We start from the raw sequence: 144,179 nt of genomic DNA on the forward strand, positions 1-144,179 counted from the left end.
CTCTCCTGCTTCCTGACACTCAGTCTTGCTTTCTCCCATCATTTCCCAGAAAGCAGACAGTTGTGCTGCGTCAGGCTTTACAGTTTAGGCTGGTGTGTGTGTGTGTGTGTGTTTAGCGAGCTGGACAGAGGACACAGATGCTGGACTACAAACCTCAGCAGACTTCACTAATACTGTTACAGCTCTGCCTTTTATCCCACTGTGTTGAAGCCCAAGTCAGACGATGTAAGTTCATTAAGAAATATTCAAGTCACAGTTCACTGTTGTGGGAAATACAAACTGACCTTGACATGATGGCTCAGCTCAAAGCAGCTGTCCTACCCATCAGAAAAAAACTATATATTGGAAAGCTCAAGACCTTCTATAGAGATGGAAAAGAAGCAGTGAATACGAGCCAGTAAATATCACCCAACAGGACCAATATCAGTTACAGAGTTTAATCAATGCATTAGCTTACACATTATATCATCACAGATATTTTTTCATATAGCCTACTGTAAATGTTAGCTATTAACAAACAACAAAAAGCCACAATTACAACCTTGTGGTTGTAAACCTCCAAGAACCAACCAGATTGCAGTTTACAACCAAGTCTGTCACACATGTTCAACCTGGCAGCACAGGAGATCAATACAATCAGCACAGTTTCAAGGTGGACAACCGAGATTAGAATCACCAATGCAGTATGTAACCCCATGTGAAATCTAATCGCCATCTGCCCTTCTGTTCTTGAGTTCTGCTGTCGAATGACAGGCAGAAAAGCATCTTTTCTGCAGAACATAATTACGGTACTACATGTTTTGGTCATTAGCTCATTTGCTCTTTGAGTTAGCACCATGCTTTGCAGCGTCAGTAGCATTTATAGGCAACAGGTAGGTGTTATTCATATTCACAGTTTTTTGGGTTATGTGCAGCAGTTTCAGCCCGTAGTACCTGACAGTGGTTAACAGTGTCAACAGTATTTATGCAGTGTTTATTACACTATTAAAAGCAGCAGGAGTAGTACAAGCTTCAACTGAAGTTAGCATTAACAAAAGTGGTTAGCAGTTTTAGCAGTACAAACGACAAATATAGCAGCATCGACAGCAGTTAGCAACAGCAGAACAAGTTAGTGCAAGCAGTGTCAACAGTACCAGTGGCTGACAGCATCAACAGCTTTGAGAGGCAGCAGAAGTTATCAGTAGGCATGTTTTAGGAGTAGTTTCAACTCTTGTACTTTAAACCCCAAAAATCAATAGGATTAATCCTCTACACACACAGAAAATGATGGAAATCTGCCCAGTGAAGGTTGAAATGAGAAAGAAGAGCCTGGATGAGGCTCTTAATGTCAGGGTCATGGGTTTGAGCCCCACGTTGAGTGAAGGGGCTTTTAGAGGGCAGCGGTGGCCTAGATATCGGAAAAGCAGCTTGTGACCAGAGGGCTGCTGTTCAATTCCTGGACTGGCAAGAAAAATTTGTTTGGGGTGAATAACGATGATTCGTCCTCTTAAATTGCTCAGCACAAGCAAGAACCACGGCTTCCATCCTGAGGTCTTGTAACTGGGAGCTAATGAAGTGCACGTAAAGTAACTCGATATTTCACCACCGCGAGTTAGCTGAATATGATTTGACATTTAAGCTCTTTAGCTACTGCTACTATTCCAGTTTAGGTCCTACTTTTTGTTGCATGCATGACTATCAGAACTCTTGCACTTAGAAATAAAATAGCACCATCTAATAAATAGCTAAACAATCCAGGGAGAAATTATAAACTGCAGTATAAGCTACCTTTTCAACAGTTAAAGGTCTTCTCTTATTCTCCTGTCTCCACCAAACCCCCTCCTGGCTGTCCCGTTAGCTAACAGAGGCTAGCAAAGCATCCTTGCAGCTCGCTCGCTAAATAATTGAGCGGTGGTGCACTTGGGTGTCTTAACACTTCACTTCACTTCGCCCCCAAAGGGATCGGCTTATTTTGGGCTGCTATCTCTTCTCCACAAGCTCTACCCTCAAAATTCCCAACTAATGACATACTAAACAACAGGCTCAGTGCGCTTTAAGCTAACATGGGAGAAACACCAACAGCAATTCAGTGATTTATATTTAGCTTCTAAACAGAAAAGGCAAATTATAATGAGTGTGAACTGGGAAATAAAACAAATGAGGGGAAGAAATGGATAGAGACACAATAAGATGAGAAAAGATGTCAGTCTGCTCTCATTGGGATCTTTAGATGGTGAAATATGGTAATTTGGGCATGGAAAGTGTTTTTGTTTTTCCGAGGTGAGTTGCTGAACAAATAGGTCAAGTTATGAATTTTTAATAGCCTTTTTTCCAGTTGTAACAGGGGTAGACTGCAGCTAAATCAATGGAGACAAGAATTCATGAAATGGATTAAATGTTGTGTGATTCTCCGATCTTTAAATTCAGAGTAGAAATCTGCGTATTTGCTCTGATGAACATGGAAAAACTTGTGATATGGATTGCTTTCCGTGCAGATTTCTCCTCAGCTGTTTGTGATTGTCCTCTGGGATCTTCCTGTATTTAACGTTTGGGAACTGGATTTCCCATGACCAAGTGGAGGACTGGAGGACTGTTCTGAGTCGTAATAGAACATGAAGAATTTTCCATGTGCTTTTTTCTTCTAATCACTATAGATTGTTGCGAGTTTTATATATTAAAGGCCTGTCTGAACAAACAGTAACTGAATTCCACCATAAAACAGAAATGTGTTTCTGCCAAATTAGGCACTGACATGATGAAAAGCTTCCTTCTGAACAGCGCAGGCAGGGTGCAGATACGGTTCATCTGACCCAGTTCAGGTATGTTCGATTCAAATGATCCCACAGCAGACCTTAAACGCGATTGACATGTTTCTGCGGGGTTTCTGCCCATCAGGTTACTTCCACGTCTGTAATTGCTGTTCACAAAATCTTCATAAAACCATATTTTCAGAGTTGTGATGGGAGTCTTTTCTGCTAACTATGACAAAGAAGTGAGATCAGATAAATCCAAATTCTTGTTTTCGATTAACATCTTTTTTTCACTTGTGAAGCAATTTCAAAAAGCAACTTTCCGCAGCAGAGATTTTACCAAAAAGAACTCAAACTGAAGTTCACATCCTGCACCTGCTCTGCCCAAGCAGAGTACACTCAACAGCAGCTGTCTCAAAAGCCCTCCAGCAAGTGAACGCACCATCAGGTAAACGCTGGACCAAATGTTCAGAGTAGTCCAAGCTGATCACATGAGGTTCTTTATATGAGGAAGGAAAAAAAGTCCCCCTGAAAAGATGCTCAGAACACATAAATGATGCAAGATGCTGGAACAGAAGAAAAGGCTCTTTCACGCCCCAGTTGCTCCTGTGAACTGGTGTTACTGGTCTGCTCCCAGCAGCCACATCTCAGCTTGGCCATCGTCAGCTGAGGAGGAAGAAGCGGAGCTGCTCTGCTGTGTGTTTGCAGTATTAAACATGAATTCATGTTTGATTTAAAATGAATTGCAAATTTATTCAGCTGCTGCTTCACACAAGTCTGATAGGAGAGGAGGCAGCACGCACGCCTGGATTACTCTGCTTCTGAGGACCTTCAGAGGAAATGCTGCATTCCTGAGCACCTGAACGCCACACACGTAACCTTCATCCAGCATCACCCAAACTGAAGATAATCTCTAAAGATAAACCAGATTATAAAGCCAATTTAATTGCAAGATCCTGAAATACCTAAGACAATCTCCAATAAACTCAATCTCAAATTCAACCAATTTACCAATTTAAGGTTAATTTCAAACCTAAATTAACCTCAGCCTTAATTAAAACATAAACTAAATCCAAATCTAAACATAATCCCGCTTTATCATTTATCTCACAAGTCTGACATTAATCCAAACCTCACCATATCCTGGTTTATTCGTCTTAAACATTACCATCCTGTGACCTCAAATCAAACCTCAGTTTAACCTGAATCTTCTAACCTCAACCAAAACATAAAAACCTCAAACCTAATCCCAATTCCAATTCTAACCTTGATCTAATATTAATTTAAAACTTCTGTCCCGACCTCAGTTTAAACTTACTCCTAAGCATTTACATCCTTCCCTGCAGAGGAAAGCCACAGGAGCTTCACCTGTCATGCATGTTGGTCTACAGGAGTCACATGTGCAGAATCTCCACGACGGACGGAGGCCACGAGTGCAAAGTCAGCCTGAGCCGAACACAACAAGACCCCAGAAACCTGCCAAGAAGACGAGTCACTCGCTCTCAGTCTGCTGTGAAACGGATGGAGGTACACGATCTCACACACACACACACACACACACACACACACACTCACACACACTCACACACTCCCAGCTTGCTGTTACAGTTAAACCGCATGTCGTGCACAAACTGCATGGGATTATGCCTGATGTACATTTACATCCTGTGATGTAAACGCACACACCAGACACACTAAGTACAGGTATTACAAACATGATGAACTTGCAGTGAACACACACACACACACACACACACACACACGTACAGCCTCCTATCATTAGCAGCCAGATGCTGTGCAGCAGTAGAGCTTCTTACCGTTTTGAAGACAATGGAGACGCCTTCCATTCATTTACACTGGACAGGATAAAACACACACACACCTTCACACACACACACACACACACACCTCTCTGTCTCTATCACTCGCCCAGTCTCCTCCTCCTCCTTCCTCCTCTTCCTCTTCTTCTGAGCCTGCCCTCCCTTCCCTCCTTCGCCCTCTTCTCTCTCTCACCTCCTCCCTTGCTTTGTCTACCTCTCCCGCCCAGCCACTCCCCCAACTCCTCCTCCTCCCTCACCCTCCCTTCCTCTCCCTCTTTGCCTTTTCTTTCAATTTAACCTCAGTCCTCCTTTCCTTCCTCTCTTTCTTCATTTCCATCCTCCAACAACCCCTCCCGACTCCCTGTCTTTTCTCTGTAGCCCACCCTCTCCCTCTCTCACTCTCTCTCCCTGTCCTCCAACCTCTCCCCCTCCTCCCTCCCTCCCTCTCTGGGTGTATTCTCTATGGAGATGCATGGTTGCTTTCTTGACAGCCTCTTGTCCACGTGTGTGAATGTGTGAGTGTCTTCACTCTCCAGTGCACACACTCTGCCTGTCAGTCATATTCATGTACACTCAGCCATTCACACACACACATCTGATAGCTCCTCTCTCCTCTGCACACAGACACACACACACACATTCCCATCTCGCTCTCATTAACTGGTCCTCCCTCTCAGTACACACCTCCGTCTTCCTCTGTTTGCTCTGTTGTTTCTTCTGCACATGCAGCTCATGGAAGATCAGCTGGCAGCAGCGACACACCCCTGAACGTCCAGGACGCATACGTCCACTAACAAGAGGGGCATGTGCTCGAAATGAGAGCGTGTTGAAGACGTGTGCAGAGGATTAGCATGCGTGCCTTCACACACACACACACACACACACACACACACACACACACACAGGTGTGGTTATGATGTGATTGCGGCCCGTTCACAGGAATAAATCACTCCTCTCTCTCTCTCGCTCCTTCTCTATTGGCTCTGTTTCTTTTCCTTCACTCATTTCTGTCTTCTTTTTCTTTTGTTTAGTCTCCTTTCTTTCTGTCTGCTCATGTCTCCCCACTTAATTTCCTTATTTCTATCTCACCTTTTTTTCCTGGAAAAAGATGCCTCCTGTCCTTCTGTTATTCCTCTCCTTCACTTCTCTGTTTCTTCCCTTTCTCCATTCTTCTCATTTCCTTATCTACCTCTTTTCCCTCTCTGTCAAATCATTTTATTCCTTCCTATCTGCTCTTTCTCACCCGTCTCCTGTGTGGTACATACCCTCATGTCCTCTTCCGATCTTCTACTTTCAGCCTCTCCCTTCACTTCCCCATTTCCTCCTCCATTGTCTCCTTTCCTTGAAGTCCACGGCTATGCCTCCTTCTGCGTTCTTTTTCATCTTTTACCTCCTACCTCAATATTCTTCCTAAGCATCCCTCTTACTTAACTGCTCTGCCACTTTCTCTTATCCATACTTCTTCTTTTCTTTCTCCACACTTGCTCTTCTCCTCTACATCCTTCATTCTTCCTCTGCTCCTCTTTTCATCCTTTAACTCTTTGTTTCCTACCCTCTGAAGATGTGATTGAGGTACAAACAGTCCCTTGCACCCTCCTTTCCTCCTATGGGTGGAAGGAGGAAGGGAAAGTGGAGGAGAAGAGGGACAAAGGAAAGGTGGACGCAGAGGAGGTTGAATCCCTGAGGTCACAGCAGGGGCTCAGGATAAAGCCCTGGGCCAGGTGCTGCCTACCTGCGGAGAGGCGACCAGGTCCCAGAGGAGCGCAGACAAAACAGGGGGCAAAGGTCACAGACGCCCCGCAAACCGAACATCCCGACGACCCTCAAGCTCACCGGCCTTCTGTTTCCACAAAGTCCGCACGGCCGCCGTCTGACGACCATCGCTGCCCTCTCGTCTTTTCATCGTGTGTTAGTGACACACACCCACACGCTTGGAGTTCGCACCGCGAGCTTCCTGTCAGACGGACTGAGCCAGCTTCAGTCTGTCCCATCACACCCGCCTGTCAGTCATCAACAGCTTCCCTTAAAGAGCTACTGTCGGGAAAAGACCTTTGGAGGCTTTTCACTATTTTTTCAGAGAAAAATTAACACAATATTTTACTTTTCAGTCAGCGTAGTGATAGTGGAGGGTTTTTCATGAGCAATTTTGTTGGAAGAGAACAGAGACTGTCCTGTGCTAAAGTCCAAAGGGAGGCTGCACTCGAGGGAATGTTCTCCTCCACTTAGTGGACACAACACGTACTTCTCAGGTGTTTCCAGAGCGTTCCAAGTGGCTGGTGGTCACAGTGGATCCAATGCCAAACAAGTGATGGGCTCTTCGTAAAACTCATTTGTTTCCATGGTTTCTCCCAGAGGTGACGATTAGATGCTTCTGTCTCTCAGCTCTGTGTCCTTGAGGAGGAAATACAAAAAACAAACAAACAAACAAAAAAACAACACATTGATGTTGAACCACCAAAAATGTGGAGGCTCAGGAGGTGGTTGCCTTTGGGGTGCAGTTTGTCCGTCAGGATGTCTGACAGAACAGCTCGATCAGACCAACACACAGTCCGATGCTTTCTGTGAGTGACCAACTCATACAAGACGCACGATTTCCTGACCAATTCATTTCACTGTAAAACCAAAGCAACCGATTAATTAGTTGATCATCAAAAAAATAAATGTCAGGTATTTCGATGGCTGATTTTATGGCTGCAGAGGCTCACACCTTCTTCGCTGACAATTTGTAGAAAAAATTTATCAAAAAAGGTTGTTTTTTATTTTATTTTATACATTAAGTATCAATACTCAAGTGAAATAAATCTGTCATCCTCACTAATTCAGATGAAATTCTGGAGAGATTTTGTGTCAAAATTGGGGAAACAAACAGCTGAAATGATAACTTGTTGGATTTCATCATTCATAAATCTAAAAAAAACCCAAAACATTTTCTTGTTGGATTTGCTGCTTTTCTTTGTCATTGGTAGTAAAGTACATATCTTTTGGTTTTCAGATAAAACAAACTATTTTAAAGTGGTCAGTTGAAGTGGGTCTTTTTCATTATTTCATTATAAATAATAATTAACCAAAAAATTGATTGGTAGGATTAATGAATAAGGAAAAAAGGCGCAGTGACTTCATTTTCCCATGTTTCCGTGCGAGTGCATGCGGTTCAACATGGCTGACAGCGGCATTCGGGTAAGTGCAAAAGAAGGACTAGATGCACCTAATGTGGACTCTGTGAACAGCTGTCATTGCTAAGCGCCTTGTAATTCAGTAGGCTAACAAGATGAAAGATCTAAGCCTTGTGGGAAGCTGCAGCAGCAGCTTCTGGCTACAGATTAGCTCCCTTGCTAGCACATTTCACAGAAACCATGTTTGTTTAACTGGATTCCCTCAAAGGCTGGAACACAAGCAGGGGAACACACTTAAACAGACACTTTGTCGCCCATTTTCATCTCATTTATCCTCTTTATTAACTGCTGGCTACAGATTAACTCTGTTGTTTGGAGGTAGAACCCTTTAATAAAAGTCCCTCAATTGTCAGTTTCACCTCCAGTCCTGTGATTCACTTCTGAGCTACAGATTAGCTAATTAGCAAGCTAGCGAATTGGTCAAATGAGACGGTGCCTTCACTTAAAGCAGAAATGGTCACAAAAGATTCAAAACTAGTCACATTAAAGATCCAAAAAGTCACCTGCAGGTGTAGCAGGTGTGCTCGTGATGGTACTTCCTGTTTTATGTACTTCCTGCTTTCTGTGCCCCTGCAGCAGGTTTTAAAAGCTCAATAGGAAACTGTTGGAATTCCATTCAGGTTGTCAAAAATCCAGCTTCGTCCACCGACTGGACGGAAAAAAGTGCTGATGTGTGCTTGGGTGAAGTGTGAATGAGTTCAATCTGCCTTTCAGACCCGAGCGCCTCTTCCTCCTCCTCCTCCTCCTCCCTTACTCACTCACTAAGACTTTAATCGAATTATCCCTCACTCACTTGTTCACGTCACCTCCCCTTGACCTCGGCTTCAGACAGGAGCTGTGATTGTGACTCCATGACATAACAGGCCCACCTTGAGGGAGTTCACATCCAAATATCGCCTTAATGTTTGCTCTTAAAAAGAAATTTGTGAGCATCATTCAGGTTATAAACGCATGTTATCCACCGCAGCTGAGTGACAGGATATTTTTATTGTTGCAGTACCGTGAGGGGCCAGTAGGACAAACTGGCAGCATGGCAGCGATGGCACCAGACCCATCAACACTAACTTCACCTCAACAGTAATTTCAAAGCAAAGTCCATTTGCTGTTTTGATCAGATCTTTTTCAGATAGCGAAGCATAATCATGACTGAAAAATCCAGAATATTAACAGTCTCATAATTTCATTATATACATGAGGGTTTTTGCATTTCACTTCAACCATGGGAGCAGCTAGTGACCCCTGCTGGAGTGGATGTACTGGTTGAAACTTGTGCTTCTGGCTGATGGGCTGAACCACCTGATTTTTGACTCGACCAGCGAGATTTCGATCTGCTTCCAGAGCAGAGATGAGGTGAATTGGATATACTTTACACTGCAACAGATAAATGTGACTTAAATATTTCTGTACTAGCAAACCTCTAGACGTCACTGTGATGTCACCCCATTCGACCAACCAGCAGTGATGTGACAAGAATAAAAGAGGCCTATCATGAGTCGTCTCTTTAGAATCATAGGAGTTTTTAATCTTAATTTGTATCACTCATCTCCATCATCATCATCATCATCATCACTGACCACTGTCACAGTCATCTTCATGGCATCATCATCATCATCATCATCATCATCATAGTTGTTAACCAGGACACAGAAACAATCATTACCTCCATCATCATCATCTTCAGGTACAACCCCATCATTTTCAGTGGATAATAGATTTCTTTTGTATTTCATACTTTTTTATAATATATTATATATCATCCATGGTCAATCTCTTTTTTAAATAATTTACATAAGAATAAAGTCAACAGACTGAAGAATGACTATCTGTATATTTACATCATGAGACACAGAGAAAGAAGAATAAAACAGCAAATGACTGGAAACTAAGGAAACAGCAATAAAGAGGAGGAGGAGAAGAAGCAGCATGAGCAGAGAGAGGAGGGGAGGGAGGGCGATCGACAGGGAAGCCTCTCTCTCCCCGTGTGTGTGTGTGTGTGTGTGTGTGTGTGTGTGAGACACATGTGGATCCTCACTGAGTATCAGAAAGAGGCTGAATACAGCTAACGAGCTTGTTTCACGGTGACCACCACCCAAACCTCTGATTTGTCACCATTGCAGCAGATTACGCTCTTTCTGAATGTTGCCACGGTAACTGCTAACAGTTGTCATGTGCCCATTCATAACCTGCCGTACATCAGATGTTTGGAGAGTTCCTGATGGCAGATTTGAATTTAAAGTGAAATACAATGCTTTTTTCTGTCAGTATGAGATGCATCATGAAATCATGTTTAAAGAGATTTATGATTCGTGCGTCCTGTCTTTAAAGGGACAGTTCACCCCAAAATCAAAACCACGTATGGTTCCTCTTACTCGTAGTCCAGTCTGTCTGTCTAGATAGTTTTGGTGTGATTTGCTGGAGGATGTCTGCCTTCTCTTGAATACAATGGAACCAGATGGCCCTTCACTTATGGTGCTCAAAGCACCATAAAATACATTTGAAAAGCGCAACAGCAATGTCTCCTTCCAGAAATCGTGACCCAGGTACTTAAGATAACCCACAGAACTTATCATGAGCAGTTTCTTGGAGGAGCTATTTTCTTACTCTATCTCCAGTGCATATCTACTCTGTATGAAAGGCTAACCTAAGCTAACTAAACTAGTTAATGTTACAGATAAGCAGATCAGATCTGCTACTGTCACAAACACAAGTTTCTTGACCAGGAGTGGCTGAAAAAGCACTCTTAGTGGACGAAACTTTGACAGTTGCCCCACAGGATTCCCCACAGGAAGGAAATACATTTAACACATTGTTTGATCTCAGGTAACTGAATGATGAAACCTCCGAAGGACAGCTTTAACTTCAAATAAGTTCGCACAAATGGTTCTTGCATCGGTTTGACAGTTTATGGCAATTGTAGGTGTCTGATTTAATAAGTATGTATATTATGGTTTCAAATTGATGATACTGCATGTTAACCACTGTGTATTCTCTGAATAAACACACTTTCAAGTTTCTTTTATTTCTATGTCCTTATGTTTGAAGATTGAAATGAAAAACTGAGCTGAAGCTGCAGCGACAGACATAAGATGGGTGCAGAGATGCTAAAAGCTAACAAAGGCTCTGAATAAATTACCCGACACTAAACTTAATTATTACACTATGCTGGCCCACACAAACAATTCAACTTCAGCTCTGTGTTCCCAGTGCATACGTTTCTGACTTTACAACATGACTCATCTGCCGTCCTGTGCAAGAGAAAGTAGTTATATAACGAACGCAGAGAGCAGCAGCGCCTGCCTGCCTGTCTGTCTGTCTGTCTGCCTGTCTGTCCGCAGACGTGAGGTGACAAGTCTTAATGAGCTGCAGAGAAAACAGAAAAGTGCTGCTGAAGAGGAGCTTCTCTCCAAACAGGCAAAACAACAAGAAAATAAAGCAAGCAACCAGCAGAAACTGATCCTCTGTAAAGTCTGAATCTTGCAAAGGAAAAAATACATGAATAAACATATACAGACAGTTTGAGATTACTAAAATGCACTTAAAAAAGAAGTTTCACTGAGGGTGGAGTAAGTCTCTTGTACAGTAGTTTATGGCTTTATACAGCGATGCTTGGACAAGACAAAGTACAATATGGAAACTCTAAGCTGAGTTAAAGTCAATCAGAGACATGCAAGGATCAATACAAATATACACTGATCCGAGCTAATTGATCAGGTCATTGGTACTACATGATAATCTCCCAGTTTAGGGATTATTGGTGATAAAAGAGTTTAATTTTTCCAGTTGAAATTTTATTGTTGATGTCCATCTATTTGTTCCCTGCTTGGCCCCTGCATATGTGAGAGCAGAATGCTGGTATGTGTATGTGTGTTTAGCACCAGTGAATATTCAATGAATGACCAAAAATATCTGAAGAAGCTAACAGCACACTTTGTGAACCCACTACGTACCTCACATTCTGCTTCGTGCAGACACAAGTGAGGAAGGGAAGCTAATGTCAGCCGTAGATCCATGACTATTTCCCTAAAAATGCATTAAGCACTATTTTTCAAATGGCACCAAAATACTCCTGATTACGAAAAAGAGATGCTAGTATTGCTAATACCACTGAAAGTCAGCACCCAACTTTGCAGTTGTGAGTGTGAAAAATGTTGGCTAATGGACATTGTTTTCACAGCAGACATTTTGATTCGTCATAGCAGGAAAACCACAGATGTAGCAAATAACATTATAGATAAGAAATGAAAAACTATTTTTGTGGTTAAAAAAATTACTGCAGCTTTAAGTACCCTACAATGGCTTTAAGTGCACTGCAAAAGTACGGCAAACAACTTAAGCATTGACAATACTGTCTAAACTGGCATAAAAACCTAATGCTAATAAACATAGCTGTAAATCTACAGTACCTTACAGCACTAATTGTTGCTAATATTCACCAGGCCTAAAGCCTATGTGATACTAGCTGCAATTAGCAATAAAAGAAAAGCTGTTGAATGATAAAAATAAACTGTTAGCCTACTGACACTGAGTACTGAGAAAGTGTAAGCTAGTGAGCGCTTAACAGTTCAGTTAGGTAGCCATGCTAAACATTAGCCTAACAAAATGCACTTTAAAAGGTTAATACTTTTGTATGCGTGCCAAGTGTGCAAAACCATCCATCTAAAGTTGCTAGCCATCTTAACAAAGAATTGATCTGGAACCTCAGTTCAATTAAATTTTAAATTTTTCCTTAAAACTGATTGTCACATTATCTTCAAGTCAAGCTTTACATGTGTATGTCTACAACTTGTCATAATTATTTAACTAAAAGTGCTTGATGATTACTTCATCAAGTAACAGCCTGTAAATAGGAAACTTTCATGTCTATTGTTTCTACACACATCTATAATTTTAAAATCAAAAAATCTTTGTTTAGATTTCTCGAGTTACTGAACATCCTAAATTCAGCGAACATCACTGATAAACTAACACTGATTTGAGTTAATTGCAGCATGTTATTTGGCTGTAGTGCAGACTGCGGTTGAGATTACATTGAACTATGGCACATTAAAAGTCATATCTTGTCAATCATTAAATTATTTCCCTGCGCACTGTGATGACAGGACGATTACAACTACGAGGACGTGACATTTTGATCCATCCTCACCTCTTCACTGTACAAAATGCCTCGCATCATCAATTACAGTTTCCATCAATCACTGCGGTGTAGCACATAAGGTCAAGGAGAAAACCTCACGATCATGACAAACAAGTTGTAAAGCTGACTCTCAGTCATGTTGGATGTCAGAAACAGTTGACAGATCGTGGATGCACGTCTAATCTTGTTTTAACCGTAATTAAAAACATGTTTGCAGCTCATGTATGGTCTTAGAGTTTCCGATCTTGAATTTAACTGAATGTCACACCTGAGGACAGAACAAGAAAAAGTAGGGCCATACCAGGCGACAAGCAGTTGGCAAAGAGACAAATAATGGAGCTGTGCCCAAAATCACTCCTTTGTTCACTCGTTTACTATTCACCCCATATCACACGCTGAACAGTCAGTATGCAGAGGTGGTACATTTATTTAAATAATGTAGAGGTACCTTATTCCACGGTGTTACTTAGAATAAAGTATTTTTAAATTGCTGTACTGCTGTCTATACTTAAATAACAGAACTCATTCTAAAAGTGACCACCACTGACAGGAGTAATAAAATGTACCACACAGCCTTGTGGTAGCTGATACTGTATATGCTAACTTTTTCATTTCATTGTGGGGGCCCAAGTGAAAAAATGTTGCACTCTGGAGTGATTTAGGACACAAAGCACAGAGAGAGTTAGTGTGTATTCTCACACGGAGCTGAACACACAGCAAAGCATCGATTACATAACATGTACAAAAACAAAATTACCAGTAAGTTGTTTCATTGCAAGTCATTTTTGATAAAAGTATCGGCAACGTAAATGTGATTTGGTACACACGACTTCACAAACATTTGCATGTATTTGAGACAACTGCAGTATCGTGTACTGCAGGCTGAAAATGCCATCATTCATAGTACACAATATACTTTGTTTCTCAACACTTAAACTGTAGCTTAACAAACAATCTCAAACTTTCGATGAGTAATCCACAAATGATGAATTTCCCAGAGGGCAACACTTGCCATGTTCTCTTACAACGTGGTCGCACTGGCAGTAACACAACCATGAAATCTGTTTATTTTCTGCTTCCTGAGTGTAACAAAAACTCTCCATGGACCTCAATATTGAACCTCCCTGTCTGAAATTCTGTCTCAACTCAGTTTAGGGTGACATTTTGGATTTTTGGTGTTGCAGAAACTAACTGCATTTGGGGAAAAAATTTCCAAATCTTATTGTGGGATAAGAATTTAGCTGTTACAGAACCAGAGAAAATGTCTAGGTTAGAATGGCATAGACCCCATCCTGAATTCAAACTAACTGCAAAAAACGGCAGCACCACTGCTGTGGGTCGTATAACAAAGAAGATGGGAACAACATGAGGAGTGAAATATTATGATTGAAGGCTCCTCAAAATGTTGGAGAAGGTAACAGTGTTGGTTGACCATGTATTAATGGATACATGTCCTCTCCTCCACGACATGATTAATGCCTGACTCACCAAAGCTAAGACTCAACGTTGCTGGCTAATGAGTGACAAGTGAAGTGAGATAGCTGTTGTCATGGATACAGACAGTCTCTAAACACAGATCAAGGTACGATGGGATGAGTGCTGACTGAAGATACGAGGTCTGAGATAGGACATGACACAGCCAGGGAAGAGGAGCTAAGGATTTTCCTATCTTTGAAATTTAAGACAGGACAAGTAGTTTGGAAGTTTCCTCTAATGAGGCCCCTGATAGCCAACAAATCTGTGGGAAAGTATTAGGACAGATCGCGGCATCGGCAGGCTGAACATATCAAAGGTCACTGGTCAGTAAGATTTGTGCAGAGAGTTAGCAGGCTAAATCTGCAATTTAGCTACTACTAATTAAAAAGAGGTGGGTGTACCTGCACTTGACAGCTTTTCAGAAAGAACCGTTTATTTTCTGAACTTTCACTTTGTGAAGAGAAAAAAAAGAAGAAAACAAAAATTTGATCACTTGATTGTTCACACACACACACACACGCGCACAAGGAAATTCTAAACTGTTTTGAGCAAAAAAATGCAGTAAAGTTTTATTTTTCCTCTCGAAATCGTAAAACGTCACTTGACTCAGGTTGCAAACCTTCGACATTGTGTTACGTGTCATCGCGCTGCATATAAAACTTTGGATCAAAGCATGTTGTTCGTTAAATATCAGCCGTAAGTAATCAGCCTGTTCGTCGATGACAGTTTCATCGCAGTCCAAACCCCTCACACTCAATATGAGTTTACATATACAGGGAGATTCACATACCAGATTTGGGAACAAATGTATTGCTTCTTAATTTACACAATGCAAGAAGAACCTCAGTGTGACAAAAGGAAAAATATCAGCCTGACTGTACAGCTAAGAGGCGACTTGATGGACCTGTCAGATATTTTTGTTCATGTAACGTTTTCTGCTGACAAAACATTTGAGTTTGGGTGTCTGAGACATTTCTGTACCTTGGCACTGAGACAGGAGAATAATTCCTCCTTCTACCTTACTTGGCAATGACAATTTTCTCTTTTTCATCTTCCCTTGGATTTACTTGGCACTAAATCAGGAAGATGTCTTTCTTTCTGTCTTTATTTCCTCCTTTCTCTCTGTCTTTTGTTTGGAAGGGATGGTGGGAGGAGACGAGATGAGGAGGAGCAGGACGGGGTCAAAGCCACACACACAAAGGAGAGAGATGACTGCATATAGAAAATAGATCCATAAGATGAAAAAAGACAGAAAGGGCTCTGCTGATTGTTCCCTTCATCGTCGTCTCCATCAGCTTCCTCTTTCTCAGAGGGGACATCACTGAGTGTGTTTACATGCACTGCGGTGATTAAAACACGCTAAACCCAACTGTCTCGGTTTCATCCTCATCTGGATGACAACACATAGACCAAGTTTCACTCGTCTCAACATATTTAAGCATTATTTTTAATACAGTGATATTTAGATATTTAGGTGCTTTAGCTGACCACACCACCGGACTGCAATGTGATAGACATGGGATGGCAAGCCAGTAGGTCTGATGGGTTTACCACAGCTAATATGAGTGACTTTCAAGCCAATCCAGCTGAAGTTATTCACCAGCAAGAGCAAAATTATTCTGCCTCTAACTTGAAGTGTCTTCTGTTCTGTTTCTTTTAAGCCAAACTAAAATTTAAAATTAAGTTTTTGTGAGGAAAACATTTCTGGACTTGCTTGTGGTGATATGGAAAACATCATGCCAATCAAAGCAAGCAGATCAGTGACCTTATACGCAGTATAAAGATGGACGCCATATAACAAAAAACACCTACATCGCCCCCTAGTGGTTGGCTGCAGTACTGCTCATAAGCTCCTCTCCTTCCATGTTAGCAGATGGGACATGAGCCAAGCTAAAAACTCAAAGTACACGCCAAATAAACTTTTCCCAAAGATAGTTTCTGTCATTTTAGGTAGTTCTTATCACATTAATGTTTGTTCAAGTGTTCGTTTTTCTGATCAGTTTGGTTTTAATTAGTTCACTGATGTTATAAAAAAGGAGCTGAAACATCATGACTGACAGCTGAGTGCTGCTCTTGATTGGCTCAGACGGGTATATGTGTGGGAACTCGGTAGCACGACTTCACCTCCACAGACTCTGGCTCCAAATGACATCACCAGAACAAGATGGCAGCGCTCGAACCAGGGATATTTTGACGTCACTTTTGCACAGTTGGAGAAAGTGGAGATTCAGAAGCTGAGCTTGTCCAGATTTCTGCTTATCATCATACTTGCACGAAGCTGATAACATACAAGCAGATGAAACCAGGTTATAATCACGTGACTTAATGACAGCTCAGAAATATAACTAACTCTGGTGTGAATGTAAACACACTCATCCAGATATCACTGATGTCCTTTTATTATATCTGAGAACTCTTGCAGCTGCTGTGTGTGTGTGTGTGTGTGTGTGTGTCCTATGCACATTAGGCAGCAGGGTTCTCCCTAAAACTGTGAACGGGGGAAGCACTTCACGTGTTTTTCTGTCTCTGTCACTTTGAGAGGACTTCACCGTGAACAGACTGCCAGAGACCAGCCTTTAATCCTTACCAAGTCAACTCAGAACTCATCTAATTATCATAATTTACATGCTTGTCTTGTATTTTCCTTCTAATGGCCTTTATGCCATTTTGGACAATTAAGTGCCACCGCGCTCACAGTCCAGCAAACCTCTGATCCACTTTAATCCACGTCTGAAATCGACACTTGCTGCAGTGTTGTATTTGGGGGCATGTAGATGGTTGAAATAAGGAAATAAAGTTTAAGGAGAACCCTGTTTGTGGTATGTTAGGGTGATGATGACTCTACAAAAGAGCAAGAGACCAAATCATGTGACCACAGCAACTGATCATTTCAGCCACTCGCGTCATTTCATAACAGAAGAGGACCTTCAAATGATGTCCGGTTACCCGCCAGAGTGGCTTGTACAGTTCATGGAGAGCTAGCAAACTCTGTCCCGCCCAGAGCAGAGGAGTCTTCAGTGCTTTGTTCCAAAGAGTTTGGGGTGACGTGGTGAAGACATGCTGTACAACACACCAGAGCCTGCAAAGACAGAGTTGGGACATCACAGCTGCTCAATGAGCTCTACCTGCTGATGTTTCGATGCTATCATGGCGATGTTGTGGACGGCCCTGGAGCATGTCGTTGCATCGAGTGTTGTCCAACCCTTTCCGAACTCTGTCCGGCTCAGGCTCTGGGCACAGCAGCAGGCTCGTGGTTTCATGCTCGGACAGGGAGGATAAACTGATTCCCCTTCAGACTCAAACTGGGAGACGGGGGAAGAGATGAGGTCTGAGTTTGTTCCCAGATGGAGCTCAGAGATCGTCCGCTGTGTTCACATTATGCACAAAAATGCAATCTCAACATTCAGCTGAGTCATTGCATCCTGCTGTCTGAACCAGATAAAGCAGGTGTGAGCTCTCCAGGTGGGTCAGCCCTGTTGGTTTAGAGCTACTTATACTGTCCAACACAGGATGTCATTTTTTAATCTTTGTGAAAATTTCTCACCATTTTAAAAGGAAAACAACGAAATCAGCAGCGGAGTGGCAAAGCCAGCCTCGTCATTTTCTTTTAAAGGTTTTCTTATTTTGCACCAGAAATTGTCCGTTTTGCAGGTGTCTGTAAGCCTCATACTCCAACTCTCTCAGCAATCGAGCCTTTAATCACGAAACCTCGTTCATGAAGAAGCTCCTCAATCTCCTCCTCCTACAACTATCTTTCTGTTTTGTGATTACGGGGCAAAAAACAGGGGAAAGAAGGAAGGAAGAAGAAGGAAAGAGTTCGTAATCACCCCTCAATTTACCGGGGAAAGTCGGGTGAGGTGGGGGGGGGTGGCTCTCGGTCGCCCCTGGTTACCTAGAAGAAGGACTACTGCACTCAGAGGCAGGGCAACAGAACTGATGGGCGATGTCATCATCTTCCTCCTCTCTGAGAGATGGACAGACAAACAGAAGACAGAGGAGAAGGAAAGTTGAGGAAGGAGAAGGGAAGAAGAGAGGATTGAAGAAGGAGGCAGACAGATCAAAGGATGGTGGAAGAAGAACAGAATCAGAAAAGGAGGAGGAGCAATCAGGTTCTGGAAGTATGGAGTTGCAGCACTGCAGTCGGCCACCAGATGTCAGTATTCACACGTTTGCACTGAATCAGTGACCTTCTTAGTGTCCCAGCTGGAGGTGAAGCAGCGTTTCCCTTGTCGTCTTGAGACACAATTAATCTGCAAAATTACGAACTTTACACTTTACAAAGGTGACCAAACCCACTCCTGACTCTGTGTGTGTTCCTGAAGGGGGGGGGGACAGGAGAGGGAAGAATGGAGGAATGGTGGGAGTAGAGGGGAGAGGTGAAGGGGAAGCCAAGTCTTTGGTAATACTGAGATAATGGACTGTGCCAATGTGAAGAAATGCGACTGTGATGCCAGTTAAAAGTGAATATTAGTACGATAATCACTGCGGCTGTGATTTTTCATCACTTTGATCCCATTCAGCAGGCTCCTTGTCTCATTTAAATGATCTAATGGCTCAAAAAATGGCCATCAGACTGCAATCCATTTGCTATCCGCAACCAGAGGGAGGTAAAGAAACTGAAACATTAAGAAAGAAACTGTAAACTGTAAACAGACATTTTATACGTGCAGATTTCTGTCATTTTAACTAAATGTCTTCAAATGCTTGCTGCACACTATTTTGTGCATACGATTTCTCCAGATAAAACAAATCTGCCCACACGTGTAGAAGTTATTGTGCCTCATATGATGACTGTAGATGAATAAATAAAGAGGATGCTTGGAAAATGCAGTAAAATAGAGAAAAAAAGCCCTGACACAGTGGTTTAAACAAATTCAAATTGTGAGAGTCAGAACCAGCAGCTTTTCTCCAGCACATACTGTTGTCCCTGACAGAGGACGTCGTGGACTCGCAGCGGATTCAGCGTTCAGTTCTCTGATGACTGATTGGCGGACATTTAAAAACCAACCACAGAATGAGCTGCAGGATGTTTGAACATTTTCTGTGTGGAAAAGAAAAGTTCAAAACACGGCATGTCATCAGATGTCTGTGGATTTAACGTTTTAAAATATATCTAAAAAGTTTTGAAACATTATCACCTCCATGTGGTCCTCGTCAGGCGGCTCGGTGATGATGACTAACTTCCCTGTTCTGCTCTCTTTCGACTGAGCTTCACTGAAGCTGAAGCTGTCCAGTGGAGTTTCAGGAGCAGCAGGACCAGCTCAGCTGTTCCCCCTTCAGCACCTGTATGCACCCACCTAACCCTCTCCTCCTCTTTCATTCCCCTCCACCCGGTTCCACCGCCTGACGGGGTCCACGGGGGAGCCAGATTCCACAGCTTCAATAAATCGTCAAACGCACCGTCTTTTCTCGTGATGCATTTAATGACACTGTGGCAGGACGCAGCTCATGCATAATGCATGTCTCGGGGTGTAAAACCACGGTGTGAAGCGTCCAGATGTCGTTCCACCTCCTCACAACACTCTGCATGAAAGACATTTTCATCAGCACGCTGTGGCTGCGTTCAGGTTAAAGCGAAGACAATCCGAGCTGAACAAGGTCAGATTAGCTCACTCTGTCATCAGCGGCGTGTTAGTCATCTGGCGAATCCCTCAGCTGTGTGTGTGTTTATGCATAACACACTCTGAAAATCTCCCTCCTCTGCTGGTGACTCATCCCCTCTCAGCCCTCACACACACACACACACACACACACACTCACTCTTCCCCTTCTTACACTTAAAGGAGTCATTTCATCACTATGTCTTCAATGTGCGCATTTACAATGTGTCGCCGTCTAACACACACCTGGCTGCTGTCACATGACGGCTGTTCCTTTCTACCTGGGGACCTCACCTGGTGTCACAGTCTATCCTCCATCTTCGTGTTTTCTACAATGTGAGCTCACAGGATGGTGTTAAAGGAACACTTGTGTGAGCATGTTATTTAACGCTGTCCCCGTTTGATGAGCTGTGGACAAGCAGGAAGGAACAAAGTCACGTGACTTTCACCATGTGACACCGTCTTAGTCATGTGACCTACTGCCAGTAGGTTTAGCTTTATGAAAGGTTCAAGGTTTGGATTAAAATCCCATAGATAATCTCACGGCTGTCGGTTAAAACACCCGCGACCTGAATGCTGGTCTCCTGGGTGAAAGTCGTGTTTTGTTTGACTCTCAGCCTCCTTCATGTGTGGACTCTTCAAACTGCATGAGCTGAGCCACATGGAGCCATTCCACGCTTTTCTCAGATGTTCTTAGCAGTTTAAAACAAATCAGACAGCTTCTTCAGCCGACCCTGCATCACCAGGGGAGACGAGATAACAACTGGATTTTCATTTCTGAGTGAACTGCTCCTTTAAACACACTGACGTGTTATTCACACGTGGTCAGATGTGACCAGGCCTCTATAGCACATTTAGTGTATAAGAACAATTCTTTTTCACTCAAATCCCAAAGATTCTCTGAGAATACAAACAACTGACTGCAGCCAAAATGTAACATCAGGCTTGCTCAGTCATTAATCAGTATGATTTCAGCCAAGTTATTAGAGATTCTGATGCCAGACCTGGCTGAGACCATCACCTGTGTTCAGTGGAAACATCCAATACTCCTGTAGTCTAGAAAGACTGCGAGAACCTTGTGAATCCAGCTGTTTTTTCAGCAGTTTTTGAATTGGGCCCACGTGAAGCCGAAGTCAGCTGACCAGCAGCAGCTTCTGCAGGTTTGATGACTTCATTGATACTGATTGATGATTTTTGAAAACAAGAAGAAAAGCTGACATCCCAGTCAGCTCTCAAGACGAAACAAGCTTTACTCCATCTTCATCATCGATTAACCTCTCAATTATTTTCAGAATTAATCAATTAATCAATTATAAATTAGGAAACATGTGACATCCGCAAATGTCTTAATTTGTCCAAACCCCCAAAAAACTCTTGGTTTACTGACATGAACAACCCAGAAAAGCAGCAAATCCTGACAGTGAAGAGGCAGCAACCAACAAGAGTTTAATCAGCTTTCAGCTTTCAAAAGTTAATGACTAATGTTGTTTCACTAAACCAACGAATCAACCAACTGATTAATCGCTGCAGTTCTGACCTCTTGCATAACAAAATACTGTTTAAGATCTTTATAAACCCTTTCACTGGAAATATTATTTTATTGACAATTGTCATTTTGTTTCGGTTATAAATGCATTTATTCTTTAATTTATTTATTCTTTAATTCTTTTCAACTTATTAATTATTTTCTGTTACTACGATACTGCCATAAAAAAATTAATCTGTTAAAGAACAAGAACATAAATGAGGAAAATAATAATATTAAAAAGGAATAAATAAAAGAATAAGAGAATAAATCAGTTTCTTTTGCTTTTCCTTCGAGGGCCAAGCTTTCAATCGGCTGGCTTTGGGCCGGCAGTCCCGCACACATGAACAAATCAACAATCAAACAATAAGTTTCACATGAGGCTTTCTGGCAGAAACTTCCAACTTCTCCCACCACCAAAGAAAGAGTTTTCTGAGCCGGACAGGAAGTCCAAAGCCAGCCGACTGACGACAACACATTGCTTTATGCGTTATTTATTCTTTTGTTTCTCTTTATATGTCCTCATTTATTTTCTTACTGTTTCACAAATGCAGTCTTTTTGTGACCCCACACAGATCCACTGTTGTGTTTAATCCTTTTCTTAAATAAAATTGTGTTTGCTGCTGCCTGTCAAGTTTATTGACGTTGTTTTTGTCACGATAGCTTTAGAAACGACCACGTGTATCAAAAACGCACACAGATTAAAAGCCAAAGCTGCGATCACAGAAACAAAAGGACAAATCAATCAGAAAATAAGTGTTTTTACAAAGCGGAGAGGATATTTCTCTCCGGTAATACGGCCTTAGCTCTCAAACTGGCATGTTTATGGTGCTCGGCTTCCAGATGGTTCATTTTAGAGCAGCATGGAGGATGTGGAGTGGGGGGTGGGGGTGGGGTGGAGGCGGGTGAGGAGAGAAAGCCAGAGAGGTCTGATGTGATGGTGTTTTGGGGAGAAGGTGGATGAGAGAGCGGGAGCGACTGGATTGGCTGCTTCACCTTCAGTGCGGTTTCATGTGTTTGTGAGGGGGGGTTAAAAAGAGTGTTACAGCTTATTAAAGCCACCGTGGGGGAGGCAAGATGGGGGAGAGAGCAGGGGAGGCTTGACGCAACTCCAAAATGCATTCAGAGCGAAAGCCAACTGACTGTGGCGAAAATTTGAACTTTATTCTGACGGCTTTTTCTGCAGCCTTCACGAGTTCTGTTCTGCTACGTTTGGACCTTGAGTTTGCAAAAAGCTCAGAGGAAACTTTTGTGCTGAGTTTAATGTTTTACACTTTTGCCCCAAATCAGGATCATTGATTAGCTTGGTTCTGCTTATTCTGGGTTCCCTGCAAATAATGTTGTTCAGGATTCCCTTTCAGGAGTCCCCTGATGGACCGCAGGCCTGATCCAAGACACGGACTAGCCGGCACTCACAGAGCTGGAAAGCCACATTAATCTAACATAGCAATGAATCAGGTGTTCTCGCATAAACTCAGTTACTGCAACAACACTGAGTGTCCTTCTATGCAGTGTTGTCTCAGAAATCAAATTAGGTTGCAATGGATTATCTATTAATCTTCAAAACCATTATCTTAACGGGCGAATGTTTTGCTCTCTAAAATATCACAACACAATAAGAGATGCCAATCAAATACGATGTCTCCCGACTGCCTAAAAAAACATTCTGCTGTTTTCACATCAGACAAGCAAAAGGAAACAATACTGTGGAAATAACTAAATCGATTAAGCCTCTGATTAATCAGCTGTTTCAGCCCTAATGATATTGTCATCAGGACACAAACGGTGAGCGTGGGGTAATGTGTAGCAACAGCAGTAAATCAGATGTTTTAACATCTGTCTAGTCACTGTGGCATAATCTGGACTGAACATCTGGCCAGACTTGATGTTTTCAGAGAAAAGAACAAACGAACAAAAAACTGTGTGCTTTAAGTGGATGTTCAACAACTGTAAAAACATCAAATCAAACATGGCGCGCATCAAATTCGCTCTAAATGCGCTTGGGTTCCCTGCCTTCCCCGCTGCTGGATGTGGTCTGGGGGAGGCTACCAGGGGCAGTGTGGTGGGTGGGGGCAGAGTGCAGGACAGTGGGTGAGGCTGGGTGTTGAGGAGGGGGGACTCTGGCCCTTACCTTGCCTGCTCGTGGTGCTTGGCGGGGGGCAGGGCGCAGGGAGGCTTGGGCAGGCGGAGGCGCGCGGGACAGCAGTACTGATGGTAGGTGGCGTGGCTGTTAGGAGGTAGGCTGGAGGAGTAGAGAGAGGAGGAGGAGGAGGAGGTGGAGGAAGGAGTGGTGATGCTAGTAGGGTTGTTGGAGGAACGACAAGAGGTGGTGGTAGTAGAACAGGTGGAGGAGGAATAAGACCTGACAGAAAGAGATAGAAAGAGAGATAGAAAGATAGAGAGTTGGGGAGAGGGAGGCAGAGGAAAAAGAGAGAAAAATAAAGTCAAGAAAGAAACAGAGAAAGGTAGACAACAACAAGAACAGACAAGCACACATAAACAAACACCATTAGCACAGTCAGCATTACAGCACACTATCAGCAATAGCATAGCACACAGTATTAACAGCAGCATGTAGCGACTAGCAAACAATGGCTAGTAGTGTTAAAGCAAAAAGCACACAAATCTATCAGCATTAGCTTAGCACACAATAAATAACAACAGCAAAGCAATTAGCACAGTTACAACTAACAATCTTAACACTAAGCTTATAGATTGCATATCTGACCACGTTAGCATTACCTTAGCATACAATATAAATGGCAGCATACAGCAGTTAGTATAAAGTCTTAACTATACCAGCATACATTAACATACAATCACAAGTGTTAGCTTAGCAGTTAGAACACACAATAAATCTGCTTATGGTTAGCACACAGTCAATCTCGGCCGTTAGCACTAGCGGTTAGCATCACAGCAGTACATGTATATTGTACAGTGAGTCGGGAGAGGGAGGATGATGCACAGATACAGATAGTTTACTGTATTTTCAGAGGGACAGAGGAAGGCCTGCTCGCTGACTGTCATTAGCTGTTTGGCTGTTTAGCTAATTAGTCACCAAATGTTTCCAGTCATGTTAGGCTAAAGTTTAAGTGTTTTACTGAGAGTCTCATCCAGAGCAGGTACAGATTTTGTACCTGGTAGAAGAACGTTGTTTTGCTCAGTGTCCATGATGGGCCTTGAACCTGTGACCTCGCAGCTAATGGATGGTCTCGCTAACCGCTCGCTGAACCTTGCCACCAGGCAAATTACTTAACTGATCGATCTGTCACTGAGGAGCTGTGACAAGAGTCTCCTTGACATTCTGGACATCCTGAAGGTTGCGAAGTGACGTTTTATTCATACTTAATGGTACAATAAGGAGTGAAGTGCTAGTGGTTGAAAAGATGATCATGATTTTATTACAAATTATCGCAAAAAGCAAATTTACTTCACTTTCTTCTTTGTTTTTTGGGGTTTTTTCCCCCCAGACCAAATCCAGGACCTCTGATGCCAAATAAATGCTCTGTGGGAGTGATGATACATTTCTGGTCCTACTTTCCAAATACTGTGTCAACATTAAGTCACAACTTATGTCTGAAAAGCTCTGATGTATCCAGCTTGGCACAAAATCATCACAGAGTTAAAAAACAAGGATGGCTCACAAGCGTCATTAACTCAATGCTACTTCAATGAATCTCATGCTATCGCCCACACAATGTTCTTAAACCCAACCCCTTAACCAAACACCCTTCACTGAACCTGAGATACAAGTCATAAAAGATTGTTTTATTCACAAGTAATTAGTATTACTTAATACTTATGATCGGTCTTTGTTCAATGTTTGCTGCCATGTTGAGGTGTAACAATCAGAAGGCTCCAAGGTGGGAATTTTTTCGTTCTCTACCTTTGGTCTCAAACGTCTTTTCCACAATCCTTGAAAATCACTACAGAATTGAATTAATTTTTGAGGTCATTCCCCAAAAGCTCAACAGGCACTGGCCTCTGAGACCAACTCTTAAAAATATAAAATATAAAAACAGTTAAGCTAGCCCTGGGCTTTCTGGAAGAGTCTAAACTCACACGGGTTTAACAGCTGCCATCTGTAACATTCTGTCTTCGAACATGCTTAAAGTTTCGGAAGCAATGGCGCCCGTAATATTTCTACAAAGATCCCAGTGAAGCACAGATCAGCCTGCGGAGCTGCGTTCATGCTTCACCAAGCTGAGACCTTATTCCTCACATTTCATCCCACTCGTTGTGATGTGACAGTTTGCTGGTCTGCTGCACGGCTGCAGGCATGATGTATGGCTCGCCGCCCGAAAGCACAGTGTGACACAGTGCTGGATGTACAGTGTAAATCCGGCTGATATACACAGACTCCGCTGAACGGAACGTCCTGTTGACCCCGTGTGCTGATGCGGGCTTATATAACGTCAGCTGTCGGCACACTGTACGTCTCTACGTGTAGTGTTAGCACTGACAAACGCAGGCCTTTTCGTGGGTCTCTGGGTTTGAATCGGTATGCCTCCGAGCTTATCAATTCTGCAATTTGCTGCAAACAACAAAAACAAACTGATGTGTTTACACTGCTAGACACTCAGAGAGCAAGAAACGATCCAAAGTGTGGCTTCATTTCACACAGGAAGATGGCAAAAGACCTCGTTGTAACGTCTGTAAAGTGATCATTTCAAGTCAGGGTGGAAACACCAGTAAAACGCTGAAACATCTTTCTACATGGAGCTAAACTGCAGGAATGCCATGTGTCTGACAACAGTGCCTCTGCTTCCGCCACCATGGGCAGATAACACCATAGTCTGACAATAACGCCACACAGGAGGCTGAGCAGGTCTTTTAAGACTAAGAAAACCTAAATCAAAGAAGTACATTTTAGATGATGAATGTCACTGAGCAGTCACAAAGTTTGTGGAAGAACATCTGGTAGGTCACCTGCTTTAGTTGTGCTCACGTTCAGCTCAGTCAGCGCTATGGCAGGGGGAATTCTGCTGCACCGATTTGGCTGTTCTGGTGTAACCAGTTCTTTATGTGTGGGCCAGTCAAGTTCTTCCACACCAAACTCATCCAACCATGTCTTTATGGAGCTTTGCTTTGTGCACTGGGGCACAGTCATGCTGGAATAGAAAAGGGCCTTCAACAAACTGTTGCCACAAAGTTGGAAGCATAGCATTGTCCAAAATGTCTTGGTGTGCTGAAGCATTAAGATTTCCCTTCACTGGAAGTCAGGGGCCGAGCCCGAACCCTGAGACACAGGCCCACACCGCACCTGGATTCAATAATAAGGAGTTGTGTCCCAGTACTTTTGTCCATTAAAGTGTATTTTCATACTTCACAAAATGTCTGCACTGAGGATAACATCTCTCTGTAAACCTACTTTCTTCTCTCTACCCTCAGCAAGAATAAAGTACCTCTCTCATTCCCCTCTCACCTCTCCCCCGGTCTCCTCCCCCTCACCCCGCCTCCCTCTGCCCAGTTCCAGTGTACCACTTGTATTAGTATGGAGTGGGTGAGCTGCTACCACTGCAGAGCAGGCTGGAGCCATTCATTATCATACTGCTACCACACTGCAGAGAGCGAGAGGCACAGATACATACGGAGAGAGAGGCCAGTGCTGCAGAATGTGACACAGGTCAGACTGCTATCATCACTTATTTGCAGATCAATAATCCATATATCATTGTCAAATTAAGTGCTGCCTCAGTCTAATTACTCCAGAGTAATGACATCATGGTAGAGGCAATCGGTCACCTCCACTTCACACCTGTCCTATCGCTACTGCTCATGTTTCTTTAAGTTCAAGTACATCCTCCCTGCTGCTGGTGGTGGCCTAGAAAGGAGAAGTTGTCCTCTGTCCGTCTGCCAGCAGGGGGGCGCTAGAGACACACTAAAGGTAAAGAAAAAAAAACGGCAGTCAACGACAGATTCACACAAACATATTTTAGGAAATCCTCGTTCGCTCTCTTAACAGGATAAATTAGCTTAGCTTACCACACAGCCTGTTAGCGGCAACCAAAGTGAAAACGTGCAAACTGAAGTTGAGTGGCAGCTGGACGTCGATGTACCGAACGCACCGAGGAAACACAGACTCTCAGCACCTTGCTGCACAGACAGATGAACAGACAGACGGCTAGACGGACAGACAGATTTAGATTTTGCAGGCAGTGAGCTCCTTTACCAGCTGTTATGTAAGCTACAAAATAATTTAATAATCGTGTTCAGTGTGTGTGTGTGTGTGTGTGTGTGTCACAATATGCAATTTCAAATGTCAAAGGGCTTATGTAAGCATGGAATAGGGCACTCCAGGTGTGTGTGAGTGTGATGTAACCGAGAGCTGAGTCAGCAGTAACACAAAGTACTCTATTACTGTTACTTTTTGTGGTAACTGTGTTTACTGCATTACCGGCAGCAGCATTGTTGGCTCTCATAACTGGTGCACGTCTCTTCACATTTTTATGATTTATGACGACTTGGGCAGACAGAAACCACAGAATCCTTGTCTCGACTCGACGAAGTCGTTGCATCGAGTCTTTTAGCTCCACTGTTGTAGATGACACCTGGCTTCAGGTGAGCCACGAATCACAAAAAGACACCATGACAGGACAGGGTTGGGCCCGTGTGAAAAGTTTCAAACCGATTTGCTATCAATTCAAACATTGCACTGGACAGGTACACCAAATCTGATCACCAGGTGTCACACTTGACTCAGCCGCCGCCGCCGTCATCGAGCCCATTAGTGGGAGCGCAGCAGCACCACAACCCACCAGGACGACACGACAGCCATTCAACTGAGCTTTTCTACTCCTGAAGTGTAATATCAAATGAAAAACGAACAGACCTCAGCCTGGTGCAGCTCGAGAAAAGATGGTGGCAGCTACATTACAAGTCAGTGAGTTTTACACAACATGTTCCTGCAAATGTTTCAAAATAAAAGCCTGATTAAGACAGGGCAGTCGTGGCCTAGATGCTGGAGAAGCGGCTTGCAAGCGGAGGGTCGTCGGTTCGATTTTCCCCGGACTGGCAGGCAAAAATTTGGGTGGGGGTGGAGTGATTAATCAACACACACACACACACACCAAACCCCCCAGCTGCTCCCCAGGTGCATGACATGGCAGCCCACTGCTCCTGTTCCTGTTTAACAGCACGTTGCATGTGTGTTCAATCAGTGATCAGTGATGGGTCAAGTGCAAGTGGTTTCAGGTTCAGACAGCTTAGCCGGGTTGTAAACCGGACCAGCAAAACCAGGAACCTAACAACTCAAGTTAGTGGGTTTATTGTCCAGTGTGAAAGGGGTGCTCTCTAACATGGCTGTAGCACATCAGTGTGATGTATGACTGCAGAAGCTGCATTAATCACACACACACACACACACACACACACACACACACACACACACACACGTCCCTGACCCTCTCATTACTCAAACACGTCCTCTCTCCTCCCATCAGCTTCCCCCGACAGGTGACATGTCACATCACATTTCAGTCACCCTCTAATCACAGCGCCCTCTTCTGGTTCAGCCAGATCAAATCTCAGGAATATGATTATAGAGAATGTGTGCATCTAACTCTGGAGTGTGTTTAGTGCTTTGAAATGCACCCGTCATGCCTGCCTGGCGCTGCCTGTCATCAGCTCAGCCCCGTCAGCCCGGTTCTGTCAGATTACAGGCTGCTCTAATCTGATTACAATCTCATTTTGATCTCATTAGTTCATCTAACATCCGCCTGTCGCTGAGTCACTGCCACATGCCAGCCAGCCTGTCATAACACATCACACACACGCACACACACATCACATCACCTCCTACATTCAGGAGGAGTCATTATGTTTTCATGTTGAAGCCAATTTAGCACATCAAGTTCATAAATATTCAACTGCAGAATTATCTCAAATAGGGCAGCACGGTGGTGCAGTGGTTAGCACTGTCGCCTCATAGCAAGAGGGTTCCAGGTTCGAATCCCGCTCTGGGCCCTTCTATGTGGAGTTTGCATGTTCTCCCTGTGCCTGCGTGGGTTTTCCTAAACATGCACTTTAGGTCAGTTGGCTGCTCTAATTTGCTGGCGACCAGTCCAGGGTGAACCCCACCTCTCGCCCGTAGTCAGCTGGGATAGGCTCCAGCTCCCCCGCGACCCTGACGGATAAGCGGTATAGAAAATGGATGGATGGATGGAATTATCTCAAATATCAGCCCGTTTTGTTTCGTGGTGTAATCTAATGGAACCGTGACCTTGTATGACGAGAGAGAAAAGCTCTGAAATTTTAAAAAACTCGAAGTACATACCAAATAATTTTTTCTCAGACGGTTTCTGTCATTTTCATTCATCAAGTAGTTCTTATCTTGTTGACGTTTGTTCAAGTGTTCATTTTTCTGATCAGTTTGGCTTTAGTTAGATATTTGGAGCCACAAAAAAGGGCTGAAACATCATGATTGACAGCTGAATATTGATCATGATTGGCTCAGACGGGTGTGTGGGAGAGAACTCAATACTGCGGCTCCACCTCCCAGTCACTACTGCACAGACTCTGGCTCCAAATGACATCACCAGAACAAGACGATGTTTTGGCTTCACTTTGGTACAGAAGGAGGACATGTTTGAGACGTATACGATGACTGATGTTATAAAATTACATATGATGGAAGATCTTGTCCATCGCTATTTTTTATACATAAATGGGCTGCAGCTTTATCAACATCACAGTTAAGTAAACAGTTTAGGGATTGCTGGTACTGACAGTGAAGGCTTGAAAGACGGATGGAAAGAACGAGAGACAGAAATCAACAGAGTGAGAGATGCTGCATTTCAGGTTTAGCAGCTCCAGAAAGACGGCCATGCCAACAGTGTTGTTAAGGGCAACCGTAGCAAATGAAGAAACATGTTGTCACGGTAACAAGGACTGCGTGTGTGTGTGTTTTAAATAGACCCTCCAGTGCTGCCGCTCACAGTCGAGTTACTGTTTCCAACAGGTTACATCTGAAAATCAACCACACACACACACAGAGTGTATACACATGTATAATGTACACAAACACTGTAAATATCTACCAGATACTGACAGAAAGCAGTTGAAGTTTAGTATCTTAAAAGCATCTTCAGGGGCAGATGATGCTGAATTTAAATTTCAGGAGTGTGTTCAAACCTTTTAGAAAACTTCACAGAAAATGTTTCCATTGCCAATTTCAATGTGTTGCATTTTGTATGATGTTAGTCACATGCTGTCGTCACATTAACACTGCATTTAATTAGAGCATCAACATCAGAATTCCTTTACTCAGAACTCCTTTAAAACCACATGAAACGGTTTGGATATTTTGATTAAAATGAAAAGTTGATTAAATTCAAAATAATCTCACTGTGTTCATCTGCGATGTGCTCAGAAGCTGTCAGATCTCAGTGCCACCCACAGGGGAATCGTTAAACAGCAGCTTTTCATAGCCAACATGAAAATGTGAACACAACACACACACACACACACACACACACAGCGGGACCCGAGGGTGTTGTCCTGCAGCTCGGCTCTGAGAGGTAATTCATCACTTCTCTACTCGTATCAGCTGGCCTAGTTTCCCCCTGCAGCGCGCACACACACACACACACGACGGCAGAATACTAACACACACACACGAACATAAACATAGGTGCAGGGCAGGCTGATATTTAACTACACTCCAGCCTGCAGCACTCAGCCCAGCTGCAACACACACACTCACACACACACACACCGAGCTGCTGTCACACTCTGTGCTGAACCAACTCTGCCCTTCTCCAGGGTTCTCACTGTATTTTAAAGGCTCAGTTCGCCTAAATCACATACAGCCGCTGTTCCACATCAGCCCTCATGTTATCTTAGACGAGTTCAGGTGGAGGAGAAAGTAGGACTGATGATCTGGTCTGGATTCATTTCCACTTCGTGGTCCCCGTTGTAGAGATGTTTGACTTCAAAGAGAAACGTGCCCGGGTCAGAGGTGTTTTTGGATGAGTACTTCTGACCTGACACCGTGCAGGTTCAAACCAGTAAGTGAAGCCACCTGCCGTCTTGTTGCATCCGGGTCGACGTGCACAGGATTAGCTATACGACGAGCTGATCAGGACTGTAAAATAACCCTGCATGGATATGAGTCTGCACCAGAAACAGACCACATCAGCTGAACCACAGGCCGCAACGGCTCACAGGGCCGGCTGGGAAGGGGTCAGAGGTCAATGATCAGGAGTCAGAGGACAGCTGGAGAGCATCAAGGAAAACCTCTGTCACCAGAGACTAGGGACTAAGTTTATTTGAGATGCAGATCTGATATACTCAAACTTTATTGACCTGAATGTTGCTGAAACTACAGCTGGAAGCATTAACACCATGTGAGCGACTCCTGAAACAGTCACGCAGCAGTGTCACTGAGTGGACTGAGTGGTACTTTGGATATCCACTCGTGCACTCAGACTGCCAGAAAAACATGCTGTGTTCATCCACTCTCAGAGGGATGTCGACAGGCATTCTGGGAAACGTAGGAAATCACAGAAATGACAGAATGAGCAGTTTGCAACAGAACACACTTTCATATTCTGTTTCATGAGGACGCTGAACAACAAATGAGATTTTTCTTCTTCTTCCACACACACGCACACACACACCACAACATTGTGTGAGACCGCTGGCAGCTTCTTTCCCAGCATGCAGTGCGACGGTCCTCTTGGGTGTTGCTCTAGTGTGGACGGATTACCAGCGATGTCATCAGACCGAGACGCACAGCAGCAGACATTTTCTACCAGCGACACGAGAGACGTTACACTGCTGGCTTCAACACACACACGTGCACACACATACACACACACAGGACACATTTCCAGTGATAACACTCCTTAGATCTTTTACTTGCTTCACTTGGATGTCTGATTCAGACCTGATCAGGTAAATCTCACATGTTGCTTCAACCATACACTCATTTGTGTGTCAGGCTGTGGGCTCTTAGTCACAGAGGACCACGTCCAGCTCTGGAGACGGTCCCTTGCTTTAAGGCAGAGTTCAGTTTGAGGCGGGGCAGTTAATCAGATCCAGCCGCCAGCCCAATCACTTCCTCTTCGGCCTTCGGGGCCCTGACCTACCAGGCCGACAGCTACTAAAGACCAACTGGGACCGTCCGAGTGGCGAGCGCGAGAGGAATGAAAGACGAGCACTGCTTCATCATGATAAATTGGCATATCTGCAGTCTGAGGTCTTCCATGGTCTCTTTCGGCTTGATGAACACAGGCTACCGCCACCTGCTGGTGCTGGGAGTTATTAGCATCGTCGGCTGTAGCCTTTGCGGTGTGTTCAAGTGGAACTTTTTGGCCCCAGCGCAGGCAACGTGAAGCGACACAAGAAAAAATGAACCCAAATACTAATCTCTTCTTCAGTGTCCCCTTTGCTGTGCTGAGGCGTACAGCTGATCTCCAAGAACAACAGCCAGGTGTGAGTGTGAAGGTCTGTGACCCTACAAACCAACCAGGACCTTCAGCATTCAGGATCAAGTAGCTTGTGATACAGAAATGACAGAATGTGTGTGATTCAGCAGCTGCATTTCTGAACTGAATTCTGCAGACACTCAACATTAACGACTCAATTCTGCTGAGTTTTTGAAATGTTACAAAGATGAAAGTTCTGCAAAATAAGACATTACTGCAAACATCTGGGGTTTATTTAACAGTGGAGCAGAGCTCACGTCTGATTGGCTGTTTATGCTTTGATCACAATCTGTGTGTGACGGCTGGAGATGAAGTTGAACATCCAGAAAATTAAATTTTCCGACTGTCCCTGAACTGGTACGATGCAGCTTCTTCTTCAGCGATGGACTCCAGCTACTCTTCTGCATTAAGGTGGTTTCCTGTCAGTCTGCAGTCCGATATAGAGCGGGACAGACACGCTGCGAAATAAAACTCACATCTTTACATCAGCTGGCTGCCAGAATCCTCTCAGAGCCATCTGTATGCTGTGAGATCTGCTGCCAAATATCAGCCTTTACAACAGGGCTTCACACACAAGCTAATGTGCTCTAAACATTTACAAATGAGCACAAATGAAAATATTTTTACCCTCAGGTGAATACAGACGGGGCTGTGATTGGTGTAAATGTGTTATTTTCCCTCACAAAAACTTCTTATTTTATGCTTCATGATTTTATGATTTTCTACAAGACACTACTTTAGTTTAAAGGTTAAATATGTGAAAATAAAAGCGCTCATTGGTCATGTGCTAAAATTGGGGAAAAATGAAATGCATCTGACTGAACATGTTAGTGATTCAGCTTTCCAACAGCAGCTGAGGCTCATGGGATATTGTAGGGTCTAGAGTCATACGCCAGGGAACAGGAAACGGTCAGTAGTTGCTGAGACATTAAATGCCGGACGACAGATGACATGAACAACCTGCTGATCTCGCGAAATCCTCCACCGTGCGAGCATGTTAGCATGTTAGCACGTTAGCGGAGCGTTCACCTCCGCGCTCGTTTACAGCGACGCCACGGTGGATCAGAGCAACTCTGCTGAAAATGCACGTGCTCGTGTGTGTCTGACGTTACGAAACCACCAGCACTTTCTCCTTCCTCCACCTCCTCCTCCTCCTCCTCAGCCTACCGAGCTGTTGCCATGACAGCATTTACCCCCCCTGCACCGCCACCACCACCACCACTCAGCTCAGCTCCATGTCTCATTTCCATGTTGCCAAATATAACAGACAGACGGATTGACGGAGGGAGGGAGAGACACATGATGCTGTGCACGATTTACCAACAGACTGTGTGTGTGTGTGTGTGTGTGTGTGTGTGTGTGTGTGCGTGTGTGTTTGAGACACTGTGTCTCAACATCCAGGTCAGCTGTAGAATGATTGTACCATCAATCAACTAGACATATATTATCTAACTCCTGTCAGTCTCTCTCACTCACACTCACACACACGCTGATTTAGACTGAATTGCAGGGTGACTACGGTGGGCTGGAGGGGACAAGTGTTACTCAGACATTTTGAGTTTTTGTGACTCACACTGGACTGAGATGACGTAATTATTTTCTAATTTAATTATTTTAACTGATTGTCTGACTGACCGAGTTGGTAGAGAAAATAAGTGCTGAAGATGTCTCACTGAAGCTGGAGGAGGCTACAGGGCAGCCAAGGGGCACTCGAGTCCCCTGAAAGCCACAGTCCGAGTCCTGCTGGAGACGGTTTACGCTTTCAGATGATCAGACCGAATCCAAGATGGACGCCCATCATCCTACTGCTACTCACCTTTATGTGTTACATGGTGAGTCACTGCTGGACTGACGCCTGGATTAAAACAGGTCAATGAATGATTGATAAAAAGCTGACCTGTGGCCCTGATAGGTTCTAACATGTTGATCTTGACATGTTTAATCGCACCTACAATGTGTATCGAGTACCAGTGGTGGAAGAAATACTTTAATTATGTGAAAGTAGAAATACCATGGTCTAAAAGTACTCCATTACAAGCAAAATGTACTTCAAGTATCACTGAAGACTCTCACTTTCCTCGCTGTTATGTCATGTTGGGTAGACTGTACTGCATCATATCATTTTATATATAAAGTAACAAGCAACAAAAAATACAGTATTATATATTACGTAGTGGTTTCTGTTGGTGTCTGTGATTTTTGGTAATTCTTATCACGCTGATGTTTGTTTCTGATCAGTTTGGTTTTATTATTTATTTCATCGTCTAGAAAGGGGCTGAAACGTCATGATCGAGCAGGAAACTAAATCACCAGTGAACACTGAAGGAGTCCCGGGATGCCACACGGCGTCGTGATGTCTTCGGTTGTGTCGATTGTGAGTTTCCATACTGTGCTGCCTCAGCTTGAAGTCAGTCAGACGCTGATAAGCTGAACTTAGAAACACCAAAATAAGACTGAAGCCGCCACAGATTTGAGTGTGTGCTTACACATGCAGCAGCTTGTGTGAACTGACCTCATTAAAAAGACGCGAGCGCTCGTCTTTGCTCGACCTCCCGCCTGACCTCAGCTGGTTAATTGGTGCGGTTTGCTGGTGGAAACATGTTCAGCTCAGGAAACAGTCAGCGCTGATGAGGTGCTTTAAATCGACCTCCAATAAACTACTGAGTCATGACTTTTAGCTAACACGCACACACACTCACACACAACATGCTGCAAATGAACAGTAAACTACAGACAGAGACTTTTGTTTCCAACGCACTGAGGACACTGAGGCTGAGTGTCCACATTGGCAGGACTCTGTTTCCAGGACACTGAGCTAATGGAGTAAAACCACACACACACACACACACACACACACACACACACACAGTGATGCACACACGCACCTGGTGCAGCAGTGCTGCTGACCGAGCTCATTTACACTCCTGTTACCATCATCAGCACACAGAGAACGAGACATCAGCTGCTGTTTACAACAATGTGGTCAGAGAGACAGAAGGGACAGACAGACAGAGAGACAGAGACAGAAGGACAGGGATTAAGAGGTTAACTGTGTGTTATGCAGATCACAAACACTCCCTTGGCCTGCTTGTTTCTTTCCTCTCTTCATCCATGTGGATCCTACAGCTCTGACTCCTCTGACTCAAAGCCCACACTGCAGAGGAGCATCGCTCTCTCCGTCCATTACCAGAACTGTCCTCCATCAGTCTTCCCCTGCTGGATCAATCGAGTCTCGCGGCCCTGATGACTAATGAAGGCTGCACTCACATGTGCTCGTATCGTCTGAGCTGTGACGACCAACTGGGAGTTCAGAGTGATTTTGGGCTCTGACTAACTGTGATGAGTCTGTGTCACCATGACTTGACAATTTAAAGGCTAAAAGATTAATCAATAATAAAAATAATCATCAGTGACAGCCCTACAGGCTAACGGGCTGCTAGCTACCCGCTGAGACTACTGGGGCGAATATGACCTGAATGTATGAACCTCAGGTTTCTATTTGCTGAGGGGAACCTTTAAATGCTGCTTTTGATCTACATGCCCATTTTAAATGAAATGAAATAAAAGGACAAACTGATCTGAACACATTTAATGAAAAAGTGGAAACACTGGATGAAACACTTGAGAGTGAAAACCACCGCAGTGGGATGTAAATACTGTCGTGTGTATGCGATCGTGTCGCATTCATAGGAAAGTCAATATTCTGCACTAACACATCCAACATGCTCATGTTGATATGTGGGTTCCAAACTAGCCTTGGTTAGAAACCCTGAAGGCAGCACTCGTGTTGGTGCAGCCCGCTACAGAGTTCTCACGCACAGAGAGTTCCTGCATGCAGTTCTGTGCTCCTCCTCATGAAATGTTTGAACTGTTTACTGCTTCAGCCGGAGGTGCTGCAACATAAATCTGTGTGAGGCTGTTCTGCATTTTGCTGCATCACGCCTTGTACGAACTCACTCAGAAGCCTGTGTGGGCACCTCTGCAACATGCTGTCATGCCTCCATGCCATAATCTGCCCCAGTGCAGTGTGGGATTTATTGGATCACACTCGGTCGCCGAAGAGGCAGCAAGCAGCCGATTTCGTAACCAATCAGAGTTATCTTCACTGCTGTCCGACTTCATTGCTGTTCTCCTGTTACATCATTTGCAAGCCTGCGGTCAGCCTTTCCTCATGATATCAGCTGTACCTGAACATCACATGACTCAGGCCTTGGAGGTGTTTTTTTTCCCTGTACTCTGATGCCTCAAGAAATCTGAGGTGAGCCCAGACCTGAAGGTCTGAGTCACACTCCCTGTACTTCTGAACAGTCACTTACTTCAGCCTGCACGTATGAGAGTTTATAAGACAAAGTAACAGTACTATTGAATCTGTCTCCATGAGCCATCACTGCATTTCCCCCGGTTTTCATTTCTGCGGGTCCATCAGGAGGCCTCTTTTCTTTCACTCTGGATGCTTGCAGTGAACAGGAGGCAGGGCTCTCTGTTTCCAGCAGCGGTGAAAACTTAGCAAAGCCTTGAGCGCTAAGAACACCAAGTGAGGTTAAAACCTTTTCAGCTGTTTGCAAGAGTGTTGTCCTTCAAGAAAGTTTTCTACAGTTGCATAGCAACAGCAATCGCTATGATATGAGCAGTTCAGTGTTTCCAGTTACTGCTCCAGACGGCCGTCGATCTCAACACTTCCTGATATGATGCTTCTCAGATAGGGTTGCCAGGCAACAGAGTTCTGACTGAAAATTTATTCAGTACAACAAAATTACGACAAAATAAGAAGATACTGAGCTGCCTCGTAAGCGGAACAACAAACAACGTTTTACAGAAAGAGCAGCGTGTCTTCTTTATGGTCTCAGCATGAACATCCAATCCTACCGCTAGCAGAAATATCTATTACATAACACTGTTCAGTCTTTGCTCCACCAATTATCAGTGCCAGAGATGCTGTAGTCACTCATTTCGTCCCTCTCTGGATTCTCATGCACTCCTGCTCTCCTGCAATGTAGAAATTCCCACTACGACCTTCTGCTCTGTAGCCCTATTAACTGATGTGAATGAATATTCATCAGCCTTGCAAACCCAACGATCACTTTGTCTCGGTACAGAAAGAACGCACAGCAGCCGCCCCCTCTCTGTTGGAGGAAGACACACTTCAGTGTTGAAGTTTAACATCACCTCTCCCATTTGCTCGAGTCCAAACGCTTTACAGAAAATTAGCAAAACAGCTTTGCCTTAAAATCTGTGGCTTGCATTTCTTTGCCAGTGAATCCAGCAAAAAGATGTTTCCAGGTCAAATTTAGCATGTGGGCACATATTTCTAGGTTTGCACAAAACCTGCACGAGAGAAGCTGCAAAGTTAGTAGCGTTCAAAGTCAAAGCTCAACACAAGTTTTGGCAAAACAGACTCGCAGCCAAGTTCAGAAAAGGATGCCATATTCACATTAATTTTCTTCAGCAGTCACAATCAAGGGTTAGAATTGTTGTTACATACAGTATTAGAAATTACAAAGTACTTGAATGTTCTAAGTGATTTCACTGCTGTGAAACAGATCAGCTGAACTGTCTTCAATATGGCATCCAGTGTCATTTGTTTCTTAAAATAAAACTAACATCCAAACATTTATGAGACAGTTTTTTTAACCTGAAATTCTGAAATAGAAACTCAAAAATTTAAGCTGGTTTTCAGTAAAAAGTAGCCAGTCTGCATTTAAAAGGTAGATTTTTACCTTTCTGTCCACTGCTGAGATCAGTTTTGCCATCCTCTCATGTAACCTTTGGCTTTAGTTGTACTAAGGACACCTTAAACTGTAACTTACGATTTGTGATGGTGGAGGGTGTGGGCGTGGTGGTTGTTTGAAGCATTGGCTCGGTGCAGGCGCTCAAGCCTCTCCTTCTCTTTCTCCACAAAGTTGGTGTTGGTGCCAGTGCTGGTGGAGGGCACTCGGTTCAGCCGGTTGTGGGCCCGTGGCTGATCTCTGGGTGGGATCGGTGGAGGGGGAGGCGGAGCAGAGGACGAGGAGGAGGACGTCGGAGCTGGAATTGGTGTCGGGACCAAGATAGAGGGTGAGGTTGAAGCCGAAGAAGGAGGAGGAACCGGAATAGCGGTCACATTGGTACTGTTGGTGCTGTTGTAGGAGTGGTGGGTGGAGGAGTGGTGGTGGTGGTGCTGCTGCTGATGCTGGTGTTGGTAGTGGCTTTGGTGGAGGGGGATAGAGGTGGGAGGCTGGGGAGGAGCTTGGTGTTGGCTGTTGTGGTGGTGGTGGTGATTCTTGGTAGAAATGGTTGTTGATGTGGTCTGAGTTGGTGGAGGCGGCGGAGGAGGTGGAGGGAGGGGTGGCTCAGGAGGAGGAGCAGGTGGAGGAGGAGCAACGGGTTGCCGATCCAAACGCAGGTCCTTGTTCTCCTGGCTGAGCCGGTCCAGCTGGACCTCCAGCTCCTCGATACGGCGACGCTGCGTTTCTAGAAGCTTCTGCTGGCTCTCGATGATGTTGTTGAGTTCAAGGAGGTACTCCACAGCCCTGTTAGGGCTTTCAGGGCTGCCCTGGCCTGGACCTTGATTAGCATCCATGCCTAGCTGGTTTGACTGTCAGCACACAGACCTACCTCAGGCTAAACAACAGTGACTGAGGTTAACCGATGCTAAATTCCTTGAGAGCTTGAATGCTGTTGGCTGTTGTGGTTGGACAGACCCAGGATGAACACCGCTAGCTAACACTGAGACTAAATGCTAAACTCCTGTCTGAATCACAGCTACAGCTGGTGCAGAGCCAAAGGCTACCTCAGTGAGTATTTGCTATCACTGGGGTGGGTAGAGTGATGACAAATGAGCAGGCCAAAGGCTAAAACTAGCAGGACTGACTAATCACTACTTGGACCCAATCACTACTAAGCTAAAACTATTGGGTCTCGTCTACAGCCTAAAACCTAATGTCTAAATAACTACAAAACTATACCCTAATGCCCTGAACCTACACTCTAAAAACTATACTACCCTTCACCCTCCCCCCCACCAGAGGTAAGTGGGGGGGAGAGGACTTTTTCTTCTCTGAGCTCTGATTTCAAGATCAAGGTGGACTTTGTTCTTGCTGGCTCCAATCAAAGAGGTTTATTGAGTCGTTGACCATTCCCTGGTTCAGTCAGGTGTTTCTGTTGGGATTCAAACCCATGACACTTAAAAACAGGACAAATATAGAGAAAGAGATTGACCTGTCCCCTACAAAGGACTGTTCTTCTGTTGGTCAGTGAGTCAGTTGTATCCACTCTTTGCACTCCATGCAGAGGCTCAGAACATCGGTTTCAAAGAAGCAGGTGAGGAGACCCCAGCTGACAGAGACTTTGTTTGTCCCTCTGTGTCAAAGGTATTGCACATGATCATTGTTTAAAGACTTCGGATTGTCCAGCACAAGTGGAACAAGGAATATTTTTCTTCCCAGCATCCAATACAAGTGATCTTTCCATGTGCAATGAAGTCTACGTGACCACGTAAGAGCTCCCAAACAAGATGACTAACCACAGGCTTCCCTGGTGGGCACCATAATAAAATCCTGGGTCAGAAATGTTTTGGTAATTCTCCCAGTCAAAAAAGCCTGGAGAGTTTTCTGGGAAAGAAAAGAGAGTATTCAGTTCAGATCCTCTCCATCAACAAAGCAGCCTGGAATCAAACGTCGAGAAATCATCAATGTCCGTTGAAGATCATCTTCTGAGAGCAGAGAGGTTCAACTCTTCCTGGTCCATGGGTTCACCTGCACGACTGTCAACCTGCAGTCGGTCTGTCAGAGGAAGTGATACACACAGGCTGAACGTCATGTCAGATGTTTGTCTTCTTCCTGGATACAGTGAGGCCTCTGGGATTCATTATCATCCCCCACATGGCACACTCAAGTCCTCCTTCATGTCATCCATCCGTTACATGAAAAAGAAGAAAAGACAGACAGGGCAGATGAGAAGATAGCAGGTTGTAAAACACGAGAGGCAAAGTCAAGAGAAACTCTTTCACAATGTTTTTTGGAGAGACACCACTTTCTTTTCTTCCCTTATCTGTCTTTTTCATCTTTCCCTTACTTTTCTGTTTTTAATTAGATTTTTTCACCTGTTTCTTCATCATCCTGTTTTTATTTTTTCTCTTTCTCTTCATCCTTTCCCTGCTCCCTTCCTTTCTTTATTTGGGTTTTAGTTTTCCTCTGTGAAGTTCTAACTTTCCATATGGCTGTTACCTTCTCATCCCCATCCCTTTCATTTCCCCTTTTTCTCTGTGGTTGCTAGGAGTGCGAGGTCTCTCAGCCCATAAATACCAATGACATGCTCTGTCTAAGCCATCAGAGACAAGAAAAATCATCACACACCATCAGCCTCTCCTCCTACACTCAATCACTATCTCCCTCTGTCTTAGTCCTCCTCTTTAGGTCTTTCTTTCCACTTTCTCTTTTCGTCACTCAGTTTAAGATCTTCGGCCTATCTCCACCAGTTCGGTCCTGTGCTGCTGTTCTGTGCGTATCACCGTATCGGTGGAATGTTCTTCTGGTGGGAAACTGAAAATCTTGCCCTGTTTGTCCAAATCAGGATGCCATCCATAGCTGGTGATGTGACATCCTTTTCCCCGAACATTTAGTCTCACTTTTCTTCCATTTCTACTGGCTTTCTTTCATTTTTTGCTCTTGAAGTTGCTCTATAGCCACCATCCAGGCCACAGCTAGAAATTACCACATCTATGTCACAAAATATTAAAGATACAACTAATACAAGGCAAGAATTTAGAGGTATTTCCAAAAATCTGTCAGGCTGCATATCACAAAAGTAACCACCAGCTGCTGCTCACTTCACTGTTTCCTGTGGTTATCTTTGGTTGTAGCTACAGCTAACATTAGCAATGGAGGCACTGACCCTACAGCTGACTGAGGTGGTGGGGAAGTGAGAGTTAGGCATCAGGACCTGACATTTTGTGAGTTTGTTTTGTTTCCTTATTAGACTTAACGCTAAGTGAGCTTGTGAAACTCAGCAAACTTGCCACTTGTATTGAGCTGAAACTGCTGAAGTTGAAATGAAATGTACTGTGCAGAGCTGGCAGTTCAATGTAATGTGCCGAGACATCAAATCAAGTACACCAGGAGTAGCGTATTGTGAAGTAATTTTCCTTCTATAGGTCTAGTTCCTCAAAGTCTGTTCACATTTAGCGAGCCTGTAGTGTTTGCATGCGAGGTCAGTGACACTACGGCCAACTGCTTATCTCTAGTGTACAGATGCCCATCGGCAGTGCTGGTCACAGACGGATGCAAACAGGTCAGAAACACCTCAGAAACAGGTCCAAACACCTCAAGGTCTGTGAGACAGAGCAGACGGACTTGGTAGGAAGATGGAGAGGCCAGAGAGTAAGCAGAATGGCACACACGTAGGTTATGTCTAAATCACGGGGACTTGGGCCTGAATAAACAGATATGGATCTAAATGGATATTTCTGACCTGTTACTACTGTGTGTTGCACAGAGATACAGAATGAAAACCACAAAATTCGTCAAGGGTGAGAGTAGCTCCGGCATTGATTTATTGGCATCCTGACAATCATGAAAGAGGACATCAGTGAGGACAAAATGAACTTCAGAGACCCCATCATAATGTTACATTAGCCCATAAGCTTTTAATAAGTTGTACACCTCAATAGCGAACATTGAGTGATGAGAGCAGAAAATCTAAAAACTGTTTCCTGAATTCCGTCAATTAGCTTATGGTAAAGAGCTAGAAACTAATATTTTGAGCACTACAGGGATGGATTCTGACAGGCTCGTTCTGAAAGTGATTCCTGTGATGTGGATCACCACTGTCACAGTTGTTATGTTTGTTGTGTGGGCAATCCACTTTTTCCAACGCAATTTTTGAAACAATATTTACTGATACTTTTAATGATCGTTGTTGGTGGCAGTTGACCCTTAACACCAATAGCAGCCATCAGATTAACATTTAAGACAGTTTTATATGATTCTCTGGAAAGAGTTAATCACTAACTCACCAAGCTGATGTTGATAAGTGAACTGTACGGTTTCAAAAAACACTGAAGCATCTGAAGCAGGTCACATCGCTAAGAATAAGACATTTACTGATGTTCCAGGATTTCTCAGTCCCTCACTGCCTGAAATATATGCTCTAAGCCACTAGTATGTATGGCTACTGCTTTAGAGAAGGTTTCAGCTTGAGATTCACCCTACAGACAAAAGTATTGGGACACTGAATTGGGACAAATTCAGGTGTGGTATGGGGCTGTTCCTCAGGGTTTGGGCCCCTGACTCCCAGTGAAGGGAAATCTTAATGCTTCAGCACACCAAGACATTTTGGACAATGCTATGCTTCCAACTTTGTGGCCACAGTTTGTTGAAGGCCCTTTTCTATTCCAGCATGACTGTGCCCCAGTGCACAAAGCAAAGCTCCATAAAGACATGGTTGGATGAGTTTGGTGTGGAAGAACTTGACTGGCCCACACAGAGTCCTGACCTCAACCCCATCCAACACCTTTGGGAGGAACTGGAACGGAGATTGTGAGCCAGGCCTTTTGGTCCAACATCAGTGTGTGACCTCACAAATGCTCTACTGCATGAATGGGCACAAATTCCCACAGAAACACTCCAACATGTTGTGGAAAGCCTTCACAGAAGAGTGGAAGCTGTTAGAGCTGCAAAGCTGTCTGTGTGTTTACAATGAGACGTCATTAAAGTCCCTGTTGGTGTGAAGGGCAGCTGTCCCAATACTTTTGTCTATATAGTGTATTTAGAACAGACATTGATTGATTTGGCTTTCTTACCTGTACATAAAGAACTGGTTACACCAGAACAACAAAATCGGTACAGCAAAATTCCCCCTGGTGACCCAATACTTTCGTCCCTATAGTGTACTGCACTATGACAATGAAAACACACACACTCACACACACAAAGGAAAAGGCTAACCCTCTGGTCTCTACGGTTTCAGCTTTTATATCTCCTCCCATTAAGCACATTCAATTATTCATGACTCACTAACTGACCACCATCACTCTGCTCTCTCTCTCTCTCTCTCTCTCTCTCTCTCCGTCAGGGTCTCTCTGTCGTTTTGTGCAGGCTCTCTGCTTCATGCCTGACTTGTCTGATCCAAACACACTGTATATGAAGTCAGGCAGAAACTGAGGCGTCCACAGTGTGTGTGTGTTTAGTAACTGAGCTCTCGTTTTCTCACATTCAGTTTCTATTGTTTTGGTGTGTGTGTGTGTGTGTGTGTACATTTCACTGCCCAGTTATCAGTTATTCGATTTCCAACAAATTTTTAGCAACAGTCTGACAGGCGTGTAGGAATCAAACATACTACGGAAAGCCAGACACACAAAAAGCTGCTTGTTAAATAATTTTTGTAGTTTTTCAAGTTTTCTTGAAACCGTTTGTATATATTATATTATTATTTCTTTTCTCTCAATTTAATAGTGCCAATTTGCAAAAATGCGTGTGAGTGTGTATGCGCGTGTGTGTTGGGGTGGGGGTTGGGGGGCATGGGGGTCTGGCTTGGAGTATTTAACCCGGGTTAAATACTCCAAGCCAGACCCCCATGCCCCATGTTCTGGCACAGCCAACGAGCAGCTGCAATGAATTTTCATCATCGATTGATCTGTAATGTTCTCTGTTAATCAGTTCGCTAAGCAGCCGTTCACTCTCGGTGCTCTGTGGTTACAGTCTGAGAGCAGCTGGTGAACACAGTGGAGCTTTTAGCTGCCAGAGAGCAGATGTTTCCCTCAGGAGGAGGTGGAGACCAAACACAGAGCAAACAGAGAGGGAATACTGGACTGAGCTTCACCAGGTGACACAAAAAAGAAAAAAACCCTGCTGGGTGTGGAAATATGTTAACTATTTTCCCAACAAGTTCGACAGATCAACTTAAAATGAGCTGTGTTCACAACTTGTTTCTGCTGCCCCCAAGTGGCCAAACCAAATACTGTTTTCAACAACACTTACGAACTTTCACACTCTAACTCCATGATACCAGTGGGGACGCGCTAGAAAATATGTCTGCCTGAGTATCTGTACTTCTGGCTGATAAGAAACGTGAAGTGAAGGCTGTGAGCATTGGTGGAAAAAGTACACAAAGGTCTCAGTACTATTACTACAGTATAAAAATACTCGCAGTTGCAAGTAAAAGTCCTGCATTTCAAATCCGACTACGTACAAAATTCTTAATTAAGAAAAGTAAAAAGTACTCATGATGCAGAATGGCCCATTTAAGAATGATTGCCTTATTATTATATAATCAGTGATGCATTATCATGCTCACATCTTTAATGCTGAAATTGGTAAATACTGAGATCGCCTTCATTGGTTTACTGCTGATAGCTTAAATTACAATACTACATAATAATTTTGTATTAACGTGAATGTACAAAGCAACAAATAACTGCTGTTGTTAATTAATGAAGTAGAAGACAGTATTTGCCTCTGAGATGTAGTGGAGTACAAGTACAAAGTCGCAGAAAATGGAAATACTCAAGAGAAGTACAGTACTTGAGTAAATATACTCAATTCCATTTCACCACAGCTCACAGTGTTCACTTGGATACGATTTATATCAATTCAGTTTCAGTTAACAGTAGCAGGACTGGATTAACTGGCCAGTTTTATAGTCATGTTATCTCCCACACACACACACACACACACACACACACACACACACACAGCCTACAGCCCACAGCACATACACGTACATACAAACATATGCACACATCACACACTCACATTAACAGTCCAGTGACCTACATATCTAACAGTTACACATACATGACATGCATGTCACGAGCACACACACACACACACACACACACGACGCAGCATTCAGAAAAAAGGAAGGAATAAAAACCCGGCGAGGTGTCTCACAGGTCTCAGCGGCTCCTGCAGAGGTGATGGAGGGATGAAGGTGGGGGGAAAGTGGAGGAGGAGGAGGAGGGAGGATTATTGATCCCTGCTCATCCCTCTATCTCCTCCTCCACTGCTGCTGTCACCATCTTCTCCCTCCGAATAAAACCACACGCTGCTGCTGCTGCTGCTGCTGCTGCTACGCGGCTTTTCCTCCCTCGTCTTGTTTGTGATCAGATTATGATCAATTCAATCCCTCCTTCATGCGTTCCTCTGCTCGCTGCGCCGCTGCAGGCCCTGCTCGCCTTCCTCCTCCCTCTTCCTCTTTTTCTTCTTGTTGCAGAGTCAATCTCTTTCTAATTATCATTCCTCTGCGTCTGACAGCCGAGCGATCCGCTGCTGCAGCGCTGACGACCCCCCCTCTGCTGCGCTCTGTGTGAACCGACGCTGCTTTGGTTATTATCACTGCTAAAATATTAGTCCTTCTCCCCACTCTGCCTGTCTGCTGGAGGTGTAGAGTCCAGACAGGCTGCCGAGGTTGAGGGATGGACGTATGTAGGGATGGATGGAGGAGGTGGAGAGAGGATAGTATAGAAGGAAGGCGAAAGGAGGGAGGGAAAGTGTGTGTGTGTGTGTGTGTGTGTGCGTGTGTGCGTGTCAGCAGCAGAGTGGAAAACCGCACACTGTCACGCAGCGACAAACGCACAAATCACATTACAGCTGCTATCCTGCAACATTACAGAGACATTCTTACACCACAAGTCAGGAGGACGTGTTTGAGTGTCCAACGGCCCCAAAGCAGACAAGCTTCAGTCTACAAGTACTGTAGTACTTTGTACTACAGAGAGAAGATCAGGGGCTGACCGCAGGCTGAAAAACTGTAGTAATATTACAGGATAATTTAATGCCGGTCATGTCAACACCTCATCCACATGATGTTCAGCGGAAGCCTGTTGAAACCAGGTGGTCTTCCACCAAACTCCATTCACAAACTGCATCCGAACCGGGCTGTGACATCAACCACATGACCACAATCCTCAGGTCATGTGATGCCTGCTGCAGGGCTGAACTGTTTCTGTGGGGTCAATCTGATGTGACTCCACCGTGTGATGCATTTGAGATCAGAGCTGCCACGCATGCCCAGTTAGGAACACAGCATCCGATTGGTCGGCAGACTCTGTGACGATCTGTCATATCAAAAGTGTGGCTTCAGTTTACAAAAGGAAACAATGACAAGACAAAGTGTAATACGCGTGGGAAGCTAATTAGCTGGACGTCCGCCACATCAAATTTGGTCAAAGGTTTAAGGCAGTGCGGTCACAGCACTTCAGTGAAATGTGAGTGTGGCTATGCTAACAGTCTGCTAGCAAAGAATGGGTCAGCCTTTGCTAGCACCTGGCTAATATTTCCTCGAGGCCGCGAGAGGAGTTGTGGTTCTTTTTGTTATGTTGCCTTTCTACCACAAGGTGTCACTGCTGCCCCAGCGTCACATTAAGCACAGCCGCCGTGCAGCATCTGTCCAGGCTCATTTCACTTCTGCACAACGTAGTTTAGTCCCAAGACTTGGGTCACTAGCTCGACTTTCACCCAGGAGACCACGGTTCACGTCCCGCATCACCAAACTTTTTCTAACTTTAAGCCAGCCATCAACGACTGTTGGAGCCCAGTTCTGGCGATACTGATTGGAAAACTTCGGTGCACATTAATCGGTCTACCTCGAGCGCTGAGCCACCGCAGTGGAGGCCGAGGATGACGAGGGGAAAAATAAGCTGAATGAACATGATTTATGCGGGCAAAGGAAACAAGAGTTTGCAGATGGAATCGTGTTGGTCTTTTCATTAGCTTCCCATGTCATTGTTAATGCCGGGTGCACGCTGTGGGGTGGGGTGCACTCTTCTGGTTTCTGAAGGTGTTGGGGGTGTCCCAGAACCACTGAGCTAAGTTAACATGAGGTCAGGGTTGCCCCAGCATGAAAAACTAAATCAATACCCAGCGTGACAGAGCAGACCGTAAACGACAGACGAATCGTTGGACTTTATGATGACAAACAGACCGTATGGAACGTGGATCGATCTCGTCACTGCCAATACCCGATCCAGTGCCAAAACGGCCCGGCATATCTGATCACCTGCATGTCTAAAACTACGTTACAGGATATTCCTGACAATAACAGAAGCTGCTTCCACCCATAAAATCATCTCCACTGATGCTTTCATTGGCTCCAAGTTAAAACACGCTTGGTCTCCTGCACAGACTGTGATCCAAGTCTGTAATTAAAATTACGTTAATTAGACTGAATCACGTCATAAAATTACACATAAGGTAAAAGTTATGAAATTACATAAAACGGCAGGACTCCTGAAGTTATACTTTGGTATAACTGTCTACGATTATTATTATACCACAGTATAACTATCTACGATGCCAGGACGTTTAGTGGTGATGTGGAGCTCAAACAGATCTGTGACATGATGAAGCCCGAAGGTGGAGGTAAGAGCAGAGGCTGAACCAGGCCCAGCCACATCACAAACTCACGTCAGCACACCTTCATTAAGCAGTGACGGCGGGTCGGCAGCGCCCGCAGGAATACCTTTTCAGGTTTTGGTCTCCTTGTGTCCGCGTTGTTCCCGCCTGATGTCACCGGAAAACCAATTAACCGTCAGCGCCAATTAACGAAGCGAGCTCGAGCACATCAAGTCACGACGGTGGAAAACGGAAATGCTGCCTGTAAAAACCATCAGGACTGCGGACATTCAGAGCAGAAAACACACACGCACGCACAGCTGCCACGCACTGACACAAGGCTGCTGAACGGAAGCTGTGACGATAATTCACCTGTGCTTCGGGTTTGTCCTCTGCTGCACAACGACACTAATCCCCATCTTCACTCTCAGTCTCTGTCACCGGGAGGCTGCCGGGAGCTGCGGTCGCAGACGGCTCCAAAGATCCTCTATTTACAGCAGCTCGACCACTCTGTCGGTGCTCGTCTGTCCGAGCTGAGGAGCAGCTCATAAAACGCACTTTACAGAAACACTTAAACAAGTTGTCTGGGAGATTTAGAATCTTACTTAATAAGTCAGATGATAAGGTTAGTATAAAGTTTTTTCTCAGCTTGACCCAATCAGACGACAGACTGAGAAGCGGCCCACGTGTCCTGTCCCCAGCCCCGCGGGACCTCTTAGTGAACTACATCAGCAACACCAACAGTTCACAGCTCACCTCATTCCTCCACAGCAAACAAAAATGTACTGAAAGCAGTGAAAATCACCACAAGTCTGAGCATTTTGATACTCCTCCTCAGCTTTATGTCAAACTTAAAATTTTAAATTGACAAACAGCATATGTGTAATCGATAAATTATTTGTATCTGCAGCTGCTAAACTAACAAAAATATCCATATCTGTTCTCAGAACAGCCAGATTCAGTTAATGTTTCTGATCTGATCAAATAAACTTCAGTGGAGGATTTTCCTTCATCGTGAGCACAGGTGTTGACAGGTTAAATGACCGGATGCTCGCTTCCAGCAGGCTCATCCTCTGAAGCTAAAGGGCGATGATGATGGAGGTCCGAGGTGTAACGCACTGTGTCTAAATGAAACTGTTTCTAAATGTGTTGAACAGATTGTATCACAGCCAGTCACGGTCCATTATTTAAACATAAAGAGCGGCGCTGTGAGAGGGGGCCGAAAACAGTGACAGAGTGAGAGCTCACAGCTTTCCTCTGCTCTCTGTTGGCTCTGTTCATCAGCATCCCGCAGGCACTTGTGCTGCTGTACCTGCAGCATGTCTCCTCCTCCTCCTCCTTCCCAGCTTCCTCCTCCTCCATTCTCCTTTTGGTCATCATTCTCTTCTTCTTCTTCTTCTTCTTCTCTTCTCTTTTCCCTCCTCCTCAGCATCTCTTTCTCCTCCCTCAGATCTTCATCTTCCTTTATCTGCTGCTCCTCCTTCTCTTTCCTCTCCTCCTGCTTCTCCATCTCCTCGAGCTTTGCCTTCTCCTCCCTATTTTCCCTCTCTTCTTTATATTCCCCAGTCCTTGATGTCTCTTGTTTTAATCTCCTCCAACCTTATTTCCTCTCCTTCACTTCCTCTTCCCTGTTTGCTACAGCTTACTCCTGTTTCTATGAATTCGGGTTACCTGCGACTGATGCAAGTAGAAAATATTAAGAGGAGAAGAAGAAATGAGACCACAGGAGGAGATGAGAAAAGGAGGGAGGATGGAAGAGGAGCTAAAGAGGTGAGGAGGGCAGGAAGGAGCAGACCTTTTTTCCAGAGTGAAGGAGACTGGCTGCTCCAGTTTCTTGTCTGACGTCAGCCAAAAGCTCGGCACAGAAAGATGACTTCACACCAGGAAACCGCAGTCCCTGCAATCGCCATTTTGGTGCCAGTAAAGAGGGGAAGAGAGGTGAAGAGAGGAGAGCTACTTGAATCCTCACCCATAGGATTTCAGGTACACAGAGGTCCCGAAATGTTTCTTTTAAAGAGGCCTAAAAATTCCATCACATTCCCTATCAGCTTTCAGATGTTTCCATCTGAAGTCATTCATCGGTTAAGTGAGTGAAGGTTACGACCTCCACCCAGTAACATTACATATGTCACATGACTGTTAACCATATGTACAAAACACAAGCTACAACCTTCATGCAAGCAAACTTACAGACGTCAGTTAAACTGTGTGCATTGAAACAGCTCAGTAAGGTTACATTCACTGTAATTTCTGCTTTTCTAACTGCTATATTTGGCTCCTTCTCTTCATAACCTTCCTCCTCCTCCTCCTCCTCCTCGCTCTATCTGCTGTGTTCTCCAACTCTCTCCTACTCTCTCTGTAGAGACTGATTAAAAAAAAAAGAAACCAGTAAAATCTAACAGGCACTCATCACTGATGCAAAGACATTTAAAGCTTCACACGGAGAACGTAAGAAAAACCAAAAAATCAAACTTGAGCGTCCTCTGGGTCAGCACAAACCAGGTGCTGTGGTCACACCTGAGTCTGGCCTGGTGCCACACTGTTTGGGCTAAAGTTAGCATGCTAACATTCAAGATTTCACATTTATTTTCTATATAAAATTAAAAAAACAACAACTAAGCATCACTGGCTGTTTGAAAAGTAGTAATGAGTCATAAGCAACTTCTCTGTGAGCTGACATTCTTTCGTTTGCGTAAATAAAATGTATTAGCTTGTGTGGCTAATGTTAGCTTTTTCTTCCCACTTCCCACGTTTCTGTCAAACATGTATGATAGCAAATGTTTTAAATCTTAAAAGGGGCAGCTTGTAAAATATAGCCAGAAAGACAGCTCCAGAAACGTAATGGAAAACTGCTGCTCAGCTGCTCACTGTAGTTTGTGGCTATGGCTAGCCTTAGCTACCATTAGCTCAGTTAGCCTGTGGCTGGTTGGATTGTGCCTGGACTGCAGCCTGAGTCACATTAACCAACCAAGCTGAGACCAGAGGAGGGCAGTTTGAGGACAGGCAGGAATATTTTCGGATCTCACTCTGTGAACTGAGGATTTATTTGGACTAAACCAAAGGTGTTTGTGAAAAGACAAACCAAGACAGTCTGGCTGGTTTTATACACTGAATATCAGCTCAGATTACTACGAGCTCACAGAAGCTTCAATCTTACATCGTCATCAGTTTTAGCCCTCAGAAACACAAAGTCCTCCTCTGCATGTGCACCACAAAGCTCAGGGAAATATAATTAGCTGGAGCAATTAGTAGGAGGATGAAGTGTACACGGATCTGACGCCATAATATACTGCTGTGTGTGTAGGTGTGTATTGTGCTGTACATTTTTATGTGAGTGTTTGTCTTTCGGGACATGCAGATGCAGAAAAGAAGCATTGCAGCCGTGATTAAACCTCCTACTGATCTGCGTGCACATCGACGTCTCCGTGTTCACGTGTGGGCGAAAGCGAATGCGTTTCAAGATGCTGCGGTCATGTTCAAATTCTGATCTTTTGTCATATCAAGAGATATTTTCCTTTTGCTGTGGAGGTAGGAAGTGAGTTTTATCAAACACGTTTAAGTGCAGAGAACTCCTAGTAAAGGGCAGCTGTTTAAAGTTTTAAAGCATGCAGCAGGGCCAGTTCTAGGCAGGCATATGTGAGGGGGCAGTCAGAAATGTGAAGGGGGCATCATGCGTACACATCATGCTCCAGCACTGTTTTCCCCCTGTGCTTATAGTAACAGTGTTTTCTTCATTGAATTGGGTTAGGAAGCTGAGCAGGCTGCTTTGGGGCAGCACTTGTTGGGGAAGGTACAGGAGAAGCAGTGCTTGCTGATGCTACAGTAGTAGTTATGCTAGCTGCTGTCTCTGATGTATTAGCAGCAGCATCATTACTACTCCTATCAATACAGACAGGAGCAGCACTGCACTTTATAAAAGCTGTGAAAAACAGATGCATTACACAGCATTAACTTTCTCTTTGTGAGCTGCTGGAAGCTGAGAGGAAAATAAGTAAGCTGGCTTTGTATTTGAAACAAAACAGTGCAGAACTACAGCCTGGTGTGCCTGAGGAAACGCTGCTGCTTCTGCTGCGTTCCATTACACTCGGAACTTGGAAAGATCTGGGTCGGAAATTCCGACTTCCGAGGTAAATGTGTTTCACTGCGCAACCTCGGAAAACATGGCTGGCCACAGTAAGTTGATGTTTGTTTGGATGTCTTCCGAGCATTTAAAATACTTCTAATGAAGTACATCAGCTACTTAAGGGAGAGAGGAAACGAGAAACGTCATATTCCGAGTGTAATTGAACGCAACAAGTCCGTGGCTGTGCTGAAACCTGAAGATACACAGCGGGGATGAGAGGAATCTGATACTGTATTGTGTCCCTTTTTCGGCGGATTTTTCCGCTATTGTAGATATTTTGTCAACTTGTAATATTTTAATTTTGTGACGATATTAAAATGTTGTTTTTTCGACTTCTAAAATTTTGATTTGAGAGGCCAAGACATTTTTGAGGGGGTGCTGCCCCCTCTTGCCCCTGCGTAGAGCCGGCCTCGGCATGCAGTCTGGTAGAGCGTGCAGATTAATTTACTGGAAAATCTACTTTTACACTGCGACATGGGCTGACTTGGACCCTGGACTTATCAGCTACGTCTTTTGTTTGTTTGGTTTTTTTACTTAATTATTTTGCCAGGCTAGCAGTGTCCCCTTCCTTTCAGTTTTTATGCTAAGCTAAGCTAACTGTTAAGCTAACTTTACTTCTGATGCAGCCTGGTGTCATGCCAAAACGTGTAACAGACCTGTCGGTTCACCGTCAGCGTGCAACGTAGCCTGCATGTTCTTCATCAACAGCAAACTTAGCTTCATCAATATGCAACATCCTGTAAGACTTTCAAAATAAAGCTCGCAGAGAAACATCAGCTGAAATGTGACGTAAGTTAAAGTAGGTTCAAGTTAAAACGTTGCAGCACAGCCTGCTTTGCGTTGTCTTCGGTCATCCCAACAGATTTACAGGCCACATGAGAGCACCTGCTTCTTCTATGCAAAAACAAACAACGGCTGGGGTGTGTGTGTGTGTGTGTGTGTGTGTGTGTGTGTGTGTGTGTGTGTGTTCACACCATGTTTTGGCTGTTTTCTGTTTCATGGATGTGTAAAGCTCTTCTGAAAGGGAAGGCTCCTCCATCTGCTGGAACTTTTGAACACTTTTCTACAATAAGGAGCTGCGGAGCATCTTCAAACGCCAGTATTAACAATTTATTGGCACCAACAACTGCAGACTTGATATCTCATGAATGATAATTCCAAAATAAATTCTTTGTAACATACATTTAGAATTCCAGCCTTGGTGACCTATTTGAAAGCGAGAAGTCTCAGCAGACTCATTCCAGCAGCCTTATTCACTAAATGTACACGAGCAGGACTGGAGCATGTAGTCCATGTTTTAGAGAGCGGAGGAGCACAAGATGTACCTCGACTGATCTTCCTCCCCTGTGTGAGGTGTATAGCACACACACGAACGTGCCTCCGACTGTGTGTGTGCGTGTGTGTGTGGAGGCCGAGCTGGTTCATCGCTCCTGTGCTGTTGGCTCATGCAGCTCCACCTCTGAACTCTGATCAGTGTGTGTGGGCTGCCGAGGTGTGAACTGTGTGGGATAGCAGCGTGATCACACTCTACATCCGAGGCTAAACGTACAGGAGATGTGCGCAGGATTCACAGCATTTCCACATAGCAGCGTGTCCCGTTTCAGGAGATAACGGACCCTCCAGGAAACGCAAAAACACCACTGGCCACGTTAATTCTGTGCCGTTACATAAATGAGCATCGCGGCGAACTGAAGGCCAAATTACCTGTGCAAAATAAAAAAAGAATAGCACACTGGGACGCATAATGAAACAGAGGTCCGTTGGCATGCTCAGAGCTGTGGAGGCCCAGTCTGTCTGAAGACTGCAGGGGAGGGAGGACAACTTCCTCTGCTGTAATCCTGACAGATTAGATGCTTCACAGCCAATGGAAACACTTTGAGCAGGTCAGAAAAGATCTGATTAAATACTTTAGGTGAAGCAGTTAAATTGGAATCTCTGATCAGAGAGATTTCTGAGGCTGAAGACGTATCGTCTGTGCGAGACGTGAGCTGCTGCTTTCCAAAAAACCTTCAAAAACTGCACGTTGGATTAATGGAAGGCAGTTTGGTTTCCACGTTAGATGAAAACGTTATGTTTTCTACTAGAATGAAATGGAGTTGGGTTTAGTACAGATGATGTTTGTTTCACTCTGGGAAGACAAATCCAGGAAAAAAAGAGAAGGAAAAGAGGAAGAGGAGCCAAAAGGGAGGCAGGAGGCGGAAATGAAGGATAACAGGTGTAGGTGAGAACATGTTTCACGTTTCTCTGCTTCCTACACACCGTAAATACACTCAACACTGCATGTATAAAATAACAGAGCTTCATCGTCCTCACAGAGATTCACCAACACAGCAGTGTGTCGTCTCCTCACCAGAACGCCTCACATACTGGACTACAGTGTTCACTGCTCTGCTGCCCTCTAGTGGACAAAATCCGAAATGCCCGTTTAATAATAGGCTTTGTTTTACATTAAAGATGATGTGACTCTTGCTGTATTTTACTTTTTGGGATGAACCAATGTCCCTCCACCTCTGTGGGGAGTTTGAATTCATGATGAACTGACAGACGGAAGTATCCAAGTACATTTACTCGGCTACTATCAGCAGTCAGTTGGAGGCACTTCACCTTTACCTGATCATTTCAAGGCAAAAAATTAATTTAATTGATAATTTAATTTATCTTTAAATGGTCGAGAATTCATGATGTAAAACACTGATTTGCTTCAGAAGTCCAATGACAGTGCAGTAACTCATTTCAGACTCAGGGTGGCAGCAGCACCTTTCAAACCCAAGCAGCACATACAGAACAAAGTGAAGAAGAGGCAGTGGAACCACTGCACAGCACCTGCACTGATCACCTGGTTCACACAACTGAAATCCTGTGTTAACTCAGTTTAGGATGACATGGAAGATCTTTGGTGTGACAGAAACATGTTTCCTTTTCATTCCCCTGTCATATTAATGTCAGAGAAGCTGACACTCGTGTTAGCCTGTTAGCTTTAAACCAGGTAACAGTGGGGATAAATCCCCTCCTCCCTTAACACCTGCAACTCATCAAAGATAAATTTTAACATCCAGGGAGTATAAATTAATAAAAGCTTTCACTGTGCATCCTGCTGTGTTTAACTGCAGTGAAATGAAGTACATTTACTGCACTGCAGTAAGCTTGCAGACTCACCTGCTCCCTGGTTGGTCTTTCAGATGCACACCTCTTCCTGACACCTGCTGTAAAGCTCCAGGAGCAAACCATTCACACAGTGAGGAGGGGGGTGGAAACAACACTGATGTGTGAAATTGTGCCTTTCTGTTTGATAGTCAAACACATGTAGTATTTGTTCTCATGGACAAAGTTACCATTACATTATATCTTTGTTTCTGTTGTTTTTCTGTATTTTGATATTTATGACATCATGCCCCCCCCCCCCCCCCCCCCCCCCCCACACACACACACACACAACGCAAAGAAAAACAAAAAAAAACCCAAACTCAACAGCGATGTCTCTCTCCAGAAACCGTGACCCAGTTACTCAAAATACTCCACAGTCCTTGTTGTGAGCAGTTTTATGTAGGAACTATTTTCTTTTGGCATCACTACGCAGAAGGAAGCACTCATCTACTCTTGTATGAGTCACTTTAAAATGTTGTGTGTGTTTTACTGGCTTTTAGCTGTGTTGTATTTCTAAAGATGGTCAGAAGATAGGAACGTTCAACACTTTCAGACAGCACTCGGGAAACATCAAAATGCTGTTGGGAGATTCACGTTCCAGCTCCCCCGAGGAGGAACTCTTACTTTGAAAGGCCGCGTGACCTTTCCTCCACAGCCACCTTCAGGACACGCTAACATAACTCAAGTCAATTCAACTCAGCTTTATTGTCAAATATGCTACACGACATTAAATGAGCAGGGGAAAGTGGAATGTGCAGTCCCTGAGTTCAGTGTGTGTGAATGTTGTGTATGTATGTGTGTGTGAGAGATTGGGGTGTCGCACTGTCCCTCCTCATGTGCTGATTGGTTGTTTGCGGAGGGGTCGACGCGTCATGCAGTGATTGGTCAGCTGAGTCTGCCCACACTGAAGCTGATCCGTCTGTTTTACAGTCTCATCTTAAACATAAAACTGGATGCTCTTATAACATGTTAGTACTTTAAAAACTTGTCCTTCTTCCCTAAAGAGTCAAAATCTTCTCATCGGCCAGAACACGTCTTGCTCCAAAAATGTCCCAAAAATGTCTTCACCTCGGAACAATAAAACACGTTAAAATGCTGTGACTTTATCAAAAGTTAAAAACGTCCTTACGTCCTCTTTACTGTCCTTCACTGAAATGTCCTCCCTTTGTCAAATTGTCTTGACTGTCTCCGACTAAAACTGATTTTCTGAACAACATTCCTGACGTGTGATCGAGGCAGATCTCTTATTCCACCCTATCTTTTAATTTTATTTTGGAATAAATCAGCAGCCGCGTCGTCTCTGAATGCGTCCTACTTCACAAAGATAAATTGAAAAGATTCGAAGGTGAAGGCGTGTGAGGGAAATCAGATTTGGACGTCCACCGTTGATCTGTTTCGCTGGGGCGTCCTGTGGTTGAGAAATAAACACGAGATGAGCTGAGCTGATGGGGCAGCTTCCCTCACTCCATCACCACCTCCACCTCCATCACTCTTCTCTTCATTTACCTGCTTTATCTTTAATGATTTATTTTCTATTCTCTTCACTTTCCCTCCCACTCTTTTCTTCCTCCCACACACTCCTCCTCGTCACAGCCGGATTGAGGTCTGATGAGGGGGTGGACGCTTTGCTGTCCCCACAGGTGGACACGGGACACTGTGTGGTATCCAGGTGGACGCAGAAAAGAAAAGACAGGAACTGCAGGCCTCCAGTCTCTCGTGCCAAAGTCAGAGCTCCGAACCCTCACCTTCTACAGTCCCCCATGCAGGACAAACCAGACTGCACACACACTGCTAGCTTGGGCGCTAAAGGGACGGATGGCTGAAACAGTTCAATGAAGAGAGATTTTTTTGAATACTGACTTCATCTGACTTACATCCAGATGAAATGCACACTTTGGTTTTGAGAAGGTTGTCAAACAGTTTGATGTGTGAGAAAACCTAATAAACCAATATGAATGTGTGTGTGTGTGTGTGTGTGTGTGTGTTTTAAAGGCAGACTCTCCACTCTGCTGGTGTTGAACTGTCACCTCGTCACATCGAACCCCCGGCTGTGTCTCTGCGTGTGAGTGCATATGCAGCATGCAGGCTGTGTATTTGATGATGCGTGTGTGTGTGTGTGTGTGTGTGTGTGTGTGACCTCTTATCTCCACAGTTGATTGGAGAAGCTTTCAGACTGTCAGCATGTGAAGATTACAGCCTGTGTATGTTCTGCAGGCCATTAATGCCTCCCCTGACACACACACACACACACACACACACACACACATGTGCACACACACGTGCACACACACACTCTCTTGTCTCGTCTTTCTCTCTGTGTGCGCTGCGACTGAAAACAGGAACCAGATCTCAAAATCACACTGAAAAGTCACAAATGAAAAGAATAAATAAAGCAGAGTGACGTGAAAATGTGTGTGTGCGCAGTCACACTGATCAGTGATAGGCTGACTGTCACCCCCAGCACAAAGACAATATTGGACCTTATTTCTGCTTTGACAGAATGTTTTCTGCCATTCGCTAGAGTTAGAGTTATTTGATTCATATCATGATGTAAGACATTCAGTAAAAAAGAAATCAATAAATCAATCAATAAAAAGGCCTGAGGGGTGGGGAGGGGGGGTAATATTCAGATAAAAACACTCGGAGATTAAAGTCATAAATTTACAAGATAAAGTTACAGTTTTGCGAGGAAAAACAAATCAGAAGGTCTTTGAGATTAAATTCACACATTCGTGCTTTTATTATTCATTTGTCTTATTGTGAAGGAGCCTCACGAGACGCTCGCCGTGTTCACCGCCACGCTCACTTATGGCTGCTTTACCGCAGTCATTTTCTTGCTCTGTGGCTGCTTTGGTGGACGGATTTTGAGATTTTGCCATGAAAGTAAACTTAATGCCAAATGTTGTTCATGACTATTGGACATAAATGATCCTGGCCTTTCAAATTAATGCAAAAACCCTGAACGCAGCAGGACATGATTAACTCCCACTGACATCCAGAGACTGATTAAATACTTCCTGTAATCTTGGACCATCTCAAACATGCAGGAGGCATTCAGGTGCCCGTCAGCTGTGATCAGTTGTCTTTCTCGTCCTCTTCAGTTGCTGTGGTGTACCTCACAGTCCCATCCTGGGGCCTTTCTGATTTTACAGCATTGATCTTCCACTGGTGTATTTATTTTGTACATTTACCATCACGCAGCTGCACATCTTCAGCGTCGCTCGAGGACGTGAAATGCTGGATGACTAGTTTTCTTCAGCTAAATGTATGTGGGACAGATGTCCCTGCTGTCCGTCCCGAAAACACACACTCCCTGAACTGTGCGGCACACAGGAAAGCACGAACAGCCGTTGGTGTGGTCACATGACGAGGCAGAGGGACAAAGTGTTGTGAGCTGTCTGTCACGCCGTGTTGACGCCTGAACATTTCTGCTTCCTGTCACAACAAAGAAATCCTGCAAACACTGAAGCTAAACCACAGGAAACACACGCAGCACAGATAACAGAGAGTCGACTGTGTGCAGGAGACTCACACATATGTGTTATATATGACACACACACACACACACACACACACACACACACACACACACACGCACACACGCACACACACAGTCTACATGCTAAAGTGAAAGAGATAAATGGATGTTTGGGCAGCAGATTCGCTTGAACACACATGTCAACATCAACAGTTTGAGTCAACAGACACACAAGCTCAGTGTGTGTGTGTGTGTGTGTGTGTGTGTGTGTGTGTTACACACGTACCTGTTTGTGTGCTGTACGCTTGGACGCGTTGGATTTCCGTTTGTGTGTATAAGAAGAAACACAAGAGACCGTTTGTGTTTAAAAAGCGTGTTTATGTTTGTGTATTTCACTGTGTGTGTCTGTGTGTGTGTGTCTGTGTGTGTGTGTGTGTGTCTGTGTGTGTGTGTGTGTGTGTGTGTGTCTGTGTGTGTGTGTGTGTGTCTGTGTGTGAGTGTGTGTGTGTGTGTGTGTGTGTGTGTGAGACAGTGTTGACAGTGCAGAGCCCCCCCTATGTAATTACTGTGTTGACCTGATAAACTGCTCTCACAGGACTCATCGTCAGCAGGGAAGAGGAGGAGGAGGAGGAAGATGAGGAAGAGGAGGAAGGGTGGAGGAAGGGTGGATGGACAGAGGAAGGAGTGGAGGAGGAGTGAAGAAGAATTAATGACTGGAGGAGGAGAGGATGAGGACAGGGGAGGTGTGTTGATTCACTACTCTGACAGCAGAGATGCATTTCATATCTGTCTCACACACACACACACATGCACACACACACACACACACACACACACACACACACAGCTGACCTCATCCTGCCACACAGGCTGCTTCCTTCACTCACAGGAAGTTGTATTGTGTACAAAAGTCATGCTGGCAGCCGTGTGAGTTTGTGTTTAGGTAACACGGTGCTTTAAATGCTGCTGTGAGCGTGTTAACATTCTGATCAGGTGTATTGATTGCTGTTTGATGCCCTGCTGCTCGCACAACAGTAAGAGTCATCACCAAAGTCATCAGGGGGCCTCATCTGGAAACCACGAAGCACTCTAAGAGATTCATGCTGAGATGAGGCATGTGAACGCAGCACGACCGAGTACCGATTCACGTTAAATCGGTCGGGGCTGAATTTCAGTTTGGACCGAGCGTCCCTGAGTCGTGTAGAGACGGCGCAAAGACCTGCACGTGTCCAACTCCATTAGTCAGCCATGCTCGCTAAGCGATGGACAGCAGCTGTTTTTGCAGTTGCCTAGCAACAGCAGAGGGACGCTTCCGTGCCGTCTGCCTGTACAGCGTTGTGCCTGTGTGACTACATCAATTAAAAATCAATACTTCCTGTTGCGGCTCTGTAACGAGATCAGAGTGCTGGTCCTGATGCTGTGGAGCCCCACAAACCAGTCAGTGTCTGGGCGTCAGCGCAGCAGGACGTCCAGCTTTTAGGAGGAGTTAATAAAACACACATCATATGTTTGTTAGTGTCGTTTTAGTGTGTTTATGTGTGTTAATGTGAAATAATTCATGAACATCACATCTGTTCATCTGTGTGTGTGTGTGTGTGTGTCCTAACAAACAAACCCTGCTGTCATTCATATGAGTCCAATTTAATGGAATGTGACCGTCCCCGTGCGCCCCCCGGACAGCAGACGTGGAAAACAGCGTGCTGGGTGTGTTTAGAGCCGCGAAGAAGAAGACACAGAAACGTGTTGACACGCGTGAAAGCCGAGTGTCACAGAGATGAATGAACAGGTGAAGAACAACGAGGAGAAAGAGACACGAGAGCAAAAGGCAACACGGGAGGGGAGGGGACGAGCAGGAGGGAGGGAGGAGGAGGAGGAGGAGGAGGGGGGAGGGAAGCCATCGCGGAGGGGCAAATGAATTGCCGGCTGGAGGTTATTGGCTGGCTGCGCCGCCGCGGACGGAGGCTGCTGTTGTTCCGGGATGCTGCAGAAGAAGAGACAGCAGCGCGCTGCAGATCCGCGGGCTGATCCACCGCCTCCGCGTCCCGTCACACGCCTGTGAAGAGCTGCTCAGAGCGGGAGGGAAACACTGGGTCTGTGCCGCTGGAGGACCGGCTCCTGTGGGAGGACTCGCTTCTGGTTCCCCCTCGTGAAGCCTGTGGAAGGTGCGCCGGGAGGGTCGGCAGCAGCAGGGGGGCTCACAGAGCTGCTGGAAGCTTCTCGCTCTTTCTGCAAGTAATTTGTGTGATTTTCTTACACTGAGAACATTTTAACTTGTTCAAATATGAACCAGTTTGTTTGTTTTATGCAGCATGTGATTGTGGTGCAGACACTCATTTGTGTGAATTATAAATCAGACTGAAACCGATGAGTTTCTTCCATGACTGATGAATCTGCTGATTATTTCCTTCACGTATTGATTACTTGTCAGAGAACAGAAAATATTCTCATCATAATTCAAGGTGATGTTTTAAAGCCCCTTGTTTTGAGTCCAAAACTCAGGAATATTCAGTTTAGCTCAAAGAAAAGCAGAAAATTCTCCAAACTGATTCATGGACTTTTGCAGTGAAAAAAAAAAGATCAAAATTGTTGCTGATCAGTTCACAAACTTTATGGCTTCAAGCAGAGCAACACCTGCACTGAAATCTGTTAAAATATCTTCGTATTCTGGTTCAGTCAGAGAGTTTAAATTTGGATCGTTTTCAAAAAACCGAAAACACCTAAAAAAAGAGAATTTGGCAGAAACGTCCTGTGAAAGAGTCACAGGACCGAGTCACTCTGCAGATCCTCCAGACGCCATGAAACGGACACTCTGTGTTTGTGAAAAGTCGTCCTCAGCGCTGGAGTTTGTGTTGCCTGATGAATGAAGACTCCTGACTTGTGGTGAAACGTCTTCCTTCAATCGGAGAGGAAATCAAACACTTCAGTGTGTGTGTGAAAACTCTTTCTCTGTGTTTGTGTGTGCAGGAGCAAAACTGAGCCGGACTTAACCTTCATGGAGAAATGAAGGAACAGCAGAGGAAATGGAGGGATGAAGGCAGGGAGAGAGGAGGAGAGAAGGCTGACGGTCGCAGCATCTAACAACAACTCAGTGTGCCCTCCCTTCCTGAGAGAGGAGCAGGAGGAGGAGGAGCAGGAGGAGGAGGAGGAGAAGGAGGAGGAGAAGGAGAAGAAGGAGGAGGAGGAGGAGAAGGAGAAGAAGGAGGAGCAGGAGGAGGAGGAGGAGAAGGAGAAGAAGGAGGAGCAGGAGGAGGAGGAGGAGAAGGAGAAGAAGGAGGAGCAGGAGGAGGAGCAGGAGGAGGAGGAGAGTAAAGTGAGTTTCATGGCAGGTGGAGGACGGCAGCACCTGCGAGGTTTCCTCAGGCACTCGGTGTGTTTCCTATCTTCTTCCTTTTCTCGACGTTTCTCTGACATTTGTGCCTTTGCAACACTGACGGGGATCCCGCAGAGGCTTGGCGGGTGTCCGACAGGTGCGGCTGACAGGTGTGCACAGGCAGGTGAATTCAGGTCCAACGTGCCGGTGTTTGTGCAGAGCGTCTGTCATCCCTCTGCAGGCTAAGCGTCTGCGGGTGATGAAAAACCCGAGGGAGGGACATTCTGTCTGACCGCCGACGTGACAGAGCAGAGGAAAGCTGGACATTAGAGACGAAGAAGAAAAAGGACGAGGAACCAAGCAGCAGTGACTTCATCGACTGAAGGACTAAAGTCTGGACCAAAAAGGTCCAGAAGTGAGAACAAGACTTCAGCAGAAAGTGCAGCAGGTGATCGAGCCTTAACTGAAGTCCCGAGCATCAAACTGATCGATGCCATTGATTATTAATGACACACACGCAGTCAGGCAGTTTGTGGATGAGGAGGCAGGTTGTCCAACATGAGACAAAAGGAGCCGTGAGGACGTGGACTTGTTCTGATCCACCATCAAATCTGACTGCACCAAACTTTCTGTGGAGAGAAATTCAAGCACAAAAAAACGACAGAAGTTCAAAGAGGTTCAGCGGCTCTGAACTGGCGTTCGGTCCAGAAAGCACAGACTCCATTTTCACTTTGACAGAAGGTTCAGGTGCAACACATGCATTTCTGTGCGACTTTTTACGATGACTTTAGGGACGCTTTTGTATCAGTTCAGAACAAACAAACAGAAGGTCCGTCCAAAGTGCACACTGATGGAACATCCGCTCGAACGCAAACGTTTTCATTTGAGCTGCAGAACGTCAGATGGAACGTTTGACTTCGTGGCACAGAAACAGAAGATTCGTGTGCCGATCCTCCCTCGAATCCTCTTCAGCTCTTTGAAAGTCGCCGAGGTTCACATGAATTATTATTGAACTGAAGTGAAAGGTTTTCCTCCTCCTTCACGGCCTCGCCGAAACAGAAAACTGAAGATGTTTCGTATTTTTCATTATGTCATTTCACTGCAGTTTGCAGGAAGACACTCAGTTAAAGCTGGACTCCACTTGGACAGATTTTTAGCTGTCCGAGGCTCAAATCTTCCCTCCTGTTTCAAGCTGGACTCTTCTGAGTTCACTCAGCACATTAAATATTTGGCGTGAACAGCGTTTGACTGCACGCTGAGGAAGCACACACACACCTTCATCCTCCCGTTTCATCCCGCCATCATCCCCATCGTTTTCTGGGACGCCCACAAACCAACTGTTTCTACCTCGTCCTCGTCCGCGTCCGCGTCCTCGGCCCCTGCAGGGCTGAAACAATCTGCTGAGCGTGAATAGGAATGAATTTTTCAGCGTGATGAGGAGACTCTCGCCTCCTCCTCCTCGCCGCCTGCGGGACAGCACATAAAAGCTGTTTACCGTTGGAGAAACCACAAACGGGAGCTGAAAGACGTCCCGTCCCTTTTGTCTTCTGTTTCATGGCTGACTGAGTGTGAGCACAAAAACATCTACAGACGAGCCTTTTGCTTTTGTTCAGAGTGACAGACGAAACAACAGGAGGCGAACTCTGAACATCCAGCAGCGTGTCGAGAGGTCTGAGGAAGCTTTTGTAAACTTCATGAAGCACATTTGGGGATTTTGTTCTGAGCGAACACAACAGCAACCCAAAGCTGACTGAAAATCCACTGACGCACCACAGACGACACTCGCTTTTATATCTGTGAGGTGAACCAGGAGAACAGCAGACTTGTCTCGTCGCTTGTCCCGTCTGTGATGCGTTTGGACTGACTTCTCTGAGGATTTATTGTCAGAATTCACGACAAATGAAGCATCAGTTTTTTAATGTTTTGTGTGGGTCAAAGGTCAGAAGCTGATAAACGAGACAACAGACAGCGAAGAGGAGGTCACGGGTCAGACGGACGAGTGAGAGACGAGAGGACGAGTCAGACGCCATCATGGGCTGCAACATGTGTGTGGTCAGACGGCCGGAGGAGCAGTACAGGATCATGTTCCAGGTAAGAAGTCGCTCATGAGACCGCGTCAAGGCCCCCAACGTCCTGTCGGCTTGTCACGTGGTGAGCGCAGACCGAAACCTCCAGTGTTGTGCTGGGATCTCAGACCTGAGTGGGAGTCTGGCTGTAGGCAGCTTGTGAGTCTCAGAAAGACAAAACGCGACTGCAGTGATGGAGGAAATAATCTAATCCAAACAGGTTCAAGTCCTCCTGGTGAACATCCTGTTTGATCCTTGTGCCTTTGTTTCAGACAGGCAAAGATCCGGGGGTCAGGGCTCCACTTCATGGTGTTAGACAAATCCCACAAGAGACACAACAATCAACAATCCCCCAAACCCCTGCTGGGGTTTTCACGGGGAGGAGGGACAGACTAGAGAGACACAAGACAGCTAGTAAAATCAACCAATTAATGATCGATTACTGTTAAGCTACCAGGCAGGATGAAGTAATTAACATTATCTCCATCTTCAGCAGCCCCAGTAACATGATGGGCACATTAATGCATCATTAATTATAATTCAATTAGAAAATAAATATGTTTCTGAAATGGTCCTGGCTGCACATGAGCTACTTTTACGTTTAGTACTTCAGACGACGCTTTTACTGATGGGAGGTTTGGATTTTAGCAGCATTGCTTCTTCTGCTTCAGTATATTTCCTCCAGCACTGGGTGCAGCTCAGCCCAGTTTGATCTGACGTCCCTCAGCGGGACAGCAGAGCTCTGTATGTCCGTTTGGGATCGTAGTGTTGCTTAAACACTGACCGTGCTAACAGGAAACGAGCTGGCCGCAGAGGAGCTGAAAGTAACGCCTGTGACAGACTTCAGAGAGCGTCTGAAGCGGACGGGAAAACGTCCATCTGACGTTTCAGTGCTGAGACTGTGAGCGCTTCAGTTGTTGGCTCAGCGAGCGAACCTGACTGCTCCATCACAGCAGACTACAATTAATATTTATGTGGTTTTAAGTGATGTTCTGTGACTTAACACACGGGCAGCAGTTTGCTGACTGTCGACGTGAAATGGTCGAAAAACTGATCTCTGCGAGGGCTTTAAGGGAGGCTCCCTGCGTGAAGCTGCAAATGTTTCCCCAAAAAGAGCACAAAGCTCAGCTCTTTGTGAATAAATGAAGTCGATGTACTATAATAACAAACTCCACTGGGATCTTCGGTTCGGTTCTCGAACAGGCTGAGATCGCTCTGCGTGTCGAGATCAGTGTGAGAATTCAGCAAAAATGTGTCAGGACAGCATCTGAGGAAAGTCTGAAGCCGCTAGCAGCACATGTTTATGGAGGAGCTGCAGGCCTGAGCTGAGGCTTTACACTCACACACACTCACACACACTCACACACACACACGACACACTTCAGTACGCTCTTTTAGGGAACTTCTCTTGTTGCTCCTTCATTACAGTCAAATCTGTGTTTTCAAATGACCTGAATCTCATATTAATAGAATCACCACCTCCACCTTAATTGTCTCTCTGTTCATACTTGGCCCATAGCAACAGTAACTAAGAGAAAGGAACTGGATTGGACTCTCCAGTCCAGTCACAGCTTGAGCATCGTGTGGGAGGAAACAGCAGCTGGAGGTGGCCGTCGTAGGAAAAATGTCACCTGTGCGCGCACATGCGTGTTTCAGAGTCTGGTCCGTGTGATGCTGCAGAGATTCAGGACGTGGAGGGTCTCTGCCTGGGTTGGTGCCTCAGGCTCACACTCTGCAGCTCTGAGCATGGACTGGAGCTTGTCAGGCCTTAAAGGGTTTGGTCGGGTCTGGCTTTGTGTCACAGAGGACTGAGGGGGGCGGCTGCGGGGTAACCTGGACTCTTACTGCGTGGCTTTGTTGTGCAGCTGCTGGGATTCTGTGGCTGACGCCCTGATGGCCAGAAAACCTCACTGGCTTCACAGACCCTGTGTGAGGGCTTAAATATCAGACAGCACACACACACACACAGTAACATCATGACCGTCTTCACCAGGTCACCTCTGGAGAAGCTCACACACGCAAACACACACACACACACACACCTGGGATTGACATTCACTACAGCCGTCGTGTCCTGATTGATTCAAGCTCGCAGGGACTTACAGGCAGACATTCGCTCATCAAACTGCTGCGTTTGTCGCTTTGTCTTATGACCGAGTGCCAGTGGGAGTCACTTCCTCTGGGGGTGTGTGTGTGTGTGTGTGTGTGGATATTCCTACTGAACAGCTTCTGATTGTTGCTCATCTTTGTCTTAGGAGTGGATCAAGATGTTGATGCACTCAGAGTGTTCCGAAAATGAACTTCTTGAGTGTCTTCTGTTTACCTGTGGCGTGTTACAAACTGGAGGCTTCTGAGCAGTGAACCACAAGGTGCTGCTGTCCCATCCGCTTCGAAACGTGAGTGAAGCTGATGAGGTAGAACATGTTGGCTTCATGTGCTCCACTCATCGCGTTCAGTTTTATGGTTTACACAGCAACAGACTTTATTGGAATCAGGCTCCCTCTTCACACACACACACACACACACACATAGAGTGCCCTCTGTCACCTTGGCTGTGTATTACAGACCTCATTAATCTCTCACACACACACTCGTAGGCCATTTTCAGACGCGGTTTTGCAGACTGCGAACAGACTGGACGGACTGACATGATTGGGTGAAAACGTATTGGGTCTGTGACTTTGCTTTTTGCACTGAGGGCACCAAAACCAGAGTCAGAAGAGAGCGAATATTCATCAGCAGACTGGTCAGGTGGACGCCAACATGAAAGTGGACGATCGAGCTGGATGTGTGAGGACGCGGCCGTTTGCTAACACGTTAGCTGTTTCATTTCACTGCGTTTCTGCTCCAGTGAAGGTCCAGTTATTCACGTGAAGACTGGACTGAGCGGTCTGGTGTCTTTGGGTGGTATAAGCACTCCAATATGCTGCTGAGTGTGACTCATGTGCAAACAGACTCTTTAAGATTTCCCAGTGGTTTTGCTGTCATTGCTGAGCTCCAGTTAGCCCGAGGTTGCAGTGATCCATTTGATCCTGTTGTGAATGGAATCCACTTCCTCTTTGAGAGATTTGTTTTCCTCAGCAAGCTGCTGGTTTGTCCCACGCTGCCTCAGAGCATTTGAACACCTCTCCGGTGGCTTCAGGCTGCGTCTGTCTGAGCGAAGCTAAACGGCTGCTGGGAAGCAGAGAAAATGTGACCGTCTGAAGTGCAAATCAAACGTGTGTGTGATTCTTCTTTCCTCTTGCCAGAATCTGTTTCTTTTGTCCTCCTCTTCTCTCTCTCTTCCTCTCGTCCGTCTGACCTCTCTCTTCCTCCCTTTTCTTTATTCACCTCTCCCCATCGTCAGTTTCTGTCCTTCAGGTTTCCTCCTTTTCCCTCCCCACTTCCTCCTCGTTTGTTTTTTCCTGCTGTAGACCACCTTACTGCTCTGTCTGTTGTGTGTGATGCTTCTGGGCAGCAGGTAGACACTGAAAAAGGTTGCGTGAAGAGTGGAGGAGGAGGCTGTGATGCTGTTTTGTTGTGATGAAACTTCATCCAACTCCTCTTCATCTCGCCCTGTCTGCTCTCTTCCTCCTCAGCTTCTCCTCTCTTTCCAATTCTCTCTCGCCTTCCTCTCGTTTGTCTCTCTCTGTCAAGTCCTCTCCCTCTTTCTCCCCTCGTGTTTCTCCTTTCCCTTCCTCCACCTCCTCCACACACACACACACACACAGACACACACCCTCCGTCTCCATCAACTCTTCCCCTCACCTTGCTGTCAGATTTGTCTCAGTGGGATGCTGTTGCCGCGGTAACCGAGGTCATTAGGGAAACTGTATTTATGCTTTCTCACACTGGAGCTGGCAGTTCGGCTGTAATGAGCACACACACACACACACACACACACACACACAGATAGGAACCCTCCCCCTCCCGGCTGCTTTGCTTTGTCCATGGCAGTGACAAGACGAGCTAAAGATTAGCTAAAGATAAAATACAGCTGGAAATAAAACTAAAAGCTAAAAATTAGAACGGGTACGAATCCTCAGATAAAATAAATACAGTTAGCGTAACGCTGAGCTGTAGGTGTTCTACATTTTTATAAAATCTGCTAATTCGTTTTGAACATGGATAACCATCTCGTATGTGCACGTTTAGAGCTGGCCTTGAATTTAGTTTAGCTTAGCATAAAGACTGGAAGCAGAGGGAAACGGCTAGCGTGGTTCACGGCACCAGGCACCGTGTCTCAGTCATTTAATCCATATACAAAGAGAAGTGTGAAAACAGTCTGGGGTTTTATGAGGAGTTAAATGTGTTAACTAGTTAGCAGTTACTTGTTCGCTGAGCACAGCCCATCTTCCTGACCAAGGAGTGAACATTTGTCAGAAGACATCATCAAATGGTAACTTCCTCTGAAAACACAAGATGGACTTCGGACAGAGTCTTGATACCTGTTCCCTCTGCTTCTTTTTGCTAAGCCAGGCTGACCCCGTCCTTAGCAATCAACAGCAACGCTACATGGCTAACTTAGCTAACATAGCTAACAGCAGCTAAGCTAAAGATAACTACAGGTGAGCAGCTTGTACCCTGGTGCTGCCCCTTATTGGTTTCCCATGACCTTTGAGAGACTTTACACATTGCGCCTTTAAAAAGAAGAAGAAGAATCATCTTTATTGACAGTATATATATTTTTACATCCACACACTGAATTCGTCATCTGCATTTGACCCATCCTTAGTTTAACACACACATGCAACACCCGGCAAATTACATGCAGTGAAACACACACAGGAGCAGTGGGCAGCATCAAGCGCCCGGGGAGCATATTGGGGGGTTAAGTGCCTTGCTCAAGGGCACATCAGCCGGCAAATGGAGGGGGGGAGCATTTTTCCCATTAATCGCTCCAACACACCCAAATTTTTCCTGCCCGTCCGGTGGGGGAATCGAACCGGTGACCCTCCGATCACAAGCCGCTTCTCCAACCTCTAGGTCTCGCATGTGCATGTTAAGAGCTGGCCTTTGAAGCTTAGCACAAAGACTGAACGCAGAGGGAAACGGCTAGCGTGGTTCACAGACTAACAGGTACTGTGTCTCAGTACACATTGCATCTTTAAAGTGTCAGCGTTTATCATCCCACAAAATAATATTCAAAAATACACAAGTCTGCAGTTTTACTGTTGGCACTTTGCATATCATGATGCTGATTCTTTTAGTTAAACTTGAAACTTGGAATTGAGGGATCAGAGAGTATTTTTACACTGTGGCGTCCCTCCTGATATGTGCAGTGAAGGAAATGCATGCACACACACAAACACACTCTCCAGCAAAACATCTGCATGACAATGAGTGTTTGAGAGACGCTGCCAGACTTTGTTATTTGTAACGGCGGTTCAGCTCATCGGATGAACCCCAGGAGGGAGATGATGGATCAGTGCGGAGTTTGCTGTGCAGTCATGAATCTTAAACGCAAAGCGGAGATAATCTTTGTGTTAAGCTCATAAACACGCCGTGAAATCAAAAGATATAGAAAACACGCAGGAAATTTCTTCGTGCCGCCGCGATGTGAACAGTGCGGGGATTAAGCGGCCATGTTTTCTTAACTTAACTACAACAGTAACGAGTTATGAAAACGTTTTCTCAGCCATCAGCTGAAGCACCGCTGTGTGCCTGTTGACAGAAAGAAATGCTGCACATGAGGCATGTTCACGCTCTGTGGATTTCCATAAGGACGCAGAATAACCCACAGAGTGAGTGTGTGAGGCAGCGGCCGTCTCGTACAGCTGAGGGTTAATAACACGCAGTTTACACGATTTATGTATTCACGTTCACATGCTTTGTTCCCCGCTTCTGAAATGAAATGGAAATCAGCTGTGTGACGTTTCTGAACGCAGAAACAAATCTGAATAAAAAAGAAATCTGTTTGATGGACAGGCTGTAGGAGGAGGAAACCTGAAGAAACCTGCTCTTGGATCAGCTCACTCGAGTCGTATTTTTGCATACTTTCTCGCAGACAGTTTTGGTGTTATTTGTCCAGGTTTTCAGATTCACAGACTCACAGCAGGGGAGAGCCTCAAAGTCAACAGTTTTCTACTGAAGAAACCCACAGGTAACCCACAGGTAGCCCACAGGTAACCCACAGGTAACTCTGCATTAAAATGTCTAAAAATGATTGAGCCGTTGTTACGTATTCTGCTAATAATGAACGATTAGCTCTTATATGTGAAGACGCTCATGAGGGCAGGGCAGGAGGTTCAGCTGTTCAGACTGATTTCCCTGTTTGCTCATGTTTCCAACGTTTCAACACAAAGTGCTCCACACGAGCAAAATAAAAGCAAAGCTTGAAATTACAAACAAGGTAAATAAACTAAGTGGATGAAAACAGCATCTGCTGCAGACGCTGACTCGGGTCACGGCAGAAGCTTTGACTGCCTTCAGTTTTCAGCCTGGACAGAAGACAGACCCGTCTGTCCTCAGTCCTCAGCTCGACCTCCATCAGACTCCGAGTCCAGAGGACTGATGGAGGTCAGAGGTGGGTGGAGAGAGAGACAGAAAGAAGAGCTTTCTTCTTCTGTCCTTCATCCTGTGTGGATTCATCCTCTCCTATTTTCTCCCAGTTTCTCTCTCTGACTGCTCCCCATCTCCTCCTTCGCCTCCCCCTCTCCCAGGAATGATTACAGCATCTCTGCTTTCCCCTCGGCATGCTGGGAATGAAAATGGATCCCTTGTACCATCTTTCTGCGCGCGCGCGTGTGTGTGTGGTGTGTGTGTGTGTGTGTGTGTGTGTGTGTGTGTGGTGTGTGTGTGTTGATAGATGGGGTGGAAGTGTGTGCTGATGGAGTCAGTAAATAGTTAATGAACAGGGAGGAGAAACATGTTGAGGTCCCAGGAGACGTTCTGAACGCGATCAGACTAATCACCATCAGCTCCATATGTTCACGCGTCGCAGCGATCAGAAACGTTTAAAGTCATGAAGAAACAGGAAACAGTCGTTCTGTTTAAAATCCCAGCAGGACTGGAAGCTGCAGTCTTCAGTTTCGGCTTTGACTTGTCGATTCTCTCACCAGTTCTGCTGCCCGTTTGCATCCAGTGAGCAGCGAGACTCCGTGTGTCTCAGCACAACACGTCACACTATATAGACAAAAGTATTCAGACTCACCTCTTCAATTCAATTCAGTTTATATAGCGCCAATTCACAACAAAAGTTTTCTCATGACGCTTTCCAAATGGAGCAGACCAAACTCTTTAATTAAGTATTGTAATACAGAGAGCCCAACATTCCCCCGTGAGCAAGCGTTTGGTGACAGTAGCGAGGAAAAACTGCCTTTTAGAAGGCAGAAACCTCGGAGCAGACCCCGGGTCTAGGCGGGCGACCATCTGCCTTGACCGGATGGGATGAGGAGGGGTAGTTTTTGTGTGGCAGCTTTTAGTTTAGTTCACATCCCATCTGCTAACATGGAGGGAGAGGAGTTTATGAGCTGTGCTGCAGCCAGCCACTAGGGGGCGTCCAGAGTGTCTCATGTCGTCCATCTTTACATACAGTCATAATTATGTTTAAGTCTAATCAAGTTTACAGCTCAAAGTTAAGGCAAATTGCTGACCAGCCTCTTGGTTATTGAACACGATCAATAACCATCGTGACTGAAGACAACAGGCCCAGTCGGGACTCCGCCCCTGCGACCACGCCTACACGCCAGCATAACGAGCAGCGGGCAGCCGGCAGCCAGACAGTGTTGTAATCATCACACACACATTCTCAGTCAGCTGCCACATTAACACAAACAGAGACGATGATACTGAATATTCAAAGCTGCCCATCCCATCCATTAAACCATCAGCCAGTCCAGACCCCAGACAAACCTGTAACCACAGTGAAACAAAAACTGAAACGCGCTCAATTAAAACAAAAGGAGTCGGCCATGTTGACATGCAGTGTTGTGTTTAACTTAAGTCCCGCCCACAGAGGCTCTGATTGGTGTTTTTCAACCAGTGGAAAATAGCCATTGAACAGACCAAGAGATGTGATAGGTGATTCAGACATCTGGAACCAAGTGGAGCATTTCTTCACACACACACACACACACACACACTCAGGGTGGACAGTCCAGACTGGCCTGTTTAATGGCAGCTGAAACACAATCAGTGACCAGACCACAACTGGTGATAGATGATAGATAGATGATTGTGGTTATTGAGTGGGTATTGACTGGCTCAGGCCTTATGTTCACTGAGACACACACACACACACACGCACACACACACACACACACACACACACTAGACAACCTGCAGAGGACATGTAATGCATAACAATCAGCTCTGAAACAAAGGCAGGGGGGAGGAGAGGTGTGTTACACACATGTGAGTCTGTGTGCAGCCATGCAAGTATTCATGGGCTGCTGTGTGTGTGTGTGTGTGTGTGTGTCACCTGGAAGCTGCATGTCTGTCTTCAGGCATTAGTTTGATATGTGTGTGTGTGTGTGTGTGTGTGAGGTGGTGACGGCTGAATGCTCCAGGATCTAATAATGAAGACACACACAGTATACTCATTATTACAGTTCACACACACACACAACCATCAATAATTACCTCCATGTTCATTTCTGAGCAGGTGTTTCTTTTCACGTCAGCCCGAGTGACACCTGCACGCGCTCGCTCGTGCTCACAGCTGTATCACTGATGCTGATGTGTGTGGCTGGCGGCTCTTCGTATGCGATCCTGACTGAGGCGGGACTGACCCGAGGCGAGAGACTCCCGTTAAATTAGCGTCTGTTCTGGCTGCAGCGCGGCCCCTTGACCAGGACTTGGACGTGGACTCCCGTGCGCCCGTCGCTTGCTAACATGGCGTGCTTGGAGTCTGAATTGAGAGTCAAAGATAAAAAGCTCACACTGAGTCAGAGCAGACACAAACCTGCTAAAATGTTAGTGCAGCAGCCTCTTCATGCTGTACAATATGGGTTTTTGAAATTTTTCCTTGATGTTGCTGGATGGTGTAATTCCTGGTTTTATCTTGCATCTAAAGGTCTGCCCTTTAATGAGGCCTCATCCAACACAGTGTGACGGCCATTCGTGAAAGAGTCTTGACTTGGATTTTTGTACATTAACTCAATTTATTTTCAAGATGAAAACAAACCCCAGAGATTAAATGTTGTCACAAACTGGTTTTTATTAACATGTAAATATAACTAAAGCCAAAGCCATAGATTACATGTTGTGGCTGTAAATTTCTCTTCCTGACCTCAGCCAGAGCACTTCTGTCGCCTAACTGAACCACAGATGGGATTCACACCTTGGATTGTGGACTTTGTGAGCACGACATCCACTCAGGCCACCATGCTGTGACTCCAGAGCTGTTTCTAAATGTAGTTTGTTACTCAGTCAAAGAAACGTGCCGCAGGAACAAAAGAGCGAATGTTGGTGTCCGTGTTCAGGTCCTGTCGATGATTTCTGTGGTTACTTGACAAACTGCTGTGACGTCTGCTCTCAGATCAGGCATCAGGTGATCACTCTGTTTACAGCAAAGACAAAAAACATCATAAATGAAAGTTAAGAAGAGATGATAAGGGCTGCGTTCTTAAGGCTCGGTTTTCCTTCTCTTTGTCCTCTCCTCTCCTGGCCTCAGTAACACCATCCATCTCTCCCTGTCTCCCATTAGCAAAAAGGCTGGAGTGACTCCCTGCGGCCGATGGACAGACATGGAAAGGTAGGACACGTGTTCTCCATCCATCAGCCTTTTTCTCTTCCTCTTCACCGACTCTGCTGTCCTGCATGCCTCCATCCTATCAGTCATCTTTAATAAGGTTCCGCTCCCACAAAGCTGATGATAAATGGAGAATATTTCCTCCCGGAACGTCAGCACTGCGGCTTCTAACCACTGATTTATCCGAGCGGGGTTTGATAAGTGTTCATAATCCTTTAGAGCAACAACTCGGTTCTTTTTCACATTTTCACATCCACATCTAAAGCGGCTTTATATCTCACTGACAATACATGTTCAGGTGGAACGTTGCACAGTTCACGTCTCAACACTGTTCATTCAGTCAGTTATTCTCCAGACTTCTGTCACATCACATCATCTCCACCCACAGATGGAGATCACCTACGATGTTCAGATTCCTATGTTTTGCTGGAGCACTCGAAGGCTCGTGATTCATTTTTGACCTTAGAAACCAGATTCGCCAACTGAAAGCAGCACCAACAGTCAAAACTCCTGGCCAGAGTTACATGAAGTTGTTCATGTTGATATTCGTGCTTTGAACTTCCTAAGCTTTTGCAGACGTCTTTAACCTCCTGCTGCGTTCACTGCTGTCGCTCTGCTGTTGGCTGAGTTGTGGGTGTGGACGTGCTCGCTGATGGGTCTACATCTCGTCAAACGTCGGCACCTTCTCAGACACTCAGGGTAAACGTACTGCTGTCGCTCTGCAGGAGGTCAGGAAAAGCTCAGCAATGTTCTGCACTACTCATCACGTGTGTCCTTGGGCTCCAACAAAGGAGTCAAGTGCAGCATCGCTCACAGCCGTCTTCTTCTTCCCTGCCTTTCCTGGCGCACTGCAGTATGTTTTGGTGCTTTACTGCCACCTGTTGTTAAGTCGGTTTTATTCATGTAACACCAAGCCACAATAAAGCAGAGGCCTGCATTGAGAAGCAGGTTCAACATGCCCAGGATATCTTTCCATTAGCTGGCTTCACTGAACCTGAGTCACACAAAGCACGTGAAGGCAGGTATCTGCTCCATGAGTCAATTCAGGGTTTTCCAACTGATAGCATGAGCGTGTTCACGTTAAAGGGGCAGGATGCGTCTACTGGCAGCACAGCAGCGTGTATGAAGAGCAAACTAACTGACTAACTGAAGCGGCTGCTTACAAAAGGACAGCTGGCAAAGGAAAAGACGAGCTGCCCATCGTGAGCACAGCTGACCATGACTACTTCAAGCACTTCAAGGAACTTTATTGTCATACCAGCTCACATTCACATGTTTATGGTATGAAATTAGAACTCAGGTCCCGGGAGCAGTAAGTAGACTTTAAAAATATAAAAATATAAAAGTACAAGATAAATAGAATATAAGCTAAACAGAAAATACACGTCCATGTAGGGGATTTAGCAGTCAGTCTACATTCCAGCCATTCACCTTTGGTCATCTATAGTGAGCTGTGGGTAGTCAGTTCAGTCATTTGTTACTCCATCTCATGCTGTGTTCAGGTCAGAGGACGGAGGCCCTCTCAGCTCCCACTAGACAGACCACAAAACTCCCAGGAGTCTTTGCAGCGTCCCGGGTCGGTCCGGAAGAGTCACAGGAGGAAAGGTAACGGGACGCGTGCATGAGCACGTGTTTTCTCATTCAGTGGGTGCTTTCACCTCCTTTCATCTCACACAGGTGTTCCTTCTCTCTGAAGCTTTGAGCTGCTGTCAGACAGAAATCCTCTTTTTACCATCTTGTCTTTTCATTTCTAGTCACTTTATCCTCTTTCCCACGTTCTTGCCTCATTACATCTCATCTAGTATTTTCATCCGCTGTCTCTTTACGTCCCATCTCGGTTCACCCTCTTTCCTTTATCTTCCCCTCTCATCATGTCTCCTGACACTTCCTCTAATCTTTTTTCTCTCATAAACATCAAATGATTTTGTTATCACTTGACTCTCGCCATCTTTTGTGATGTAACGGCAGCATTTTATCGTTCCTCCTTATCTGTTCCAATATGAGTCATACGTCATCTGCATCTTCTCCTATCACACATGTTTTATCAGCTGTCAGGATTGTGTTGCAGTAATGATTTGTCCATTTCTGAACACGGTGCATCATTGCTTCTGCTGGCTGATTCACGACCAAAGACCACGTCATTGTACAGCACAAAAGGTTTTCATGTGGACCGGCTCGAGTTGCCCGGGTGGAGGGGGGCTGCGGAGTGGAGTCCTGGTGTGGTTGAGACTTGGGGTGGGACCACATCTCAGTGAGAATACAGCTTCACAGTCGCTATGAGGCGGAGAAGACTAACTGAAACTCCATGTGGAGAGGACCTGGCACAGCCGGGGTTCAGATCTGAGGCTTGTTGCTGTGGGGCATTCCAGACAGACAGACCTTCACACTCACACAGTGTGTGGTCAGGTGTGGAGGTGTGAAAGCAGCAAAGTCCATCAGAGCCAGGAGGAGCACCAAAACAGGAAGCCCATGCTTAAATTCATTCATTATCTGGGCATCAGTTACAGTGAAGAGTGACAGATTTAACATTCACAGGCCTGAAGCATGATGTGAGTCCGATGATTCAACAGCAAGGACTTACTGAACTGTGAGGCAGGTGAGGGTCTGTCCCAACAAGTTTATAGACCCACAGGGTAGCAGCAAGAATCAGGTAACTTCCAGGGAAGACAAAGACACACAAGGCAAACAAAACACCAGGAAAAAGCAAACTGACAAGGAAGCACAAAGACCACACACACCTGAGGGAGAAGGAACAGGTGAAACTACTCAGGGGAACCACAAAGACAGGAAGTAAATCAACATGACATGTGAGAAGAAAAACATACAAAATAGAGAGAAGAGAAGAGTCGGCTGCAATCTTTTTCGATCTTCTCAGGATCCTGGAGGTGTACAGATCCTGAAGAGAAGGTCAGTTGCAACCATTTACCTTCTCAGCAGAGCGGATGATACGCTGCAGTCTGCTAAGGTCCTTAGCAGTGGCAACAGCATACCAGATGGTGATGGAGGAGGTGAGGATGGACTCTATGATGGAGGTGTAGAAGTTCACCATCATTGCCTTTGGCAGTTTGAACTGCTTCAGCTGCCTCAAGAAGAACATCCTCTGCTGTGCTTTTCTGATGAGGGAGCTGATGTTCAGCTACCATTTGAGGTCCTGTGTGATGGTGGTTCCCAGGAAGCGGAAATGCTCCACAGTAACCACGGGGGAGCCACACAGGGTGATGTGGGCAGGTGGGGGTGGGTTCGTCCTGAAGTCCACTGTCATCTCCACTGTTCTGAGGGCGTTGAGCTCCAGGTTGTTGAGCCTGCACCAAGTCACCAGACGGTCGAGCTCCCATCTGTAGGCCGACTCATCCCCATCAGAGATGAGTCCAAAGAGGGTGGTATCATCTGCAAACTTCAGGAGCTTGACATTCAGATGGCTGGAGCTGCAGGTATTTGTTTACAGGGAGAAAAGCAGAGGAGAAAGAACACAGCCCTGTGGTGATCCAGTACTGATGGTCCGCGAGTCAGAGACGTGCTTCCCCACCCTCACGTGCTGCCTCCGGTCAGACAGGAAGTCAGTGATCCACCTAATGGTGGAGTCAGGTACACTCAGCTTGGAGAGTTTGTCCTGTAGGATAGCTGGGATGATTGTGTTAAAGGCAGAGCTGAAGTCCACGAACAGGATCCTAGCGTAGGTTCCTGTGTAGTCCAGATGCTGAAGGATGTAGTGTAGGGTCATAAGTCATATATGACACATATATTTCCTATATATCAACATGCATGTACATATATGACCCTAAATATGGCATACATGCAACATATATTCTGCATATGTTTGGATATATGTTATATATATTATAGTATTATTATTATGTTATATATATTATATATATTTCCTTTCCGTGTGGGCACAGTGAAATGGGGCTCCATATGCTGGATACGGTTAGCTCGCCCCCCCCTCCCAAATCAAAATGTTTGGACAAAACAAAAATAGTTTGGCAGGAAAAGAAAAGATGTTGCTATAAAACACTCAAAGATTCATATTTGGTGTAACCAACAGATAAGTGAACAATGAAAACGGGCAGATGGGGAGAAGAAGCTGGAAACTTTCCAGTTTCATTCAGGCTGAGCTCAGTTGTGTGTTTGGCTAACCTCACCCTCCTCCACCTCTCAGGTACGTTAGTGTGCAGCGGTAACGGCACCAGCAGCAGCTCCTTCTACTCTGTTGCCATGGTGGCGATCCCGGACTGTGTCGACAACGCCACGCAGACGGACATCAGCTTCCAGAACATCGTGACGCTGGGGAAGAGCAGAGGTCACCACCACCACCACCAGGGCCGAGGAGGGGGATCCTCCTCCCCTCCACCCTCTCCTCCCGTCCCTCACCTCGTGGGATCGTACGGGATAAATCAGTTGTATGTCCTGACCTGCTGTCTTTTCAGGTGTCCAGTCTCCAGACATGAAAAATCAACAGTTCTTCCTCCCTCTTCCCTCCAGCTTTGTCTTTGAGTACAACGACTCTGATGACTACTTTGACGTCTCAAACCACGAGGTGGACAGACAGGACGACTTGGAGTACGAGGTAGGAACTCGGCTGCAATACCAGCTAATGCTAAAATGAAGCGCCGCCTGCCTGTCTGCCTGCCTGCCTGTCTGTCTGTCTGTCTGCCTGCCTGCCTGCCTGTCTGTCTCTTGGTCCTTCACATACACCAATCAGCCACAACATCAACGTCCCTGACAGGTGAAGTGAACAACATTAATCACCTGTTCACACTGTGATGTTCTGTGGAATGCACCCTCCCGCCAGGTGTTGCCAGCGGGTGGGAGGACAGGAACCCGATGTCAGTGACCACAAAACTCCCCCCAGAGGTCCGGGTCAGAGCTGTTATGGCAGCACAATGAGGGCCTGCAACATATTAAGCAGGTGGTTTGCTGCGGCTGATTGGTGGTGAGAACCGTTCATCCTGTTGACTTCACACCTGGCGAGCGTGCGTTGTCGGGTTGTTTGGATCAGAACTGCTTGAGATGACCCTGAAAGAAAACACTAGCGGACTCTGGCAGAAACCACTGGCATCCCCAGCTGCTCATCTGTGACACGTGCAGGTCTTTGAGTCTGATGAAAACATCTGGACTATAAAGTGAGCAGGCCAACCAGCTGTGGTGCTTCACTGCAGCTGTAAGACAGCGGACGATGCCCTGTTTTCATATTTGGCATATTTGAAGGTCTTGCAAAATTAAAAAGAAGCATAGGCTGCTTGAAAGAGAGATGAGAGTGAGGAAGAAAGCAAAAAGGAAGGAAGGGAAGGTTAGGGGTCAAGAGGAGGACAGATATGGAAAGCAAACAGGAGCAGGAGCAGCGAGACAGCAAAGGAGGAAATGTACGAGGAGATAAATAACTGAGCGTGAAAATTAATGAAGTTGTGGAAGAGAAAGAGAGGGAAGAAGTGAGGAATGAATGAGAGCTGGTGGACCATTTGCCGAATGGCGTGTTTCTGTCTCAAATGTCTGTTGGTCATTAAAGAAACCGGCAAAGTGGAAACGTTCTTTGTCTTTCTGGCATATACCAAAGAGACTTCTGTTCTTCTTCCTTCATCAGTCATTCTGTTCTCTCTCCTCCCTAATTCATTTTTCCCAGTTGCCACCATCATTATATCCCCCCAAATTGCTTCCCAATGTCCTAATTTCTTACATCGTTCATTTCCTCCCTAAGTCACTTCCTCATGTCGGATCCAAACCCGATCGGTACCAGTTGATTTTTGATTTCACAGACTGCAGTAAAACAGCAGGACCCGCCTGACGGTACGAAACGTATCGAGACCTTCACGTGATAAACTTTCCTCCTCCTGTTCCTCCAGCAGGTGGAGCTGTACAAGTCCAGTCAGCAAGAGAAGCTGGGCCTGACCGTCTGCTACAGGACGGACGACGAGGAGGATCTCGGGATTTATGTTGGAGAGGTGATGACAAAAAACACTCCTCATCCTTTCACTCGTCCTTCTCTGAGTTTATTCACTCGTTCATTGAAACGTGCAGCCGACTCGTCCGTCCGTCCGTCCACTTGGTGCGTGATGCATTAATGCACCTCATAAACGCGTCGATTGATTCAGTCGCTCACTCGTCTTTCACTCCTCCTGCATCTGTTCACTTATTTATTACATCCATCCATGAATTACTTTATTCATCACATTTTAGAATCATCCATCCAACCAAATACCCACTCGTTCACTTCATTATCTCCTCATGGATTCACAAGATCATTTATTCTTCCGTTTATTCCCACTATGACTTCAGGTTAACCCAAACAGCATAGCAGCAAAGAACGGACGCATCAGAGAGGGTGACCGGATACTACAGGTACACACACACACACACACACACTCAGTCTGATTGGTTATTCTGTTTCTATGAGGACAAAGGGACGAATGTTAACCCTCCATCTGGACATTTAATGACTTTTCTGTTCAAAAAATGTGTTTTTGATTACATCGAATTCTCATGAAACATAAAACATGACGTATTAGTATCAAACACTTCACTGTCTCTCTTTAAAATCTATTCAAAGTGGAAAGCTGCTTCGTGCTCAGCGCCGTACAAAGCCATTGTAGTCCTCCAGGCCGGGTTAAAGGTGTTACCATGGTGATGTGTTGATCTGACTCATCTGTGATATTTACGGATCGCACTCAGAGGTCAGACTCTTTTGACTTCTCCTGTAGCTTCACTCTCAGGACAAAATACAAAACCTTCATAAATTATGCATTCATCAGTAGCGAATGCTGACCTTCAGGGTGAGTTAAATACGTTCTCTGCGCGCTCGAAACACAACTGCATCCTCTTTCAAATTAACTCCTCCTAACGGGGTTAAGAACAGCTTCAAATCAAACTATGTAAATTTAGACCTGGACCCCCCGGGGCCGTCTCGTCCAATCAGAGCGAGCCGTCAGCAGCCCAGTGACTGCTGTCCTAAAAACAGACTCAGGGGGGGTTGGGGAGGTGAGTGTTACCTTCGCTGTTCAGCATTACGAGTCGGACAACAGAAACCAAACGGTCCGTATTAAACATGTGATCCAGCCTCCTTTTCGGTTCCATCCTAAACTGTACATCATACGTCCACCACAACACGAGAGGATGAGCGCCCATACGGCCCTCACACCGGGCTGCCAAAATGACGAAAACTCCAAGATAGGAAGCAGGTAACCAATCAGTCAGGCAGGTGACGTACGGTGATCAATCATCAGCACCCGATCTGTTCTGCACGTGTGCGAGCGTGTGCCGGGGAAGGTTACCGTTACACTGTCAGCAGGTGTGTTCCACTTCTGCATGTGACCTGTGCTGGGCTTGTTATAGAAAATTAACTTGATAATATATTTATACATAAACTTTATTCTGTGTTCACTGGGTACATCTCGTTCAATGTATGAAAAACACATGCTGCAAATATTCCTGTAAATGTCCATCACTTAATATAATATCAAAACATCTGTAGTCCTCTGTCCTAGAGGTATCATATCTTTAATTCAGTTATTCATTTGCCCCAGGCTGACTTCTGTCTTATAAAACAATGACTTTCTTGGAGCTCAGTTTTAACATGAATTATATAAAAGTACGACAGCTGACCCCCTTGTTTCACAGTTTCGTATTTCACTCAGGTCACATTTCAGTCTGTGTGGGACGTTCACACCTGTAGGAAAAGATAAATCACTTAAAGAGTCGAGTTTGCATTGTGAGAAGAAGTGCAGCAGATTCCTCTGATGTCTAATTTCAGGAGCAGCGAGTGGGCGTTTAAGTCGAGCTCCGAGGCGTCGCCCCTCAGCGCTGACTCATTTTATCTTCCTGACGTTTCTTCACTCATTATGCTCTGTCCCGTCGACCGATGACCTCCAGGAAAGAGCGTCAGACAAACTCGGCAGAACCTGGCATCGCTATGGTTACAGGTCCGCAGACGAATGACGTTCAGTAATGGTTACCGTGACAACCACCGCCACAGCGATTAAGGCCCTTTTGTGGCGTCTCCATGAAAGTTCGGGGGAACACGCCTGTCACCGCACACAGCTGCACAGCTGTGACAAGCTTCACACATGTTTCATCGATGTGTTTCCTGCTTTCCAGTGTTCACAGACACCAGACTGAAAACAATTCCCATCACAAGGTCCAAGAGTCCAAGAGTCCAAGCTGACGTCTCCTTTTGTCCAACCAACAGAGCAAAGATACAAAGTTCACCATCTGACATGACAAAGAAAAAGAGAAGCCAACGCAGACACTTGGGGTCCTTTCACTTTCCCTCTTCGTCTTCTTCGCCTCCTCCATCACTGGGGTTGCTTTCATGTTGTTGTTCCACCTTCTGCCGTGGTTAGCACTGTCGCCTCATAGCAAGAGGGTTCCAGGTTCGAATCCCGGTCTGGGCCCTTCTGTGTGTGTTTGCATGTTCTCCCTGTGTCTGCGTGGGTTTTCTCCGGGTTCTCCGGCTTCCTCCCACAATACCAAAAACATGCACATTAGGTTAATTGGCTACTCTACATTGCCCCCTAGGTGTGAGTGTGAGAGTGTGTGGTTGTCTGTCTTTGTGTGTTGGCCCTGCGATTGACTGGCGACCAGTCCAGGGTGAACCCCGCCTCTCGCCCGTAGTCAGCTGGGATAGGCTCCAGCTCCCCCGCGACCCTGACGGATAAGCGGTATAGAAAATGGATGGATGGATGTTCCACCTTCGCCTGTGGCCATCACACTGTGCAGTCAGTGTTGGTGTGATAATGATATGTTGTTTCCACTTCAGCTGCAGTTGTATTTTTACTCCATATCCTCTCAAACGTTCTTAGCTAACAAGACAAAATACCAGTAAGCAGTGATGTGTGTACCTCCTCTCATCCCCTCCAGATCAATGGAGTGGATATTCAGAACAGAGAGGAAGCCGTGGCCATTTTGACCAGAGAGGACAGCATCAACTTCTCACTGCTGCTGGCCAGGCCGGACATAGAGGTGACGTCACATGACACAGAACACGCTTAAAGCTCATACGTGTGCCAAAGAGCACGCGAGAGGAACGCACTGGGCGATGCAGTGTTTAAACGGCGTTCATCGTCCACTCCTCCCGAACGGCAGTCTGAATCAAAGGCCAGTGCGTTTATGTCGCACGTAAAACTAAATTTGAATACACATGATCTACTCTGAATGACTTGATATGAAGCAAACATGAATCTGCAACACACACACACAGGCATGATAAATGTTTCCAGTATGACAGCAGGTCCCAGAGTGTGTGTCCACATCTGCTGACTGAGGCGGACCTGCAGGACGGCATATTCATACACGTCAGTTAAAACACACGCATGCATTTTCAGTGTGAGCACAGTGAGCGAGTGTGTCAGTTAAATAAATGAGGCGTCACTCAGTCAGTCAGTATTTAGACACTCTGACACTTCAGCCCGTCCGTTCTCTCTGTAATGAGAGAACAGCAGATGATGGTTGTTTTATTGACTAAGCAAATAACAAATTAGGATGTGATGGAGAGCAGCAAAGCCCAGAGTGCTATGAATGTTTTATTTTTTACTCAGCTGTGTCTCTTATTGCCTATCTGTTTACTGTGATCGCCCAGCTTAAAATCTGTGGACAGAAGGACAGATGAGTCTCGAGTGTAATGAACATTGCAGCCTCTAGGGGGCGCTGCCAGGGCCTGAAGTCTGAGAATTACAATGTCCTGTCAAATCCAAAATGATTACAGCCAGTATACTCAAAGGGCATCCAGACAGTAAAATGCAAAAAATATTGACTTAATATTAATTATTTTGTGAATTTGTGGTGATGGTGAAATATTTACAGTGGTAGAAAAAAAGAGAACAACCTTGTATGAAACCTACTGAGAAGATGAAAATATGCAGGGATGAGGGGATGATGGATGAAGAGAGGAAATGGAGGAGAGGATATTTATCCCAGGTGACCTAGTTTCTGCTGTGAAGGTCACACACACACACACACACACACATATCACCAGTACAGATACACAAGAAGATGCATTGACGTGTTACTTGTACTAATGATTACAAAAACTTTCCTTCACTAATCTTTTTTTGCCTTAATTGTATGTCCGTCCAGACTGAAAACCCTGCTGATCCAGAGGGGGACCTGGAGCTGACTCTGGAAGGAGGAGGCTTCCACCCAAACCCTCGAGCCTCCTCCTGCTCCCTCACTTCCTCTCACCACTCTGGGTATTATCGCCACTGCCAGGGGGGAGAAAGAGGAGGAGGATGTAGAGAAGGTGCAGGGGGTGATGTGGATGTGGAAGAGGAAGAGGATGAGGATGAGGATGGGGAGGAAGGAGAGAGAGGAGAGAAGGAGGACAGAGACCCACCCGTACCCCTCCCTCCTGTCCTGAGCCTGGCTCCTCTGCTGTCCAACAGCCAGGAGCTGGACAGCGGAGTGGGCCGGACCGACGACAGCACCCGCTACGAGGAGTCGTCCGAACACGACCTGCTGGGCGATCAGACCAGTGCATGCAACACCAACACCACCAACACACCGGGCAGCACCAGGAAGTTCAGACCGGGACCCAGCCCCAGGTAGGAGAGGGGATTTAGAACCACTGCTAAAGGTTTTAAAGCCATATTATGCTCATCTTCAGACTTTGTTCTGCTAGTCTCTACTAGAATGCGTTTACATGCTTTCATGTTCAGAAAACACATACTTATCCTCATAGTGTCCATCGCTGTTCGCCGCCTGCCGTCTCTCTAGTCAGCTTTCGGAACAGAACGAGCTACCAAGTGTCCATAAACGGAAAGATCCCGCCTTTAATGCATGTTGTGCCATCTGCAGTGCTGTCTCTTGGGTTTTTGTAGAGAACTTTCTTACCATTTAATCCTGATATCATGAAACTGTGGTTTCCATCATTAACATTTTAAAATGACTTCAGCTAAGAGGACAGGAAGAAGTACCAATACTCGAAAGAGCTTTTAGATTGATATCTATACATAAACTTTTAAGTAAACTACAGCAAAGTGTTCTGTGTTCTCCACACTCAGACCCAGTCCCAGACCCAGTCCTGGGCTCGGCCCCAGTCCGGGGCACGGCCGAGGCGACACCACCCCTCCTTTCCTCCACCTGCGAGACTTCCAGCTCAGCTCCGACTCTCTTCCTGGCTTGGACTGGGCAGCTGGAGGAGGAACGGGAGGAGCAGTATACAGCCCTCCCCACCACCACCACAGGGTACATTAAAATGAGGTGTTGCTTTGGAATAAGTTTGGAGACATTCTATATTTTAATTATTTTTAATCAATTCCATTAAAACCAAAACAAGCGCTGAATTTATCTCCTAATAAGTACTGTGTGTGTATCACGGCCTGATCTTCTTCTTCCTTCGTTCCACTGAGGTCCACAGTTTTTAAAACCACATCAGTGCTGCTGTTCCTTCATCATCACCAGAGGACTGGCTATGAATTAATTTACTGTTAAAATCTTCTGCTTTTTATTAGATTTGTTGACAAGAACAAAAATATGGGATGCAGCTCATCTCATTTTTTGAACCCTTCGGTCACTGGATGTATTGTATGTGCTATTATCTGGAGTGCTGTTCTTTAGTCAGGCTGCCAGTCGTCTCATAGAAACAAGAGCTGTGACTGCTGCTTCCACTGTGTTTAGTGCTGCTGTACCTGCTGACAGGCTGAAGATGTCTTTCAAAGCAAATTTATCTTTCATCCAAGTGTAGCATACATGATGGCTACTGAAACTCTGAGTTTTTAGTGTTTAGACAAAGAAGAAGAAGAATCAGCTTTATATATTTTTACATACACACACTGAATTCGTCTTCTGCATTTATCCCATCCTTAGCTGAACACACACATGCAACACCCGGCAAATTACATGCAGTGAAACACACACAGGAGCAGTGGGCAGCATCAAGCGCCCGGGGAGCATATTGGGGGGTTAAGTGCCTTGCTCAAGGGCACATCAGCTGGCTAATGAGGGGGAGGGGCATTTTTTTTTCGCATTAATCACTCCACCACACCCAAATTTTTCCTGCCCATCCAGTGGGGGAATCAAACCGGTGACCCTCACAAAGCCGCTTCTCCAACCTCTAGGCTACAGCTGATGAGATGATGGACTAGTATAATCAGAAGACCAGAAGACGTGGTTCAGCTCAGGGAGAAGTTGGCCCAGTACATAAAACACACACACACCATATAGATTTGTTTGGCGCCTTATATTAACAATAAATGACAAACAAAGAACAATCAATAACCCTTGATATTAACAGTCTGAAAGCTTTTAGCTTGCTAAGTGCACTTTAACAGTTTAGTTGCAACAAAAATAATAGAGAAATCAACTAAGGAAAATAACACAGCCCAGAAAGTAGCACCCACCAACCTGGGTACCAGATTGGCAACACACAGAACAGTCCAACGCACGGTAATGTCCTTTAAGTGTAATGATCCATAGGCAATTGTGCATGTGTGTGTGTGAGTGAGTGAGAAGGTGGGGGAACTGGGCTACAGCAGTTTCCTACCAGACCATCAGGAAAAGCTGGCTAAAACTTCTTCAACTCCAGGCAGTTCAGTAGCTCGCCATCAGTTTGTCACTACAACTGGTGAACCTGGCCTGTATCAAATAAATAAACAGGACCATTTTAACTACAATATCACATGTATGTGATATGTTCCGGTGTACATCATAAATAATGAATTCAAATAAATTCCATTTACATTAATAGAACAAAACGCTTTTTAAATACACTCAGAAATGCAGTAGAAAATGAAATGTGTTCATAATAACTCAAAACATTCCAAATCAACCTCATATACAAAATACCACTGTACCAGAGTAGTATCAGCGTAAACGACCGATGCGTACATTACGCGCTAGCATAATGAAGCTGGATGCTAACTATGTTAACATGCATTAACGTGTCAAGCCAATGCCATTTAGCACAACAACAGCGACTCACCAATTCCTCTTGTACAGCCGACACAACGTGCGACCAAACGGCGTCTACCCTCGCAGTAGTTGGCATTTGATCTAGTCGTACAATCACCGATAAGCATTAGGATTACAACCGATATACGATGAACCGAACATTTGTCTAAAGAATCCCACCTGTTGCAGCTGTCCGTAGCCTTCTCCCACACTTCTACAGGGGAGTTGGCACAGACAGCTTGTAATAGTACCATTAAAATGTTTGAAAACAACTACACTTATGTTAAATATATTATATACAAGCGTTGCCATGTTTTTCTGATGACATCATTTGGAGCCAGAGTCTGTGCAGCAGTGATTGGCAGGTGAAGCCTTGTTATTGAGTTCTCGCCCATCGAGATCAGGAGTGGTGCCCACATGTCAGTCATGATATTTCAGCCTCTTTTTATAGCATCAAATAACTAATTAATACCAAATTGATCAGAAAAATTAACCCTTGAACAAACATTAATGTGATACGAACTACGTAAAATGACAGACACCACCTTTGGGAAAAATTTATTTGATGGGTACTTTGAGATTTTGGTTTGTTTCACATCCCATCTACTAACATGTAGGGGGAGGGGTTCATAAGCTGTACTGTAGCCAGCCACCAGGGGGGCGTCCAGATGTTTTGGCTTCACTTTTTTGGAGCTCTTATGTTATCCATCTTTATACACAGTCAGCTGAAGTAATTTTCCTGTCAGAAAACAAAGTACTGGACAAACAGAAATTTGAAAGACATTCGGTCAGTGAAGTCATTACATTTCATTCTGAGCTGAACTAAAGTTCATAACAATCCATTAAGTAATTGTTGAAATATTTGAGTCTGAACAAAAGCAGTGGACCAGCTGACAGACTGACCCCTTCATTCCCAAAGCCACAAGCCACGAACGTGACCTGAAATCTGTAACTGTGATTTGACAGTAGTTGGCTCTGGGATCTTCTACCTGGCATTTAATCCTCCAAATAGATTATTTAGTCATGAAAATAATCAATACCTTCAGCTCAGAAGCCCTGACTTGCATTCTACAAAGCTCTGTCATTTTTTATTGAAACATGACAGTGTCATGAAACAAAATATTGTAATATTAAAAATAATCTTCGTCAGTACAAAGATTATTCTAGGTTTAGCTTTTATGACTACTGGAAGCTATGAAAAGCTTCCGAGGCATGATGTTGGTTTCCAGCTGCTAACACCTGACCTCTGACCTGCAGCACTACCACCACCATCACCATCAGCCTCCTCTGACGATGATGATGCCAGGTCTGACGGAGGAGGAGTGCCAGCGGTACCAGGAGCTGCTGGAAATCAAGTGCCAGTATGAGAGACATCACGAAAAACAGCAAAGAGAAGCAGTGAAAATCGAATGTGGTGACATCGAAGCAGAAGAGAAAGACCAGGAAGAGAGACAAGAGGCAGAGAACGAGGGAGAGGCCGACGGTGCTTTGTCCTCTTCGGCGGTGGACGTGAACTGCAATGCGACTTTAAGCGAGCACGAGATGGCGCTGCTCGAGGAGGAGTTACGCCACCTGGAGTTCAAGTGCCGCAACATTCTTCGAGCGCAGAAGATGCAGCAGCTCAGAGAGAGATGTCTGAAAGCCTGGATGATGGAGGAGGAGGCGGTGGCAGCCGAAGCGGGGCGACCAGGCCCTCCAGGAGAAGGTAACCATGGTAACAACTGACACTGGAAATTCACAAGTCTAAATTTCCATCCTGTCATCTGTTCAGCATCCGTGGAAATAAGAATCAAAACCTGACAGTTTTGTGAGAAGATTTTTGCTTTTCATATATGGAGAAATCCCATCTTGTTTAAACTTGTGACTTAAAGGGACAGTTCAAAACAAAATGAAAAACACATATGTGTATATGTTCCTCTCCTCCTGTAGTGCGGTTTATCCTGTTGCTTTATTTATTTATATTCTTTAATGTACATAACCATTTTCTACTAAGATAGGCTGGATCTTTGGTTCCTTAAAATGACCTGATAGATTTTGATTCTGCTGTGATCAAAAGTTGGGACTGACTAAATATTAAGGAAATAGAATGTATGAATTGCAGTTACTTTAAAATCATTTTAATCTCAGAAATGAAAAACAAGGACTAAAAATAAATTCCTTACTTGTAGGTCTGGATGATGATAACGGCGACGATGACGACCCTCATCATCACGAGCTGTCGGCCATCAACGAGCTCCCGGAGCGAGAACGGGCGGACGACAAAGACAGCTCCAGCGCCTACAACACCGGAGGAGAAAGCTGCCGCAGTACGCCATTGGTCAGCACAGAGCAGATCCCACCTGTCCAGGAAGAGGAAGATGAAGGAGGGAGACGACTGATGTCTCCGCCTCCTCTCCTCCCCCTTGGTCGCCTTCCCCCTCTGAACTCCCACCTCACCCCACGGCGTCACAGACGGGGCCGAGACAGAGAGAGACGCCACTCGAACCTCAGCTGTTCTTTCTCCCCCAACACTTACAGGAAGTACGAAACAGCCAATGGCAACGTGGCAAACGGCTCAAGCTCCACCCCCTCCACGCCCTCCAAATTCAGGTCTCCTTCATGATTTTGCTTTTTGCTGCTGTTTCTACTGCATGTTGTTAGTTTAAACTATGTAAGGCTACATGTATATTGCTGTGTTACATTTACATAACAGTGGACTCTATGCTGGGTTTGTTTCCATCATCAGGTCTCTGACCAGAGAAGCGGGCTCATCTTCAAGAAGGGGTGTGGCTGATGGAGGGTGGGGCTCCAGAGCAGGTACACAAGGCACATTTCACCAGCTGAAGCAAAGATGTACCCTTAGTTAGTTTCTCACTCAAGGACTCATCCACATGTGGACAAGAGGAGCTCGTGCCCACCGGTGTTTAGACCTACACCATCAGATTCTGCAACAAACTGCATTACTGCATTACATTACTAAGACTGGAACATAGCATTAAGTGCATAATCGTCTCAGCTGAGGAGATGATCGGCAAAAAAAAAAAAAAAAGTTAAAATATGCCCAAAATTATGTCTTCAAATTGCTTCTTTAGTCCAACCAAAGACTCTGAAACCTCAAAAATTGTCCATTTCAGTCATGAATGGAGGCTACATCCTGTCCTTTGATTTCACACTTTTCCACTGGTCGATTTGGTGGCAGTAACACAGCAATGTGCCAGCAAAACTGGGCTGGAAGAAGATGTAAACATAAATGTAAACAGCGCTAGTTTCGACATTGGCTTTTCAAATGTTTTACAAAAGATGTAATGCAAAACTTGTCAAACCTCAAGAATACGGAAAATGTTCATTGGTGACAAACTGACCATAAAGACAAGAAAACCCAAAATTGTACTTTTAAATGTGATTTCCCTGATTTTTGTTTATTTTTGTTCTAGTTCTTGAATATTGTTATCACTGCAGGTGGCGTCACCGAGAGGCCAGGAGGTGGAAGTGCAGAGTCCAGTCCCTATTTTACCAGAAGACACCACAGCCACAACAAACCATTGGAGCGCTACCAGAGCTGCATGAGCCTTCCCTCTGAGGGCCTGGTGGACCCACAGGACCGAGTGAGAGACAGAGTGAGGGCCGAGGGTGAAGAGAGAGGGATGGGCACAGGCAGCAGTGGCCCAGCCAGCCCCAGGAGCGTGAATAGCGCCCCCTGTGCTCTGGAGGACCACAACACAGGCGCCTTGCAATTAGGACTGGCCTTACCGCTTGGGCTGACACAGTCATCGCCAACTGCAGCACCACAACGCATGGAGTGGAAGGTAAATGTGATGGTCCTAGTCTCCCATCACAGTCACCTCTATATTAGTATTTGATTTTCTTTGTAACTCAGTGGTGGAGTAACCATCACATAGTTGAGGAGTCAAAACCATTTTGCAAATCCACCTTGAAGCTTTGTGGGTAGAAGGGAGCTACAAATCTCTGAACAGCTTAAAACTCATAATGCCAAATCTGAAGCCCAGTGATCTTGAAGGAAGCATATTGGTCTCCCTCTAAATACACAATTTAAACATAACTTTGAACAAACTTATCTGTCCTCTTTGTGTCCAGGTGAAGATCCGGAGCGATGGCACTCGCTACGTGGCCAAGCGGCCGGTCAGGGATCGTCTCCTGAAGGCCAGAGCCATGAAGATCAGAGAGGAACGCAGCGGCATGACGACCGACGACGACGCCGCCAGTGAGATGAAACAGGTAGAGTCTGCAGAGTAGAGAGGGATGCATGGACTGCTCGAGCTCAAGCTTTTCCATATGTCTTTCTAATGGAACCAGATGGCACTTCACTTGTGCCACTCAAAGCAGCAAAAAAATAAATAAATAAAACAACTGAAAAGACACAAATGCCAGGTAATATCACCAGTGCAGTTAATTAGCAGCATGTATCGCTGCATATTGACTTCACATTTTCATTAAGTTACAGACTGGCTTTACACAAACCAACATTGAATCTAACCAAAAATTAATCTCAGACGTTCACCACTGATATTATTTAGAACCAAATTACTCACTATTTGAGATCCTAATTTAACCACTGTATACGCCCCACTAATTTTTATTCTTTACTTCACTTTATTTAAATTACTTTAATCATCAACTTCCACACCGACACACAGTGTGACAAACTGCTCATTAAACCAGTGACAAACGTCCTCCAACAGGGCCGATACTGGAGCAAAGAGGAGAGGAAGCAGCAGCTGCTGAGAGCCAGAGAATATCGACGGAGAAGAGAGTTCATGATGCAGAGCCGCCTGGACTACCTCAGAGGAGACAAGTAAAGTACAAAGTCCTGCTCCTCTCAAAATGACTGAAGGAAACGCCTCAGTAGGGCCTAATTTATAGTGCAGTATGGAGTTACAATACTGCGAGAACACAGAATATATTAAAGCTAGGGTTATATTATAGGGTAATTTCTTTTTGAGTCATGAAATATTTTAAATGTGCTTTTGATTTACACAAAGGTGTTACTGTGTGTTCAAAGCATTTTTATTTCTTTTTTCTCTTTGTGGTTGTCACTGTCAGTTTACGCTGTGAGATATGAACAACAACAACAACAACAACAACAAAATCCTCTTACCTCCTTCTCCTGATAAGATTCCATGCAACGTGAAGATCACCCCAAAGACAAACTCCTTGTTAATCCAAATCAATAATTCATGTAAATCCCACATTCTGAAACACCAAGACCGAAACAAACAGTGAATCTTTTGTCTGTAGATGTTAATCAGCGTCACTGCCGTCACCTGTGGGCTAAACCAGTCAGCGTGAGGCCTGAAGGGCTAAAATGAACAGTGCATTTCTCAAAGTGAAATGTTGTTTCAAAATTTTGCTAACTTTTTATCTGAGGCTGCAAGACGACCTTTAAAGCTTGTTTACTGTGTGCTGAAAGGCATTTTGGAAGCTACACTGACAGGAAATCAGATCAACATTTGCATAGAAAGCTTTAAAAGAAGGTCACTGGTTGACTGGGTTTTCCTCAGGCAGTCAGACTTGCTTTTGAAAGAACTCCTTGCTCACAGCTGGACATCAAGCAGGGGTTACATAACTTTGACCAACAGGAAGAGACTGATGGAAACAAACGTCTGCCTGGAAGCTGCACCGAGCTGTAAAGTTTATTTAGCAAGAAGTCTTATTTCCTTTACAAAGTGAAGTGTCAGAGACGTCTGTGTTGTGTAGCAGAGATATCTACTGAAGTTAGCATGCTAACCAGCTGGCCCTGGCCCGTCTCATCTGTAATACCACTTTGTGCCACTAGGGGTGATAGTCTGACAGCCCTCTTAAATATCAAGATGTCAGAATATCCAGAAAGGAAATATTCTTCCACCTTTTTCCTTACAAAACAGAAAAATACAACCATACACCTTCTGGACGCAAGTGCTTAACTAGTCCAAAGTTTGGCCATACTTTTAGTTACTGAAGTCACATGCTACATGCAGTTCCATACTAATTTGTGTAAAAGCACCACAGTTATTACTGATGTCTCTTAAAATACAGACAGAGGTCTAAATCACCATTTCTTTTTGGTTTTATGGCCAGGGATGCCACATCATCAACAGGGGGCGCCGACAACCCCCATCCATCCCCCAGCAACAACATCCTGTTACTGAGCCAGAAGAAGATCATGAAGAAGAGGAATCGCCGCATCCTTGACAACTGGATCACCATCCAGGAGCTGCTGGCTCACGGCTCGAGGTCGCCCGACGGAAAGAAAATCTACAACCCTCTGCTGTCTGTGACAACGGTGTGAAGACAGAGAGGACAGAGAGGACAGAGAGGAGACAAGCAGGAAGAAACTGATAACACAAACATGGAACAAGTAGACCAGAGCTTCAGATTTCTCCCAGCTGTTGGAGAACGGGAGAATTTGGAGAAAGGGTAGATGGAGAAAAGAGAGATTTAAAACTTGAAACACTTTGGTGCAAACATTCTCTTGGTGTGTCCCCTGAACTGCCTCTGATAGCGAGTACAAGCTAAACGACAAAGAGGGAGACAGCGGAGGATACAAAGAAGAAAGGAGAGGTTGGAAAATAAGGTGAAGGTGCAGCAGATGGCTGAAATGTCAGAAAATTGCGGAGAAAAGATGGAGTTGACTCTGAACATGTGAAAAGCATTGATAAAAACCTGAAAACCTGAAAAGACTTTTAGTGTTAGAAGCCTCGTGGGCTGAAACTGGGAACAAATGACTTATGAGGGACTGGATGTTGGTTGTCTTTTAGGGAGCCAAATAAGTGTCACTGATGAACTCTTCTGCTGGTTCTTGATGGACCCTCATTAGGACGTGGCTCTCAGAACCAAACTTCAGTGATATCACTAAAACACTTGACCTAAACTCGGTTTTTCAGCCTTCCTCGAAACTAAAGACACATTTCAGGAGGGCACATAAACAGTTTGTGTACATGCATCATATGAAAGACACAAGAGGACACAGAGAGACAGACAAAACAGAAGTTTTGACTGGAGCAAGAAACTTGTGCCGACATCAGGACACTGTTTCAGATTTATACCTCAGCAAAAGGTTTTTAAGTCATCTGTCATTCTGTCACCTTGCACAGACTGCGCATTAAATCCGACCAACGTCCCAATGCTGATCGATCAGCTCTCAGTCTGTCTGTAAGCAGCAGGTTCCCCTCACTCACTGTGAAACCAGTGAATCCATAACCACAAACGCTATGTGGTTCAGTAACTGTTGGCTGTCGTTCTGTCTGGTGAAGGCAGTTTGTCCGTCCTCCAGTATGTGATCAGTTTCACTGCATAGAGTGAAGATGCTAACATGCACTACAGAATGTGCAGATAGGATGACAACGTTTAGAGAAGAACTTTTGAACTTTCAGAAGATTCAGAGGAAAAGTCGATAAATGTACACAAACACTCACAAAATAATCAGTATTATAGTACAGACAAAATGTAAGTATTACTGATACACACAGTGGAACATTGTACTGCTGACCAACATTCAGTCTGTCAGATCTCATTGATCTGTGACGCTCAGCTCTTCTATGTCTCGCCATTTACAGGCGAGTCATTTGTAAATCATTTCCCAGAATGCCTTTCTCCTGAGAGGGACATCTGACCCACACGTTGCTCTCCTCTGAGGGATTCTTAAATCTGTTTTTTACCTTATTACATTTTAAATCATATACAATTTTGTTGCTTACAGGGTTTTCCCTCAGTTTCAGGATGGCTCGCAGTGCGGCTGAACCCTCAGAGAAGCCCGGTGTTTCCATCGTTGTGTTGGACGTGTGAACAATAAGATTAGAGTATCGAGTATCAACATGCATGAATAAAGTATTGAATGTTGTGGATTATTGGACATCTTGAATCTAAAGTGGTGTAGTGTGCCAAGCCTTGTGCAGACATTTTTAGTGGTGAAAAATGTGGAAAATGCTGAATAAATAAAATGAAAATGAAGTGAAATGTGTCAAGTTTTTATTTATTTATTTTTTGGGCAAGGAGTGACAGAAACAGATTTTTCCAATTCTTTTCTTCTAAATGGACAACAACCACAAATGAAGTTGTTGACCTGATGAAGACAGTTTGTGGTTTAAACGTCGTCCACGTGGACTAAATGAAGAGTCCTGTCACTGAGCTAAGATAAACTGACTCCTCTGAACACTTCAAATACTTTGACTTCCAATAGTTTTTGTCTAACATTGGCTACAAACCCTCCAGTGTTTTGCAATCTGCAGCCTTATTTAAATCTGCAGGTGCAAACTGAAGTTAAAGTTACCCAGCAGGGAGAAAATCTGCACCAAATCCACACATTTAACACAGAAATCTGAGGAGATTTGAAAGGGTCGAGAACAAGGCTGCAAATCTTTTACAAGTTTGTTGTGTATGGATCTGAACTGGTACAGCTGAACGTATCGTGAGCTGAGCTGCCATCAAATGAAGCTTCACTACACTGAGGACAAACGTAGAAGACTGAGCTGAGTTATATGTTAATAACACATCCATCCCCCGTGACCGTGATGGATAAGCAGTCGCCGGTCAATCGCAGGGCCAACACACAAAGACAAACAACCACACACACTCACACCTAGGGGGCAATGTAGAGTAGCCAACTAACCTAAAGTGCGTGTTGTTGGTATTGTGGGAGGAAGCCGGAGTACCCGGAGAAAACCCACGCAGGCACAGGGAGAACATGCAAACTTCACATACAAAGGCCCAGACCGGGATTCGAACCTGGAACCCTCTTGCTATGAGGCGACAGTGCTAACCACTGCACCACCGTGCTGCCCTTAATAACACATCAGTTTGTGAAATACTGACAACATTTAATCCGTAGGATTTATGTACTTGGACACAAATCTTTTCTGTTTTTCAATTCTGCTGACTGTCCATTTCACAGACTGTGGTGATGCTGTGTTAACATTAACATACTTATTATTACAAGATACAAGATAGGTTTATTCGTCACACACACAATCATACACGGTACAATGTGCAGTGAAATTCTTTATGTCCCTGCTACCAAAAAATAGGTAAGTAAAATTTAAAGTAAAATTTAAATATTGGAAATAGAACACTATAGAAAATAAAAAATAATAAAATTTAAAAAAGTGAAAAATGTGCAGTATTTACATGTACAGTATTTACATGTAGTGCAGGTGGGAGTAGGGTTGTCCAGATTAACGCTCACTGTTGAGCAGACGGATGGCCTGGAGGAAGAAGCTTTTCCTCATCCTCTCAGTGTTGGTTCTCAGGCAGCAGAACCGACGGCCTGATGGCAACAGGGAGGAGAGTGAGTGTCCGGGGTGATGGGGCTGCCTGAGGATCTTCTCAGCTCTCGACCTGCATCGTTTGGAGTAAATGTCCTGCAGGTCGGGTAAAATTGTTCTGATTGTCTGCTCAGCTGAGCGGACTTCCCTCCTGAGGGCCGAGAGGTCCTGCTTTGTGCAGCTGCCCATCCATGTGGTGATGCTCCCACTCAAGATGCTCTCAGTGGTGCAGGTGTAGAAGTTCCTGAGCACCTTGAGGGGGAGCCTGAAGTCTCTGAGGCGTCTGAGGTGGAACAGACGCTGCCTGGCCTTCTTCACAGTCCTGTGAATGTGCAGTGACCAGGACAGGTCCTGTGTGATAGTCACACCGAGGTATTTAAAACTGTCCACCCTCTCCACCTCAGACCCGCCGATGCAGAGTGGACGGATGTCCTTCTGCTGCTTCCTCCTGTAGTCCACAATCAGCTCCTTAGTTTTGCTGACGTTCAGCAGGAGGTTATTCTCCTGGCACCAGCTCTCCAGGTGGGTGACCTCCTTCCTGTAGTCCTCCTCCTTGTTGTGGGAGATTAACCCCACGATGGCTGTGTCGTCAGCAGACTTTATAATGATGTTGCTGTCTGATGTGGACACACAGTCATGTGTGTACAGGGAGTACAGCAGGGGACTCAGCACGCAGCCTTGGGGGGATCCAGTGTTGAGGGTGAGGGGGGATGAGCTATGGGGGCCCACGCGTACCACCTGTTGTCTGCCAGTAAGGAAGCTGTGGATCCACCTGCACAGGGAGGAGTTCAGTCCAAGATCACACAGCTTGGTTACCAGTCTGGAGGGGACTACGGTATTGAATGCTGAACTGTAGTCCACAAACAGCACTCTCACATAGTTCCCCATCCTAGTGTCCACGTGGGAAAGTGTCTTGTGCAGCAGGAAGGTTATGGCGTCGTCTGTGGATCTGTCTGGGCGGTATGCAAACTGTAGGGGGTCCAGGGTGGGGGGCAGAGAGGAGGTGATGAATGTTTTGACCAGCTTCTCAAAGCATTTCATCACCACAGATGTGAGGGCTATGGGGCTATTTATTCATGACTCGATTCCATGCTGGGAAACAACATGTTGACAGAGTGGCCGTGGCCTAGAGGTTGGAGAAGCGGCTTGTGATCGGAGGGTCACCGGTTCGATTCCCCCACCGGACGGGCAGGAAAAATTTGGGTGTGGTGGAGTGATTAAAAAAAAAAAAGCCCCCCCTCCCATTAGCCGGATGATGTGCCCTTGAGCAAGGCACTTAACCCCCCAATATGCTCCCCGGGCGCTTGATGCTGCCCACTGCTCCTGTGTGTGTTTCACTGCATGTAATTTGTCGGGTGTTGCATGTGTGTGTTCAACTAAGGATGGGTCAAATGCAGAAGACGAATTCAGTGTGTGTATGTAAAAATATATATACTGTCAATAAAGTGATTCTTCTTCTTCTAACTACTAGGAGCTGGAATTAACTGGCACAACACTGCACCTCATGACTTCCACTCTGTAGTTGTGATCACATATGATCACATGATCGTAGCGACGTGACGACGTCATCCGCAAGATGGATTTACGATGCCAGAATAGAGTAGGAGGAAACTAATGTGTGGTTTTTTCACCCGGGTTACACATGGGAACCTGAGAGACAAGAAAACACAAAGACTCAGTGAAAGACGTCACGTTAGTGACGTGCATTGATGGGACATTGTGGTGGAAAGAAATTAAGAGAATTAAGAGACTGTGAGAAAAGAAGAAAACTGTCTTTATTTTAGCTATTTTAAGAGGAGCCAACAAAGTAACAAAGCACTTGTGAGGGAATTAGCTCAGAATGTCTTCTCAGCAACGTTTTTATATGAAACAGCAACAGAAAGGTGATGACAACAAGACCACAGAGAACATGATCATTTGGATTTCTGGCTAACAGTTGTGGCAGTGGTAGCACTATCAGCAAAACAGAGAGGATTCTCATGCAGTGGTTCACACACAAAGTTGAAACAAAGTGTGCTCACATTAGACAGTTCATGGTCAGAGTTATACTGGCAGTTAGAATAGTCATATTATTGCATTTTAATAAGAAATCATATGTCATATAATTATTTTCCCCTACAACATGAATGTGTTTGGAAGGAAAGTTAGAGGAGGAGAGAGAAGCTCAGTGCATCATCTGGACTCAGTTTACGCTGCCCGAGACCAGAAAAAGGCCAGACGCAATCGCTATAGATCCCACCCACCCGGGCAAAGAACTGTTTGTGCCGCTTCCGTCAGGAAAGCAGTACAGGAACATTAAAACCAGCACAAACAGACTCAGGGACAGCTTCTTCACCAGAGCTGCAGTGATACCCACACACCTTCTCACTCTCACATACACACACACACACACACACACAGTCACAGCACACCATAGAGTGTTCATTTTTAAGTACTTGTGATATTTGTATGTGTGCCTTTAAGCCGGGAATCTCTTGATTCTTGATTCAAACGTACATAAACGTAAATGTAGAGAGGGTGTCCGCCTCCCAGACCGAAGCCAGAAGATGGTTCCACAGTAAAGGAGCTTGATAACTAAAGTCTCTGAATACCGAGCTGCTTTTGAAGACTCTAGGAACCACAAGTAACCCTGCATCTTGGGAGGGTAAAGTTCTGGTTGGATGATAATGTGCTATGAGCTCTTTGAAATAAAATCGCGCTTGACCATTTAGGGCTTTGTATGTTTGGAGGAGAATTTTAAAGTATATTCTGAATTTTACAGGTAGCCAGTGTAGAGAAACCAGTACAAGAGAAATATGCTCTCTAATATGAGTTTTTGTCAGTACACATGCTGCGGCATTCAGAATGAGTTGGATAGTAGTCCAGCCTGGAAGTAATAAATGTGTGAACTAGTTTTTCTGCATCTTTCTGAGACAGAATGTGCCTAATTTTTGCAATATTGCAAAGGTGATAAAGGCAGTCCTTGAAATTTGAGCTATGCGTGAGTTAAAGGACATCCTGATCAAAAGTAACTCTTAGATTTCTTATGGTGGGGCTGGACGTCAAGGTAATGCCATCCAAGGCAGTTATAAACTTAAATAATTTGTTTCTAAGAGGTGTCGAGCTCAGAACAATAACTTCAGTTTCGTCTGTGTTTAGAGGTAGAAAATTGCAAATCATCCAGGTTATTATGTCTTTAAGACACGTCTGAACTTTGGCTAGCTGATTGGCTTCATGTGGTTTCATTGATAAATATAATTGTGTGTCATCTGCGTAACAGTGAAAATGTATTGAGAAGAGGATTTTGTTCAAAGACTATTGAATGTTCTATTTCAATCCCATATGTAAAAACAAGGTCAAGAGTGTGATTGAAACAGCGAGCGGGTTGACGTACACACTGATAGAAGCCGATTGAATCTAATAAAGAGATAAATGCTGCACAAAAATGGATAATAAAATCACCAACAATAATTACTTTATTTGGTTTAAGGATGAGACTGGATAGAAACAGAGAATTCAGATAAAAATTCAGATTATGGAGCAGGACTTCGGTACATGGCAACAATAAAAATTGGCTGCACTGTTTTCCAGGTTGGGTGTGAAAGACAAATATTTAAAATAAATCTATATAATGATCTGATATCAAGTCATTTACCAAAACAGCTTTAGATGACGGAGACCTAATATTTAACGGTCCACATTTAATTCTTCTGTTTGGCTGAATTGTGGTGTTGTCTGTGTTAATCTTTATTAGATTTTTAAGAAAAGCTCCTCTTTTTTTATGTGATTCAATTAATTTAGGTTTGCAAGAGTAATAATTTTTTGTTTATCCACAGTTGTGGTTACTGGTGCACTGGCACAGGGGTCCTGGCCCGGCCATCACCACATTCATCCATTGTGTCTACTTTGGTTGGTTACTGCTCATGATGGTGCTGTCCCTAAAAAGATGACCCACAGTGAACTCTAGTGGTGAGTATAAATATCAGAGCCAAGTTTGGTTCCCACCTAAAGTGCTATAAGAGGGCAAATCATAAAAACAATAAGTGCTAGAAACTGCAAATCACACAGCAGATAAGTGCTATTTATGTCAGTATACACACGAGGAGTATAAGGATAAGAAATAAGTGCTATGTTAAAAACAAATTATACACACAATAAAATGAATAAGACCATGCAATAAAAATAAGAATAAGAACCTGGTTGGGGACCATAAAGTGCTTAGCTCATATCAGTATTAAACTGTATAAGGGTAAAAATAGTACTGAAATTACAAGACAGAGGGCGGGGGAACAGTAACCATAATGGTAACAACTGTACACAGATAATTTAATTTTTATTGATATTATTTTCTCAGATGGTGTGAGTGATGGTGTCCGTCCACTCCCCCCCTCCACATGTCTTTCTCTCGTCTATCTGTCTCTCCTCTCTTCTCCTGGTCCGCTCCTGACAGTCCAATGTAAATGTGGACAGTGCCTTCTGCTGGAACTGAGCTAAATGGCAACATAGACTGACATGAAGGTGCCTTTTAACCATTTTTATGGGATTGTTGCATTTTTCTATGAGCCCGGATTAAGATGTTAATGCAACGGCTGAAACTGAACCTCGACTGCTACCAAAGGTGGTTACAACAACAACAACAATAATAATAATTTGGGATCATCAAAGTGCAAATAAGACTTCTAACAAGAATTTCACACTCGGTGAAATACACTGTCAATAATCTTTAAATCTCATGCCAACAAAACAGCAACCATTGATGGTAAATTCAATTTGTTTTCAGATGAGTGCGTTCTCTTATTATGTTTCTGCATTATGTTTCATACGGCGTCCCAACTTTTTTGGAAGTGGGGTTGTACAAACCCTGCATCCCATCCGTCCTCGTAGGTGGGTTTCCGACTTGTTTCTGAAGCTGGAAGTGGCAAACCGAACGCCACCCGAAGCTTTTGCATGTTTTTAGAACTTTTGTCATTTTTAGATTAGATTAGATTCAACGTTCCTGTCATTACACATGTAATAAGCAGCAAGTGCAGAGATATAATAAGTGCAGAGATATAATATCTACGTTATATGTATTTACAGTGTAAGGTTACTGCTATGGATATTTCAGTAAATACGGTCAAATTTACTGATGTTTTTCAGCACCTCACCCACTTCAAGTCAAGCAGCGCCACAATGGCTGAGGGCGATGCTGCGCTAGGTGGAAGGACCCGAGGCAGCCGCAGCTCGACCACTGATCTCCAACAGCTCCAGCCTCACGGTGCAGGAACATGAGGCGAGGGCCACACTGAGGGCGGTGACCCCCAGGAAGGCTGCCGGACCAGATGGAGTGACCGGGAGGGTCCTCAGAGAGTGCGCGGACCAGCCGGCCGAGGTCTTGACCAGGATCTTTAACGAGTCACTGTCCCAGTCCTTCATCCCACTCTGCCTGAAGTCGGCCACAATCGTCCCACTGCCAAAAAAGACCACCGTCAGCAGTCTAAATGACTACAGACCAGTTGCTCTGACACCTGTGCCCATGAAGTGTTTTGAGAAACTGGTCCGACGCCACATCATGTCCTGCCTCCCACCCACACTCGACCCACTTCGATTCGCATGCAGATCTAACAGATGGACAGAGGACGCCATCCGCACAGCGCTCCACACCACCATCTGGAACTGCGGAGGCGCTATGCCAGGCTGTTCTTTGTCGACTTTAGCTCTGCCTTTAATACTATACTCCACAATACTACTATACAGGCTGACAGAAAAGCTGCTGGAGGTCGGACTCCCAGCCACCACCTGCTGCTGGATCAGAGACTTCCTCTCTGACCGTGTACAGAGAGTCAGAGTCGGGCCTGATCTCTCCACAGCCCTCAGCCTCAACATCGGCTGTCCACAGGGTTGTGTACTGAGTCGTCTGCTCTACACTCTGTACACCTGTGACCGTATCACCACCCACACAGACAACGTCATCGTTAAATTTGCAGACAACACCACCTTAGTGGGTCTCGTCTCTGAAGGCCACGAGACGGCTTGCAGGGAGGGGGTCCAGAGGTTGGTGGAGTGGTGTGCAGATAACAACCTGGTCCTCAACACCTCCAAAACAAAGGAGGTGATTGTGGACTTCAGGAGGAGGAAGACTGATCCGCAGCCCATCTGCATAAATGTTGAGTGTGTGGAGAGGGTGCCCAGCTTCAAGTTCCTGGGTGTGCACATGGACGCAGACCTCAAGTGGAGCTCTAACACCTCGGCGGTCGTGAAGAGGGCCCGACAGCGGTCCACTTTCTGAGGATCCTCAGGAATCAGAATCAGAATCAGAATTCCTTTATTTATCCCTGGAGGGAAATTCTTGTTCTTACAGACATTGCACATGCAGTATTCCCGACCAAGAAAGGAGAAAAGTGCAGAGTATAAAAAAATAGGATAAACAATAAAGATAAAATCTAAATCTAAAATCTCAAGTACAGGTATTTACAAAAACTGTATTCAAATTTGTTAAGAAAATTTAAAATACAGGTATGTACATGTGTAAAAAAAAAAGCCAATATGTACATTGTATATATAAGTGAGTGTGTCCGTCACAGTGCTGAGTTTAGCAGTTTGATGGCGACAGGCAGGAATGATTTCCTGTGTCGCTCTGTGGTGCATCGTGGCAGTATGAGTCTGTTGCTGAACGAGCTCCTGTAGCCGATCAGCACATTGTGGAGAGGGTGAGAGGGAAAGTCCAGTATAGTCCTTATTTTGGACAACATCCTCCTCTCAGACACCACTGTCAGAGAGTCCAGTTCCTCTCCCACAACATGGTGGCCTTCTTAATGATTCTGTTGAGTCTGTTAGTGTCCCTCACCCTGAGGCAGCTGCCCCAGCAGGCAGCAGCATATGTGATGGCACTGGACACCACCGACTCATAGAACATCCTCAGCATCGTCCTGCAGATGTTGAAGGACCTCAGCCGCCTCAGAAAGTAGAGGCGGCTCTGGCCCTTTCTGTAGACCATGTCCACGTTCTTGCACCAGTCCAGTTTGTGGTCTAAGTACACCCCCAGGTATTTGTACTCCTCCACCACCTCCACAGTGTCCCCTTTGATGTTGATAGGGGTCACTGGAGCCTTAGTCCTCCTCGGGTCCACCACCAGTTCCTTGGTCTTTGTCACATTGAGCTGTAGGTGGTTTTTCCCGCTCCATGTGACAAAGTTGTCCACTACCGTCCTGTACTCTCTCTCATCCCCCCCAGTAATACACCCAACCACTGCGGAGTCATCAGAAAATTTCTGAAGATGGCAGGACTCTGTGCAGTGCGTAAAGTCTGTGGTGTAGATCGTGAAGAGGAAGGGAGAGAGGACAGTCCCCTGTGGAGCCCCGGTGTTGCTGATCACTTCATCTGACAGGCAGCACTTCAGGCGTACGTACTGCGGTCTGCCCGTCAGATAGTCTGCGATCCAGGACACCAGTGGGGCGTCCACCTGCATCGCTGTCAGCTTCTCAGCCAGCAGAGCCGGCCTGATGGTGTCAAACGCACTCGAGAAATCGAAGAACGTGATTCTCACAGTGCTTGCCGGCTTGTCCAGGTGAGTGTAGACTCTGTTCAGCAGGTAGATGATGGCGTCGTCCACTCCAAGGCGGGGCTGGTAGGCGAACTGAAGGGGGTCCTGAAGTGGTTGGACCATGGGCCTGAGCTGTTCCAGGACGAGTCTTTCCAGGGTCTTCATGATGTGTGACGTCAGGGCCACAGGTCTGTAGTCCTTGGGGTCGCTGGGACGCGGCGTCTTCGGGACAGGAACGAGGCATGACGTCTTCCACACCACGGGGACCCTCTGGAGACTCAGACTCAGGTTGAAGACATGATGGAGTACTCCGCTTAGCTGGGGGGCACAGGCTTTCAGGACCCTGGGGCTCACACCATCTGGGCCTGCAGCTCACTCCGTGAGCCCATCAATGTCCTGGCCGTGGGGCCTGCCAGTCTGTCACCTCAAAACAGCCCTGGAGTGTCTCATTGGCCTCGTCTGTCCATCTCCTCACAGTCCTTGAAGTTGCGGGCAGACGCTTAACGAGAGGCACATAGCAGGGGGAGAGGTGGATCAGGTTGTGATCTGACCTGCCTAGTGGGGGGAGGGGGGAAGAGCTGTAACAATCCCTTGCATTAGCATACAGCAGATCTATTGTTCTTCCCTCTCTGGTAGGACAGTTCACAAACTGAGTGAAAGTGGGGAGTGTTTTGTCCAGGTTAGTATGGTTGAAATCGCCCGAGATTGAATGAATGCACTCGGGTGCCGAGTCTGTATCCGGGCTATGCGCTCCCACCAACAACGGCTGAATGACGTTACAAACGAGCCGTCTCGTCTTGGCAAATGGAGCGCAACCGACTCTGTTTTTAACGGCTGTGACGTCACGCCAAGTCCGGAGTTACAAAGGAAACGACGGCCTAATTCCAATGAGATTATTTTTTAAGACATCCTGCTGACAAACACAACAGATCTACTAGTCACTTTGCTTATGTAAAGTTTGGGAGTTACGCCAAAAGGACACACCAAAACGTAGGAAATCGCTCCTTTTCAGGAAAAAATCATCAAAAATGCCAAACACTGCCATCGTCGTCTCACAGATCCAATCTGTACACACATCTGAAACTACAAAAACTATCAAACTGTTGATTCCTGTGTTCTTTCCGTCCACAACCCATCAGGTGGGTGTTTTGTACATTTATGGAAGCGACTGCTGATTTTGAAACTTGTTGCTCACCGTTAGTGTGTGTTGTCGGTCTTGTTCATAACAGACGTTTGGAAATGCTGAGTGTTTACAGAGGAGAGCTGAAGGAAGGAGTTAAGACCATCCTGAGGGAGCAGGATGTCCACAGCATCGCTACAGGGAGCGTGTGAGGGAAAGACGGATTTTAAACCAACAGCACGGGTCAAACATCACTCGGCTGCTGGAGAATCTACACAGAAACATGTACATGAACTGGACCGACTCCTCCTGACTCACAACATGCATTCACCAGGGCTGGGGAGGCAGCTTCTCAGCTGATCCACTTTGCAGTGACACCTTGAAGTCTACGACTGGACTTGGTTTTACATTGTAATCTGTGCAGCATCTACATCTACAAATGTTTATGAAGCTTTCCCGTTCTGACATTGACTCCACTTTTTTTCCTCTTATTAGCTCAGATGTTATTTCATTGTTCACCTAAAATAAATGCTGGCACTGAATTTTCCCATCTAATCATATTCTAGTGGACCTGCTGGACATGTCCTGTAGATGGTGTCCTGCAGTCAGACAGCAGTCAGTCTGTCAGGTCACTTCTCCTGTCAGTGCTGTGGTCAGGGACTCTGGGCTTTACAACAAAGCTTGATTTGGTGCTGTGATTTTCTGATGTTTTTCATACGGAACCACAATCTGGTGGTTTGCTCGACTGCAAATGTTCAGCTGTTTCAGAGATCTGTTGAGCTTCATTGGACGCATCTGTGCAAAGACTCAGTGTTTAAATGTGAACTTAAATGACAACATTAACACAACAGTTTCTAAACTGCTCTTTTGGTGATGTACAAGGATAGAATGAAAACATGTTTTGCACAAACAAGGCCTTGAAAAGAATTACACATGAAAGAGGATTTTCTCTTGACGTGAACGCCAAATGTAATAAAGATCAGAAATGTTTTCTGTAGAATCTAAACAGCTGATGCCATGATGAAAGGTAAGAATGAGAGACGTACCTTGTTGTGACGATCAGGTGAGTTTGCACTTGCAGCAGTAGCAGGTAGCAGAGTGTCTTTGAGAGGGAAATCCAGTGCTTATATACCTTATCTTCACCTCCCTTTGCTTTGATCACAGGGACGGCCTTCATTATTATATTGAACAGAAATTAATTTATTGGCTCTGACGTGTTTTCATCAAACAGTGTTTTTAAACTCTGTGGACTCTGTGGGTGGATCTTACCCTGTGGGCTGTTTTCAGCAGCTTGTGGTTAAACGTCTCAGTCTCAGTGTCAAACGATGACTTTGAGGACACGAAGCTCCCATCAGTGAGCTGATGCAGACGTTTCGGCCGTCAAATCAATCAATTTTTGATCTTGTAATCGCGTAGCAACACTCATGGCCCTGCCTCACTTTCCCCTCTTCTAAAGGCTGCTTCACAGGGCCGGTTCTAGGCAGGCATATGAGGGGGCAGTCAGAAATGTGAAGGGGGCATCATGCGTACACATCATGCTCCAGCACTGTTTTTCCCCTGTGCTTATAGTAACAGTGTTATCTTCATTGAATTGGTTAGGTAGCTGAGCAGGCTGCTTTGGGGCAGCACTTGTTGGGGAAGGTACAGGAGAAGCAGTGCTTGCTGATGCTAAAGTAGTAGTTATGCTAGCTGCTGTCTGTGATGTATTAGCAGCAGCATCATTGCTACTACTATCAATACAGGCAGGAGCAGCAATGCACTTTATTAAAGCTGTGAAAAACAGATGCATTACACAGCATTAACTTTCTCTTTGCGAGCTGCTGGAAGCTGAGAGGAAAATAAGTAAGCTGGCTTTGTATTTGAAACAAAACAGTGCAGAACTACAGCCTGGTGTGCCTGAGGAAACGCTGCTGCTTCTGCTGCGTTCAATTACACTCAGAACTTGGAAAGATCTGGGTCGGAAATTCCGACTTCCGGGTAAATGTGTTTCACTGCGCAACCTCGAAAAACATGACTGGCCGCAGTAAGTTGATGTTTGTTTGGATGTCTTTCATTTATGTCAGCATTTATACTTCTTCTTCTTCTTCTTGTAAATTCTTCTGGGTAAGTACATCAACTACTTAAGGAGAGAGAAAAAAATTAAACGTCATTTTCCGAGTGTAATTGAACGCAGCACGTCCGTGGCTGTACTGAAACCTGAAGATACACAGCGGAGGTGCAGAGAGATGAGAGGAATCTGATACTGTATCGTGTCCATTTTTTGGAGGATTTTTCCGCTACTACAGATAATTTTGTCAACTTTTAATGTATTAATTTTGTGAGTGTATTAAAATGTGCTTTTTTCAACTTCTAAAATTTTGATTTGAGCGGCCAAGAACTTTATTTGAGGGGGCATTGCCCCCTCAAGCCCCTGGTTAGATCCAGCCTTGCAGCTTCACCAAACTCCCTTCAGAAATCAAACAGTTTTATCCTCCCTTCCTGCAGACCTGCTGCTTCTCATGTTTTCATGTCTTCTATATTACTGAGAGAAACACACTCACTTTGTTGGTCAGAAAGATATTTTTATTCATCAGATTGGGCATGAATAAATCACAGCCTAGTCACACTTAAATCAGCATGTCATAAACTTGAGCTCCTCAGTACTGATTATCGTCAGTCTTAAAACCAGCTCAGGAGTGCATCACAGTCAAAGACTGTCCTGATGTTACCCTCTGAAGCACAGGATACGTGAGAATTGCTTCAGTATACTGAATGTGTGTGATGTGGGACACGCTAACCCGGCATGAACTCCAATTTAAGTGCTCAAGACCTCGAGCGTGTATGTTGAGACAGGTTTTATGATCACACACTGAAGACTTATGTGTTCAGAGCAAACATGACTGATCCACAGAGCAGACAGAAGGTGACATCTTTAATCCCATTAAGTCTCAAATAAAGATAAGTGACAGGAGAAACAAAACAACAACGGAGGGTAAAATAAGGACACCACAAGGCCACAGAACAGCTTCAGGGCTCCCTGCATGGATTCTCTAAGTCTCTGCTCAGACCTCCCTCACATTACTTGGGCAGGTCAGAGAAACATCCTGTGGTGTGACTTCCCTCCTGTAAATGCACTGAGTGCGGTGTGAACTCTCCTTCTTAGGTCAGTGTTTTGTCACAGCTTGTGAGTGTCTGCTGGTCCGAGCCAAGAGACGCGAATACACGTAGTTATAACAACAGACGAACCAACAGACTGGGAGATGAGCAAAGCTCTGCTGTGCTGCTGTACACTCATGAAAGACTCGTTTTAAGGGACTCGTCCTCTAACTCTCTTTTCACACACGTTCATGTTCCCATCAATGCATGTCGCTAACTTGACGTCTTCCTCTGAGTCTTTGTGCTTTCTCGTCTCTCAGGTTCCCGTGGATCGTGTCTGGACCTCCTGCTGTGGTCCTGCTCAACACCAACGACTGTTATTGCCACCTGTTATCAGGCTTGTAGTGCTCGAGTTCGACTTGAGCCCTAATTTTAAGGACTTGTGTCTTGACTCGGACTTGAGCAACTATCGACTTTGATTCTGATTGGCAGGATTGTGACTGTAATTTCCAGGTGAAAACTCTCAGCTTGCGATCCAAAGCAGTGGAGGAAAACGCTCAGGACATCCAGAGTTTTCCAGCAGTGCAGACTAGCTGGGTGAAAGTAGTTACCAGGGTTGAGTGGATGAAGGGGGAAGCAGACCCCTTTACATGGGGATGAGTGTGGATGGGTGTTGAGTGGGTAGAGGGGGTAGAGGGGGGAATGGAGACATTAGCATGACAGTCAAACCTATTGAAGAACCAGTTGAACTGGTTCGCTCTCACTGTGTCCCGTTCTGCAGTGCTGCAGGTCTTTTTGCAGCCTGTGATGGTCTTCATCCCCTCCCAGACCTCCCTCATGTTGTTTTGTTACAGTTTCTATTCCACATTCCTGCTGTAGGACTCCTTGGCCTCCTTCAGACGGACCTTGAGCTCCCTCTGTACCTGCTTCAGCTCTTCCCCGTTTCCCTCCTTGAACGCCCTCTTTTTCCTATTGAGGACGTCCTTGGTGTCGCTGGTAATCCAGGGCTTGTTGTTGGGGAAGCAGCGCACAGTTTTGATGAGGAGAACAACGTCTCTGCAGAAATTCACGTAGTCTGTAAAACAGTGTGTGACCCCCTCGATGTCCTCAACGTGTGGCTCCATCAGCACTTTCCAATCCGTGGAATCAAAGCAGTTCCTCAGGGCCTCCTCTGCCTCAGGAGACCACTTCCTGAAGCAGTGGGTGGTTGTGAGCTGCCTCTGAATCTTCGGTGTGTACTCAGGCTGAAGAAACAACAGGTTGTTATCGACTTTCCCCAATGGGTGGGGGTGGGGGGGTTTGCCGTGTATGCGTCTTTAGCGTTAGCATCCAGGAGATCTATTGTCCGGTTCAGTCTGGTGGGGCAGTCCACAGATTGTTGTAATGTAACATGGTTGAAGTCCCCGGCTATGAGGATGAAGGCTTCGGGATGTTGTGTTTGAGTTTGGAGTGAACTGTCCCTTTAATTGCTGTCTGTGAAGCCTGATAGTTTTTTGTTTTTTTTTATGTGTTATTAAACTTTTATCAGTTCATTTGAATTAACAAAACATACATATTGCACTTCTGTGTACATATTATCATAAATCATCTAAATGATAAAACAAAAACAAAATAAAGGAAAATATTTACATATGTATGTTTTTACATTAAAATCATTATATTGGATACAAAAAATACATTTTATTATTCACAATTATCTCACTGTCATGGTATTACAGGACTATCAAGAAAATGAGAAAAGATGTTTTGAGTGTTAACTCCAACAAATGTAATAGATAAAGGATGGACACGACACGAAACATTAGTAAACAAGCTCAACTATAAAAATGGGTTTATCTGTCCCATGTTTACCTCCCCCTGCATGTCCACTGTCCCTTCTATTAAGGTGAAATAACAAAAGCATCAATCAACTTGTGGAAGCAAAAACTCGGGTCTGGGAGGAGTTCGGGGAGGCCATGGAAGAGGACTATTGGTCGGCCTCGAGGAAATTCTGGCAAACCATCCGGCGCCTCAGGAGGAGGAAGCAGTGCCCTGCTAATACTGTCTACAGTGGAAGTGGGAAGCTGCTGACTTCGACTGGGGATATTGTCGGAAGGTGGAAGGAATACTTCCAGGATCTCCTCAATCCTGCTGACATGTCTTCCGTCATGGAAGCAGAGGCTGAGGACCCTGAGGCGGATCCATGCATTACCCAAACCGAAGTCACTGAGGTAGTTGGGAAGCTCCTCAGTGGCAGAGCACCGGGTGTGGATGAGATTCGTCCTGGGTACCTTAAGGCTCTGGATGTTGTGGGGTTGTCTTGGTTGACACGACTCTGCAGCATCGCATGGCAGTCGGGGACAGTGCCCTTGGACTGGCAGACCGGGGTGGTGGTCCCTCTTTTTAAGAAGGGGGACCGGAGGGTGTGCTCCAATTAAAGAGGGATCACACTCCTCAGCCTCCCCGGGAAAGTCTATGCCAGGATACTGGAGAGGAGAATCCGGCCGATAGTCGAACCTCGGATCCAAGAGGAACAATGCAGTTTTCGTCCTGGTTGTGGAACACTGACTAGCTCTATACCCTCCGCAGGGTGCTTGAGGCTTCGGATGAAGCGGAAGAAGATGGATGGATGGATACATGTATATTAAAAAAAAAAATAAGTAGGCAGAAAAAAAGGACAAACTGAGTGGAGTCAAAAGGTTACATTTTAGCCAATATTTTGGCTATAAGTTGATATGTGGGAAGTTCAAGAAGGTGAATTGCTGCAATAGAAAATGAATAAATAAAAATGGATTTAAACTGTTGAATGAAACAATGAATCTACCTCATGATAAAAAGACTTAGATACCGTCTGCAGTAACATCAACTACCTGTACACACGACAGGTGTATCGCAGTACTTGTTACCACATGTGTGATCACAGAGTGCAGCCCACTAGCAGAGTCAGGGAGGTGAAGCTTTGGGAAGTGATGGTCACAAGAATACATCAAAGCAGCACATTCATGTCACGAAATACACAAATGTAATGACAGTCGGCTCTGCTCGTGCCCTCGTGGTGGGGCAGTGATGTTACGAGCCTGCAGCTCACACTTTCACACGGTCTGCGACTGCTTTGCCGGCTGTCCTTCCTGCATTTGGCAGCTTGAACTGAGCTGCTTTTAGTGTGGATTTTGTATTGAACTTCTTCATGTTTGTCTCATCTTCCAGTTTGCTCTTGGAGTGTAAAATATGCCGCCCTGCTGCCAGCAGACCTGCCCATGTTTGCAGCTGGAACACCTCCTCAGTCATGTGAACACGCTCACGGCTACATCGAGTTGACTTATGGAGCTGCTAACCTCCTTCATGCGACTGCTTAGTGTGACTGAATGATTACAAGATGAACATTATTTAACATGTGGATGTACTGACTCGTTAAAGACATTCTGTACTGGATTTGTTGACTGTTGGTTGTAAGTCCACCAGTCAAAATAAAGACATTTGATTGTTGAGTCTCATTCTGTCGTTGGTGTTTGACGGCCAAAACATCTGCAGCTCACTGATGGGAGCTTCAGGTCCTCAAAGTCCTCATTTGACACTGAGACACACCTTGACTGAACTAGTGTGCTTAATAAGCAAAGCTTGTTGATGCCATTTGAGCGCAGTCAAAGAACTATAGTAACTTATCCTCATCCTTTCATCCAGGAGCACGTGATGAGTCCCTTAAAACGAGTCTTTCATGAATGTACAGCAGCACAGCAGAGCTTTGCTCATCTCCCAGTCTGTTGGTTCGTCTGTTGTTATAACTACGTGTATTCGCGTCTCTTGGCTCGGACCAGCAGACACTCACAAGCTGTGACAAAACACTGACCTAAGAAGGAGAGTTCACACCGCACTCAGTGCATTTACAGGAGGGAAGTCACACCACAGGATGTTTCTCTGACCTGCCCAAGTAATGTGAGGGAGGTCTGAGCAGAGACTTAGAGAATCCATGCAGGGAGCCCTGAAGCTGTTCTGTGGCCTTGTGGTGTCCTTATTTTACCCTCCGTTGTTGTTTTGTTTCTCCTGTCACTTATCTTTATTTGAGACTTAATGGGATTAAAGATGTCACCTTCTGTCTGCTCTGTGGATCAGTCATGTTTGCTCTGAACACATAAGTCTTCAGTGTGTGATCATAAAACCTGTCTCAACATACACGCTCGAGGTCTTGAGCACTTAAATTGGAGTTCATGCCGGGTTAGCGTGTCCCACATCACACACATTCAGTATACTGAAGCAATTCTCACGTATCCTGTGCTTCAGAGGGTAACATCAGGACAGTCTTTGACTGTGATGCACTCCTGAGCTGGTTTTAAGACTGACGATAATCAGTACTGAGGAGCTCAAGTTTATGACATGCTGATTTAAGTGTGACTAGGCTGTGATTTATTCATGCCCAATCTGATGAATAAAAATATCTTTCTGACCACAAAGTGAGTGTGTTTCTCTCAGTAACATAGAAGACATGAAAACATGAGAAGCAGCAGGTCTGCAGGAAGGGAGGATAAAACTGTTTGATTTCTGAAGGGAGTTTGGTGAAGCTGCAAGGCTGGATCTACACAGGGGCTTGAGGGGGCAATGCCCCCTCAAATAAATGTCTTGGCCGCTCAAATCAAAATTTTAGAAGTTGAAAAAAGCACATTTTAATACACTCACAAAATTAATACGTTAAAAGTTGACAAAATTATCTGTAGTAGCGGAAAAATCCTCCAAAAAATGGACACGATACAGTATCAGATTCCTCTCATCTCTCTGCACCTCCGCTGTGTATCTTCAGGTTTCAGTACAGCCACGGACGTGCTGCGTTCAATTACACTCGGAAAATGACGTTTAATTTTTTTCTCTCTCCCTTAAGTAGTTGATGTACTTACCCAGAAGAATTTACAAGAAGAAGAAGAAGTATAAATGCTCGAAAGACATCCAAACAAACATCAACTTACTGCGGCCAGTCATGTTTTCCGAGGTTGCGCAGTGAAACACATTTACCTCGGAAGTCGGAATTTCCGACCCAGATCTTTCCAAGTTCCGAGTGTAATTGAACGCAGCAGAAGCAGCAGCGTTTCTCAGGCACACCAGGCTGTAGTTCTGCACTGTTTTGTTTCAAATACAAAGCCAGCTTACTTATTTTCCTCTCAGCTTCCAGCAGCTCAAAGAGAAAGTTAATGCTGTGTAATGCATCTGTTTTCCAGAGCTTTTAAAAAGTGCAGTGCTGTTCCTGTCTGTATTGATAGTAGTAGTAATGATGCTGCTGCTAATACATCAGAGACAGCAGCTAGCATAACTACTACTTTAGCATCAGCAAGCACTGCTTCTCCTGTACCTTCCCCAACAAGTGCTGCCCCAAAGCAGCCTGCTCAGCTACCTAACCCAATTCAATGAAGAAAACACTGTTACTATAAGCACAGGGGAAAAACAGTGCTGGAGCATGATGTGTACGCATGATGCCCCCTTCACATTTCTGACTGCCCCCTCATATATGCCTGCCTAGAACCGGCCCTGTGAAGCAGCCTTTAGAAGAGGGGAAAGTGAGGCAGGGCCATGAGTGTTGCTACGCGATTACAAGATCAAACATTGATTGATTTGACGGCCGAAACGTCTGCAGCTCACTGATGGGAGCTTCGTGTCCTCAAAGTCATCGTTTGACACTGAGACTGAGACGTTTAACCACAAGCTGCTGAAAACAGCCCACAGGGTAAGATCCACCCACAGAGTCCACAGAGTTTAAAAACACTGCTTGATGAAAACACGTCGGTGCTAATAAATTAATTTCTGTTCAATATAATAATGAAGCCCGTCCCTGTGATCAAAGCAAAGGGAGGTGAAGATAAGGTATATAAGCACTGGATTTCCCTCTCAAAGACACTCTGCTACCTGCTACTGCTGCAAGTGCAAACTCACCTGATCGTCACAACAAGGTACGTCTCTCATTCTTACCTTTCATCATGGCATCAGCTGTTTAGATTCTACAGAAAACATTTCTGATCTTTATTACATTTGGCGTTCACGTCAAGAGAAAATCCTCTTTTCATGTGTAATTCTTTTCAAGGCCTTGTTTGTGCAAAACATGTTTTCATTCTATCCTTGTACATCACCAAAAGAGCAGTTTAGAAACTGTTGTTTTAATGCTGTCATTTAAGTTCACATTTAAACACTGAGTCTTTGCACAGATGGGTTTTATATGGCGGTTCCTCTCTTCACGGCTACGGCCTGTGGAATGTCGCTTGAACCAGTAAGTAATGTACAATGAATTATTCATTTGAAAAACTTTTATTTTGATTGTAACTTAAACCAATTTTGAAACACTGTGTGTCTTTACACAGTTCCGGGCCTTTTATCATCCCCTCTGCACTGGGGAATACTGATGGGAGCACATGTAAGTAATCTGCACACTAAATGATTCATGTTAAAACAGATCTTTGGTGCTGAACAAAAAACCTTTTTTAATTCAAGTGTAAAGTTACAAATAAAGGCAGATCCAAGCTGAGTGGGGTTCAGTAAAGATCTTTTCTTTATCTTCACAGGCATACGACACATCTACAGGTTGGTTCTCCTCTGAATTGTTGCTCCATCCTGCTGCTTTGTGACTGCACTTCAACAGAAATCATTTGACTTCTACGTTGGATTCTTGTTGCTTATTTCATATCTTTGTTGCAGCTGTGAAGCATTTTCTAACAACAGTTTTGCAGAAGGCTTTAGAAATAAAGTGGGACTTACTGAAGTGAGGAAAGACAAACGATGTGAGCGTGAAAACTGGGTAGCGGAGACCTCTAACGTGCCGTTATTGTTTCTGTCCACAGGGAGAGATGATGGCAGCCATAGCGACTGTGATGGGAAGGCCTCCTCTTTCTGTGCCAGGCACCTGTGAAGATCCCCACCAGGTGCTGACACACGTGCCATCAGGATCCCCACTGATGATGTCACTTCCAGCAGTATGACATCACTGCTGGCAAATCTATTGACAGTTCTGATGAAATTTCAGCACAATCAATAAACAGATGCAAACTCCCCAACAATCTGTCTGGCCTCTTAATATGACGTCTCGTCCAATGAAGCTCAACAGATCTCTGAAACAGCTGAACATTTGCAGTCGAGCAAACCACCAGATTGTGGTTCCGTATGAAAAACATCAGAAAATCACAGCACCAAATCAAGCTTTGTTGTAAAGCCCAGAGTCCCTGACCACAGCACTGACAGGAGAAGTGACCTGACAGACTGACTGCTGTCTGACTGCAGGACACCATCTACAGGACATGTCCAGCAGGTCCACTAGAATATGATTAGATGGGAAAATTCAGTGCCAGCATTTATTTTAGGTGGACAATGAAATAATATCTGAGCTAATAAGAGGAAAAAAAGTGGAGTCAATGTCAGACCGGGAAAGCTTCATAAACATTTGTAGATGTAGATGCTGCACAGATTACGATGTAAAACCAAGTCCAGTCGTAGACTTCAAGGTGTCACTGTAAAGTGGATCAGCTGAGAAGCTGCCTCCCCAGCCCTGGTGAATGCATGTTGTGAGTCGGTCCAGTTCATGTACATGTTTCTGTGTAGATTCTCCAGCAGCCGAGTGATGTTTGACCCGTGCTGTTGGTTTAAAATCCGTCTGAGGCCTTCTTATTATTTAGACTCATGTTGTCCTCTGGGTTTTATTCCGTCTCAGATTGTTCTGTAGGGCGGTGGGTTGACCTGATTGTCGTCCATCTAGAAAAACATGGGCTCGACCAATTATCAGTAAAGTGAGCAAAGGACCAAATATACATCCAAAACGTAGTGGACCACAAGTACAAAACAGCAGAACGTTGAAATACTGAAAGTAAGTACAATTTTGACGTACTTGATCAAAATATTCTCTGTTTTAAAATATGACATCTACGTAAGTTTAATGAAAACCTTTGGGGTCAGTAGCGGTTCGACTGTGGCTTTGAGCAGGTGATCTCGTACGTTTCTGTCTGTTCTGAAAGCTGCAATGCTCCTGTGGTCTGCTAAGATTTCCTTCCTCCTGTGATATCGGTTTTTAAATTAGTAGTCACAAAGAGCAGCACTGTTGAAGGTTCTCCTAAGCAGAGAGCGACAGCGCCATCTGGTGGTTAAAGCTGATGGGTGAAATCCCACAGGACTCGTCTCTTTCTTCAAGAGACGAGTGCTTGTCTCTTGAAGAAATCTCCTGGAGATCTGACAGATGGGCCGTAGTTTCAGAATCGGTCAAAAACCTCTTTGGAATGAAGCCATGCAGAGCTGATGTCATCCAGATATCTGTAATACTGTAGAGCTTCTCATGCAGGAAGCTGCTGATATCACATGCTGAGAGCTGTCGTCTTTGCTCCGACTGAATGTATTTGCTTCCGTTGTTTATTTATCACGCTGCTGCTTTAAGTGCTTGATCCATTTGATTCTAACGAGTGTAAAACCATTTCAAGAGGAAAATTCAGCCAAGAGGCAGGCACAGGAGAATGAAGACCAGCAGATTAAGACATCAAACCCTTTGGTTGTGCACCAGTGAGGAGCAGGGATGTGCTCAACCAGCCGACCAGTCGTTTAAACGTTTCTCACGTTATGAGTCAACGTCAGAAATACAAGACAATAATTAAACAAATTCTTTTCATTCTGCTAAAGTCTGACGTTAAATAGGTTGAGTATATGTCTATAAGGTTCATATCACATCCTGTTTTATTTGATTTTCACATCATCCACAAATCAGGTTTGTATTTGGCGACACATTAGCTTCAGAATATCTTCCGGTTTTTATTTAGATTTGAATCAAAATGTCTTTTGTTGGGTTGTTAAAGCAGCTCGTGTTGTTCGGTGCTGATTGTTGACGCCGTGTTTGTTGTCATTGTGGTGCAGCCAAGGTGCCGTTTCCTCTCACTCTGAGGTTCAAGCCGATGTTACAGAGAGGAATAGACCTGCTGTCTCTGGACGCCTCCTGGTACGAAGCGACACTGAACACAACACACTCAGTGAGTTTGGCATCCTGGTACTTCCTCAATGTGTTTGGACTGAGGAGCATGTACAGCCTCATACTGGGACAGGACAACGGTGAGTCACACACACAGCAGTGAACCTGCTGGGCCATTCAGACACATTTAATACACAACGTAAGTCAGATCACCACATTTTCCTGCTTCAGCACGTTTGTGTTCCTTGCTGAACCGAGAGCCGCAGATTTCTCTGGATTTCAGCCATAAAACAGTTTTTGAGCCGACTTGAGAGAAGAAGAAGCAGGAAAACAGTTTGAGTTGTTTGTGCAGGAAGGATTTTTGTGCAGCACATTCACATGAGACTGTTTTCCATTGGATAAACATCTTTTAAACAAAACAAGACAACTTTATTTGTACAGCCCATTTTTACAAGCAGTTTGTCTCAAATGGCTTAACAAACATCATAGCAACATCCTCTGCCCTTCGACCCTCACATCGACTAAGGAAAAACTCCCAGATAAAACCTAACAGGAAAAAATGGGAGAAACGTCAGGGTGAGCAACAGAGGAGGGATCCCTCACCCAGGATGGGCAGACGTGCAATGGATGTTGTACAGGCAGGAAAGCAGTTAACAACATGAGATATGGGATAGATGGGGAATGTTGAGTCAGGGGAGAGCTGATGGAGGCTGATGGAGGCAGCTCCTGGTGGGCAGGCTGGGCCGTGAACAGGGAATGCAGGAGCAGCAGGTTGGTTGATGAACAGGGACAGCAGGCAGGGTAAAAGCTGAGAGAAGTAGGTGATGCAGGTGGAGGTTGGTGCAACTGGATGGAGCTCTGGAGATTTCCCATCACTATACGCTTATCCGTCCTGGAGCCGCTGTGTGTTGGCTGATGAACTGTATTGCAGTGACAGACTCCGACCACTAAAGGGAGCTGATCGCTCTCTCCTTTCTCCACACCTCCACCGTCCTGCTGCTCCTCCTCCTCCTCCTTTCACAAACTTTACCACAACACAATGCAGCTTTAACAACGTGAGTGAGTTTGTGTTTTGTTCCGGAATCTTCTGGAATTTTTTCTTCAGTGGTGGACTGTTGACATTTACAAGAGTGCTGTGCTCATGTACAACTTAAAAGTATTTCCAAATGGTAGCCTACAACTTCATCTTTCTACTGCACTACATCTCACAGCCAAATGCAGTTCACTTGATGCTTTTTATACCACATTTGTGTACTTTCAGTCACTTTTCAGCTGAGTATTTTCCATGCATGTAAAACTCAGAGGTGTGGAGGTTGAGGTTGTTGAAAGACAAAGTGTTGCTTTATATTTTGAGAAAATTCTCCTTCAGGTCAATAAGGTCTAAAGTGGGGGTCAGTAATGGACAAAATGTGTCTGTGCTGAAATTCGGTTCATCACAAAAATATGAGAATGAGCTCAGTGGACATGATGTGTGGAGGAGGGAGGAGAGTGACGCCGTGTGTCCTGTTTCAGGGAGGGGTCCGTCATTTTAAAGATCCAAGATTCAAGAGTCTTTATTGTCATTATGCAAGCATAACGAAATTTTGTGCAGATTCTCGGCTTAAAAGCACACTTATAAATAGTCAGCAGAAAATTAAAATTGCACACTTAAAAATATAAAAATACAAAATACAAAATGAGGTAGATAAAGTGCACTTAGTGCCAGTCTATGGTATGCTGTGTGTGTGTATGCAGATAGACGGGGGAGGGTGTATGTGTGAAGTCCTGTATGGGGGTGGGACGTGAGTGTTTCACTGTAGGGGGGTTATTGCTTTAACAGCTCTGGGGAAGAAGCTGTCCCTGAGTCTGTTGGTGCTGGTTTTAATGTTCCAGTACCGCTTTCCTGATGGAAGCGGTACAAACAGTTCGTTGCCCGGGTGGGTGGGGTCTGTGGCAATGCGTCTTGCCTTCTTCTGGACTTGGGCAGTGTAAACTGAGTCCAGATCTGGTAGACTGCAGCCCACAATCCCCTGTGCTGTCCTCACCACCCGGGCTAAGTCCTTCCTGTCCTGTGCTGTGCAACTGCCATACCACACAGTCACACTGAGACACAGGATCAGAATCAGAATCAGAATCAGAATCAGCTTTATTTGCCAAGTATGTGTGACCATACAAGGAATTTGACTCCGGATTTTTCTCTGTCCTGTGCACCATACAAAATACAAAAAAAAAAAAAAAAGCAATAATAATAATAAAAAGAAGAATAAAAAATTTACAAGAAAAAAAAATATATATATATATAGACATGTAGTGCAAACAGTGGAATGAGGTAGTGCAAACAGTGTGATGGTTCACACAATGGCAGGTGGTTTACGGGGAGATCAGGCAGACAGCCTGGGGGAAGAAACTGTTTTTGTGTCTGGTGGTCTTGGCATACAGAGCTCTGTAACGCCTACCAGAGGGAAGCAGATCAAACAGTTTGTGTGCAGGATGAGAGGGGTCTGCAGTGATGCTTCCTGCCCGTTTTTTGACCCTGGACTGGTATAAGTCCTGAATGGAGGGCAGGTCGGCCCCGATGATTTTTTCTGCAGACCTGATTGTCCGTTGCAGTCTGTTTCTGTCCTGTTTGGTGGCCGATCCAAACCAGACAGTGATGGAAGTGCAGAGAACAGACTGGACGATGGAGGTGTAGAAGATGGTCAGCAGCTCCTGAGGCAGGTTGAACTTTTTCAGCTGTCGCAGAAAATACAACCTCTGCTGGGCCTTTTTTCTGATTAGGTCTACGTGGGACTTCCACTTGAGATCCCGGGCGATTGTAGTTCCCAGGAACTTAAACACAGTGTCTACTGTGGAGTAGACACTGTGTTGTTGAGAATGGTAAGGGGAGGTAAGGTGGGTGGGTTCTTCCTAAAGTCCACTGTCATCTCCACAGTCTTGAGCGGGTTAAGCTCCAGGTTGTTCTGACCACACCAGAGGACCAGCTGGTCTACTTCACGTCTGTAGGCAGCCTCATCACCATCCTTGATGAGGCCAACTACAGTTGTGTCGTCCGCAAACTTAAGTAGTTTTACGGACGGGTCCCCTGAGGAGCAGTCGTTAGTGTATAGGGAGAAGAGCAGGGGAAAGAACACACCCCTCGGGGGGCGCCGGTACTGATGGTTCTGGTGCTGGAGGTGATGCTCCCCAGCCTCACCTGCTGCCTCCTGTCAGTGAGGAAGTTGTAGATCCACTGAAAGGTGGAGGTCGGCACTGTGAGCTGTGAGAGCTTCTGGCGGAGGATTTCTGGGATGATGGTGTTGAATGCAGAGCTGAAGTCCACAAACAGGATCCTGGCATATGTCCCTGGGGTGTCGAGGTGATGGAGGATGAAGTGCAGTCCCATGTTGACTGCGTCATCCACCGACCGGTTTGCCCGGTAGGCAAACTGCAGGGGGTCAAGCCGGGGGCCTGTGATGAACTTCAGGTGGTTCAGCACCAGCCTCTCAAAGGATTTCATGACCACAGACGTCAGGGCGACGGGTCTGTAGTCATTCAACCCCGTGATGGTGGGTTTTTTGGGGACTGGGATGATGGTGGAACGTTTGAAGCAGGAGGGTACTTCACACAGCTCCAGAGATCTGTTGAAGATCTGGGTGAAGATGGGTGCCAGCTGGTCAGCGCAGATTCTCAGGCAGGAGGGGGACACTCCGTCAGGTCCTGGAGCCTTCCTGGTCTTCTGCCTCTGGAAGAGCCGATGCACCTCCTCCACATTGACCTTCAGTGCTGGTAGGAGGTCTGAGTTGAGGGGGGAGGGGGAGGTGTCAGGTATGGCACAGAGGTTGAGTGTTGTGGATGGGGTGGGAGAAGGGTGTGAAAAGCGGCAGTAGAAGCTGTTCAGCTCCTCTGCCAGTCCTTTGTTACCCACAGGGTGGGGGGATGGGCTCCTGTAGTTGGTGATGTCTCTCAGGCCTTTCCACACTGAAGTAGGGTCGTTGGCTGAAAACCTGTTTTTCAGCTTCTCAGAGTAGCACCTCTTTGCAGCTCTGATCTCCCTCGTCAGTGTGTTCCTGGCCTGCTTGTACAGGGCCCTGTCCCCACTTCTGTGGGCCTCCTCCTTAGCCTGGCGCAGCTTCCTGAGTTTATTGGTGAACCATGGTTTGTTGTTGTTGTATGTGCAGAAGGTTTTGGTCTGCACACATGAGTCCTCACAAAAACTGATGTAGGATGTCACAGTGTCAGTCAGTTCATCCAGGTCTGTGGCTGCAGCCTCGAAGACACTCCAGTCAGTGCAGTCAAAGCAGGCCTGTAACTCCAGCTTTGACTCAGCTGTCCATCTCTTAATTGTCCTCACTACAGGCTTTGCTGATTTTAACTTCTGCCTGTAGGTTGGGATGAGATGGACCATGCAGTGGTCAGAGAGTCCCAAAGCAGCACGGGAAACAGAGCGGTAGGAGTCCTTTAAAACAGTATAACAGTGGTCCAGCGTGTTAGCATCCCTGGTGGGACACTTTATCTGTTGTCTGTATTTTGGGAGTTCTTGGCTGAGGTTTGCTCTGTTAAAATCCCCCAAGAATGATGAGCAGGATGCTTTCAATTGTGGCCCTGTAAAAGTTCACAAGCAGCTGAGTAGACAGTCCAGTCCGTTTCAACTTCCTGAGAAAGAAGAGCTGTTGTTGGGTCTTTATCACCAGGTGTGAGGTGTTCACCGACCAGGAGAGGTCAGAGGAAATGTGGATGCCCACAAACTTAATGCTGTCCACCCGCTCAACCGCCTCCCCAAGTATACAGACGGGAGCGTGATCGGTCTTCCTGGACCTCCTGTAGTCCACTATGACCTCCTTGGTTTTGCTGATGTTCAGGATGAGATTGTTCCTGGAACACCACTGTGTCAAGTTCTGGACCTCATCTCTGTAGTGGGTCTCATCATTGTTAGATATGAGACCCACCACAGTGGTGTCGTCCGCAAACTTAATGAGGTGTCAGGCAGGGTCGGGTCATGGCTGACCTGCTGGTCATTCCGATTATAGTCTGTGATGGTCCTGATGCCTTTCCACATGTTACGTGGATCGTTGTCATTGAAGTGCTCCTCAGTGCGCTGCTTGTGCCTGTGTTTTGCCAGCTGGATGCCGTTTTCCAGTTCTTTCCGGGCCCTGCTGTAAGCCAGCCTATCTCCTGACCTATAGGCTGCATCCCGGAAAGTTGATGAATTTGGGGAATTTGGGGAGAACAGCTTTTAATTCCACATGGTTAAAGTCCCCAGCCACGATCACAGTCGCCTCTGGATTAGCGTCCATTTGGCTGCTAATCAGGCAGTATAGCTTGCTGTGCACTAGTAGGAGCAATTTGGTTATTGGCGAAAGAGTCAATGATTATGGGAAATAATCATTAAAGCAAAAATCAGTGTATGCTTTATACACATGAAAATCGGGCACCACCCTGTCACCAGGGACCAATAGCAAAATTAATTAATAGAAAATAACAGTCTCTTAAGATTATGAAGGATGAATCCGAGCACTGACTGTCATGAATTCAGCTCTTATTACAAGTACATGCACAATAACCACAGACAACGACAGGTTAAACTATAACAGGATTTATTAACCAGCAACAACCATCCATAGATAAGTATCACTTTGTAATAAACACTATTATAATCTAAGTTTTATCAACACACAGTAACTATTAACTAGGGATGACACAGGTACAGCAGCAACAGTATATCTATACATAGGTGTGCATATATACAGGAGTGTGTGTGTGTGAGAGAGATGACAACAAACAAGATGGAGGCTAACAAGCTAGCGAGATGGCGGCTAACAAGCTAGTGGCTAAAAACAAACAAGATGGCGGCTGACAAGATAGCGGCTAACAACAAACAAGATGGCAGCTGACTACAACTAAGATGGCGGATGGCCAAATGAGGGGGAATTAGCACACAAAACGAGCAATCACATAAAGGATGACTCAGCAAACAAAACTGCAAATCAACATGCAAGTGATGACTCAGCAAAACCCAAAATGACTACAGAAGAACACGCTGGCCGTATTATTCAGAGCCAAGTTGGTGATAATCTATGTGATGTTGCTTATGTGGTCACAGAAGAGAACAATGGGCGAAAGCCTTTGACACCACGTACCCCTTGGTTACGGTTCGTGATCGCGTGCTCGGACTTTCGCCTCACTGTTCAGAGAAGAAGAGTGTGAGGAAGAAAGATAGAAATGAAAAGAGCAGAAAACACAACCCAATAAAAAGAATCCACTCCAATTCTTTAGAGTCTCGCGTATCACCACACAATAGCGGAGTCAGTAAACCGGAGCTTATCTGCTCAGCTATTGGTCCTTTAACCGGTGACGCACGGTCTCGCTGAAACGGCTGAGGTGACCGACTGGAAACAAAATCAACAAATGCAGCACTTTCAAGTTACAGGAAATCATGTGTAAACAACCCTACTTTACACTGTCTCTGCCCAGATATAAGCCTCTTACTTTGCGTTGCTCCGATCCTTCGGAGTTTGAAAGTTAATAATCCGCTTAACCTTCGCAGCATCGTCCTCGGCGGGATGCTGGCGGTCTGTTATGTTAGATGATGCGAAGTATTGATCTCTCGGTGGCAGCGGAGAAAATCACCGGTGGAGAAATTAACAAACTTTAAGATGATGATAATCAAACGTTTGATTGTTGTTGTTTCGGCGATTTGGACACCTGGAGAGCCTGGAGCAGCTCTCACTGTCGCAGCACGCACGGGAAAAAGCAGGGTCTGAGAGTCGCAGTGACCTTTTATTACCTGCGTGACGTCACCTTAAACTCTGTAGAGATGGCTGGCACGCAGCCAATGTCCGTGCCGGTTCGGAGTTCAAACTCAGGAATTTACGACTAGGTGTACGTCATGTGTGGGGGCCTCTAACGGTTAGTCACTCTAACTCAGGCTTTATGATACACATGTAGGCCGCTCTATTGTTCTCCAGAGCGCATGGCCAGAGATCCCAACAAGCTCCTCTAGCGCTAGCTTAGCGTTAGCCCTCGGTGGAATGTAGGTCGCTATGATCATGACCGAGCTGAGTTCTCTAACCAGTTTAAACGGTCTGCACTTCACTACCACATATTCCAAGTAGGGGGAGCAGAAAGTTCCTATTATGTTCATTGCTGGACACCACGAGTTGTGAATGTACGGCGCCAAACCTCCGCCTTTGGTCTTGCCTGAAGCTGCAGTCCTGTCGGCACGGAACAGCGAGCGCCCCGCTAGCTCCACCGCTGCATCGGGGATGTTTTTATCTAGCCAGGTCTCGGTGAAGATCGCCACACAGTTGTCCGTCTTGCGTGAGACGATCCTCATTCGAATCTCGTCCAGTTTGTTGACGAGTGACCTGGCGTTGGCGAGGAGGACACTGGGCAGAGCCGGTCTGTGTGGGTTAGCATGTAGCCTAGCACGCAGCCCGCTCCGCTTACCCCGCTTTTGTTTACGTTGTCTCCTCAGTCTCCGAGGCCACAGAGGGGGGGTGGCAAGAGCCTCTGTGGTCCGCCGCAGTCTGGTGGGATAAAATCCAGCTTTGGGGGTGCAAACAGTCCGTAATTTTTTTCCCAATTCCCACAATTCAGCCCTTCCGTACTGAATTAAGGCTTTGAGTTTGTAAAACCAGTAACGAAAACACAAACAAAAACATGAATAAAAACACAAAAAGCCGAGAGTCTCGAGCCGCTGTGTGCACCCGTGCCGCCATCTTGGTAAAGAAGTTAGAAGTTCCTGGTTTGACAGATAATAAACCACCAGATCCTCAAAATGAAAATCCAGTGCGCTTTTGTTTGCTTCTTCTTCCTCCTTTGTGAGTACATTCACTTTGTATTTCTGTCTCATTATTTTATTTAGTTTGAGTGTTACAGACTTAAAAACAAACAAACAGATAATTTCTACTAGAAAAGACTAAGCTTAGCAGAGATTTTCTCTGTCTCACATCGCTCAGATCGGTCGCTGAAGTGCTTTAACCAACATATTTAAAGCCTTAATGTGTGTGGTGTATTTCATATAACAACTTGCCGGCAGACAGAAAGCTGTCAGTCACAGATAAAATAAACTAGCAGCACTGTCAAACAGTGAAGTGAAACAGTTTGGATGAAATCACATCGATTTATATCACTGGTACATTATTTCTCCCTAAAATAGTATAGAAAGTATATATGCTAATGCATTATAAGCCCTATCAGCCAACCTCTGCTTTATAACCTGTCAAAGCCTCCATAAGAAACTTATAAGTCATTATAAGCCACATCTATAACGTGTTATGACTCACAGGAAGTACAGGCTGTAACTAATGCTTTGATCTTTTGGCAGCTCTGCAGGACGTTGTTCTCAAGGGGGCAGCCGTGGCCGAAGGTTGGAGAAGCAGCTTGTGATGGGAGGGTCACTGGTTCGATTCCCCCACCGACGGGCAGGAAAATTTGGGTGTGGTGGAGTGATTAATGTGAAAAATGCTCCCCCCTCCATTAGCTGGCTGATGTGCCCTTGAGCAAGGCACTTAACCCCCCAATATGCTCCCCGGGCGCTTGATGATGCTCACTGCTCCTGTATGTGTTTCACTGCATGTAATTTGGTCAGGCTCTGGTCAGGCAGCGCTTGTGCCCAATGGCTCGGACAGAGGGGAGCGGGCTCTCCATGATTTTCTCTGCTGTCCTCACCACTCTCTGCAGGGACTTCCAGTCTGAGTCCTTACAGGCCCCAACCCAGACGGAGCTACAACTGGTCAGCAGACTCTCTATGGTGCCCCTGTTGTAGAACTGGTGCACAGTAGAGGAAGGTTACGATACAGGGGTACAACGATCGTCATCACGGAACTCGAGAACATCAATATCTCCTCACAATATTAATTCATGAGCTTTTAGAGGTGCTGGTAGCTGGATTACCTGGGGACAAAGTCAGGCTAACTGGGCCTGCTGGCTGCATCTCTGATCAGCGCTCTGCTTGTTCAGCCTGCAAGTTTAGGTGGCCGGCCATGTCTTGGTAGGTGTGTAGTTGTGCCATACTCTTCCATTTCCAGATGAAGGATTGAACAGCACTCTGTGAGATGTTCAAAGGAAATCTTTCTATAACCTAACCCTGCTTTAAACTTCTCCACAACTACTTCTCCTTCTGGTTCCGGCGCTGCATGAGTGGCAGCCTGTTGCAGCAGCTCCAGCTCACCGTTGAGCTTTTCTTGTGTAAACATGGATGCTACGTCTGTGCTGTTTGCACAAGTTCTCTTTTTGTTTTTGCACTTTTTACGGCCGCGTACGGGCATTCCGCGTGGATCCACGGCTCCATTGCTTACACTAGAGATCAGCTGAGCGATTAGCAATCCGGCTAACACCCGGGTACTGTATGGAGAGAGACCTGACGTTCCCTGTGAGCTGAGGTGGACGAGACAGGGGTGCCGTGCAGGAGCCGTACGTCGCACCTCACCACCACCTCAGTGCCTGGACCGTGGACTACTTGACGAACAGGCCACAGTATGTGAGGACGCAGAGCTGTGAGTCTGACATGATTCTCTGTAGCACAGGTGCACCACAGGGAACAGTTCTGGCGACAGTGGTCTGACTATAGCAGTGCAAGAGAACTGAGTGGTAACATAATGTTAGCAAGTTTACAGCTAACATTCTTCAGATGTGAGGCTATGCAACTGCAGTGATCCCTTTGAATCTTCCACAGAAAATATTAAGCAAAACTCAAAAGTGAGAAACCAATCCCATCTATCCTTACTTACAAAGTGTTGGGGTGGGAGGTTTATCTTTGTATGATAATTTACACTGCATGCAGTGACTACTACATGTCACTAAGTAGCAGTAACGTCTTTAAGAGTAAAAAGGAGATCCCAGAAAGCAGTGTCGTAAATTCAGGAAATGCAGAAAAGAGACATGTTACAGTATTTTTTTATGCTACGTCAGCAAGAACGAACCAAATACACATACACATCGGGGTCGTTGCTGACGTAGACAACACGGCTTCATAGGATGCACTCCCTCCTTATGTTTATGTCATCACACTAAACATGGGTGACACGTAACAGACAGAATTTAGGCAAAATCTGGTTGCGATGGTGTGCAAGGGTTAGAGCAGGCTGAAGATCAGTGGGTTTTCGGACTATCAGCATATATATGAAAAATATACAATTATATTACTGAATTGTTAAAGAAAGCATAACTTAATTGTGACAATTAAAGCCAGAGTAGGTTGGTTCATTAAGTTAGCAAGAGCATGCAAAGGTTAAGTAAAAATATTTTGCCAAATTTAAACCAGATTATCATCATTACAAGGTGGGTAATGTGTGCACACACCATTTTGTTTAGTTGCAAATTTCCACTTGCAAGTATGGTTTATAATTCCACATTTTTGCTGAACTGAGCAGATTGTTTCCTGTGAATATTACATCAGCAATGAGTTTCTCTGACATCTTCACTAACTTTTTATGCAATTCACTGTATTAAGTATTTTTTAAGCTTAAATAATAATATACATTTTAAAATGACTATTTCAATTAGTTTTCGGCACAACAAAGAAATGCTGAGATATTGGCTTACTGTATATTTTAAACAGTTTTCTTACTCCCCTTATAAACAGTTGGCTGTCATACGATCAGTTTTAAAACACGAGCTAAAACCAAGCACCACCCAACTTACGAGAGATGTTTTTGATGTGGTGTACTGCAGTGCATTCTGGTAGTTTTCTCCCTTTTGGACAAAAGCAAATGCCACATTCCCTTCTCTCTTAGTTTTCTCTTTCTGAATTACTTCATTAAGTAATGAAGCAGCTACAGACAAGAAAAAAAATGTAATAACACCACAATACAGTGAAAGTTTGTTTTATGCATTTATACTAACCAAGGCTTTTATTGCCAGAATACGCTTGATCTTTTGCCCCTTCACTCCTCCTTTGCTCTTGAAGATCTGCATCAGCTTGTCAGAAAAGTGGTCCAGCTGTGACAGGAACTTTGATTGCAATGGCTTGGTAGTGATCCGCAAGAACTTTGCATTCCCTAAAAAATACTAAACAACGTACAGAAAAGTGTTACTTCTTTTTTATAATTTTTACCATTAAGGGATGGAGGATAACTGTAAAACACATATTGCAATTTTGCAGTCATTAATTTCCACGAAAAATAACAAAAATTGACAACACACAAACATTTACTTAGTTCACTCTGCTCAAACAAGGCAGGTCATCTGTTTTTTAAGTCTCCTATCATAGGCCGCTGCTCCACAACTTCAAGGCATCTATGAGAGAAGGGTTTTTCCACTTTTGCCTTGTCACGTTTTTCAGTTCTGACAATAAAGCAGTTCTCTCATTCTCCAAGCTCTCTGCAGTTTCACCTTTCGGGTGCAGAGGAATGTAGTTAACTTCAGCTTTTCTTGGCTTCTTGATACTGGCTGCAGCTTTGCCTTGGCCTTCTCGTTTGTGTTTCAAGGAATTCACACGGATTTCAGGATGTCTCCCGAGCTTTGCACGATAATTTTGCATTTTATATTTTAATGACTGTTTGCATCCCCAAAATCCTGTCTTGGATCCTGGCAGCCCCAAACAGGGATGGGCCCTTGTCAAAGCTGCTGCTACCTCTTCACACTGATAGTCTTTTGGATATTTGATGTATTTCATCATTTCTTGAACCAGACCATCAAGGATGACCCCTTTCAACTTTGGGCCAGGGTTGAAGTATGTTCCATTTGTCTAACTGCTAGCTAGTTCTACTCTGCATTCTTTGCACTTCCACATTCATTATCCTGAAAAGGAGAATAGACAATTAGTACAATTCAAATTGAACATGTGACAATGATACAGATCAACATGTACCAGCATAAAGCAGGGAGTAACTTTGCAAAGATACGAGTGTATTTACGGGCTGAAGTTTTAGGGATAGAAACTAATCATTTTTGTGGAGTGGGACTTAGACATTTGTTGGTAATGTTTATCAACAAATCAAATGGACACGGCTTGTTCTATGTTTTAACGGGAGAGAGAAACTCCTTCCTTGCTCTACTGCATCTGCTGCAACTGAAAGAACAACAGAAAATTGTCAGAGTTAGACAGTATAAATGCACACAAGGGAAGGGCTAACAAGACACACATGAAAACAATAGACAATCGAACGAAAGTAAAAACACAACAACGAACACAAACAGGAAATGAAGAATCCTAAAAAATAAAACAAGACGTCAGACAGTGAGAGACCTGACAAAAATAATGATCTCTAATGATATCAATCTGCTCTGATGCAAATGTATCTTTTCTCATCTTTTCACAGATCGCGCTAAATCCCCCCATTCTTTCTCAAACAAACAGAGGCACGTGGCTAATTAATATGCATAAAGACATTACCTACGCTGTTCGACCTCAATTCAGATATTTAATCAACAATCCAGCTCCATGCAGCACTGATTGGTCATAAAACTTGCCTCTGCTGTTATCACTGTTTTGTAGGTCTGCCGGGCAGCTAGGATATAAAACTTTTTTGGCTAACAGAAGTCTAGACTAGTTTGACGTTGACACACGGTAATAGCTTACAGTGCAATGCTAATGTTAGCTGTAATGCTGTGAATATATAAATTATAACTTGTGCTCTGCTGCTCATATCATTATCATTGAATATCCATGACTGACTGACTGTGTTAACCAGCCTTTGGTGTTGTAACCATAGACTATCACACAAATGACGCATTTTGAATTCAAAACGGCAATTTTCCACAAGTTTACACAGTGTAATTGTTTTTTTATAAGTCACAAAAAGGTCTCTAAAGTCGGACTTGAAAAGTCAACAGTGTTAACTCCACTGTAATTAAACAATGTGTGTCCGTTGGGTAGCGCCTGAATGGTGGAGGGAAGAAGGGTGTCAGTTAAAACAGATTCTCTAGTTGCAAGATCTCATAAGTCATATTTATATACATTTCCCAATTAACCCTTGGTTATAACACTAGTCAAAGTAGCCACAGAAGCTTATTCGAACTTTACTGCCCCTCCCGTATATTAGCTAGCTAGCATGCAATGTCCGACTTAACTGAAGGAAAAATTAGCCTTGCTTAACCGCATTTTCGCAGCAAGCCTTTTAAATTATTATAAATGTCAAGTACTCACCAAGGAATGGATTCTAGGAGTTATCTGTGCCTCGCGTACAGTATCCCGCTGTAGTGCCGCCAGAAGTTGCATGAGAGGAATGCAAAAGCCTGGAAGAACAGAGGCTCAGAGCGCCTTGACTCGCACGTGCGCAAGACAAATGAAACGCATTTGTTTTGTGTTCATGAATGTCAAGGGGAAATTATTATGGTACCTCAATTACACATACACATGTAAGGTTAAAATTGATTTGCTCCAATAAACTGAACAACAATTAAATGTGTCGCATTAAAGAAGAACTTGGATCAGTTTTTTCAAGTGTATGACAATTTAAGGCACTGATAGAGCAAATTGATGAAAGAAATGCATATTTCAACTCAAAATCTTAAAAAACACATATATATTTGGAACAGTCAAAACAACACAGGGCAGTCGTGGATCAGCGGTTAGGGTGTCGGACCCCTAATCGGTGGATCGCTGGATCGCTGGTTCGATTCCCCGTACCGGTGTCCATGGTTAGGTACCCTTGAGCAAGGTACCTAACCCCCACTGCTCCCCGGACGCTGCACGCGGTCGCCCACTGCCCCGGGTTTGCTCTGTGTGTGTGCACGTCGCTTGGGTGGGTTAAATGCAGAGCACGAATTTTGTTGGAGTGAGTTCCCTCCAATGACAAAATATGTCACTTTCATCTTTCATCAACACAAATAAATAATTTTCAGGGATAATATTTGAAGTTTTTTCAAAAAACTTTTTCTTGGCTTATGTGTCAACCACCCAAACACATATTATAACAACATGAACTTATGAATTTATTAACTCAAAACAGGCAATAACCCGTAAAAATGTCCTGGTGAGTCTTTACACCGATAAAATAAAATAGCACCCGCGCTTTTGTAAAACGCAATTATGGTACCTTGTTGTTGGCGCGCATGTTGGAGCTCATTTAAAACTTCATGAACAGTATTTCCTCAGTACTCACTGATCCTAAATCAGAAATGGTTAGCGGCAGGTTTCTTCAAACCATCTACTCAGCGAGGACAGGTCGATGTGTAACAGCAGGTTTCTTGGCGGCGCGTCCTGAGCACCCTCTATAGCAGGACGGCGGGCAGGCATGTATTCTTTGAGGCACACTGTACAGAAATTCACAACACCAATAAACTCGCTATTCGTTCCATAAATGTCCATATTGTCTCCAGTTCACATATACTGTTCACACTCACTCAGAAAGCGTGTCGCAGAATATGTCCCCCCCCCACACACACACACACACACCAATCCTTCTTCCAGCTAGCAAAAAAACGAGGCTAACTAGCACTATTACACATCAGAAAATGGCGTCGCTGCAGTGTAGTACTGTAGTACTCTGCCGAAACAGCCCCAAACACGGCTAACTCTCACATTTTATATCAAATACCCCGCGTATAACACCTCGGGGTTATACTTTCAAAAACAAAAGCAAGTTTGAACCGCTTACAACTCTTTACGTTGTGTCGCTATTATTTCTGTCCCTCGTTAACAGTCTGAGCCTCCTCTCCTTTCTATTTTTTTTAAGTTCCACCCCCGCACAGAACCCAATAAGAAGCTGACGCTCATCTCTGACTGGCGGTGATTAGTCAATTAGAGATTGACACCTGATTACCCAATACACGCAGGGAACGATATGAGGCATTCATATACCAGTAAGAACATGGGACGTTTTAGTGCTTTCCCAGATAACATACCAAACATGGGTTTCTCCATATTAGTGAGAACTAATTTCACAGACATTTAGAAAATATTCTGCACATTTGTTAAATAAACACATGTTTAAAGAAACATAATATTAACATTTGTAGCAGGGTACTACATATGCTTGCAGTAGTGACGTGACAAATTGTGGAAAAGTTCCAGGGATTTGTTTACTTTTGCAAGCCACTGTATGTTCACTTCCAGTTTTCCAAAAACTGAGAGGATGACGATGGTCAGTAAAAGATGTTTAGCCAATGGAAAACAGTCTCATGTGAATGTGCTGCACAAAAAGCCTTCCTGCACAAACAACTCAAACTGATTTCCTGCTTCTTCTTCTTCTCTCAAGTCGGCTCAAAAACTGTTTTATGGCTGAAGTCCAGAGAAATCTGCGGCTCTCGGTTCAGTAAGAAACACAAACGTGCTGAAGCAGGAAAATGTGATGATCTGACTTATGTTGTGTGTTAAATGTGTCTGAATGGCCCAACAGAGTCACTGCTCTGTGTGTGACTCACCGTTGTCCTGTCCCAGTATGAGGCTGTACATGCTCCTCAGTCCAAACACATTGAGGAAGTACCAGGATGCCGAACTCACCGAGTGTGTTGTGTTCAGTGTCGCTTCGTACCAGGAGGCGTCCAGAGACAGCAGGTCTATTCCTCTCTAGACGTCATATTAAGAGGCCAGACAGATTATTGGGGAGTTTGCATCTGTTTATTGATTGTGCTGAAATTTCATCAGAACTGTCAATAGATTTGCCAGCAGTGATGTCATACTGCTGGAAGTGACATCATCAGTGGGGATCCTGATGGCACGTGTGTCAGCACCTGGTGGGGATCTTCACAGGTGCCTGGCACAGAAAGAGGAGGCCTTCCCATCACAGTCGCTATGGCTGCCATCATCTCTCCCTGTGGACAGAAACAATAACGGCACGTCAGAGGTCTCCGCTGCCCAGTTTTCACGCTCACATCGTTTGTCTTTCCTCACTTCAGTAAGTCCCACTTTATTTCTAAAGCCTTCTGCAAAACTGTTGTTAGAAAATGCTTCACAGCTGCAACAAAGATATGAAATAAGCAACAAGAATCCAATGTAGAAGTCAAATGATTTCTGCAGGCTGATCAATAAGTTGAAGTGCAGTCACAAAGAAGCAGGACGGAGCAACAATTCAGAGGAGAACCAACCTGTAGATGTGTCGGATGCCTGTGAAGATAAAGAAAAGATCTTTACTGAACCCCACTCAGCTTGGATCTGCCTTTATTTGGAACTTTACGCTTGAATTAAAAAAGGGTTTTTGTTCAGCACCAAAGATCTGTTTTAACATGAATCATTTAGTGTGCAGATTACTTACATGTGCTCCCATCAGTATTCCCCAGTGCAGAGGAGGGGGAAATAGCGCAAGAACTGTGTAAAGACACACAGAGTTTCAAAATTGGTTTAAGTTTACAATCAAAAGTAAAGGAGTTTTTAAAATGAATAATTCATTGTGCACATTACTTACACCTGGTTCAAGCGACATTCCACAGGCCGTAGCCGTGAAGAGAGGAATCCTGATACTAAAACCCATCTGTGCAAAGACTCAGTGTTTAAATGTGAACTTAAATGACAACATTAACACAACAGTTTCTAAACTGCTCTTTTGGTGATGTACAAGGATAGAATGAAAACATGTTTTGCACAAACAAGGCCTTGAAAAGAATTACACATGAAAAGAGGATTTTCTCTTGACGTGAACGCCAAATGTAATAAAGATCAGAAATGTTTTCTGTAGAATCTAAACAGCTGATGCCATGATGAAAGGTAAGAATGAGAGACGTACCTTGTTGTGACGATCAGGTGAGTTTGCACTTGCAGCAGTAGCAGGTAGCAGAGTGTCTTTGAGAGGGAAATCCAGTGCTTATATACCTTATCTTCACCTCCCTTTGCTTTGATCACAGGGACGGGCTTCATTATTATATTGAACAGAAATTAATTTATTAGCACCGACGTGTTTTCATCAAGCAGTGTTTTTAAACTCTGTGGACTCTGTGGGTGGATCTTACCCTGTGGGCTGTTTTCAGCAGCTTGTGGTTAAACGTCTCAGTCTCAGTGTCAAACGATGACTTTGAGGACACGAAGCTCCCATCAGTGAGCCGCAGACGTTTCGGCCGTCAAACACCAACGACAGAATGAGACTCGACAATCAAATGTCTTTCTTTTGACTGGTGGACTTGCAACCAGCAGTCAACAAATCCAGTATAGAATGTCTTTAAGGAGTCAGTACGTCCACATGTTAAATAATAAATAATAAACTACACCAGCTTCTGTGTGAAGAACACTTTGCCATCCCGGAGGGTACGCTGTTTCTCCAACAGCAAGCCCTGGGTGACCCCTGAGCTGAAAGCCCTGCTGAACCAGAAGAAGAGGGCTTTCATTTGTGGGGACAGAGTGGAGCAGAAGAGAGTTCAGTGTGAACTCAAGTACTCTATCAGGCGGGCCAAGAACCGCTACAAGCAGAAGCTGGAGGAGCGGCTGGAGCAGAACAACATAAGAGTTGCGTGGAGGGGCCTAAAGACAGTGTCGCGCCTGAACGTGTTCAATGAACGATCTCATGAAGTCGCTCATATTTTGGGCGAACGTGAGCTGAACGTGCTGTATTTCCACTTGATTTGTTGTCAAATCAATCAATGTTTGATCTTGTAATCGCGTAGCAACACTCACGGCCCTGCCTCACTTTCCCCTCTTCTAAAGGCTGCTTCACCAAACTCCCTTCAGAAATCAAACAGTTTTATCCTCCCTTCCTGCAGTCCTGCAGCTGCTATAGAGGAGCAAGACCTGCTGCTTCTCATGTGTTATACTATTACATGTGGTATGTAAGTCATCAGATCGTCTGGTCTTCATCTGTACCGTCTGACTTAATTACCATTTTTCACATCCACAGCTTTGTTTAAATCCACTGAGGGAACAGTAGCTTCAGTTCCATCCAAAGATAAGCACAGCAAACAGTATGGTGAACAGGTTTTGTAGTGATATGCTGCCTCCAATACTTTTGGAGCTGCCTTTGAATTGTGGCCATAATTTACAAGTTGCTGCCGTGTTGGACAACTTAGTGGAGAACAGAGACGTAGGCCTGGCCCTCGCTCTCTGCAGGAGTGGCTGTTTGACTTCAACACACCCTGGATGTCTTTTCATCATCTGGCTTCACAGGCCCAACAAGCACAGTCGCATGAAGGAGGTTAGCAGCGCCATAAGTCAACTCGATGTAGCCGTGAGCGTGTTCACATGACTGAGGAGGTGTTCCAGCTGCAAACATGGGCAGGTCTGCTGGCAGCAGGGCGGCATATTTTACACTCCAAGAGCAAACTGGAAGATGAGACAAACATGAAGAAGTTCAACACAAAATCCACACTAAAAGCAGCTCAGTTCAAGCTGCCAAATGCAGGAAGGACAGCCGGCAAAGCAGTCGCAGACCGTGTGAAAGTGTGAGCTGCAGGCTCGTAACATCACTGCCCCACCATGAGGGCACGAGCAGAGCCGACTGTCATTACATTTGTGTATTTCGTGACATGAATGTGCTGCTTTGATGTATTCTTGTGACCACTCTGTGATCACACACGTGGTAACAAGTACTGCGATACTCCTGTCATGTGTAAACAGCTGAACTGGGATCAGAACAGGATGAAAGAAAAGGCATCAGACTGGAGACTTCATTCAGGCCTGCCTAACACTGTATTCTCACCTTAGAACATTCAGTCAAATCTCCAGCTAAAATTACCAGCTAAAATGATGGACGAACGTGTACTGAAACACGTGCATGAAGAGTTAAAGATGCTGAGTGTTGCAGAGGAGAGCTGAAGGAATCCTGAGGTCCTTGTTGGAGATGAGAGGATCAGCACATTCGGGAAGACGGTGATGACAGCAGCATCAGTACATGCTGTACATGTTTGTATCAGTATGTTGTCTTTTTACTGCACACTGTGTGTGTTTGTTTGGGTGTATGTGTATGGGTGTGTGTGCGCGTGTGTGTGTAATTATTGTCACTGTCTTACCTACATGTTCAGTTTTTAACTGCACATTGGAGACTGGTCAAACGAAATTTCAATTTTCTGTGCTAACCCGTTACATAGATTTTTGACAATAAAGTACACTTTGACTTTGACTTTGACTTGACTTTGTGAGTCTTCGGTGAGCTACGACTTCTGGAGCTGAAGGTTCACTTGACGTCAGCTTTCTGCATGGTTCAACTCCAATAACTCATGCAGGTGAAGGTAAGACAACTGTGCGAGACACACGTGAAGTGCGCTGAAGGGAGCCTTTTGACCAACTTTAAGGAAAACTTCAGCACATTCAGGGTCTGTTTTCATGTCTGTTGATGTCTGTGTCCGTCCACAGATTGGACCGAACGTTCAGTATGCCATAAGACTACTTAACTCTACATGATCACTTCCCCTCCTCCCCCACACATGCACCACTCAGGACTACAGCCCATTTATTTACCGTGCAATATATTTATATTCTGTGCATCTACAAAAGTACTATTTATTACAAATACTCACTGTGCAATAATAATTACAGATGTATATATGCTGACAGACTTTTTATACAAAATATCTCATTTTTCAAGTACTTTTTACTGCATATTTATTGTGTGTATATATTATATTTTTTACTTTTTTCTTTTAAAAGAATATTGTCGGTAATTCCTGCTATGCTTGAGCCACTGTACCGAAATTTCGTTTGCAATGAAAATCCAAATGACAAATAAAGAAAGTCTAAGTCTAAGTACTGAAAAACATGTGAAATGTTCCCAGGGTGGATCCAGTGAACACAGCCTGGGAGAAGAAAGTGGCAGACATCTCCTCCTTTAAACAACCTCTCGTGAGTGTTTACTCAAGATGATTCTGTTTGACTTCAACCTTCCCAGCTGCCAACGGGTAGAGGACGATCCTGAGGTAAGTACTGATAGAAGCAAACACTCAGTCCAGCAGCAACATGGTCCTTACAAGCCCAACTGCAAAGTCTGACGGGACGCTGTGTTACACATCATTCATTTGCTGTGTACGACGTCTCGTTGCAGTCCTTGACTGTAATCTCATAGAACAGAACAGAATAGTGTTTACTGTCACTGTACATGGTACAACGAAATTGACCATTCAAACCATACACCACAAAAAAAAATCATTTCAACAACAAATAGCGGAAAACAAAAGCAGAAACATCACAGGACATCTCTGGCAACAAGAGGAAATATATACCGAAAACTGTAAACAAATAGTGCAATATGAAATGGCATGTACATACATGTGAACAGTAGTGCATTACGAAATGAAAATATATATACATAATGAATATTCTGGATAAGTTAAAGCTATAGACATAGTAAGGCTCTGTAAACATTGTGACTGTAAGGTGCTGAAAGGAGGCAGGAGGGAGGAGGTTTGTGATGCAGGACTGTTGGGTGGGGGGCGTTATGGGAGTCCGTATGTGTGTGTCCATGGCTGTTTGCAGTTGGATGGCCCAGGAGAAGAAGCTGTTTTTCAGCCTGCTGGTGTGGGACTTGACTTACCCAGAGGGTAACAGGTCAAACAGGGGGTGGGCAGGGCGTCAGGGCTCTCCCATGATGGCCTTGGTTTTTCTGAGTCAGCAGGATGTGGAGATGTGTTCCAGGGTGGGCAGAGGGCAGCCGATGACCTTTTGGGTAGTGTTTATGACCCTCTGCACCGCCTTCCTGTCCTCAGCGTGAGGACGCGCGGGAAGTGTAGCTGCTGCTGCTGAGCCTTCTTGACCAGGGCCCTGATGTTGTAGGTCCAGGAGTGGGAAATAAGGGTGCCCAGAAACCCGAAGGTGGTGACAGGTTTCACCCGTTCTCCATTTATGAGGAGATGGGTGTTAACACATGAAACGTGTCCTCACGTGTTGGTCCACTGCTGTCTTTTCTACAGAGGACACATCAGGTGCTGCTTCACCGCCACCCGGTACATTACGGCAGGCCTGGTGGGGTGGAGATCTAAGACACCCACATGTCTTTCTCTCGTCTGTCTGTCTCTCCTCTCTTCTCCTGGTCCGCTCCTGACAGTCCAATGTAAATGTGGACAGCGCCCTCTGCTGGAACTGAGCTAAATGGCAACATAGACTGACATGAAGGTGCCTTTTCACCATTTTTATGGGATTGTTGCATTTTTCTATGAGCCCGGATTAAGATGTTAATGCAACGGCTGAAACTGAACCTCGACTGCTACCAAAGGTGGTTACAACAACAACAACAATGATAATAATTTGGGATCATCAAAGTGCAAATAAGACTTCTAACAAGAATTTCACACTCGGTGAAATACACTGTCAATAATCTTTAAATCTCATGCCAACAAAACAGCAACCATTGATGGTAAATTCAATTTGTTTTCAGATGAGTGCGTTCTCTTATTATGTTTCCGCATTCTGTTTCATACGGCGTCCCAACTTTTTTGGAAGTGGGGTTGTACAAACCCTGCATCCCATTCGTCCTCGTAGGTGGGTTTCCGACTTGTTTCTGAAGCTGGAAGTGGCAAACCGAACGCCACCCGAAGCTTTTGCATGTTTTTAGAACTTTTGTCATTTTTAGATTAGATTAGATTCAACGTTCCTGTCATTACACATGTAATAAGCAGCAAGTGCAGAGATATAATAAGTGCAGAGATATAATATCTACGTTATATGTATTTACAGTGTAAGGTTACTGCTATGGATATTTCAGTAAATACGGTCAAATTTACTGATGTTTTTCAGCACCTCACCCACTTCAAGTCAAGCAGCGCCACAATGGCTGAGGGCGATGCTGCGCTAGGTGGAAGGACCCGAGGCAGCCGCAGCTCGACCACTGATCTCCAACAGCTCCAGCCTCACGGTGCAGGAACATGAGGCGAGGGCCACACTGAGGGCGGTGACCCCCAGGAAGGCTGCCGGACCAGATGGAGTGACCGGGAGGGTCCTCAGAGAGTGCGCGGACCAGCCGGCCGAGGTCTTGACCAGGATCTTTAACGAGTCACTGTCCCAGTCCTTCATCCCACTCTGCCTGAAGTCGGCCACAATCGTCCCACTGCCAAAAAAGACCACCGTCAGCAGTCTAAATGACTACAGACCAGTTGCTCTGACACCTGTGCCCATGAAGTGTTTTGAGAAACTGGTCCGACGCCACATCATGTCCTGCCTCCCACCCACACTCGACCCACTTCGATTCGCATGCAGGTCTAACAGATGGACAGAGGACGCCATCCGCACAGCGCTCCACACCGCCATCTCCCATCTGGAACTGCGGAGGCGCTATGCCAGGCTGTTCTTTGTCGACTTTAGTTCTGCCTTTAATACTATACTCCACAATACTACTATACAGGCTGACAGAAAAGCTGCTGGAGGTCGGACTCCCAGCCACCACCTGCTGCTGGATCAGAGACTTCCTCTCTGACCGTGTACAGAGAGTCAGAGTCGGGCCTGATCTCTCCACAGCCCTCAGCCTCAACATCGGCTGTCCACAGGGTTGTGTACTGAGTCGTCTGCTCTACACTCTGTACACCTGTGACCGTATCACCACCCACACAGACAACGTCATCGTTAAATTTGCAGACAACACCACCTTAGTGGGTCTCGTCTCTGAAGGCGACGAGACGGCTTGCAGGGAGGGGGTCCAGAGGTTGGTGGAGTGGTGTGCAGATAACAACCTGGTCCTCAACACCTCCAAAACAAAGGAGGTGATTGTGGACTTCAGGAGGAGGAAGACTGATCCGCAGCCCATCTGCATAAATGTTGAGTGTGTGGAGAGGGTGCCCAGCTTCAAGTTCCTGGGTGTGCACATGGACGCAGACCTCAAGTGGAGCTCTAACACCTCGGCGGTCGTGAAGAGGGCCCGACAGCGGTCCACTTTCTGAGGATCCTCAGGAATCAGAATCAGAATCAGAATTCCTTTATTTATCCCTGGAGGGAAATTCTTGTTCTTACAGACATTGCACATGCAGTATTCCCGACCAAGAAAGGAGAAAAGTGCAGAGTATAAAAAAATAGGATAAACAATAAAGATAAAATCTAAATCTAAAATCTCAAGTACAGGTATTTACAAAAACTGTATTCAAATTTGTTAAGAAAATTTAAAATACAGGTATGTACATGTGTAAAAAAAAAAGCCAATATGTACATTGTATATATAAGTGAGTGTGTCCGTCACAGTGCTGAGTTTAGCAGTTTGATGGCGACAGGCAGGAATGATTTCCTGTGTCGCTCTGTGGTGCATCGTGGCAGTATGAGTCTGTTGCTGAACGAGCTCCTGTAGCCGATCAGCACATTGTGGAGAGGGTGAGAGGGAAAGTCCAGTATAGTCCTTATTTTGGACAACATCCTCCTCTCAGACACCACTGTCAGAGAGTCCAGTTCCTCTCCCACAACATGGTGGCCTTCTTAATGATTCTGTTGAGTCTGTTAGTGTCCCTCACCCTGAGGCAGCTGCCCCAGCAGGCAGCAGCATATGTGATGGCACTGGACACCACCGACTCATAGAACATCCTCAGCATCGTCCTGCAGATGTTGAAGGACCTCAGCCGCCTCAGAAAGTAGAGGCGGCTCTGGCCCTTTCTGTAGACCATGTCCACGTTCTTGCACCAGTCCAGTTTGTGGTCTAAGTACACCCCCAGGTATTTGTACTCCTCCACCACCTCCACAGTGTCCCCTTTGATGTTGATAGGGGTCACTGGAGCCTTAGTCCTCCTCGGGTCCACCACCAGTTCCTTGGTCTTTGTCACATGGAGCGGGAAAAACCACCTACAGCTCAATGTGACAAAGTTGTCCACTACCGTCCTGCACTCTCTCTCATCCCCCCCAGTAATACACCCAACCACTGCGGAGTCATCAGAAAATTTCTGAAGATGGCAGGACTCTGTGCAGTGCGTAAAGTCTGTGGTGTAGATCGTGAAGAGGAAGGGAGAGAGGACAGTCCCCTGTGGAGCCCCGGTGTTGCTGATCACTTCATCTGACAGGCAGCACTTCAGGCGTACGTACTGCGGTCTGCCCGTCAGATAGTCTGCGATCCAGGACACCAGTGGGGCGTCCACCTGCATCGCTGTCAGCTTCTCAGCCAGCAGAGCCGGCCTGATGGTGTCAAACGCACTCGAGAAATCGAAGAACGTGATTCTCACAGTGCTTGCCGGCTTGTCCAGGTGAGTGTAGACTCTGTTCAGCAGGTAGATGATGGCATCGTCCACTCCAAGGCGGGGCTGGTAGGCGAACTGAAGGGGGTCCTGAAGTGGTTGGACCATGGGCCTGAGCTGTTCCAGGACGAGTCTTTCCAGGGTCTTCATGATGTGTGACGTCAGGGCCACAGGTCTGTAGTCCTTGGGGTCGCTGGGACGCGGCGTCTTCGGGACAGGAACGAGGCATGACGTCTTCCACACCACGGGGACCCTCTGGAGACTCAGACTCAGGTTGAAGACATGATGGAGTACTCCGCTTAGCTGGGGGGCACAGGCTTTCAGGACCCTGGGGCTCACACCATCTGGGCCTGCAGCTCACTCCGTGAGCCCATCAATGTCCTGGCCGTGGGGCCTGCCAGTCTGTCACCTCAAAACAGCCCTGGAGTGTCTCATTGGCCTCGTCTGTCCATCTCCTCACAGTCCTTGAAGTTGCGGGCAGACGCTTAACGAGAGGCACATAGCAGGGGGAGAGGTGGATCAGGTTGTGATCTGACCTGCCTAGTGGGGGGAGGGGGGAAGAGCTGTAACAATCCCTTGCATTAGCATACAGCAGATCTATTGTTCTTCCCTCTCTGGTAGGACAGTTCACAAACTGAGTGAAAGTGGGGAGTGTTTTGTCCAGGTTAGTATGGTTGAAATCGCCCGAGATTGAATGAATGCACTCGGGTGCCGAGTCTGTATCCGGGCTATGCGCTCCCACCAACAACGGCTGAATGACGTTACAAACGAGCCGTCTCGTCTTGGCAAATGGAGCGCAACCGACTCTGTTTTTAACGGCTGTGACGTCACGCCAAGTCCGGAGTTACAAAGGAAACGACGGCCTAATTCCAATGAGATTATTTTTTAAGACATCCTGCTGACAAACACAACAGATCTACTAGTCACTTTGCTTATGTAAAGTTTGGGAGTTACGCCAAAAGGACACACCAAAACGTAGGAAATCGCTCCTTTTCAGGAAAAAATCATCAAAAATGCCAAACACTGCCATCGTCGTCTCACAGATCCAATCTGTACACACATCTGAAACTACAAAAACTATCAAACTGTTGATTCCTGTGTTCTTTCCGTCCACAACCCATCAGGTGGGTGTTTTGTACATTTATGGAAGCGACTGCTGATTTTGAAACTTGTTGCTCACCGTTAGTGTGTGTTGTCGGTCTTGTTCATAACAGACGTTTGGAAATGCTGAGTGTTTACAGAGGAGAGCTGAAGGAAGGAGTTAAGACCATCTTGAGGGAGCAGGATGTCCACAGCATCGCTACAGGGAGCGTGTGAGGGAAAGACGGATTTTAAACCAACAGCACGGGTCAAACATCACTCGGCTGCTGGAGAATCTACACAGAAACATGTACATGAACTGGACCGACTCCTCCTGACTCACAACATGCATTCACCAGGGCCGGGGAGGCAGCTTCTCAGCTGATCCACTTTGCAGTGACACCTTGAAGTCTACGACTGGACTTGGTTTTACATTGTAATCTGTGCAGCATCTACATCTACAAATGTTTATGAAGCTTTCCCGTTCTGACATTGACTCCACTTTTTTTCCTCTTATTAGCTCAGATGTTATTTCATTGTTCACCTAAAATAAATGCTGGCACTGAATTTTCCCATCTAATCATATTCTAGTGGACCTGCTGGACATGTCCTGTAGATGGTGTCCTGCAGTCAGACAGCAGTCAGTCTGTCAGGTCACTTCTCCTGTCAGTGCTGTGGTCAGGGGCTCTGGGCTTTACAACAAAGCTTGATTTGGTGCTGTGATTTTCTGATGTTTTTCATACGGAACCACAATCCGATGGTTTGCTCGACTGCAAATGTTCAGCTGTTTCAGAGATCTGTTGAGCTTCATTGGACGAGACGTCATATTAAGAGGCCAGACAGATTATTGGGGAGTTTGCATCTGTTTATTGATTGTGCTGAAATTTCATCAGAACTGTCAATAGATTTGCCAGCAGTGATGTCATACTGCTGGAAGTGACATCATCAGTGGGGATCCTGATGGCACGTGTGTCAGCACCTGGTGGGGATCTTCACAGGTGCCTGGCACAGAAAGAGGAGGCCTTCCCATCACAGTCGCTATGGCTGCCATCATCTCTCCCTGTGGACAGAAACAATAACGGCACGTCAGAGGTCTCCGCTACCCAGTTTTCACGCTCACATCGTTTGTCTTTCCTCACTTCAGTAAGTCCCACTTTATTTCTAAAGCCTTCTGCAAAACTGTTGTTAGAAAATGCTTCACAGCTGCAACAAAGATATGAAATAAGCAACAAGAATCCAATGTAGAAGTCAAATGATTTCTGCAGGCTGATCAATAAGTTGAAGTGCAGTCACAAAGAAGCAGGACGGAGCAACAATTCAGAGGAGAACCAACCTGTAGATGTGTCGGATGCCTGTGAAGATAAAGAAAAGATCTTTACTGAACCCCACTCAGCTTGGATCTGCCTTTATTTGGAACTTTACGCTTGAATTAAAAAAGGGTTTTTGTTCAGCACCAAAGATCTGTTTTAACATGAATCATTTAGTGTGCAGATTACTTACATGTGCTCCCATCAGTATTCCCCAGTGCAGAGGGGGAAAATAAAATAGGTCTGTGTAAAGACACACAGAGTTTCAAAATTGGTTTAAGTTTACAATCAAAAGTAAAGGAGTTTTTAAAATGAATAATTCATTGTGCACATTACTTACACCTGGTTCAAGCGACATTCCACAGGCCGTAGCCGTGAAGAGAGGAATCCTGATACCAAAACCCATCTGTGCAAAGACTCAGTGTTTAAATGTGAACTTAAATGACAACATTAACACAACAGTTTCTAAACTGCTCTTTTGGTGATGTACAAGGATAGAATGAAAACATGTTTTGCACAAACAAGGCCTTGAAAAGAATTACACATGAAAAGAGGATTTTCTCTTGACGTGAACGCCAAATGTAATAAAGATCAGAAATGTTTTCTGTAGAATCTAAACAGCTGATGCCATGATGAAAGGTAAGAATGAGAGACGTACCTTGTTGTGACGATCAGGTGAGTTTGCACTTGCAGCAGTAGCAGGTAGCAGAGTGTCTTTGAGAGGGAAATCCAGTGCTTATATACCTTATCTTCACCTCCCTTTGCTTTGATCACAGGGACGGGCTTCATTATTATATTGAACAGAAATTAATTTATTAGCACCGACGTGTTTTCATCAAACAGTGTTTTTAAACTCTGTGGACTCTGTGGGTGGATCTTACCCTGTGGGCTGTTTTCAGCAGCTTGTGGTTAAACGTCTCAGTCTCAGTGTCAAACGATGACTTTGAGGACACGAAGCTCCCATCAGTGAGCCGCAGACGTTTCGGCCGTCAAACACCAACGACAGAATGAGACTCGACAATCAAATGTCTTTCTTTTGACTGGTGGACTTGCAACCAGCAGTCAACAAATCCAGTATAGAATGTCTTTAAGGAGTCAGTACGTCCACATGTTAAATAATAAATAATAAACTACACCAGCTTCTGTGTGAAGAACACTTTGCCATCCCGGAGGGTACGCTGTTTCTCCAACAGCAAGCCCTGGGTGACCCCTGA

The 144,179-nt window shown here is 45.1% G+C and overlaps 2 protein-coding genes and 3 long non-coding RNA genes across 7 annotated transcripts in view; 2 read left to right on the top strand and 3 right to left on the bottom strand.

The window, feature by feature from the left end:
• The window catches only part of LOC124063021 (IQ motif and SEC7 domain-containing protein 1-like), a 90,888-nt gene extending 51,418 nt beyond the window's left edge, over positions 1–39,470 (bottom strand). For both annotated transcript variants that reach the window (XM_046396218.1, XM_046396220.1), the window contains exon 1: positions 38,694–39,470. In XM_046396218.1, coding sequence (XP_046252174.1) covers positions 38,694–39,445 — 752 coding nt within the window. In that variant the 5' untranslated portion in view covers positions 39,446–39,470. The remainder of the gene's footprint in view (positions 1–38,693) is intronic.
• Positions 39,471–63,088: 23,618 nt separating this feature from the next.
• LOC124063612 (PDZ domain-containing protein 4-like) lies at positions 63,089–93,263 on the top strand. The gene is made up of 17 exons (XM_046397430.1): positions 63,089–64,340; positions 73,944–73,991; positions 75,491–75,593; positions 78,145–78,385; positions 78,468–78,552; positions 79,826–79,924; positions 80,259–80,321; positions 82,836–82,937; positions 84,051–84,514; positions 84,974–85,157; positions 88,119–88,566; positions 89,030–89,450; positions 89,587–89,657; positions 90,300–90,646; positions 90,936–91,076; positions 91,541–91,653; positions 92,916–93,263. The coding sequence occupies exons 1-17, from the start codon at positions 64,281–64,283 to the stop codon at positions 93,124–93,126; spliced, it is 3,201 nt and encodes a 1,066-aa protein (XP_046253386.1). The 5' UTR covers positions 63,089–64,280; the 3' UTR covers positions 93,127–93,263.
• On the bottom strand, positions 86,133–87,063 carry LOC124063613. The gene is made up of 2 exons (XR_006844125.1): positions 86,893–87,063; positions 86,133–86,546 (listed from the first exon to the last, which is right to left on the bottom strand). It is a non-coding gene; the product is annotated as an uncharacterized LOC124063613 (long non-coding RNA).
• Positions 93,264–114,097: 20,834 nt separating the features above from the next.
• Positions 114,098–114,797, top strand: LOC124063386. The gene is made up of 3 exons (XR_006844102.1): positions 114,098–114,160; positions 114,309–114,327; positions 114,585–114,797. It is a non-coding gene; the product is annotated as an uncharacterized LOC124063386 (long non-coding RNA).
• Positions 114,798–142,505: 27,708 nt separating this feature from the next.
• On the bottom strand, positions 142,506–143,861 carry LOC124063113. 2 transcript variants are annotated; one of them, XR_006844057.1, is made up of 5 exons: positions 143,847–143,861; positions 143,624–143,729; positions 143,159–143,371; positions 142,992–143,010; positions 142,506–142,718 (listed from the first exon to the last, which is right to left on the bottom strand). It is a non-coding gene; the product is annotated as an uncharacterized LOC124063113 (long non-coding RNA). The 2 variants fall into 2 exon arrangements; XR_006844056.1 differs by having other exon boundaries at positions 143,624–143,748.
• Between the last annotated feature and the right edge of the window lie 318 nt (positions 143,862–144,179).

Source organism: Scatophagus argus, chromosome 8 (assembly GCF_020382885.2).
Source record: "Scatophagus argus isolate fScaArg1 chromosome 8, fScaArg1.pri, whole genome shotgun sequence".
Taxonomy (NCBI): Eukaryota; Metazoa; Chordata; class Actinopteri; family Scatophagidae; genus Scatophagus; species Scatophagus argus.

Excerpts from the sequence above, each read along its gene's own strand:
- LOC124063612 (XM_046397430.1), top strand. The coding sequence starts at position 64,281 with ATGGGCTGCAACATGTGTGTGGTCAGACGGCCGGAGGAGCAGTACAGG. Across the intron at positions 80,322-82,835 it reads AGGGTGACCGGATACTACAG|ATCAATGGAGTGGATATTCA; the intron begins GTACACACACAC and ends CATCCCCTCCAG. Across the intron at positions 82,938-84,050 it reads TGGCCAGGCCGGACATAGAG|ACTGAAAACCCTGCTGATCC; the intron begins GTGACGTCACAT and ends ATGTCCGTCCAG.